We start from the raw sequence: 138,972 nt of genomic DNA, 5'->3' as shown, positions 1-138,972 counted from the left end.
AGGGGGTCCACTGGTCGCATCAAAGGTCTCCACAGAGCTGGTTGTCATGGTGACAAGGGACCCACTAGTTGCCATGGTGACAGAGGGTCCACTTGTCTCACTGAAGATCTCCAGAGAGCTTGTTGTCACAGTTCCATCGGTCCCAGTGTGGAGCCTCAGAGAGTTCACTGTCATGGGGACAGCAGGGTCACTGTTTGTATTAGAGGTTTCCAGGAACATTGATGACATCTCGGTGGAGACTTCCTGGAAGGTTGTTGACTCAGGTACTGTGCTGGCGCCAATGGGAGTCCCAAGAGGGGTTACCTTCTCACTGGGTATAAAGGAAGGTGGGGTCAAGATACTGCCCCCCGGGCTGCCAACTGTTATTTCAGGGTCGGAGGGCACTGGGCTGGGCTTCAGGGCCTCGGTGATATTCTCTCCAAGTGCAGTTGTGTCTTCTGGAGACCCTGTTTCCATCGCCTGGACCCAGGCACCTCCAAAGAGGAGTAGCAGGACCATTTCCATGGCAACAGGCATGAGCAGGGCTTGGGACCTGAGGGGGGTGGAGCTGGAGAAAGAGAACACATAAGGAGTTGGGGTGGGGGCTGGCCAGGCCTCCTCTCCTACCCACTTCCCTGCCAACTGCCAGGCCCAGCTTGCGGTTTAACGGCTTTTTCCACCCTTGCTTTCACTACTATCAGAAATAACAAGGGAACAGATGCTGGCAGCTCCCCACCAACCCCACCCCCCAGGGGCCCTCAGGCCTTGACAGTTCAGTCCCCAGAAATGGCCACGGTCTCCTGGCCTTCACTGACCCTGTCCAGCCCCCCTCACCCATCAGGGTCCTTTCAAGCCAGAGACCCATCCCCAGGTGCACTGAAGTCACCCACCAGCTCACACCCCCTTACCAGCTCCGACGATCAGGGCACAGGGCCGGGGCCAGGCTGCTCCAACTCCTCCCGGGGTTGGGGCAGAACTGGGGCCACCAGGGCCTCTAGGGGAAAGGAAGTGGCTGGGGCTCCACCCACCCCACCCCTGCATCTTGCCCTGCTCCGCCCTCTCCTGCAGCTGCGAAGTGAGGGGAGCGTCATCACCTGCTCTTTCCGGGGTCTAAGGTGGGGCCTGGGGGCTCTGGCATCTCAGTTGAGGTAGGAGGGGATGTGGAGGGCTTTGGAACAGGGATTCCTGATCTTAGCTGAGGATTAGGGTGGCAAGGGGTGGAGCTGGGGTAAGGATTGGGCCAGAGTCAGGGTAATGGGAGTGTGTGCTTGAGAGCTAAGGGGTGCAAGGGAGGAGATGGGAGGGGAGAGTGGTTTCCTTTGCTTTTGTGGTCCCTGAGCTGTTAGGCCAGGGCCCGCCATTTCCTGCGCATTCGGTCCCAGGAAGTACCAGCACAGGGGAAGCCCCAGACCCTGGCTGGGGGCAGCGAAAGCCTTTGCAGCTTCATGTGCTCCTGGCTGATTCACAAGGAGCTGGAGGTCACAGAGGCCCTCAGTCGTGGACTGCTTAACTAAAAAGAGTATTTCCAAGCACCATATATGGTATGATCTTATCTTTGTAGAATAATAGAGATGTGGTCATCTATATGGAAAGATGTTTACTGAGGTATTAGCCAAGTTGTCTTTGGATAGGTATGAGTAGGGGGTTCTTTATTTTCTTCTTTGGCTGGTTTCTGTTTCGTGACTTTCCTCTAATGAGCACACTTTGACTTTTGTTGTGCATATGTGTTTGTTTCTTGCCTTTCTATTTTAAAAAATCAATACTAATTTTTTTTCTATTGTAAAAGAAATACATGTACATGATAGAACATTGAAGCAGGTCGATATCCGAGTCTGGTGGAATAGTACTCAACCAACAAGCTTAGGCTGACACAAAGATACGAGACTCCTGGGTCAGAGACATAGGAGGTTATCGCTCACAGCATAGCAAGCAATGTGGGCATTCTGTGTGCATCAGTTTCCCTGGTCCCCAAGTCCCACAGGGGTGACACAAGTCCCCAGATGGATGCCTGACAGGCAGTGGGTTTGCATTGCACCTGAGGAACACTGAGCTTGGGGAATGGCCCTCTTTTCTAGAAGGCAGTAAGCAAGCCTGCTCTTTGTCCTGGAGGAAGACATTCCATCCCTCAGAGCTGCTTCCTGCAAACACCACACTGAGAAATGGCCCCAGGTAAAGAGCCTTCTTTCCCTCCCCAGCAAGAACAGGGAGGGACGCTCAGGGCCCATAGTGGGTCACTTCTCCCAAGTCAGGAAAATATAAAACAAAAAGGCCCTATACCCAACACTACCACATGAACAATTATAACAGCATCTATGTTTACGCAATCATCTATGTATGTCATTTATATACATATATGTTAGATTTTATTTTATATACTATTCTGCACTTTTCTAGTGAACAATAGTTTGGGGACATATTTACATATCTCTATCTAGCTATAAAGCAGCTGCATACTATTTCACGTGGTATAGAATATACCACAATTTAACTAAGTAATCCCCATTGATGAACATTTAGATCATTTCCAACATTTCACCAACAGTGCTTCCGTGGGTGCTCTGCCATTTTTCTATAATGAGCATGCCTTGCTAAGAAAGAAAGAAAGCTACCATTCCACTGTCAGACATACAGGTTGCTTCAATATATTGCCAATCCAAACAGAAAAGCAGGAATAATCAGCTGTAGAGATTTTCAAAAACTGAGTTGTAGAAAATAGAGGAAAAGTTTGTCAGAATGCACAAAGATTTCCAATCTTAGGGGGAAAAAAATCACTGAGGTGGAATTCGTATTTGCCAAGCTTGTCATTTCAACCAAATTGCTGCTGACAAAGTTGCCCCGGCTGTGCCTCAGGCATCAGTTCTGGAGAGACACATTGGCATCAGCTCCCCTCTCTCCCAAGCTCCAGCCAGGACTCAAGAAATAGGATCTGACCAGGACAGACTGTAGATGATGAAAATATGAACAAGAGGTGGCCCTTATGCGCACGCCATCACAGAGAAGCAAAACTGAGAAAATGCTGTGGCAGCCGTGAAACTGACACTCACTGTGGGCCGGGTACCGCGCGGAAGGGTCTCTGTGCGTAATTCCTGTGGCTCCTCACAGTGAGCCCATTTTACAGGCGCAGAAACGGATGTGCAGAAGTTAAGTATCCTGCACCGGCACTCACAATGGGTCAGGCTTGGTGGATGCCTTGCACTTTGCATTCACATAGCATTTCCTCCTCTCAACAGCCCTATTTATAAAAAAGAAACCACCCTCCCCTCCCATTTTACAGGTGAAGAAACCGAGAAACAAATCTGAGAAGGTTAAGAGAATTGCCCAGGCTACTACAATTAATTAAGTGCTAGAGGTGAGATTTGAAAGCCAGGTGTGGCCAAAGGCCAAGGGTCTCCCTGGTAGTACTAGAGGCTGCTACCTAATTACTGTGCTGCATTTAGGAACCCACTTGTGGATAAATAATTCATATTATAATATAATGTGATAATATAATGTTTGCTAAAATAGGCACTAGATTCAGCCTTGGGGATGTGTAGGCAGACTTCAGAAAAGCAATATTTGAACATGATCTTTTAAAAGCTCAAGGTGATATGAGTACCCTCTGTCTTAAACTCCACGTCCAGTCCACCTGCGAATCTTACTGTCTCAACCTTCAAAATGGATCCAGCACCTGGTACCCAGATTTGGCTTCTAAATACCACTCTCCTTGAAAAGGAATTGGGGGAAGCAGACTTGGTCCAGTGGTTAGGGCGTCCGTCTACCACATGGGAGGTCCGCGGTTCAAACCCTGGGTCTCTTTGACCCGCGTGGAGCTGGCCCATGTGCAATGCTGATGTGTGCAAGGAATGCTGTGCCACGTAGGGGTGTCCCCCAAGTAGGGGAGCCCCACGCACAAGGAGTGTGGCCCATAAGGAGAGCTGCCCAGTGCAAAAGAAATGCAGCCTGCCCAGGAATGGCGCCGCACACATGGAGAGCTGACACAACAAGATGACACAGCAAAAAAAGAAACAGATTCCTGTGCCACTGACAACAACATAAGTGGACAAAGAAGAACACGCAGCAAATAAACAGACACAGAGAACAGACAACTGGGGTGAGGGGAAGGGGAGAAAAATAAATAAATCTTAAAAAAAAAAAAAAAAGAAAGAAAGAAAAAGGAATCAGGGCTCCTTGGGGAAAAAAAGGGTGATTCCAGGGCTGGGCAGGGAAAGTTCCGTATGAGGCTGGAGCATCATATTGTACCTGAAAATAAGGAAGTACTCAAGGAATGATGGGAGCATGTCTAAAGAACAACAAACCAGCTCAAAGGGGTTCCCACTGACTGAAGCAAGCTCACTTTGAGCATCAAAAACAATGGTGCAGGGAGCAGATGTGGCTCAAACATTTGAGCCCCCATCTCCCACATGGGAGGTCCTGGGTTTGGTTCCCAATGCCTCCTGAAAAAACAAAAACCAACAAGCAAAACAATGAAAAAACCAACTAAGGGAAGTCAATGTGTCTCGGTGTTTGAGCACCGGCTTCCTACATACAAGGTCCTAGGTTCAATCCTCAGCCCCTGGTGCCTTTAAAAAAACAAACAAACAATGGTGCATTGGTGGGAATGTAAAATGGTGCAGCTGCTGTGGAAAAGAGTTCAGTGGTTACTCAGAAAGTTAAGTGTAAATTACCATGTGGTCTGGTCATTCCAATTCTAGGTATATCCCCCAAAGAACCGAAAGCAGAGACCCAAACAGATATTTGTACACCAATGTCCACAGTAGCATTATTCATGATAGCCAAAAGGTGGAAACAATCTAAGTATCCATTGACAGATGACTAGATAAACAAAACATGGTCTATCCATGCAATGGAATATTATTCAGCCCTAAAAAAGAAGGAGGTTCTTTTTTTAAAAAAATATATATTTATTTATTTATTTATTTATCTCCCCTTTCCCACCCACCCCGGTTGTCTGCTCTCTGTGTCTATTTGCTGTGTCTTCTTTGTCCACTTTTGTTGTCAGCGGGACGAGAATCTGTGTTTCTTTTTGTTGCATCATCTTGTTGAGTCAGCTCTCTGTGTGTGCAGCACCATTCCTGGGCAGGCTGCACTTTCTTTCGCTCTGGGCGGCTCTCCTTACGGGGCGCACTCCTTGCGCGTGGGGCTCCCCTACGCGGGGGACACCCCTGCGTGGCAGGGCACTCCTTGCGCACATCAGCACTGCGCATGGGCCAGCTCCACACGGTCAAGGAGGCCCGGGGTTTGAACCGTGGACCTCCCATGTGGTAGACGGACGCCCTAATCACTGAGCCAAGTCCGCCACCAAGAATGACGTTCTTATACATGATACAATGATGAACCTAGAAGATATCATGTTTAGTAAAATAAGCCAGACACAAAAGGACAAATATTGCATGAAGTGATACGAAATAACATAGAATATGCAAATCCCCAGGGATAGAAAGTGGATTACAGGTTACCAGGGGCAGGGGTGGGGTGGGCAACGGGGAGTTAATACATAATGGATAAAGCAGGGGTTCTTAACCAGGGGAAGATTTTGTGAGCTTGAATTGAAAATAATCAACTTATTACCTTTAGTTTCTCTGACCTCTAACTGAAACCTGGCATTTCCTTCACTTATGAATGTATGCAATAAATTACAGCAGTATATTCATTTCATATCATATCTCGAAAAATCACTTACATTCATCCATGCTTCGAAATTACAATAGTTGTTAGACCCAACGCCAGTTGAGTGTCATAAAACTATCTGCTGCTACATTCTGAGAAGGGGTCCGTGGTTTTCACCTGACTGGCAAAGGGGTCTGTGGAACCAAAAAACATTAAGAATCCCTGGGATAAAGAGTTTATGTTTGGGGTGATAGAAAAGGTTTGCAAATGGATGTTGGTGATGGTAGCACAACACTGTGAAAGCAATTAACACCAGTGAATTGTATACTTGAAAGGGATTGAAAATGGGAAATTTTATGTTGCATAAATGTCACCACAATACAAATTTTTAAAAAATGAATAATGGCAGAATTTGATTAACACATTGAATAAAGAATCCGTGAGTTCCAACTGATTCTGGAAATACCAGAGACAGACAGATGAGGGAGGAAGGGAGAAAAGTCCGGGTAGAAGGGAGGGAAAAGTGCAGCAAAATTTGAACACAAACACAAACTGTAGAGTAGTTATGGTTATGTAACAGAACGTCCTCGTTCTTAAGAAATACGTAGGAGTGAAGGGTTACTGTGGTGGCAAGTTCTTCGTAAATAGTTCTGCAATGTACGTGTGTGTGTGTGTGTAACAATTTTAAAATATGCAATAAAGAAAGCACATATGGCAAAATGTTAAAGGTTAGTATCCAGGGGAAGGGCATATGGGTGTTCATTGCACTGTTCTTGCGACTTCTCTGTTTAAGTTTGGAATTTTTCTAATAAGGCAACATACTAAAAAATGACAAGATCCAGAATCTGAACACTTTTCCCACCTCCATTGCCAGCACCTGGTCCAAGCCTGCATCTCCTCTCCCAGTACAGCCCATGCTTCCTCTGCTCTAAGCCCTGAAATACACCTCACCCCACTTGGAGTAAAAGCCGAGGGCCTCACAATGGCCTGGGGACTGTCCCAGACCTGAGCCCTCCCTCCCACTCTTGCCCCTGGTCACTGGGCTCCAGCCACACGGGCCTCCCTCTTGCTCCAGAGCAGCCCAAGCCTGGCTGCCTTGGGCACTTGCCGTGGCCTCCACCTGGCTTTCCTTCTCACCCCCTTCAAAGTTTTGGCTCATATGTCACCTTGCCAGTAGGGCTGTGTGGGGCCACCCTGCTTTCAATTGCTGCCCTCCTGGCCTGCACTCCCGTCCCCACACCCGCTTTCTCTCCACAGCATCTCTCCCTCTGGAAGACCCCGTAGAATTTGCTTTCTCATTTTGTTTCTGTCTTTCCTCCACCCTGACTGGAATGGGTGTGTGTCTGTTTGCTGCTGTGCCACCTGCACCTCCAAAGGGCTGGGTCCGCAGCTGGAGCTCCATAATGCTTCTGGACTGAAGAGAAGTCTCCGGCTGAGTCGAGGAGGGGGACCTCAGAGTGAAGAACTGTGCAGGTAAAGGCCAAAGGCTCAGAGGCCAGAGAGGGAAGCCAGGGTGGGGCAGGGTGGGGCTGTGGAGCAAGGCCCTGGCGTGTCTGGAGCAGCACGCAGCTCCCAGGGCCTTGAGGAGGTCATCTGAGGTCATCTGAGGTCATCTGAGGCTTGCATGCCTAGGAACCGTCGTCAGAGCTGCCTTCCACAAGATAGCATCTCCTGTCTCCCCAGGCCCCAGAGCCCCAGGAGGGTGTGAACTTTAGTTCCAATGTCGGCAGGTCTCTGTGGGTCAATTTCCTGCTAGACACCAGGGGCAGACAGGAGGAGGCAGAAGAGATCCCTGCCCATCCCTGACCCAAACCCAGCGCGCCGGGAAGCCACAGAAGAGGGGGCACAAGGCACCAGAATTTGAATCCCAGCTGCATCACCCACTGTCTGTGCAACCTGACAGTCCACACAGTCACTTAATCTCTCTGCCTCAGTTTCTTCATCTGTAAAATGGGAAAAATAAGAATTTTGGAGACATAAATGAGATCATGGTGGGGGGGGCGGGCGTGGCGTAGTCAGAGCCTAATAATAATAGCTGATGTTCTAAGAGAAGGCTTGTTGTTAAACTCCATCCTGACCCTCCACTGCCACAGGATTTGCATTTGCTCTGGGGCCAGGAGCCCTTTCTTCCTATCTGCAGCCTCTGGAGGAACAGGATGGACAAGCGAGGCAGCTGCAGGGGAATTTCCACCTAGTCAGAAAGATGTTTATGAACCGATGTGTTTACTGAAAATCATTGCCGCTTAATTTTTACCAAAGGAATGCACTTTACAAACCTGGAAGGAAGCACTGGGAAGAGTAAGGGCCTCCCCGTCCCCATCCCACTCTTCCTCCACAGGTCGGTGGTCTCAGAAGGAACCATTCGAATGCTATAAACTCTTTCTAATCTCAACCCTTCTAGTACACATCCCAAAGTAGTATGCAAATTCAGCTATTTCTACATTTACCCATTTTACCAGCTGTGATGGTTTGAAAAGTTTGTTCTTAAATTTGGTCCATTCCTGTGGGTGTGGACCCATTGTGAGTAGGATCTTGAGTTCAGATGTGACCCACCTCATTCAGGGTGGATCTTAGTCCTCTTACTGGAGTCCCTCATAAGAGAATGAGATTCAGATGGAGACAGACAAAGCCACAGAAGCATGAGGCTAGAAGCAACAAAACCTGGAAGAGAAAGGAGAACCCAGCGGACACCACCATGTGCCTTGTCATGTGGCAGAGGAGTCCAGGATCACCAGCAGCCCATCTTCAGGAAGCAAGCATCACCTGATAGTGCCTTCATTTGGACATTTTTCTCCACCTCAAAACTGTAAGCTTGTAAACTAATAAATTTCCACTGTTAAAAGCTAACCCATGGAAAGCGGACTTGGCTCAACAGATAGAGCATCTGCCTACCACATGGGAGGTCCGGGGTTCAAACCCAGGGCCTCCTGACCCGTGTGGAGCTGGCCCACGCGCAGTGCTGACGTGCACAAGTAGTGCCGTGCCACACAGGGCAGCCCCACTCACAAGGAGTGTGCCCCATAAGGAGAGTCACCCAGTGTGAAAAAAATGCAGCCTGCCCAGGAGTGGTGCCACACACGCAGCGAGCTGATGCAGCAAGATGACACAACAAAAAGAGACACAGATTCCCGGGCCACTGACAAGAATAGAAGCAGACACAGAAGAACACACAGCGAATGGACACAGAGAGTAGACAACTGACAGGGGGAGGGGGGAAGAGAAATAATAAATAAATAAACAAATAAATAAATCTTTCAAAACAGTTAACCCATTTTACAATATCTGCATTTTAGCAGCCTAGCAAACTAGAACATCAGCCATGATCTACAGGTTTCCTGCTCTGCTGGGTGAGTGCGGGGACCCAGGCCCCTACCTACGTCCCTGGTCAGTGCCATCACTATTTTGTCAATGTACTCAAGTTACTTTTGTGACATCGAATTAGCTCCAATCATGAGGCCCAGGAGAGCCTGGTGGGTAAATGAACAGACTCTCAGCCTAGGTTTCCTGAGTCCAGAGCCAGGCTCAGCCACTTACTGGGAGTCTGACCTTAAGTAACAACAGTAAGCTTGCTGTGCCTCGGCTTCCTCACCTGGGAAAAGGCAGTAACGTTAGAGCACCTGCTTGGCCGCATAGGTGGGAAGGCTCAGCGAGTTAGGATGTGGAAAGCACTAGAACAGTACCCAGTCACCTCTGTGTCCTGTCAGGGCTGGAAGGTGTCCATTCTTTTTCCTTTCTCCTTTTTTTAATTTTTTAAAAAGATAATTATATTACATAAATGGGGTCTTCTATCTTGATTGTTACCTTGTGACATGAAGGAAGTAGCTTCCTTCCTTTATCTCTTTTCTTCCCAGTTTCTGTTACTGGTATGTTTGCTTTCTTAAAATCCATCCATTTTCTTTTCAAGAGCAGTTGTAGGTTTACAGATAAATCATGCAGAAAGTTCCCATATACTCCCCCTATGTACACAGTTTTCCCAATTAATATTTTGCATTAGTTCAGTACCTTTGTTACAACTGATGAAACAATATTATTTTATTACTAACTGATGTCCATAGCTCACATTAGGGTTCACTCTTTATGATGTACAGTTCTATGGTGTTGGTGTTGGTGTTTTAATTTGTACTATGGTAACATATACACAACATAATATTCCCCATTTTATCCTCTTTCAAGTATACAATTCAGTGGTGTTAATTCCATTCAAAATGTTTTGGTACCAACAACAACCATCCATTACCAAATCTTTTTCGTCAACCAAAACAGAAACTCTGTACCCATTAACTTCCCATCCCCAAACCATTCCTGCCTCTGGTAACCTGTATCCTAATTTCTAACTCTATGAATTTTCAGATTCTAATTATTTCTTCCTAGTGAGATCATACAGTATTGGTCCTTGTACGTTGTTTTAGTTCGCCAAAGAGCTGCCAATGCAAGATACCAGAAATCTGTTAGCTTTTATAAGGGAAACTTAATTGGGATAAAAGCGTACAGTTCCAAGGCCATGAAAAGTCCAAACCAAGGCACCATCAGAGATACTTTCTCACCAAATTCAGCTACTGTGATCCTGGCATGTTGCCACTTGATGAAGCAAGATGGCTGCCCATCTCTGCCCAGGTTTCAGCCCCTCCAGTCTCACCCTTTCCTCTTTTTTTTTTTTTTTTTAAGATTTATTTATTTCTCTCCCCTTCCCCCCCGCCCCGATTGTCTGCTCTCTGTGTCTATTTGCTGTGTCTTCTTTGTCCACTTCTGTTGTCAGCTGCATGGGAATCTGTATCTCTTTTTGTTGCGTCCTCTTGTTGTGTCAGTTCTCCGTGTGGGCGGCACCATTCCTGGGCAGGCTGCACTTTCTTTCGCGCTGGGCGGCTCTCCTTACAGGGCACACTCCTTGCGCGTGGGGCTCCCCTACACGGGGGACACTCCTGCATGGCAGGACACTTCTTGCGCGCATCAGCACTGCGCATGGGCCAGCTCCACACGGGTCAAGGCGGCCCAGGGTTTGAACCGCAGACCTCCCATGTGGTAGACGGATGCCCTAACTACTGGGCCAAGTCCACCACCCACCCTTTCCTCTTGAGCTACACCATGGGCCCAGTCTCTTGGGGTCTTGTGATCGTGTAGTCCACTCTCTCCTGGCATAGGGCATGTTTCTTTTCAGGCTTCTGTATCAGTCTTCACTGTTCTCTTCTCTTTCCAAGTTCAGCTGTAAGCTACCAGGCAAATGACTCATTTCTCCCTGGGGCCTCAGCTATTTGAGCCTCTCCTTTCTGTCACATGCCAGGATAAAAAAAATGACACAGCTTTCCTTTTTTGTGTCTGGGTGAGTCTCTCTCTTTCTGTTTATATCAGATCAGACCCTGCGGGGGGAGGGGGAACGGAGACTCAACTTGACTCCTGTCTCACTGACATAGTCCAACCAAAGGCCCCAAAGCAGTCCCATCAAGCAATCTAATCAAAGTCCCTTCAGCTGAACTCAATGCAATCAAAGGATATCACAAAAGGAAGAGACCAGTTACAAACACTATCTTTCTCCTTTTAAGTTTCATAAAATAATTTCAAACTGCCATATCCATTTACATTCATAGTGTTAAAGGTAGATAATATTTACATTTTTGTTGTTGTTGCATTCTCAAGAGCTACACTGTCCAAGACAGCAGTCACCAGCTACATGAGGCTACTTAAATTTAAATCAATTAAAATTAAATAAAATTTAAAATCCAGTTCTTTGGTTGCAACTAACCAGCCATATTTCAAGTGCTCAAAAGCCAAATGTGGCTAGTGGCTACTGCCTTGGATAGCACAAGAGAATATTTCCTTCATCTCAGAAAGTTCTAAATCAGCACCATCTGGTCTACAATTTGGGTTAGAAAAGTGAAAACTATTAATATTTTTTTCCTTTTTAAGATTATGCATATATTATTCAGGGCACAGTCAATAATTTACTACGATTATCCTTTGTTATGTACCCTCTAAATTTTCCTAGAGTTTCTCACAGTTTTTCCTAATGTTTTGCTGTTCCAGGATGGCCTAACTACTCTCTTCCTCCTGTTGCTACATAGCCTAATCTGGGGCCACTAGGTTATTTCTCTCCCAGGTGGGCTCCCCTGTTACCTGCACCCCACATATTCCTCATTTTTGCTAAAGCACATTCTTTTTTTTTTTTAAGATTTATTTTTTATTTATTTCTCTCCCCTTTTCCCCCCTTCCCCGCCCTCCCCAGTTGTCTGCTCTCTGTGTTCATTCACTATATGTTCTTCCATGTCTGCTTGTATTCTTGTCAGTGGCACTGGGAATCTGTGCCTCTTTTTGTTGCATCATCTTGCTGTGTCAGCTCTCTGTGTGTGCAGTGCCACTCCTGGGTAGGCTGCACTTTTTTCTTTTTTCATGCAGGGTGGCTTTCCTTGCAATGGGGCTCCTCTGCGCGGGGGACACCCCTGCGTGGCATGGCACTCCTTGTGCGCATCAGCACTGCACGTGGGCCAGTTCGCCACACGGGTCAGGAGGCCCTGGGTTTGAACCCTGGACCTCCCATGTGGTAGGCAGACAGTCTATCTGTTGAGCCATATCTGCTTCCCTAAAGCACATTCTTAAGCCACTTCCTAAGATAGTTAACTTTCTGAATACTATTACACCTAGTATGTCTTTGTTTTACTCTTACCCTTGATTGACATGGAATTCTCAGTTAAAAATAATTTTTTCCTTAGAACCTGGAAGGCATTGTTTTATTTTCTTCTAGGATCTGGACACTTGATTTTGCTAATGAAATGTCTGGTGCTAATCCAAGAATTTTGTTTGTGTGTGTGTTGTTGTTGTCATTGTTGTTTTAAGTGTAAAGGGAAAAGAAAAGTCTGGCCTTTAACCACCACCCCCTCCCCAAGCAGGCTATCTGCCAGACAAAACTAAAACATAATTAAGTTGGAAAGCCCTAATTCAGTACCCAAAGCCTCAATCAGCCTTTTTATTGACTTACTCTTAAAAATGAGTAGACTTTAAAGAAATGCCAGACTTTCCAAGAAACCCTGCCTCATGACAGGAGCGCACCAAGATAAACCAACCGTTCTATCTCCCTCCTCCGTCAGGTCCTCCGTGCGTATCAGGGACATGGCCGCCTCCTCCAGCTCCGAGAGATAACCTGCATAATCTAAAGTAACCACCCCTCTCCCTATGAGTGTGTCAGGAAAAGGCATGTGATCCAATTCCAGTCATTAAGATGCAAGGAGGGGAGGCTTCTTGGAAAGTTCTTCCTAACTTTTACAAGAGAGCTGGAGCAATGATGTCTTTGCCACAAGACATGACTAAAGACACATCCTGCAACTCTGAGAGGAACCAGCTCCAGGAAGATGAAGCACTCAGAATCCTTGAAACACCACAAAATCAGATCAGCTGGCCCTGAGTCCCTCCATTCCCCTTCTGTGGACCACCTATAAATTAGATTTCCAGTATATTTGTAGCCAAAAACATCCTAAGTACATAAACAGAAAGAGAAATAGTTCTGGGGGGAACAACTGAACTTACGTAAAGAAGAAAAAAAGGAAAGAACAAGCTGATATTCTTAGAGAAATTGGAGAAGATATTGCAACCTTAAAATAAGAACAGGGTACTATGCAAAAGTGTAATAATTAGAAAACAAGACTGAATTCTTAGAAATTAAAACCATGATACTGAATTAATAGAAGTGTTGGAATATAAAATCAAGGAAATATCCTACAAAATAGAACCCAAAAAGAGCATCAGAGGGATGGGGGAGAATTTATGAGACCTATTTCTCTACACAAGACCACACTATTTCAGGTAAAGCTGCTCTAATGAAGAGAACTCATAAAATGGTGACCTAAAGAACAAAGTACATTATTTCTCTTTAAGGGACATGTCCAAGTTAAGTGGTCATTACTGGGGAGAAACTCTGTTCCTCAAACATTTAGGGACCCATTATGACTAATGACTAAGCCATTAGTTCTGTCACCCACAAGGGCATCTGTCACCTGTCTGTTTTGGTCTGCTGTCTTGAGATCCAGCTAGCAGAACAGTGAAAGAAAGCACAGAGGAAGCAGGCCAGGCCCACCGTCTTCACATCATATGCATCACTTCCATTATATTATATTGTTGCAAACTTCCGTGCCTAACTGCCAGGAAGGCTGGGAAATGTTGTTCTCCATGTTCCCAGGAGAAGAAGGGACAGTTGATTATCAACCTTCACCATAGAGACATGGCAAGAGGCCCAAAAGTCAGTCAAGAGTGCCAGGAAGAGAAGACTGAGAAAATGGAAGTGGGAGAATCATCAGAGAAGTAACTTATAAGACTATGTCATACAACTGAAAAAACATGCACCTTCTGACTGAAAAGTCTGTCTAGTACCTGTCTGATGAAAGAAGACTCAAGGTACATCAGAACCCCAAGAGTGTCACTGATAACTAATCTTTGAATTCAAAGAACATAGATGATGAGGTTAACAAAACTGAGAGAAAAAAACAAAGCCCAAGAAAGAATTAACTGAGCGACTAACTCCACATTTGCCTCTGACCTTCCTGGGGCTGGCCTCAAAGGGAAAAATCATGTAAGTTCTCATAGTTAAAAAAGAGGAAGCTCAATACTACTTCAGAAAAGTCAAATGTTTTCCTGGCACTCAATTCTAAACTTAATTTTCATGCAAGCACATACCTCATGCCTGGTGATGGAGTCAATGCAATGACCTGTGGGCAATGGTCAGGGCTTTGGGAGTCAGGCAGATGAGCTTAAGGGCAGCTCCACAACTCACTAACTATGTGCCTTTGGCACATTTCTGAGTCTCAGTTTTCCATGTCTTTAAAATGGGAATAAAAAGATCTACCTCACAACATTGATTAACGTATTTATTCCACAAATATTTATCTAACACCACCTATGCAACAGGCATAGGAAAATGGTAATGAGCCAAATAAAATCCCAGTCCCCTGTCTTCTGGAGGTGGCCTTCTAAGGTGAAACAGGCTGCAAACAAACACATAACTTTAGGGACAGGAAGACCTCTCTGAGAAGGCAACATTTGAGCAGGGAACTAAGAGAGCCAATCATGCAATATTTGAGGGAAGGGAATTTCAGACGATGACAAAACATATTCAAATGCCCTGATACTAATGTCTGCCTGTATTTCTGTGGAAGACATTGCTTCAAATAAAAATAGGGCTTCTTGGAGAACTAGAAAAAAAAAAAAGGCCCTGAAACAGGATCGTGCTTGAGTTTGTTCCAGGAACCCCAAGGAGACCAGGGTGGCGGGAGCAGAGTGAGTAAAACCAAGGGTAGGGAGGGAGGACATATAAGAAACAGGGGACTTCCGGCAAGATGGTGGCTGAGTGAGCTTGCCTTGCCGTCTCTCCTGGGAAGAGGCAGCTGGGCACCGCTGGAGGTTCTCCGGGACCAGGCTTTTTCAGGATTTTTTCAGGGCAGGAAGTGTCTGGACATCGATTTGGTGGGAAGGTAACGGAAAGGACTGGTCTATAAGATATAATTTGGGACTTTTCAGGAGGGGGAGGCAAGATGGCGGCTGAGTGAACTTCCCGGTTACTAGCTCCTGGGGGGAATCGGCTGGGAGGCATCGGAGACTCTTTGGGACCGGCTGTTTCGGGATTTTTCCTGGTCCGGAGGTGTCTGGACATCGATTTGGAGGGAAGGTAACAGAGAGGATCCATCTGTGAAATATACACGGAGATCCCAGCTACGTGTGGAGGACTCCCTCCTTGGGTAGGCGGAGCCGAGGCAGCTAGCACCGCGGCGGGTGGCGGGCGGGAGAGCTGAGCCGCGCTGTGCCGCGGCGGGCGGCGGGTGAAGGAGCCGAGCCCAGCCAAGCCTAGCCGCGCCGCGGCGGGCGGCGGGCGGGAGAGCCGAGCCGCGCTGCGCCGCGGCGGCGGGCGGCGGGCGGGAGAGCCGAGCTCAGCTGAGCCCAGCCGAGCCGCGGCGGGCGGCGGGCGGGGGACCGGAGCCCAGCTGAGCCCAACCGAGCCTGGCGGCGGGGTTTCTGTTCTTTGTTTTTTTTTTCTTTTTTCTTTTCTTTTATTTTTATTTTTTATTTTTTGTTGTTGTTGTTGTTCTTGTTGTTCTTTTTTTTTTTTTTCAATCCTCTCTTTCTTGTCCCCAATATTCTTCTTATACTATTTTACCTTAACAATACAATAGGTCCTACAGGAAATACCTCACATTTGCTGGGTTTCCTCACCCTCCACTGCCTCATTTCTCTGTGAATAGATTTAGCCTATCTACACTATCCCCTTTCCCCTACAACTTGATATCCTCCACCATCTGTTATCTCTCCTATATTCCATCTCCCTTTCTTTGATCCACAAAGTGTCTAACTCTTAATTTCTAATACCTTTGTTTAGTTTTCCATCTGGTACTCGTCCCTGAAACTATTACCTTTCTTTTCTCTTTCCCTCTCTCACGAAAACAATAGCCTCTTAGTACGTACCACATTCCTCCCATATTCAGTCGTCTACCTCATTATAGGTACTTTCCTACTACTATAACTCTACACAATTTACATGATCTAACCTCCATCCTCCCAGAACTCATATTGTTGCTTTGTAAACATATATCACCAATACTACTTCACACTTTTTCCTTCCTTACACAATTGACTTTCCCCAGCACTAATACTTTCCTTTAAAGTGAGCTTAACTAGCAATAAGAAATTGGAATAAGAAGAACAAAGTGACAAAGAGAAGATATAACACTTACGCAAAAACAACAGCTAATTAATCTCCAAGACTAGACAAAGAAGCTAAGGAACTGATTAAACCCGTCAAGAAAAAATGTTGACAAGACAGCAACAAAAATCTACAAACCAAACCAGTAATCAGGAAAACATGGCTGAATCCAATCAACAAACTGAAAATCAGGAAGGGGGGCAGGACTTCGCACAAGCAATGAAAGATCTCAGAACATTTATCACCGACAAATTTGATGAAGTAATGAAAGAGGTTAACAGCGTGAAGACAACACTTGGAGGGGAAATTGCAGACATGCGCAAAAAAATAACAGATATGATGGAAATGAACACCACAATTCAAGAAATCAAAAATACACTTGCAGCAAATATCAGCAGACTAGAAGAGGCAGAGCAGAGAATTAGTGATGTGGAAGACAGTGCATTGGAAATCAAACAGATAGTAGAAGTGGTCAATAAAAAGGTAGAAAAAATCCAGATAGGACTTAGGGACCTGAATGATAACGCAAAACGCTCAAACATACGTATTATAGGCATTCCAGAAGGAGAAGAGAAGGGAAAGGGGTCAGAAGGAGTGTTGCAGGAAATAATGAATGAAAACTTCCCAAATCTACTGAAAGAGACAGATGTACATATCCAAGAAGCACAGCGCACTCCACTGGTCATAAACCCCAACAGGCCCACCCCAAGACATATACTTGTCAAATTATCCAATGCTCAAGACAAAGAAAAAATTCTAAAAGCAGCAAGAGAAAAGAAAACCATCACATACAAGGGAAACTCCATAAGATTAAGTGCTGATTTCTCATCTGAAACGATGGAGGCAAGAAGGCAGTGGTATGATATAGTCAAGGTACTAAAGGAAAAAAATCTCCAACCAAGAATACTCTATCCAGCTAAACTAGCATTCAAAAATGATGGAGAGTTCAAAATATTCACAGATAAACAGAAACTCAAAGAGTATATCAACAAGAAACCTCCCCTTCAAGAAATTCTTAAGGGAATTCTGCAGGAAGAAAGGAAAAAACAGGACAGTCAGAGATGGAGGAGAGTGTAAAAGCAACAAGAAAGACAAAAATAGAAGGGGAAAATAAAATAATACAAACAAAATATAACAAACACAAATCCAACCAAAATATGGCTACCATAAATAACTCTCTAAACGTAATAACACTGAATGTCAACGGATTAAACTCACCTATCAAAAGATTCAGACTGGGACACTGGATAAGGAAATACGACCCATCTATATGCTGCCTACAAGAGACACATCTTAGACCCAGAGACTCATGGAGGTTGAAAGTGAATGGCTGGAAAACAATCATACAAGCAAACAACAACCAAAAAAAGGCAGGAGTAGCTATATTAATATCAGACAAAATAGACTTTAAATGTGAAACAATTGTGAGAGACAAAGAAGGATACTATATTTTAGTGAAAGGGACAATTTGTCAAGAAGATCGAACAATCATAAATATTTATGCTCCTAACAAGGACGCCTCTAAATATGTGAGGCAAACGCTGGAAAAACTAAGTGAAAGAATAGATGCATCTACAATTATAGTGGGGGATTTTAATACACCACTATCAACTCTGGACAGAACATCTCAAAAGAGAATCACTAAAGAAACAAAACATTTGGACAGTATATTAGAAGAGCTGGATCTAATAGACATATATAGATCATTACACCCAAACACAGCAGGATATACATTTTTCTCAAGCGCACATGGAACATTCTCCAAGATTGACCATATGCTAGGCCACAAAGAAAGGCTTAATGAATTCAGAAAGATCGAAATCATACAAAACAATATCTCTGACCACAGTGGAGTCAAGCTGGAAATTTGCAAGGGACAGAGACCCAGACTTCACACGACAATTTGGAAATTAAACAGCACACTCTTAGAAAAACAGTGGGTCAAAGAGGAAATCTCAAAAGAAATCAATGACTACCTTGAAACAAATGATAATAATAACACAACATACCAAAATTTATGGGATGCAGCAAAAGCGGTACTGAGAGGGAAATTTATAGCCATAGATTCATATATCAAAAAAGAAGAAAGAGCAGAAATTGAAGAATTAACTGCACATTTGAAGGAATTAGAAAAACAACAACAAAGTAACCCAACAGGAAGAATAAGGAAGGAAATAACAAAGATAAGAGCAGAACTAAATGAAATAGAAAATAAGAAAGCACTTGAAAAAATAAACAAGACCAAGAGCTGGTTTTTTGAGAAGATCAACAAAATTGACAAACCTTTAGCGAGACTAACAAAGAAAAAAAGAGAAAAGATGCAAATACACAAAATAAGAAATGAGAAAGGTGATATCACCACTGACCCCACAGAAATAAAGACTATCATAAGAGGATACTTTGAAAAACTATATTCCAACAAAAATGACAATTTAGAGGAAATGGACAAATTCCTAGAAATACATAAGCAGCCCATACTGACGAAAGAAGAAATTGATGATCTTAACAAACCAATCACAAGCAAAGAGATAGAATCAGTCATTAAAAATCTCCCAACTAAGAAGAGCCCAGGGCCAGACGGCTTCACAGGTGAATTCTACAAAACATTCCGGAAAGAACTAACACCAATCCTGTTGAAACTATTCCAAAAAATTGAAACAGAAGGAACACTGCCTAATTCCTTCTATGATGCCAACATTACCCTAGTACCAAAGCCAAACAAAGACACCACAAGAAAGGAAAATTACAGACCAATTTCTCTAATGAACCTAGACGCAAAAATACTTAACAAAATACTGGCTAATCGTATTCAACAACACATTAAACGAATTATACACCATGACCAAGTGGGATTTATCCCAGGTATGCAAGGATGGTTCAACATAAGAAAATCAATCAATGTAATACACCATATAAACAGATTGAGAGAAAAAAACCACATGATTATATCTATAGATGCAGAAAAGGCATTTGACAAAATACAGCACCCCTTCCTGATAAAAACACTCCAAAAGATCGGAATACAAGGAAACTTTTTGAACATGATAAAGAGTATATATGAAAAACCTAAAGCCAACATTGTTTACAATGGCGAAGTCCTGAAATCCTTCCCTCTAAAATCAGGAACAAGACAAGGATGCCCATTGTCTCCGCTCCTATTTAACATTGTCTTGGAAGTACTGGCTTGAGCACTGAGACAAGAACCAGATATAAAAGGCATTCAAATTGGAAGGGAAGAAGTCAAAATTTCATTATTTGCAGATGACATGATCCTATATATAGAAAACCCTGAGAGATCTTCAACAAAGCTCCTAGAACTCATAAATGAGTTTAGCAAAGTCGCAGGTTATAAGATCAATGCGCAAAAATCAGTAGCATTTCTATACACCAATAATGAGCAAGATCAGGAGGAAATCAAGAAACAAATACCATTCACAATAGTAAATAAAAAAATCAAATGCTTAGGAATAAATTTAACTAAAGAGGTAAAAAACTTATACATCGAGAACTATACAAGATTGTTCAAGGAAATCAAAGAAGACCTAAATAAATGGAAGAATATTCCCTGTTCATGGATAGGAAGACTGAATATTATTAAGATGTCTATCCTACCAAAACTGATCTACACATTCAATGCAATCCCAATAAAAATCAACACAGCCTTCTTTAAGGAACTAGAAAAACTAACTATGAAATTTATTTGGAATAAAAAGAGGCCCCGAATAGCCAAAGACATATTGAAAAAGAAAAGCGAAATAGGAGGAATCACACTTCCTGACTTCAAAACATACTACAAAGCTACAGTAGTGAAAACAGCATGGTACTGGCATAAGGAGAGACACACAGACCAATGGAATCGAATTGAAAGTTCAGATATAGAACCTCATGTATATAGCCATATAATATTCGATAAAGCCACCAAACCCTCTCAACTGGGAGAGAATGGCCTATTCAACAAATGGTGCCTGGAGAACTGGATAGCCATATGTAGAAGAATGAAAGAGGATTACCATCTCACACCTTATACAAAGATCAACTCTAGATGGATCAAAGACCTAAATATAAGAGCCAAGACCATAAAGACCTTAGAAAGCAGTGTAGGGAAACATCTACAGGACCTTGTAATAGGAAATGGCTTCATGAATATCACACCAAAAGCACGAGCAGCAAAAGAACAAATAGATAAATGGGACTACCTCAAAATTAAAGCCTTCTGCACCTCAAAGGAGTTTGTCAAGAAAGTAAAAAGGGAACCCACACAATGGGAGAAAATATTTGGCAACCATATATCTGATAAGAGACTTATAACTTGCATATATAAAGAACTCATATATCTCGAAAACAAAAAGATAAACAACCCATTTTAAAAATGGGAAAAAGATTTAAACAGACACTTCTCCAAAGAAGAAATACAAATGGCTAAAAAGCACATGAAAAAATGCTCCAAATCCCTAGCTATCAGGGAAATGCAAATCAAAACTACAATGAGATACCATCTTACTCCCATAAGATTGGCAGCCATGAAAAAAACAGTAGAATACAAATGCTGGAGAGGATGTGAAGAAAGGGGAACACTCATCCATTGCTGGTGGGAATGCAGAAGGATCCAACCATTCTGGAGGACAGTTTGGCAGTTTCTCAAAAAATTACCCATAGATTTGCCATATGACCCAGCAATACCACTGCTGGGTATATACCCATCAGATCTGAAAACAAGGACACAAACCGATATATGTACACCAATGTTCATAGCAGCATTGTTCACCATCGCCAAAAGTTGGAATCAATCCAAAAGTCCATCAACAGATGAGTGGATCAATAAAATGTGGTATATACACACAATGGAATACTACTCAGCTGTAAGAACCAATACACTACAATCACACGTGATAACATGGATGAACCTTGAGAATCTTATGTTAAGTGAAGCAACCCAGGCATTGAAGGACAAATACTATATGACCTCAATGATATGAAATAAGTTAACTGCCTCAGAGAGCTAGAGTCTGGAAAAGTGGCTTACTGGAAATCGGGGGGTGGAGGAAGGATGTGAGTTAATGTCTGTAGGGGTGGAATCTGTGATGAGCTGGGGGTAAGTATGAGCACAAAGAAGGGACAAAATGGGGGCAAGGTGTTACCTTCGGGTGGGGTTTTCTGGGTTTGAGGGGGGCTGGGGATGGGAAGAGGGGTAATATGGTCCAAGAAATAGGTGGGAGGGAGGGGCAACATACAAACATGGGAGAGTGCCAGAAGTTCGTTGAGAACTAAATGTTGAGTAAAACGTATCAAAGTATAAATAGGAGGGTCACCTGGTTAGGACGCTCAGGGGGTATGGTCTGATGCGGGACGGACTCCGGAGGGAATAGCTGAAGGCTCATTTTGCCAAGGTGGGTTCTACCATTGGGTGGGGTGGACCCATATCCTGGGGAAGACTAATGCCGTCGAATAGAGAGAACTGTATCTCTCGTGAGAAAGGACGGCTCCCAGGGCATTAGATTGGCAGGCGTTGTGGGCCCTAAGGGGAGGGGAAAATGGATGTGCAATGGATAGAACAAAGGTAAATAAGGGGGCAAAAGAGGAGTTATGTGAGAGTACACGAGGATGAATATAAAACAGCTAATATTACACCAAAAACATAGGGGACGACAGACTAATAATGAAAACCATAAGACAAAACATAGGATAACTAAAAAATTTAGAAAACTGTACAACCTAAAGTATGGACCACATAGTAAGCACAAATGTTACCTTGTTTGAAAACTATAGTTTCAGAATCTGTACATCAGTTTCAGGAAATATGATATGAATAAGTTAAAAGATTATTGCTGTGGAAGGGAAAAGGTTTTATGGTGGATCTGGGGAAATACTGTATATTGTATATATGAATTTTGGTGATCTAAGACTCTTCTGAAGCTGACATTATGTTGGGATTCACTTTACGGGAAGTTTTGGATCACAGAGTGGTTCAACAATGGCAGCGGAGGAATACTGATATGGGATGTTATTGACAGGATATATATGGTTGACAGGGAGTTATACAGGACATATGCCCAGGGTATATGGTAATGTCTATATATACTCATAGTGGAAACAATTAAAAACAACAGCTGGGGGGGTACTGGGCTCCTGGCCGGGGGGTCACTGTTGTGGGCCCTGGGAGAGCAGCGGCAACCCTCCAGGTGCAACGGCAAGAACCAGGAAGGAAGGAGGGCCCAACAGTGGGCTCTTGATACTAATGGCTACACTTTTGAGCCTATGCACCTGCAATAAGAACAAGGCCTAGAGTAGCATTGTGCCTGGGGGTTTCCTCCTGACAGCCTTCATGTTACTCAAATGTGGCCACTCTCACAGCCAAACTCAGCGTGTAGATGTGATGCATTCCCCCCAGGGTGGGACACGACACCCGGGGATGAGCCTCCCTGGCACCGAGGGATCACTACCACATACCAGCTGAAGAAGCAACTAGAAAATGACCTTGAATTAAAGATTCAATGCGGAACAGCAGAATATACCTGTCTACATATAATAACATGACTTCGGGAAGCGGTTTGACCTAATGTAAGGGGGAAATGGAAAGGAGAAATGAGATTATAAGGCTGTGAGTCTCTAAAAAAGAGTCTGGAGGTTGTCAGAAGGAATACCCCTATGTACAACTGAACAGAGTCTAAGAGACAGATAAGGTAGATACAACCCCAGGTATTGGTTCTTTTGAGGGATAAAGAGACCCACGGGTTCTATGGTCATGGCAGAAGGGGTTCACTGCCATGACAGATGGCCCTTCTTTGGAGCTGGTGTTTCTGCGTGATGGAAATGGACTCAGAGGGGATCTCTTTTCACAAGACTTGCATGCTACTTTATTGGAATTGTAGTTGGTGCTGAGTTTAAGATATATGTAGGGGATTTGAATCTCTGGACTGATAATATGACACCCAGGCCCAGAGCCTCAACAGACTTCAGCTCCTACACTTTGACTTATTGGACTTACTCCACTCAGCTAACATGGAGTTGAAGAAGGTCAACCACCACAACATGGAGCCTAGAGTGTCTACAACTAGAAGCGGGAAGAGTGCATCCAGTACCCATGTGGAATCTAAGCCCTCACTTGACATAGGTGTGCAATGGACACAACCAATCCAATGTCCACAGAGGAAATGTGAAATGGGTGTGGGAACGGTAGCCATGGGGGCTGCTGGGTGTGGGGAACGGGAGGAAGAGATGAGATGTGGAGGCGTTTTCGGGACGTGGAGTTGTCCTGGATAGTGCTTCACGGACAATTACGGGACACTGTAGATCCCCCCAGGGCCCACTGGATGGAACGTGAGAGAGTCTGGGCTATGATGTGGACCATTGACTATGGGGTGCAGTGATGCTCAGAGATGAACTTACCAGGTGCAATGGATGTATCACGATGATGGGAAAGAGTGTTGCTGTGGGGGGAGTGGGGGGCGGGGGCAGTGGGGTTGAATGGGACCTCATATTTTTTTTTTAATGTAATTAAAAAATAATAATAATAAATAAATATTAAAAAAAAAAAAAGAAAGAAACAGGGGCTGGACCATGCAAGGCTTCAGGTCTTCAAAAGGATTTTTCCTCTAAATAAAATAGGGAGCTATTGGAGATCTGTGAGCCAGAAAATGACATGACCTGGCTTTTTAAAGATTTATTTATCACCCCATGCCTGTTGTCTGCTCTGTGTCCATTCCCTGTGAGTTCTTCTGTATCTGCTTCTCTTCTCTTTAGGCAGCACCAGAAACTGATCCTGGGACCTTCCGGAGTGGGAGAGAGGCGCTCAATCTCTTGCACCACCTCGGGTTCCTGGTCTGCTGTATCTCTTATTGTCCCTCCTCTGTGTCTCTTGTTGCGTCATCCTGCTGTGCCAGCTCAGGCCAGCTCTCCGCGTGGGCCAGCTCTCCGCTCAGGCAGCTCACCATGCAGGCCAGCTTGCCTTCACCAGGAGGCCCTGGGAATCAAACTCTGGACCTCCCATATGGTAGATGGGAGCCCAGTCACTTGAGCCACATCTACTTCCCTGACCTGCCTTTTTAATGGATGCTTTGGTTGTTATGTGAACTTGCATTCAGACATTTGGTATATATGCTATGTGGACTGTGGAGGCCCAGGTGAGAGATGGGGCCTGGATCATGGTGACTGGAGATGTGGTGGGAAATGGTCAGATCTGAATATCTTTTGAAGGTAGAGCCAATAGGGTTTGTTAACACATTGGATTGGGACAGGGGAGGGGCAGGTGTGAGAGAAATGAATGAAGATGACAGCCAAGGTTTGGGCCTGATCAGTGTAAGAAGAGAATTGTCAGGAGGCGGACTTGGCCCAGTGGTTAGGGCGTCCGTCTACCACACGGGAGGTCTGTGATTCAAATCCCATTCCTCCTTGACCCATGTGGAGCTGACCCACGCGCAGTGCTGATGCGCGCAAAGAGTGCCGTGCCACGCAGGGGTGCCCCCACGTAGGGGAGCCCCATGCACAAGGAGTGCACCCTGTAAGAAGAGCCACCCAGCACAAAAAAAGTGCAGCCTGACCAGGAATGGCGCCACACACAGAGAGCTGACGCAGCAAGATGACACAACAACAAAAAAGAGACACAAGTTTCCCATGCCGCTGACAACAACAGAAGCAGGCAAAAGAACAACACGCAGCAAATGGACACAGAGAACGGACAACTGGGGTCAGGGGGGAGGAAGGGAAGAAAAATAAATAAAAATCTTTTTAAAAGAAGAAGAGAATTGTCATTTTCTGATATGGGAAGGCCGTGGGAGGAGGAGACTTGTGGAAGAAGATAGAGTTCAATTTTGGAAATGTTAGATTTGAGGGCATCCAAGTGGAGGTTTCAAGTAAACAACTCCAGAGCATATAGAAAAGGTCTACGTTGAAAATGTGAATTTGATGTCTGGAGTCTGGGTAAGTTCACCTCAACAGTGAGGTTGATTAACAGAAGGAAAGGACCAGCACTGGAATGTGAGATAGGTGCTAGTCCATTTACAGAGAGGGCAATGGCCATTCAGAAAGAGTAAGTTACTTGCCTGAGGTCACACAGCTGGTAAAAATAGAATCAGGATTCAAAATCAGGGATCTTTTCGGACTCCACTAGAATAATCTACACAGGCTTCTGTTGACCTAATTTGATCCATGGCTAGGACACATCCAGAGGATTTAGCTAGTGTTCCTTCAGGTCCTGACAAACTAGGTTGTCAGCTAGGCCTTTGAGAAGAGCTGGTGAATCAGGAGTCCAAGGTTCTCATCTCTGATGCAGTCCTGGAGGTCTGAGAGAATCCCAACACATTGGCCAAGGGCAGGCATGTGTGCTTTGTTAGCCAGAGGTGTTAGGCGCCACAATGGGTTTTCAGAGTTGGAGGATCTGGCCACCTAAGGATCAGCCAGTGAATAGATGATTTGGATCTGCCCCAGACCAAGAACAATTGATAGAACACTCAACATACCACAGCGGGCCAGCCTCCTGTGGTCTGGGACCACCTAACAGGAGCCTCCACCCAAATCTGGAAGTCAGGAGCCCCTACCCAAATCTGGAAGTTCAGCTAGGTTTTCTGGAGAGATGCTGATACCTGAAAGATGAGCAGTAAAGTTAGCCAGGCAGAGGAAAAAGTACTCAAGGAGGAGGAAAGAGCTTTAGCAAAGCCTGGAGACAACAAAAAGCCTATGGTGTGGAAAGAGCTGGAAGGGGCTCAGTGTGGTTGGAGTGTGGGGTGCTTGGAAGAGCTGGGAGAAGTGAACAAAGGCCTGGAGGCCCTAGTTACAAAAGGTGACAGCAAACCTGGCAGGCTTTCTACTCTCTCACAGGCCCAGGGCCCCACCTGCAGTCTTTTTTTTTTTAAGTTTTTTTTTTTTATTTCTCTCCCTCCTCACCCCCCCACCCCAGTTGTCTGTTCTCTGTGTCCATTTGCTGCGTGTTGTTCTTTGTCCGCTTCTGTTGTTGTCAGCAGCACGGGAATCTGTGTCTCTTTTTGTTGCATCATCTTGCTATGTCAGCTCTCCGTGTGTGCAGCACCATTCCTGAGCAGGCCACACTTTCTTTCGCGCTGGGCGGCTCTCCTTACAGGGCACACTCCTTGCACATGGGGCTCCCCTATGAGGGGGCACCCCTGCGTGGCAGGGCTCTCCTTGCGCACATCAGCACTGCACGTGGGCCAGCTCCACACGGGTCAAGGAGGCCCAGGGTTTGAACCGCGGGTAGACGGACGCCCTACCCATTGGGCCAAGTCTGCTTCCCCCACCTGCAGTCTTGAAGGTGATGGCACCCCAGGCAGAGTCATGTGTTCATGCCCTCCCATCTACTGTCCACACTAGAATCTGCAGAGACAAATGTCTTTGTGATGTTCCCACAGGGATCTAGTTCAGTTGGTACAGCTCTCCCAGTTGTCCCACCGGTCCAAGCAATCTCTTCAGCCCCGTCACTCAGACCACTCCTTCAGGAAACCCTAGAAGGCCCACATTCCAGCCACTAAAATGTTGCCTCCCCATGAATTCCAGAGCAGTTGTGTTACAGGAAGCCCATGGCCGTGACATTGGAGCCATCGACCACCCTTCTTCCCCTTGCCTGCCTGTAGCCCACACTGCATGAACGCTCATGAACACAGAGAACACTGTCCCCTGCTGACCCACACCAAGAACTTCAGGGACATTTGTGGAAACCCAAAAGCACCCCCAAACCATCTCTACTGCCAGTGACATGGCACCACGAGTCAGGGTGGGTTGGGGGCAGAGCACAGTGTAGTGAAGAAGCCCATTGATAGGGCTTTCAACTAGGATGGCAACAGGACCAGGCCTACATACCATTTAACTAAAAAGCTAGGCAAAATCTAGGGTGTACAGACATTGGCCACAGGCAGTACAGGACAGTGACCTCTGAAAGAAGAGAAACAAAAGAGATGAGCCCCAGGATTGCCCCAGTTTATTGTACGGCAAGTTTCTAGAACATGGCACAGGAAGAGGGAAAGAAGAGTCCAGCAGTCTCCCTAAGTTGAGGAGACAGAGCTCAGGATTCAGGGAAACTCTTTTCCATGTTCTCTTCCAAGATGACAAAGCAGAAACAACGGTCATGCCAAAAAGGGCTGTGGCCACGGGCAGCCTATTCGCTGCACAAACTGCACCCACTGCGTGCCCAAGGATAAGGCCATTAAGAAGTTAGTCATTTGAAATATAGTAGAGGCCGCAGCCACCAGGGACATTTCCAAAGCAAGTGTCTTCGATGCTTATGTGCTTCCTACGCTGTATGTGAAACTACATTACTGCATGAGTTGTGTCATTCACAGCAATGTGGTCAGAATCAGTCTCATGAAGCCCAGAAGGACTGCCCTCCCCATCCTGAGTGAGACCTGCAGGTGCTGCTCCATGACCTCTGCCGAAGCCTATGTAAGGAGCTGAGTCCTTAAAGACTGAAGAAATACTACTTTCCTGGGGGCGGGGGGACAACAATAAAATGGAAATTAAACTTAAAAGAAAAAAGAATTCAGGGAGGCCAAGGCAGGTAGAATTTGCAGAGAAGAGTAATGGAAAAGAGAGAACTGCAGAGAGAACTCGACATCTGCAGAGGGTTGTCACAAGTACCCATCAGCGTGTGTGTGAGGCCAGGCCAAGAACCTCCTGGAAAGAGCAAGCGAAACCATTCCCAGAACTCAGGCAGGGCAGGGAAAGCTCATAGTCCCGCCAGCCAGACGGGAAAGGCTCATGGGGCATGGGGCAGAGTGCTCAGAAGCGTATAGCCCCAGTAGTGGGGCCAAATTAATCCTAGACTAAAAGCTCTTCCCATCCCGCCTAACAAAGCTTAAAAGCAAACACTGAAGGGATCAAACTGTTTGCAAGTAACACAACTACTTCCCAAAACAAAGCTCAAAATTATTCACAGGGAAAAAAAAAAGAGAATATTCACAGGAACTTTTTAAACTGGGCTGCCGACAGACTATCCAGACTGAGAAAGACCCAGAAACTCCAGGACCACAGAAACCACAGCCATGGCCCTATCAGCAAGTACCAGAAGCATCTGAGAGGCCAGGGTAATGCTGGTGGCACATATCACCACAGGATCAACCTTCCCAAGTTACTTAGGGAAGGTTAGCATGAAACATTATCACTTGAAGAGGAACCAGCTTCTGTCTAACTGTCAACCTTGATAAATTCCACAGTTGTCCTTGGTCAGTGAGCAGACATGAGTAAATGCTGCCAAAAACAAGACTGGAACTTCTCCCATCACTGATGAGGTGCAATCAGGCTCCTACAAAGTTCTGGGGAAGGGAAAGCTTCCAAAGCAGACTGTGTTCCTGAAAGCCAAATTCTTCAGCAGAAGAGCAGAGAAGATTAAGGGGGTGGGGGAGGCCTGTGCCCTGGTGGCTTGAAGCCATATGGAGCGAGGTTCATTAAATGCTAACAAATGCTAAATAAGCAAACTAAAATTCACAGGAGACTTCCAGCTATGGCTGAGTGAGGAGGTCAGCAAATCCTCTCTCCCAAAAGCAACTATAAAGCTGGAAAAAGAGACAAAACAATGGTTACAGGGCTCTGGAAACTGGCCAAAGACAGATAGCAATTTGAGAAGCATTTATGCTTGAAAACTGCTGAATTTCAGGTAAGAACAGTGGTAGCCTATGTTATTCTTGCCTGGGGCTGCTCCCATCCTGCTTCTCCTCTCCCCAACTTGGTAGGCACAGAGTTTCTGCCCTAGTGGGGCAGGTTGTGAGGACAGGCAACTTCAAGGCCAAAGGGGGCTCATTTGATTTAGAGAAGTGGGTGTTGACAACAGAGATGTTGTCAGTGGAAGTGCCCATCTTTGTGGCAGGTGAGTGGGGAGAGCCAAAGCAATAGTCATTGAGTGAGACAGGCATAGTCCCAGCCGAAGCCATGTGCGTGTGCAGCAGAGACTAGAAAGTTCAAGCTACCCACACACTCTTGGCTGACCCTAAGACTACACGCACAGGAAAGCCATTGAAGGTCCCAGTGAAAAGTAAAAGCCAGAAGAGATTTAAAAATTGTATGAACTTTGTGCTCTCCTACCCACACATAGATCCACCAGCAGAGAACAGGATTCTCATTGGCTGAAGGTGATAGAGCACAGCCTCTATCGAATAACAGGCTGACTGTTAAGTTACACAGTCACAGGAGTGATTCCTAGGAAGCCAAGCTTAGAGGGCTAAATGAAGAAACAAATCAAGAAACAATGATGACAACAACAAACTTTGAGGGCATCAGAACTAGTCCTGTACTCAGGGGGGAAAAAGTAGGCAGTAGAAACTGTCTCTGCTTGTCCAGATATTGCACTTAGCAAAGATTTTGAGGCAGCTAGTATAAATATGTTCAAAGAATGAAAATAAACAACATTTAAAGATTCAAATGAAAGTGTGGCAACAAAGAATCAACAAAGAATCTTGATAAGGAGACAGAAATGATTATTTCTCCAGGAAATTCTGGAGTTAAAAATGAAAAAGTTACTGAAATTGGAAAAATTCAATACAGGGGCTCAGCAGCAGATTGGAGATGGCAGAAGAAAGAATCAGTGAACTTGACAGTAGGATCAAGAGAAATTATCCCATCTGAAAAAGAGAGAGGAAAGAAAGGCAAAGAAAAATGGGCAGAGACTCAGAGATTTGTAGGATAACATCAAGTGTACCAAAACAAGTATAATGGGAAAGGAAAGAGATAAAAGGTCAGAAAAATTTTTTGAAGAAATAATGGTCCAAAACTTCTCACTTGATTAAAAACATTAATGTAGACATCTAGGAAGCTCAAAGAAGAGCAAGAAGGATACATAAAAAGAGAGCCACACCCAGATATGTCAAGCAGGTAAAAGACAGAGAAAATTATAAAATCAAAAACAGATAAAAGACTCATGGACAGGGAAGCATCGATATGACATATTTAACTTCTCATCTGAAATAACAGAGGCCAGAAGGCAACAGAATGACCTATTCAAAGTGAACAAACAATTAGAAAATGAATTAAGAAAGCATTCCCCATGAATAATGTTGTGCCAGTAAATTCAACTTAGATTAAATGGACAGATTCCTTGGGGGGAAAAATTACCAAAGCTCACTCAAAAAGAAATAAAGGGAAGCAGATTTGGCTCAATGGATAGAGCATCTGCCTACCACATGGGAGGTCCAGGGTTCAAACCCAGGGCCTCCTAACCCATGCATGAGCTGGCCCACACGCAGTGCTGACGTGCACAAGGAGTGCCGTGCCACGCAGGGGTGTCCCCCATGTAGGGGAGCCCCACACACAAAGGAATGCACCCTGTAAGGAGAGCCACCCCATGCAAAAAAAGTGTGGCCTGCCCAGGAGTGGCACCATACACACAAAGAGCTGATGCAGCAAGATGACGCAACAAAAAAGAGACACAGATTCCTTGTGCAACTGACAAGAATACAAGCAGACACAGAAGAGCACACAGCAAAAGGACACAGAGAGCAGTCAACTGGGTGGGGAGGGGAGAAGGGGAGAGAAATAAAAAATCTAAAAAAGGTGGGTGGGAGAGTATATGGGGACCTCATATTTTTTTAATGTAACATTAAAAAATAAAGACAAAAAAAGGGGGAAATTTTTTTTAATCTAAAAAAAAAATGAAATAGAAAACTGAGCAATCTTACACATAATTAATGAAATTGAATTTGTAGTTAAAAACTTTCCAACAAAGAAAACTCCAGGTATAGATGGCTTCATTGGTAAATTCTACCAAACATTTAAGAAAGAGTATCAGTTTTACATATATTCAACACTATCCCAATCAAATCCCAGAAGTGTTTTTATAAAAATTGACAAGCTAACTATAAAATGTATGTGGAAATTCTAAGGACATAGAATAGCCAAAACAATTTTTTGAAAGATGAAAAAAGTTGAGGACTACTTGATGTCAAGATTCACTATATCCAGACACTATGGCAGGGCTGAGAGCTAAGGAGTTTGGCACCCTGCCAGCGGGCCCTACTTTGGAATTTATGCACCACAGTATGACAGACTTGGTCTCAGTCATAGTTTCCCTACACATTGTTCTTCTGCCCCTTCTTTATGAACCTATAGTTAGTACAATAGAATTGATAGGTTTATGTCCAAGAGACTTAAATCTTTGGGCTTTCCATATGCCAGTCGGGCCCTGAATCTCAACGGAGTTGCAACACCTACTCTCCAGTTCATTGGATTCACCAAGGACAACTAACAAGGAAACGATGATGGACAATGACCATCCCAGATGGACAATGACCATCCCAGAGTGAGTCTACTATAACTGCAAGCAAGATAGTCCCATCCGTCTGCTCCTTGGGATCTAAGCCCCCTCTCAATTAGAGGCAGAGTGGGCATCACCATCCCAGAATCCTGAGGATTGGGGAATGAATGATGGACTAGAGTAGACTTACTGTTATTCTAGTATAGATTTATGGTTGTTGTAGGAATGGAAATACTTTTATCATTGATGTGGACACAGTGGCCTCCAGAGGTTCTAAGGGGAGGGAGAAGGAAAAATAGGTGTAACATGGCAGAATATTCAGGACATTGGAATTGTCCTAAATGACATTGCAATGACAGATATAGGCCATTATATATCTTGTCATAACTTACAAAATTATGTGGGAGAGAGTTTAAACTATCATGTAAAGTATAATCCACACTTAGTGGAAATGCTCCACTATGTGTTCATCAATTTTAACAATTGGGGAAGCAGACGTGGCTCAATTGATAGAGGGTCTGCCTACCATATAGGAGGTCCAGGGTTCAGTATCCAGGGCTTCCTGGCCCATGTGGTGAGCTGGCCCACGCACAGTGTTGCTGCACACAAGGAGTGCAATGCCAACCTGTGTTGGGGTGCCCCCCTGCATAGGGGTGCCCCATGTGCAAGGAGTGTTCCCCACAAGGAGAGCCGCCCCACATGAAAAACGCAGCCTGCCCAGGAGTGGCACTGCACACACAGAGAGCTGACGCAGCTAAGATGATGCAACAAAAGAGACACAGATACCCGGTGATGCCTGACAAGAATGCAAGCGGACACAGAAGAACACACAGCCTATAGACAAAGAGAATGGATAACGGGGGTGAGGAGGGAAGGAGAGAGAAATAAATAAATCTTAAAAAAAAAATTCTAACGAATGTACCACACTAATGATGTTGTTAATGTGGGAAAGTGTGGGAGGGGTAGGGAGTGGAGCATATGGGAATCCCCTACATTTTTTTATGTAACATTTATGTACTCTAAGAATCTTTTTTTTTTAAAGTTTAAGTATTAAAAAAAAAAAAAGGCCCCAACTGCAATGGCAAAGACCAAAAAAGAATGAAAAGAATGAAGGTCCAACAATATGCCCCCACTAATAGCTATGCTTGTGAGCCTGTGACCTGAAATAAGAACAAGGCCTAGAGCAGCAGTGTGCCTAAGAGTTACCTCCTGAGAGCCTCTGTGTTGCTCAAATGTGGCCAGTCTTGAAGCCAAACTCAGCATGTAAATTAGTTGCCTTCCCCCCCCCCAGCGTGGGACATGACTCCCAGGGATGAGCATCCCTCGCACCAAGGGATCACTACCAAGTACCAGCTGATGATGTAAGTAGAAAATGACCTTGAATAAAGGGGTCAACTCAGACCAGCAGAATATCTCTGTCTACATATAATAACAGGAGTTAAAAATGCTTTTTGACCTAAATCAAGTGGGAAATGGAAAGGACAAATGAGTTTATATGGCTATGAGTCTCTAAAAAAGAGCCGGGAGGTTATCAGAGGGATTGCCCTTATGCACAGCTGAGCAGAGTCCCAGAGACAGATAAAGTAGATACAACCCTAGGTATTGGTTCTTCTGAGGGGTACAGAGACCCACAGGTTTTATGGTCATGGCAGATGGAATTCACTGCCATGTCAGTTGGCCCTTCTTTGGAGTTGGTGTTTCTGTGTAATGGAGCTGGACTCAGATGTGATCTCTTTTTGCAAGCCTTTCCTGTTACTTTACCAGAATTGTAGTTGGTGCTGGGGTTTAAGATATACCCAGGGGATCCGAATCTCTGGACTGACCATATGATAGCCAGGCCCTGAGCCTCAACAGACTTCAGCTCCTACACTCTGGTTTATTGGACTTACCCCACTCAGCTAACATGGAGCTGAAGAATGTCAACCACCACACCATGGAGCCAAGAGTGCCTACAACTGAAAGCAGGAGGATTGCATCCAGCATCCATGTGGAATCTAAGCCCCCTCTTGACATCGATGTGGAATGGACACAACCAATCCAAGGTCCACAGGATGGAGGAATGGAATATGGACTAGAGTGGACTTACTGATATTCTATTCATGAACTATTATTATTAGTAATCAAAGAAAATGTGGCATTGGTGTGGGAAAAGTGGCCATGGTGGCTGCTGGGTGTGGGGAATGGGAGGAAGAGATGAGATGTGGAGGCGTTTTCGGGACTTGGAGTTGTCCTGGGTGGTGCTGCAGGGACAATTACCAGACATTGTAGGTCCTCCCATGGCCCACTGAATGGAACGTGGGAGAGTGTGGGCTATGATGTGGACCATTGACCATGAGGTGCAGTGATGCTCAGAGATATATTCACCAAATGCAATGAATGTGTCATGATGATGGAGGAGAATGTTGCTATGGGCAGGAGTAGTGGGGTGAGGGGGAGACCTCATATTTTTTAATGTAATGTTAAAAAAATGAATTAAAAATAAATTAAAAAAAAAAAAGACTCACTATAAAACTACCGTAATGAAGACAGTGCAGTACTGGTGTAGAAATGGACATATAAATCAACAGAAGAGAATAAATAATCCAGAAATAGACAGACATACATACAGTCAACTGGATTTCAACAGTCACCAAAGCAATGAAATGGAGAAAGAAAAAAAAACCTTTTCAATAAATTGTGATAGAACAAGTGGACAGCCATATGGGGGAAGGGGGAAGTAACCCTCATACCATACACAAAAATTAACTGAAATGTATTATGGACCCAAATGTTCAAGTTAAAACTATAAAACTTCTGAAAGAAAATGTAGAAAATCTTAGTGAACTTGAGTTTGGCAAAGATTTCTTTAAAAGGACACAAAGAAGCACAAACTATAAATGAAAAAAAATCAACAAACTGAACCATCAAAATTTTAAACTTTTTACTCTTTAAAAGACAATGGTAAAAATAAAACGTTAAAAAAAAAAAGACACCGATAGACTAAAGAAAAAACAAAAAAATGAAAAGAAAAAAAAAAAGATACTGGTAAGAAAATGAGAAGACCAGCCACTAAGTGAGAGAAAACACTTGCAAAAAAACATACATCTGACAAAGGGCCTGTAACTTGTATAACACAATAAAAAAGCTAAGTATTGGCATATGCTACATGGATGAAACTTAAAAGCATTTTTCCAAGTGAAAAAAAGTCAGACACAAAAGACTACATACTACATGATTCCATTTCTATGAAATGTCCAGAACAGAGGCTAGGGGATGAGGGTAAGGAGTGATGGGAAATTACTACTATTGGGTTTCTTTTCAGGGAGGTGAAAATGTTCTAAAATTAGATTGTGGTGATTGCTACACAACCCTGTGAACATGCTAAAAGCCAATGAATTGTACACTTAAAATAGTAACGTTGTTGCTTCCTTAGTTATGACAAACGTACCACTTAACAGAGGATGTTAACAGCAGGGAAACTGGGTGGAGGAACCGTTACTTTTGCAGCTTTTCTGTAAATCTACAAAACTATTCTAAAATATAAAAAGCTTACTTAAATACAAATTATAGAGAGTGACTACTTGTTATGCTTGTGAGAGGGGAAGAGACACTCAGCTGGACAGAGTATGAGTTTCCTATTGCTGCTGTAACAAATGCCCATAAACCTAGTGGTTTAAAACATCACCAAATTTATCTTACAGACCTAGAGGTCGCACGTCTGTAAAGATTTTCACTGGCTAAATTGGGTCGGCAGGACTGCTTTCCTTTGTGGAGGCTCTTAGGGAGAATTCGTTTTCTTGCCTTTTTTGGCTTCAACTACCCGCATTCCTTGGTTCATGGTCCCTTCCTCCATCATCAAAGCCAGCAGCCTAGAATATTCAGATTGCTCTTGCTCTGACTCTTTTCCCTCCCTCTTTCCCTTATAAGGACACTTGAGTTTACTTTGAGTCCACCTGGGTAACTCCCCAGTCCTAGATGCTTAATTTAACTGCATCTACCAAGTTCTTTCCCTTACGTAAGACAACATTCAGATTCCAGGTTTTTGGATATGGACTTTGGGGTGGTGGGAATATCATCCTGCCTACAACAGGTGTCCACAGTGAGGGGAGCACAGTAGGAGGCTGGGAAAGGAGAGTGAGGTCATCTTCCCCTAGGTGGAATCTGAGGTGCCTGCAGGACACCCAAAGGAGACTGCACCCTTGGCTTCCCTCCATTCACCAAGCATTCTCTAAGCACCTCCCATGTGATGGTCACTGGGGACGTAACAGTGAACACCATGTTCACTAGTTCAAAGACTTACTTTTAGCATTGGAACATCTCTAAAATCAGGATGCAACTTTGAATCAATGGCATCTTACAACAGAACTGCCAGGAGGTTGTTCCTTTTTTTTTAATAAATTTTATTTTATTTCTCTCCCCTCCCCCCCCACCCCAGTTGTCTGCTCTCTGTGTCCATTTGCTGTGTGTTCTTCTGTGTCCGCTTGTATGCTTGTCAGTAGCACCCAGAATCTGTGTCTCTTTCTGTTGCGTCATCTTGCTTCGTCAGCTCTCCGTGTGCCGCACCATTCCTGGGCAGGCTGCACTTTCTTTCGCCCTGGGCAGCTCTCCTTACGGGGTGCACTCCTTGTGCATGGGGCTCCCCTATGCGGGGGACACCCCTGCGTGGCAGGGCACTCCTTGCACGCATCAGCACTGCGCTTGGGCCAGCCCATCACATGGGTCAGGGGGCCCTGGGTTTGAACCTTGGACCTCCCATGTGTGTGGTAGACAGACGCCCTATCCGTTGAGCCAAATCCACTTCCAGATTGTTTCTTTTTAATGACACCTAGTCACGTGCATCCTGGAGTCAATGAAATTCAGGTCTGGGCTGGCACTAGAATGGGCCTAACTAAAGTAGGAGTTGGAGGCCTCACTAGAGAATTTCATACTCCCACCCTACCCCCACCCAGCTCCTTCCACCCTGGGGCTCCAGTTCCCTGGAAGGGACTCCTAGTCTCCACCATCGCCCTGGCCAGGCATGTGCTCAGCTCTGCTACAACAGGGTCCAGGAACCAGCCCCTCTCCCCACAGGTAACCTGAGTTTTAGGCCCAGTGGTTCTTCACCTGGCTGCACACTGCAAACACCTGGGGAGTTTAAAAAAAAACAACAAAAGCCTAAGATCACTCTCCCCAGGCACGTCCAGGTGGTCAAAGGGAGCACAGGCCTCTGCCCCATGATGATCCCCTCCTACAACTTCAGAGATGAAGCAGGGCCTCGAGCCTGCACCTCAGATTTCTATAGCTTCTCAAAGTCCTGCGGGCAATAACTGAGGAGACAAACCAAGCAGGAAACAGCTCTCTCCAGGGCACCCCAACCAGGATCTAGATTCAGTTACATGTCCAAGAGAAGTGTGCTTTGTCTCGTTTAAATCTACTGGTGAATAACACACTTTCTAACTTTGTTTTACAGAATTCTCACAGAATTCCAAAATAGCTCAGATTTGAGAAGAGAAGAGGAGCAAGGCCTTGACAATGAAATACGAGGTGGGAAAGTGTATGCTACACAATCTTGAAGATGATGATGGAGGGTTTGAAAATTAGCACACATTTGTCTCCATGTTTGGCTTTTTAAAAAACCATCCTTTACAGTAAATCAAAGAATTTCAGCCTTAAAGACAGAATCATATAGGAATTGGCTAGAAATGCAAGCTTTCAAGTCACCCCAAAACCATACACCAGTTTTAATTTCTAACATACTAAATACTATAACCCATGTATTCTAAGAACAGACAAACAAAGTAGATTAAGATATTAAACTAATGTATTTATGAATTCAAATAAAGATGATTTTAACAGTGAAAAAAAAAAAAACACCCTCTGCCCAGGCCACAACCTAGACCAACTCTTCAGAACCTCTGAGTAGGAGTATTTCACAGTTCCCCAGGGGAGTCCCATGGGCAGCCAAGGCGGTAAAGAGGAGGACTTAAGTGAGGAGCAACACAAGGGGGGAGGGGCTGGGTGGGCCCAGACTAAACAATTATACCTGTCTCTTCCCACTCATGACCCCAGCTCTGAATTCCTGGAAGGGAACCAGTCCAGTCACCTCAGTTTCCTCAAGACACAAGTCTTGTGCCAGGCCCATCGTGGAAGCCCAGGAAATATAAGCCACAGAGCCTCAGAAGTAGAAAAGGCCCAGTACCAAAAAGAGGTCACAGGGGGGGAGCCCATGGGGTCTGGGTCAGCCCTCCCGTTTGCTGTGTGCCCTCCAGTGAGTCACTGCCTCTCTCTGTGCCTGTACAATGCATGGTTGGCCCAGGTGGCCTTGAAGGGCCCTTCAAGTGTCAAAACTAAGTCTGCACTTCACCGGAGGGCAATAAGGAGTCATGGAACTGCTGAAGGGGTAGAGGAGGAACTAGAATATGGAAAGAGACTGGTTCTCAAGATCTTAGCGGTCTTGGATAATCTTGGCCCACCCATCCCATTTCTGTCGGGTTTCTATGGAACTTGAGACAGTGGGGAACCCATGAGGAGGAGCCTTTCTGCTCACTCCCACCAGGGTCCCAGAGTCTCCAAGATGAACCAGCCCTTCCAGAAAGGCCTAAAATCTCCAGTCCTGGGGCTCTATCTCCTGCTGGCTGCAAGAAACTGAGAATCTGGTGTCCTGTAGACCAGAGACCTAAGAACAGCAAAACAAGAAATGCCCAGAGGAGCCTGGAGCCCGGAAGGCGAGTGAAAGGATTTTCAGGTGGCAAACAGAGGCCAGATGGGAAGGCCACGAACAACACCTGACAGGCCCCAGTTGTCACCTAAGAGTGGTAAACAAAGATGAGGTGGTTGGAAAGACCAGAGAGAAACTCCCAAAGAGGAACTTCATGGGAGGCAATACTTGAGGACTGAGACGACTCCAAAGGGACTTGTGGAGCAGGCCCCCGGCTTCTGGTCCCAGCAGCGCCAAGGCCCCAATACACAACCAAAGGCTTTTATTGGGAAAGGGAAATTGAGAAGCAGCCCTCAATGTCCTCACCATCTGAGGCAGCTGGAGCCTCCTTCAGAGTCCAGGAAAAGGGAGCTCTAGAGTCTAGGCTCAGTGGGCTCAAGTGTAGAGGTCAAAGTCAATGCGTTTGGAGTTGTAGAACTGACCACCAGGGGGGTCCAGCTTCCGGCAATAAACACCATCCGGGAAGTAGCCTTCATCCACCCAGGTCTGCAGGGAGAGAGGGCAGAGCTGAGGGGAGGACTGGAAGGGGTGGGGTGGGAAGACAAGGCAGAACAAAGCAGAAAGGGCTTACCTGCATCTGGGCACTGGTGAAGGGCCCATAGAGTTCAGCATCTCCTGTGTTCTCCCATTTATATTCCCACATCACATCTGCCAGACCATCCCCCGGTGACTCAGCTTCTAAAACAATAGGCAAAGAAGTTTGGGCCTCAGCTGCCCTGCCCCCAGCCCACAACATTCCTCCTCTGCCCTCCAAGCTCACCTCCTATCCGGGCAGGGGTTGGAGTCTCCAGCTCCCCCTCTGCCACTTCCTCAGCAAACATGTCCAGAGAGGGCGGGGGTGTGGGATCATGAGACCCCTGGGTCCGGCACCCTAGCCCCTTCAGCCGCATGGCCAACCGTTCCCGAGTCTCCTGGTAGACGCCAAGGTTGCCCCGGGCCACCATCTGGTCAGCCAATCCCGAGAGCCGGTCTAGACGCTGTGGGGAGCTGGGCCGCCCAGGACCCTTGCTGCCCCCTTTGCCTCCTCCTCGGGCTCCCAGACGCCTCAGGGCTCCAGCAACTGTCTCCCTCGGCAAGAGCAGCTCCAGGAGGCCCTCCAGGAGGGCTTGGGCACTCATGGGTGTCTGGCCCAGGCTGTCCTCCTCCTCTGAGTCTGAGGCCTGGCACTGATCAGGGGGCCGCTCTCGGATCTTCACCTATAATTGAAGATAGAGGAGTCACTTCCTAGAAACCGCCAGCAGGGCCCAGGTCCAGCACTCACTGTCCCCAAGCCACAGCCCTGCCAGGCCCAGGGGCCACACCCAGTCAATGTTGTCCAGCCAGCTGTCTCGGATCTGAGCATCCCGGTTGAGGAAGTAGTTGCCGTCTGCATCAAAGTGGCCTTCCTCCATCTCCTCCTGCAGGTTGAAGGGCGTGATTCGCACACCCCCCTCACTGGGGAGCGTAGCTGCTTCCTGACCTGAATCAAAGATGCAGATGCCCTCCGTGAGGCAATCAAAAAAATAAAAAAGAGGCACCTCCCTTGCCCCACACCACAGAAACCCAAATTTTGGGTACAGCTCACCCTCCACATCCTCTGAGGCCAGGATGTCATACTTGCTGGATCCCTCCTCATCATCATCATCCTCATCGCTGTCCAAAGAGTGTTTGCCTTTGAAGCGACTGCCAGGGCCCCCTGCCCCAGCCACAGGGTCCACCAGCTGTCAGCAAGTGAGATGCAGATTACTAGCAGCTCCCCAGGATCTAGACCCAAACTGAAAACCCTCCAAATCCAGTCGTCAAAACACATGGAAAAGCCAACCCTCACTGGCTCTGTCCCTCCAGCTTCCTTCCTCTTCAGGCCTTGTCTACCTCCTCTTCTTCCCTAGCTGCTCCCCCAGAACGCAGGAGTCTGGACCCCTCACCTTTTTCTTGGGGGCAATGATTTCATTCTCATCATCTTCATCTCCCACGCCCTGGAAGGTCACTTTCCTCTTTGGCATGACGGAACAGAAGGGACTTCCCCAAGCTGGGCCGAGGGCAAGAGGGCAGAATTAGAGCTCCGGACGAATTGAAAACTAACCGCCAGAGGGCCCCTGGCACAACAATCATTTCTCCAGGTACAAGCCTGGTCCAGTTCGGGAGGGAAGAAGCACAGAGCCAGGGGCCCAAAGAGAAGGTGGCAGTCAGGAGACCCCCGGGGCTTGGTTCGGCATACGAGAGGGTTGCTAGAGCAGGACTGGAGGGGCGGACGCGCGGAAGATTTTTCCATAGCCCCGTCAGCACATCAACCCTTGACGGAAGGAGACAGGTGCCCCACGTGACCAGCTTCATCCCCGGCCCCCGCAGTCCTGGGTGAGACAGGGCTCCGTGGGTCAACACTGTAACCCCACGCCCAGCTCCCGAGAGCCCGCGGGGCCCGGGCAGACCCAGGATCCGGAGACCGAGCCTGCCCGCTTCCCGCGCTGAATTTCCAACTCCGCGGGACGACCCCCAACTGTCCCAGCTACGTGTACAAATTAGGCAGGACCACGGGGATTCGGGAAGCCCACCCGCTCGAGCTCACCTGGGGCTCCAGGGGAGGCGGGGAGGAAAAACTGAGAGTCTTTCGCCAGAGCTACATCCGGGGCACCCACACACCACCACCCGGAAGAGAACTGCGGAAGGCGCCGGGGAAAGCCGGAAGTGACTTCACTTTGTTTAGAAGGCTAACTGCAAGAGCGGGCGGAAGTAAGCAGGGAACAAGGACAGACACCCTCCTCACATACACCCCCCTACACACACCCCGAGAAGTGACTTGAGCTGCGTGGGACGACTATGGCCAGAAGAGGGCACGTATGACTGCCTAGTCCCTGATCGATCGTGCGAGAGAGATTGCAGGAAGTGGTTTCGGTTTCCTCAGATAGTAGAGGCCCTGGGGAGAAAGTGGAGAGAACTCTACTCAAAAGGGCTCCAGGGTCGGGATGGAGGGGCAGAGTCCCAGTGGAGCCAGTGAGTTCCAGCCCGTTTTCCTTTTCAGGGTTCGGGTTACCCTTCCCCCAGGGCTGGCTAAGGAGTCTGCACCCCTCACCATCTCATGAGATATCCTCCCTTCCCACTCTCAACCGCTAGTATTTTGTTCTCTCCTTTCCTAGTCTGAGGCGTGGCCTTGTTATTTTCCCTGCGAGGAAGTCCGGTTCTCCTGATTAGCGCGCCGGGGAACCCCTGACCGCTCTTTGCTCTCAGAACCCAGTTCCCTTTAGGACCCAGGGGAAGCGCCTAGCCCCAGGGCAAGTTCCTGGTTTCGGAGGTGGGAAAGCCAACGCGGCACCTGTGCCCAGCATCCAGGCCCGAAGCCCCGTGTGGGCTGCTCTCAGGTAGGCGTGAAAAAGGGCAGTGTCTGGAACCCCTGCGGCAGGATAAAGCTGCCCCTTACCAAACAGGGCCCCAGCGTACGGTGCTTAAACTGGCCCAGTGGGCAGGAGCTGGAGTTAGAAAGTGGGGAAAGTGGGTCCTAGAGCTGTGGGGAAGAGGCCCCGAGCTCCTGTGGAAACTCAGAGCCTGAATCCCAGCAGGCTAGGCTGTGCCAGGAAGAGCCTACTGGAGCCCGAGGAAGGTAGCATGGGGCCCCCAAGGCAACCAGCTGCCCCATCCCTCCTCCTCCTGCCCCTCGGGTTTTCTCCTAGATTGGATCACCATGAAACTGCACCGGAAGTCAGTGCTGAGTTTCTTCCGTGGGTACAGAACACAGCCTCCAGACCAGGAGGGCATGTTGCTGAAAAGGGGGTTGCGAAACACTAGCTACCAGCGGCGATGGTTCGTCCTCCGGGGAAACCTCCTCTTCTACCTGGAGCACCAGGCAGACCGCACACCCTTGGGCCTAATCCTGCTGGAGAACTGCCAGGTGGAGCCGTGTCTCGGAACCACAGAACCCTATGCCTTTACCATCCTGACCCCTGGGGCAGAGGGCACAGAGGGTGGGCGGATCTACAGGCTGGCCGCAGAAAGCCAGGAGGATCTGGGGGCCTGGCTCTGGGCACTAGCGAGCTGGGGGCGGCTGGTTGCACTGCTACCCACCCTGGAGGCCCAGTACCGGGAACTGTGTCAGGCAGCTGGCCAGGAGCCCAGCTCACCCCCGAAGGACTTCCTGGCCACCCTCAGCCATCCTTCTGGCTTCCAGGAGCTGCACGAGCGCTTGGGGAAGGAGATCCGGGTGCTGCAGATGATGCGTAGAGGGCTCCAGAAAGCCAGTGACTATGGAGGCAGCAGGTCCCAGGCAAGGCTGGAGCAAGACCTCAACCATTGTTTTTTAAGGAGTGACTGTGAGACAGACCAAGGGCCAAGAGGTTCCTGCCAGGATCAGCAGACTGCTTCAATAGAGACCCAATCTGGCTCTCTCCCTCCCTCCCTCATCAAATAATGAGGCAGGAGACAGGCCCAGGTACAACAGCAGGTTCTTTTCCGGTTCCTCAAAGCGCCGCACAGGGCGGGGAAAAGGACAGAAGGGAATGTAAACACGGAGCTCGGGGAGGACCCCTTACTCAGATAGGGGCTGGAGAGTTGGAAAGAAACAAGAAGGAAGGTGGGGGGCCCTGGTGAGAAAAAGCAGGGGAGGCCTGAGCATACAAAGGAAGGTGGTTGAGGAGGGAGCGTGGGAGGGTGGGAGGTGGGGGACATTTCCTGTTTCAGTGCATGTCCCTTAAATAAACAGGTACAAGAGCATTGTTGAAGGAAAACCAAAGGACAGAAGACAGAGCAAGCGCCCCCACCCCAGGCTGGCCTGGCCCCCACTACATAATGACAGCACATAGATGTCCAGAAGTAGAGTGAGAAGGGCCTTGGCCCCCAGCCAGGAAGTGGGGCAGATGGCAGGACTAAAGGAGGGAAAAGGAACCTAGCTCCACCTTGTGGATAAGGGGGGCTACCGGAGGGCCAGAGTCTGAAAACCGCTGACTCCCACTGCCCAAAGTGACCACTGTGTTGACAAGCGGCCAACCAGGACAGCACCCGGGAGGGGGGCCCCAGTGGGAGTTGGGGCAGGAGTGAGAGACCCCGGCTGGGCCTAACCGCAGGTGAGGGGCTCCAGACTTGTTCCTTGTTGCCCCAGAGAAATGTGGCCACCCCATCCACTGCAACTCTCTTGACTGTGGGAGCAGCAGCTGGCGAGGAAATGAGGAATCAAGCCACTTTCACCTAAAAGAGATGGGACAGCCCATTATGGGGACCGGGGGCAGCACCCCAGGCCAGGCCTGCTCTTGGCTAAGGGGAAAGGGGGGGACATGCAGTCCAGCCCCAGAGAAGAAGTCAGAAGTAAGCATCCTGCCGGGCCTCAGCCGCTGAGGGCCTGTCCCCACCGTCCTGCGGGGCTGGGGGCCCATCTGCCTTTCGGCGTAGCGAAAGCTTCCGGCCTTGGGCCTTCTTCTCCTGCTTCTGCCGCTCCTTCTCCTGCTTCTGCTGTTCTTTTTCCTGCTCTTTTTCCCACTTCTGCCTCTCCTTCTCCTGCTTCTGCCGCTCCTTCTCACGCTCCTTTTCCTGTTTCTGCCTCTCCTTCTCCTGCCTCCGGGTCTCTTTGTTGGACCCCAAGGGGGTACTGTTGCCAGTAGGCGAGGGAAGGGATGGATGCAGTCCCTCTGCGGTGACCACAGGTCCTGGGGCAGGCCCAGCACTGGCCCTGCGGGCAGGACGGGGTGGGGAGGGGGCCCCACCAGCTGCCCGGGAGCCACGGCTCTTGAGGCCAGGGAGGCTGAGGAGGCTGGAAGAGGGGCCCAGGGGTGGCTGCTGCCGCCTGCGCTCCTCGTGGATTGCCCGGGAGCCGTGTAGCCGCCGCGAGGGCCGATACTGCAGCTCCCCCCGGTTTTCCCGCCACTTCTTGAGCTGGGCTGTATTCTCCCGCTCAATCAGTGCCTCTGTCACTGGGAGGTTGGTTACCTAGGTGGAGAGGAAATGTGTACGAGAATGAAGATGAGGATGTGGGGAAGGGCCAAGGCAGGTGGGAGGTGTGCTGAGGCCAAGGCCTACCTCATGCACCAGGAAGTCCTCCTGCATGCACTGCTGGGGCAGGTTGCGGAGCTGTTCCATGGTCTCATACATGCCTTGGCAGGAACGCAGCTTCTCCACTGAACCCAGCGTGTGCCGCAGCAGCACCAGGGCCACTCGGAAGATGATCTTGACGCCTGCGGGGTCAGGGAGAAGAGTAGGGGGGATGGGGACTGGGATCTCAGCCTGTCCCATTTAGAAGGGACTGACAGCTCCCCTCCCCTCCTGCCCACTGCACAAAAGATAAAATCGAGGCCCTGGGTTTCTGGTGCCTGAGAGGAACAGCAGGCCCTAGGTCAGTGGCAGGCCTCACATTCTCCAGCCCTGAGTCTGCTTCCAACAAAGCCCAGGCTCAACAAGTACTTTTAGTTAGGGGGCTGCCAGAAATGCACGGCCATCACCATGGAAACCCCGGCCTGTAGGGGCCTGGGTGGCCACAGAAGTACCTTCACAGAAGAACATGTCCCAGACACGCAGCACTGAAGCCCAGGGCAGGGTGCGGGCGAAGATGCACATGAACCATTCTGTCATGTAGAGCACGGGGTCGATGCGCTGCCGCCGCAGATGCCGGTGCGCCAGTGGGGAGGCTCGGCGCAACAGCGCAAAAAAGATCTCTCCATCCAGCTGAATGGCCTCCTGGAGATGGGACCCACCATGAGAAGAGGGCCAGGCCTGATAAGGCCCCCTTGCGGTGGAACGGGCCATGGTAGGGAACCCTCAGGGAGGAGAGGCCCAGGGAGGGACAGAAGGGGCAGGGCAAGGGCCTCCCTGCAGCCCTGGGGAAAAGTCACAGCCTTGGGTGCACCCGGGTCAGAATACTCACCAGCCCTGCACTGTAATAGCCAGGGAGGTACTTGTCGCAGATCTGCACCAGGCACCAAAAGGCTTGCTGGGAAGGGCAAGAATGAGGGAGGGATGGGGCCTGAGAAATGCAGAGCAGGGAGCCCCCCTCACCACTGTGGACCACCATCCTGCCACCCCCAAAGGGGACCCACATCTGCTGACCTCAGCGGGCATGTGCATGAGCAGAACTGCGGCCACCGGGGCCTGGGCCTGGCAGTAGCCCTCATCGGGCCGGTAGATGGTATAGGCCTTCAGGATGCGGTACAGGTCCTGCTGCCTGTGGGGATGGACGAAGACCATGGAAACGCCATCACCACGGTTGGACAGAGCACTCTGTCCCAAACTGAAGCCACCCCTCAGCAGCCCCAGCCCAGACCCCTCCTACCCAGCCCCAGATCAAGCTCAGAGTTTCACCTCACCTCCACCCCCTCCCTAGTCCTGCCTTTCAAACTTAACCCAAAGGCTGAGACCACGATTAAAGCGTCCAGGCTCCAGCCCTCCTCAGCCGCACACCCACATGCACCCCACCCATTCCCCAGCACAGGCTGTGCTCTCCCCTCCCAGCCTTTTGTCCCTTCCTCTAGCCCTCCATCGACTATCATCCCATAAACCATCAAGGTCATCTTCTCCAGCAAGCTTTCATATCCACAGATTGGGCCCTCCTTTAGCACTGTGCCTTTATCACCCTTGAGCAAGCGTCTCCCAGGGCAGGCCCTGCTGTGTCAGGCTCACTGGATTTCATGAGGTTCCCCCCACCCCCCCACAGGTCTAATGGTTCCTGGTTCAGGCTTGGAAACCAGCTGGGCCTTAGACCTTCCTCTCACCTCTCTACACCCCAAAGAATAAGACCCCTGTCCTAGCCCTGCTCCTCGTCCTTGAGGGTACCCACGGCTGTGTCTAGGACTTCACTCAGCTCCCACATTAGGAAATAGAGAGTCATCCTCACTCCCCAGAGCTTATCACCAAGTCCTAGCAGCTCTATGTCCTGAATTTCATTACTTTCTTTTCCCCCTTTTCCACCTTCACAGCCACTTCCCCCTTGCTCAAGCAAAAGTAATGACCTTTCAGATCTCCCTGCCTCCTGGCTCACACGTATTCCTAAACCACTGCCTATAACAGTGTTTCCCAGAATTCAGTCATTCAGATGGGATGCTCATTTGTGCTGCATACCACCCCTGCTGTTCTTTACCTATTATTTTTTTCTCCACTTTACAATAACATCCATGAAATGAAGGTTTAATATGCTATAGGCTGCTTTATCTAATACATATTAAAATAAATATGGAACTTCTGCAAGCTCCTGTGCTGCATCCAGCACCACCACCCCTGCCTGCATCTGTGCCCCGCCTTCTTGGCCACTAAGGGTGAACTGCCTGGGGCCCTGGCTGAGGGCAGCCTTTCCACTTGCATCCTGGCTCCTATCCTCTCTCACCCACGTAAGGCCATTGCTCCCACAAACTTCCCATCTCTACATCATCATCAGTCTCCTTCTCTACCAGGTCAGTTCTATCAGCGTTCCAACAGGCTGTTATTTCTTCTATCTTATTTTTCAAAGTCTTTTAAGCCACCCCCTGTCCCCTCTCCAAATACCACACCATTTCTTTTCTTACCTATGGAGGAAAATGGCTCCAGAGTATAGGCTCCCTGAGTTCAATAGGTTTGCCCCTGTCCTCCAGTCAGGCTTTTATTCCATACAAAACTGCTTTAACTGAAATCACCAATGACCTCCTGAGGTCAGCTTTCAGACTTTATTTTACTTGAACCCTTAGCACCATCTCACACAACTGATCCTTGGAACCCTCTTCACTTTGCTTCCAGGAATCACACTTTTCTGGCTTTCCTCCTACCGTCCCCGCTTCTCCTTCCAGTCACCTTTCCTAGTACTTTCTCAACTTCCCCTCCTCCACATACTGGAGTGCTACAGGGCTTGATCCTCGGACATCACTTTTTATCTATACTTGCTGCCTGGGTTTAGTCCCATCTATTGGCTGATAACTCCCAGTTTCTAATACATCTCCAATTACACCTCACCCCTGAAATCCAAACTCATGTACATCACATATCCAACTTATTTGACATCTCCATATGGATTTCCAATAGGCATTTCAAACAATATTCCAAAACTGAGCTCTTGATATTCCCCCCACATCTAACTTTCTCCTCATCTCTCCCATCATATCAGTAAATAGCAACTCCATTTTTCTAGAGTTTCTCAAGCAAAAAACCTCAACTCCTTTCTCTCTTACTCTCTCATTACACATCTAATACTTTCACAAATCCTTTTGAATAACTTCAAAATACATCCAGAATCCAAGCACCTCTCCCCAGATTTCTGCCGCTACCATCCTTGTCCAATCTAGAATCATTTGTCTCCCGATTATAGAAATAAGCAGTCTCTTAACTGTTCTCTCTGTTTCTGCCTTTGTCTCCTTACAGTCAATTCTCAACACAGCACCCAAAATGATCCTTGTAAAATATAAGGGAGTGAATGTGGCTCAAGCAGGTGAGCACCCACATCCCACACAAGAGGTCCCAGTTTTGTTTCCGGGTACCTCCTAAAGACAAACAGACACACAATGAACAAAAACAATGAGCAAATAGATGAAGGAGTAGGGGGAAGGGGTAGGGGGAAAATTTCACTTAAAAAAAATATATATATATATATATATATCAAATCAGGTTACTTCTCTGCCTAAAAGCCCTGCAAAGGCTTCCAATCTTAGAGCAAAAGCCAAAATGTTTCCAACAGCCTGCAAGGCTCTCCTCATTACCTCTCTCTGACCTTGTCTGCTCCTCTGCCTCCCATCACTCCCTCACAGCCACACTGGCCTCTTCCTGGTCCCCCGACTACACCAGGCACCTTCTCATCTCAGGGTCCTTGTACTTGTGGTTCTGCCTGCCTGGAATGCTCTTCTGCTACAGCTATACGGCCCCCTCCCACACCAACTCCAGGTCTCTGCACAGATGTCACCTTCAAAGTGAAGCCTGCCTGGGCACTGCAATCTAAAATTGCAACACCATCCCACTTACGTTCCCTATCCCCTTTTTTGCGTTAAACTCTTCTCTAATACCACCATTTCACATCCCGCTTGCTTTAATTCTTTCTCTTATTTATTGTCTACCCCCACTAAAATATAATAAGCTCTGAGCAGGAATTTCTAACCTTTTTTGTTCCATGAACCCCTTTGCCAGTCAGGTGAAATGAATACTACTGTAATTTGTTGCATATATTCATAAGTAAAGGAAATGTTAGTTTTCAGTTAGAGGTCAGAGAAAATAATGATAATAAGTTGATTTTTTTCTATTCAAGCTCATGGACTCCCTGAAGTCTTTCCACAGACCCAGGGTCTGTGGGCCCCTGGTTAAGAACCCCTGCTCTAGAGGGCAGGAGTTTTTGCTGTCATCTGTGACTAGAACAGTGTTTGGCAGATGCAGGCAGTCAATATTTGTTGAAAGGATGAACTTATTGATAAAAAAATGTTCATCTGGGAACCCCCAGCGATCATCTTGCATACTACTAGGGAGCCAGGCCTGGAGAACAAAATCCAAATGCCTTGGCACAAAATTTAAGGGACCTCAGTGATCTGGTTCCAAACTTATTTTCCAGCCTCAGCCCTACCCAACCCCACTGCCCAGACACAGGTGACAGAACTCCCCAGTCAGGAAAAAGCTGCCCCCTGCTCTAGTGCCCACTTAGCCTTCAAAACCCAGTGCCAGGGAAACGGACTTTGGCCCAGTGGTTAGGGCGTCCGTCTACCACATGGGAGGTCCGCGGTTCAAGCCCCGGGCCTCCTTGACCCGTGTGGAGCTGGCCCATGCGCAGCACTGCGCGCAAGGAGAGCCCTGCCACACAGGGGTGTCCCCCGCGTAGGGGAGCCCCACGCGCAAGGAGTGCACCCATAAGGAGAGCCGCCCAGCGCGAAGGAGGGAGCAGCCTGCCGAGGAATGGCGCCGCCCACACTTCCCCTGCCGCTGACGACAACAGAAGCGGACAAAGAAACAAGACGCAGCAAAAAGACACAGAAAACAGACAACTGGGGGAGGGGAGGGGAATTAAATAAATAAAAATAAATCTTTAAAAAAAAAATAAAAAAAAAAAAAAAAAAAACCCAGTGCCAATACAAGCTTCTCCACAAGCCCTTGACGTGCTCCCACCATACCCACACACCCAGAGTTGGCATCTCTCTCCTGAGCATAGTCCCTCAATCCCAGGACACTTCCTTCAATAGGACTTGACACTCAGTCCATTAAGGATCACTCTTCTAGAAGCCCCGGAGGCCAAGAACTGCTCTCATCCCACCCCCGTATCCCACCTGGAGGCTTTAACAAATGTTTGCTGACTGACCACATGGCAAGGCCTCCTTACCCATGCCCCCCTCGAGCGGCAAACATCTCGTGGAAAGGGAACTGGCGGTGCAGATCCTTCTCAATCACATCCAGCCACTTGGGGTCCCCAGGAGCCCGTTCCAGCTCCTGCAGTGGGACAGCATGGATTATCTCAGGATCTGGAGGAACTGACCCCACTCACAGACAGACTAACCCAAGGGCTGCACGCACCTCAAACTTGCCCGGGTTTTGCTCCAGGAGTTCCTTGCTATTAGACAGGTACTGCCAAGCCTTGGCCCTGAGGGAGGAGGGGATTCCCTTCCGGCAGCGCAGCTTCACCTAAAGCAGAGTGGCAGGCAAGGGGATGGCTTCGGGGTCTGGCACAGCTTCCAAACTTCCCAGGAGACCTCAGGTTCCCAGGGACACTCTTCCCATATCCCAGTAGGCTTGACTTCACTGAACTGTCCTGGCCTGCTCTTTAGAGCGGCTCCTCTCCCCCTAGGCCTAGGTACTACCTGCCTCGACATGGTCTAGAGGACAGATATTGTCAGGTTACTGGGCATCCCCAGAGCATACAGGTACTGATGCCCCACCCCCCAACTTGTCCACCACACTGCCCTCCATTCAGCCCTCTCAAACCTTCTGGAAACGCCGTGACAGCCACTTATCCCAATTACTGAACATCTCCAGCCACTTGAGCTCCCGCTGCCGAGCCACGTCCACAGGAATGGAGCTTTCTCTGCAGGATGGAGGTGCATGGAAGGGATCAATAGCAGTAGGACAGAACCTGGATTGCTGGGGGAACTGAGGCAAGTCACCTCCCCAGGCTCAAATGAGAGACTGGACATAAAAGCATTTTTGTGGGTTAGCCAACACCAGAATGTCTGGCCACTTGGCCATCATCCCAAGGCCTTACTTAGTGTACCACACTAAAAAGGCTTCCTTCTCTGTTGATTTGTGTTCAAATCCCACTTCTGATCCAGGTTTAAGGGATATTTAAAAGTCAGGCTTTGCATGAGATCTGAATCCAAATCCTAGCATTACCACTAATTCCTTGTGTGACCTTGGGCAAGTCACTTACTTTCTCTGAGCCTCAGTTTCCACATCTATGAGATTAAGAGAATAACAATACCTACCTGAAAGGGTCTGTTGAGAGGTTATTATGGGATAACACACAGCAGGGGCTCAGTAAGCAATAAAATTATTATCCATAAAATAAAATGCAGAACAAATAAACTTCTCCATCCTTAGAAGCAACTATCTGAGTTTCATCTTATCAGACACTTAAGAACCCCTGGGCCACCTGCAATTCCCTCTATCTCCTCCTCTCTGAAATCACCCCAGATCCCCAGGCAATATGAAGCTCTCCTTGCCTGTCTGCCCCTGTTCTGTCAAAGTTTCACACTCAAGGTGCCCGATCAGTCTTGAAACAGTTACTTGTAGGAGACAGAATGGAAGCGCGAGCTTGGATTTTAGAAATCAGATAGATAAGAGTTCAAATCCCAATTCTGTCCCTTAGAAATTGGGGAAACCTGGCACATGACAACCTAAGTCTTTTCATCTGTAAAGTGGGGATGTCACCACCTACACCACCAAGTTAAAGGAGGACTATGGAGAAATAAAGGGCTGTTAATGGAGCCTAGAGTGCCTACAACTGAAAGCAGGAGGATTGCAGCCAGTATCCATGTGGAATCTAAGCCCCCTCTTGACACAGAGGTGGAATGGATACAACCAAGCCAAGGTCCACAGGAAGGATGAATACAGTAAGGATTAGAGTGGACTTAATGATATTCTATTCATGAACTATTGTGGTTAATAATCGAGAAAATGTGGCATTGGTGTGGAAAAAGTGGCCGTGGTGGCTGCTGGGTGCGGGGAATGGGAGGAAGAGATGAGATGTGGAGGCATTTTCGGGACTTGGAGTTGTCCTGAGTGGTGCTGCAGGGACAATTACCGGACATTGTATGTCCTCCCATGGCCCACTGGATGGAACGTGGGAGAGTGTGGGCTATGGTGTGGACCACAGGCCATGGGGTGCAGCGATGCCCAGAGATGTACTCACCAGATGCAATGGATGTGTCATGATGATGGGAGAGAGTGTTACTGTGGGAGAAGTGGGGGGTGGGGGCAGTGGGGGTGAATGGGACCTCATATTTTTTTAATGTAAATTTTTTTTAAAAATGAATAAATTTTTTTTTTTAAAGGGCTGTTAAATAGAAGGGGTTTGTTAGGTGTTGGTTTTGTTTGTCCTAGAAGCACCTTAAACTAAGAGACCATCTCTCATTCATTGCTATCATAAGTCAGTTCCAAACTTTAAGGGCAGAGACCTTTACTGCATTTAAGAAAGCCACAGCCTAGCAAGGGAGATAACCACAATGTGGTATGGGAAATGCAATGACAAAGACACACAGAAGAGGCACCTAACTGGAGCGGGAGCAGTGGCTATCAGGGAAAGCTTCCTGTAGGAGAGGACATCTGAGCTAAACCATGAAGGATGAGTAGCAGTTAGTGGGCAAAGGTAGAAAGAGGCATTTAAGTCAGGCAGGACAGCCCGAGCGTGAAGGGGGGTAGACTAAAACCAGTTCAACAGGACGACGGCCCAGACTGCCTGGTAAGGAGTAGTGGGAGAGAAGGCAAGAGAGCCCAGCAGAGCCAGATAACCAGCAGCCTGCGTGCAGGCTCAAGAGCTCGGACTTTATCCTGCGGCAGTGGGGAGCCACTAAAAGCTTTTAAGGTGACGTGTGCCACAGTCAGGCTTGCCTCAGAGGTGGTGTCCTCCGGTACAGAGGAATGATTTTAGAGGACAAAATTATAAAGCAGAGAAATAGTACCCAGCCCAGTGCCTGGCACACAAGAGAGGCTCACTAAAATTGGATTCAATCCAAGTTCTTTAGGACAGTGTGGTATAGAGGAGAGAGCCTTTAGGATCACAGAGCTCTAGGCTCTAATGCAGACTAAGAGGGACAATTCATTTAACTGCTCTCATCCTGTTTCTTCACCTATAAATTAGGGACAATGATGCATCCTCCGGCATGGGAAAGCCCCAGGGTCAAACTTCAGTTGCTTTTCCCATATAGTATCACGGATGTTGATGCTCAATCAAACGTTTCCTGATTTTTTTTTTGGATTCTAAACCTTGCCTGGAATACCCTCCCACAGGTCATTCCGCACACACCCTCCCCCAACACACACAGCCATAACCAAATCCTGCTCCTTCTCCATTCTGATCAGCTTCAGCTGAATCCCAAGGTGGGCAAAAGATTCCTTCCCTAAGGCATTCTCGACACCCTGTGCCAATTTTCAGCTGAAACCTAACACATTGTGTTGAAACCAACGGTCTGAGCATTGCCTCTCCCTCTAGAAGCTGCTTGAAAGTACTATTCCATCTGCACGAAGTCCTCAGCACGAAGCCTGGCTCCTGGGGACTCGGGATGCTGCAGGCGAAACTGACCTGCAGGCTAAAGGGCCACAAGCCCCAGGAGCAGGATCCAGAGAGAGGGAAGGAAGAAGCCCGAGGTCATCACACCCCTACCTCAGGAGTGACTCAGGCCCCCGGAGGGAACTAGGAGAGAGTAAGGCCTGCAGGGGAGATGAGGAAATGGGGAAGAGGCCTCCCCCGCCCTCTTTCCTTCATCGGTGAACACACAAGATACTGCCCTTCTGTTTGGCAGAGAAGCGCTGCCTTCAGGGTCTCTCCTTCACCAACAGGACTTTCCCTACTTCACCGATCCAGCAAACCCAGGGCTATGGTGGGGGACTGCCAGGTATCCCATTCCCACCCATCACCCCGTGGTGTCTCAGAGGATGCAGGGGTTGCCAGAGTCTGGGCAAGGTGTATTGCCTCCCCCTCTCCCAACCTCTGCTACCCTGAGGCGGTTCCCCTGGGTGACGAGTGGGTACTCACAGGCTGCCTGAGTACTGGCTGCCCCCCAGGAAGCCATACTTGTCCGTCTTGCGCAGGGCCAGCCCGTTGATCTCCGAGTCTGAACCCATGGAACTCACATCATCCGCCAGAGACTCCAAGGTCCCAGACATGAGGCTCACAGAGTCCAAGTAGCTCAGGGTGTCCAGGGCCTGCCCTCGAGGCCCGGGGATGCCAGGTCCCAGGCTGGACAGGGAACCCAGGTCCTGAGAGCTGTCAGCAGACTCCGGAGCAGGGGTCACCGTTACCATGGCTACCATAGCCTCACGTGGCCCTGGAGGGCCTGTTCCAGGTCCGGAAGGGTCCTCAGGAGCCTGCCCGGCTGATGCTGATGTTCCTGATGCAGCTCCGTGTCCATTTGCCGCCGGTCCTGATGTGGATGCTGCAGCCCGTACGGTCACTCCTGAGGCCACTGTGGTTCCCGGCTTGGGGGCAAGCGGGGGTTTGGCGGTCAGAGCCCCAGGAGCTGTTCTCGAAGGTGTCCTGGTGGGGGTCGCGGTGGGGGTACCTGGTCCAGGGGCCGGCGAGATTTGCGCCTCCTCCGTCTTCGGAGAGTCCGCCCCTGGGGCCAGGGCCACCGAAGTTCCATCTCCTGCCACTGCCGCGGGCACGAGAGACTCCGGGCCGGAGGGGACATGCGCCGTCGGGGCTGCAGGCGAAGCCTCCAGAGTCAGCCCCACCGCTGTGCTGCCTGGGACCGCCGGGTCCGGAGCCGGAGCCGGGTCTAGGAGCTGGGTTGACCCGGGTACCCAGGTGGGCCGCGCCTCCCCGGGGGCCACTAAGGTGACCGGGGACGATATGGCTGTGGTCACTGGCGGCCCCGGCGCTACCACCACGACGGGCCCGGCCCGGGAGCCCCGGGGCGGCGGCGAGGGGGCCGCGGGGACGCCATGACGGCGCGGCGGGGCCACCAGAGGCGCCGGGCCCGTCTCCATGGCCGCGGGCCGCCCCTCACATCCCCCCGCCGGGGCGGCCGCAGAAGGCACCGCCCCTCAGGCGGCCCCGCGGCGCCCGCCGGGGAAGGGGAGAGGGCGAAGGGCGCGGCCCGGCGCGCGCCGGCGGTGGCGCGCGGGCAGCCGCGGGGCCAGCGGCGGCTGGGCAGGGGTCCGGAGGCGCTGGCGCGGAGGACTAGCTGGAGTCCTTTAGGCCCCTCGCCCTCTCTCACCGCCAACCCCCTCCCTCCCGCTTCGGGCGAGTGGCCGACCTGGCGCCTGCGCACACGTTCCAACGCCGGGCTCCACGGCCAGCGTTTCGACGTTTCACGCCTGCGCGTGGGCCGTCCCATCGCGCCCCTTTTTCCTCCCGCTTCGTCAGAGGGTCTGGGCGAATAACAGGAGAGAGGGAACTGGGTTTCTGCCAATCCTGGAGGGGTGAGTGGGGTTGGAGGTGGGAAAGGGGTGGGTAATCGAGGAAGAGGAAATAAAGAAGGCGGAGAGCAAAATGACCAATCAAAGGGCTGAGTGAAGATGCGAGAAGGCGGAACGAAAGAAGTGACCAATAGAAAAGCGGAAGCCTGGACCTCCTGGCCAATAAAGACGGTTGAAGAGTGAATGACCGCGGAAGGGCGGGAAGGAGGTGGGAACTACGCGAATAAGAGGAGGGGCCTGGGAAACTCCCCCCCCCGCCCCAAGCTAAAAGGAACTGTTAAAAGGGAGCCAATGAAAAAGAGCATAGGCGGAGATAAAATTGACAGACAGCCGTATCTATTTGGGCGGTGACAGAAAGCATCCGCAGTCAATAAGAACTGAGAAATTCTTCGGTCTCCCAAGATGGTCAGGAAAGAATGACAACTGGGAGGGGCCTTGGAGGGGCGGGCCAAGCTAGCGATTGAACTGCCTCTTCAGCCAATGATCGCGTGCTCTCTCTTCAGCAACAGGGGAGGAGCGGGGGAGGAAGACGGACAGTTGTCTCAGCCTGTGGCAGCACCGAAATGACAGGGGTGCAGCCAGCAGGAGGTGACAGCCTGGGATAGTCGGTGACAACCGGCGACAAGCGCTGGAGGGGGGTGACAGTTGGGGACAGCGCGGAGAGGAGCCGGGGGGATGAACACACACTTAGCCAGTAAGAGAGGCGCACTGCCCTTCCTGAGTCCTCTCTGGGCCCCCGTTCTCCATCCAGCTCCTTAGGCTCCCCCACTCTGGTGGTTTCTGGAACTCTGAGTCCCACCACACACCCAGTGCTCTGAAGCCTGATCCAGTACTTTCACCCTTCACTCTGTCTCTAATTCTCCAATCCCGACCCCCAACCAGTACCAACATTCCAAGCCTAGGCAACTATAACCAGAGCCCCTACATCTCCTAAGCAACCCATCTCTCTGGGGATCTTTTTCCTGCAGGAATCCCAAGCCCTAAGTCCCTCTTTTCAGCCTCCATTTATGAGCCCTTCCCCAGAACCCAGGCTCCATTTCCTCAGACGTCATCCCTTTGAGAGCCCACCCCCTCATTTTCTATTCAAATCCATGAATCCCCAGTACCCTGAACTCCCCATATCTAGGTTCCAATTCTGAGGAGGCAGGATCCCAGTCCCATCGACCCCTTTCCCCCCAGTGCCACATCTCGCTGTGCCCCTCATTTCCTGCTAAGAGCACACGACCCCAATCTCACATGTCCCACTGGCCACCCTTGGCCAAAAACAGAGCCTTGACATGGGTCCCAAACTTCCTAAACTCCTAAACTCCTCCTCCTCTCTTTGACCCCCACTTCCCAGGTCCCCAATTTTTGAATCAAATCGACCATCCTGAAATTCCAGTCAACCTCTAACCTTCCACCTGCCCCATTCTTCCTTTGGTTTTTGAGTTCTGGGACACTCCTCAACCCCTGGTCAGCCCCAAATCCTGTGAACTCCCACTGTGCCTAAGATTGACCACTCCTCATCTCCATGCCCTTAATTTTCCCACTTCCCATTTGGCCGAACGTTCCTGGGCACCCCCCTCGTCGGAGTCCACCTCTCCTCCCACGACCCCCATGGTAACCGTATAAGGTGAAGCAGCTGCCATCTGAGGCAGGGAGGGGCCAGTGCTGGGAGGCCAAGGGCAGCTGCTAAGTTTAGGCGGCTCCTTCCCTCTTCTTAGAGACAACAGGTGGCGGGCCCCAGTGCCCAGAAAAGAAAATGTCTTAGAGGCATTGGCATGGGGCTGGGTGGGGGAGGGGGAGGAGAAGAGGCATCTTTCTCAGGACATCAGGTCCCAAGGGAGCAGATCGAGAAGGAGATGGATGTCCTTGCCAAACTCAGGCCTCCCAGACTACTGGGCTCTATCTCCCAGACCTCAATGGTATGGAGGGGACTGGGGACTGAGGTCCAGGGGGGCAGAGAGGTGGCCTCAAAGTCACACAGCCAGTCAGGCTGGTGTTCCTGCCCAGAATGGAAAGAGAGAAACCACTGGCCATCTCAGCCACCCAGTAGGTGGTATCCAGCTAGCTTTTCTGTGTCTTTGCCTCTCCTCCTCTGAGTTCCAGCCTCCATACCAGTATCCAGAGAAAGGACTCTAGACTCACTTCTGATTATGTCCATCTTCTGCTTCAAGCCCTTGCAATGCTCCCCAAGGTCCCAGCCCTCAGGCTGGCAAGGAATGCCGTCCAGCATCTGGTCTCCAACCCCTCACATCTTCTGCTCCCACTCCATCACAGTTCTGGCAACCCAAACCCTCTGATCTTTCACCTCTCCAGGTCTTTGCCTACCATGTCTCCCCCTGCACCTCCACCTGCCTGGCTTCTACTGGCCTTCATGAAGCCATTGCCATACTCCTAGACAGAGCTGCTGTGCCCTCTACTTCTGGGCTTCTGAAGCTGGTGTGTCACTCTCTGCATTTTCCTGTCTCCATGGCTAGACAGAAAGTTCCACCAGGGCAGGGCCTAATCATTCATTATAATGATGATACTTCACTAAACTTCCCACTAAACATACCCACATCACTGCCCCATTTTATAGAAGGGAAAAACAAGGCTCAGGGGGTCAAGCACAAAGCATGAGATCCCAGAGCAGGGCCTCTGTTCTAGCAGTCTAGGCTCTTGGCACCACATTTCATGCTCTGTGTCTTTTCTCACAACACCTCCCCCCACGCCCCTCCTGGTAGGGGCAGGGGCCATGGGAGGCCTTCCTAATCCCCCAGCTTCCACAGGCCTCTCTATCCCACCTCTAAGTTATGTCACCCCTCCACACTCCCACCAGAAGTGCACCAACAAGGCCCAGCTCAGCACCAGGCACACTGGGGGTACCCAATGAATTGTTTAGTGGGTTTCAATCTGGCCCACCTTGGGTCAAGGGTAGGGGCCTGATTTATCTACCTCCTGGAACTGGGGCCCCCTCTGCACTCTGGCACATTCCAGGCCCCTTTTGGGAGAAAGAACACTCCCTCCTGCCCAGGTCCTAGTGCAGCATGCATCCCAAGACACACTCCCTCTGCCCTCCCCCCCTTCCCTGGTCTCCAGCTGCTGTGGATCCTCCAAGAAAGGAGAGTCCTGAGCCGGGCTATTTTGGTATCTGGGGTGGGCACCCGAAGGGCTAAGGTTACTGTGGTATGTTAAGAGCTCCCTGGGGCAGGACTATATAACCCCAGAGGGACCACACCAGGCTGACTCTCCGCTCCTTTCCAACCAGAGCCACTGCCTTGCCCCCAGGAGACCGAACCATGGTGAGTGAGAGTTCCCCAGCTCCTAGCCAAGATCCTGCGGCCCTCGGGGTCATCTCATCGTTTGAGAGGAAGTTGCTGGTTCCCAGTCCAGCAGGAGGAAAAAAGATGACTCTTCCATTTCTTGGGATCACTAATGGGGAGCAGACAGGCCAAGTGATGGCCCAAAGGACCCAGCTAAGGATAATCCACCCAGACACCCCACTTACAGGGGTTCAGCCCCGCTCAAAGCCTGCCCCCACCCCTTTCTGCATTCCATCTTTATGAAGCCTTCTGGGACCAGCCAGGCAAGGATTCCCACTCCCATTTTATAAATGAGGAATTAGAGGTTCAGAAAAGGAGAATGAGTGGAAAAGGGTCACACAGCTAGCCTGGAGCTCAGAGGAGGCAACCTCAAGGCACTGAAAAGGGAAGAAAGTTTCTACCTGTTGGGCAGGATGGTGGAAGTTTGGGGCAAGCAACTGAAGCAAGACCTCCCAGCAAAGAGGTCCCCAGGACGGGGAGGCCCAGAGCCAGGCCCAGAGCCAGAAGAGTTGCTTGAGAAGGAAGAGGCTCAAAGAGCCCTGAATCTAATTCACTGTCCCCAGAGAGGGATAGGGACAGGCTCACCAATGCTTTGTCCAACCACCCTCCTCTTCCCCTAGGCACCCAAGAAGGCCAAGAGAAGGGCAGCGGCAGAGGGCGGAAGCTCCAATGTCTTCTCCATGTTTGACCAGACTCAGATCCAGGAGTTCAAGGAGGTGAGTGAGGAGAGGGGAGAAACTGAAGGCACCCTCCCCTGCTGCACCTTCCCTGCCCCCAAGCCTCTCCCTGGAATGTGCACCTGTTTGGGGGGAGGGGATGGGTTTAGAATTCCTTCCTGCCCTCGAAGCTTGGGGTGGAAGAGGACATCTGGCTGCGGGCCAGAATCGGATCTGCCTGGGGTAGGGGCTGATGCCTGGCCATAGGGGACCTGAGCCCCCCACTCAGCTCCCTGCCCTCCCCAGGCCTTCACTGTCATCGACCAGAACCGCGATGGCATCATTGACAAGGAGGACCTGCGGGACACTTTCGCAGCCATGGGTGAGCCCCCGGCCCCACCCCCACCCCAGGAAGACTCAGGCATGGAGGCTTCAGAATCCTGGAAGCTCAACAGCCTGCGGTTCCAGCCCAGTCTACTCCACCTGGGCTGCAATCTGCCCAGCTGAAAAATGGGTCAGGTGATCTGAACTTAAGGGAAGCAGAGCCCTGGCCCCAGGACCCCGCTCCAGCCCCTGCCGCCCCCACCCCCACCCCTCCAGGCCGCCTCAACGTGAAGAACGAGGAGTTGGACGCCATGATGAAGGAAGCCAGTGGGCCCATCAATTTCACTGTTTTCCTGACCATGTTCGGGGAGAAGCTCAAAGGTGAGTGAAGGGACCTGGGTCTCGGCCCCCAGCACCCCTCCTGGAAACCCTTCGGGGACCCTTCAACCTTGCGTGCCCTCTGACCACGTCCCCCCAGGTGCTGACCCTGAGGACGTCATCACTGGAGCCTTCAAGGTGCTGGATCCCGAGGGGAAGGGTACCATCAAGAAGCAGTTGTAAGTGGCCCCCTCCAGGCAGCCTCCTTCAATCCCTACCAAGACTTAGTTTAGGGACTAAGTGGGATGACACTTAGCAGTAATTACGGGGCGGGGTGGGGGGGGGAGGCAGAGTCAAAGCGGAGGTGGGAGGGGAGGGAGCCCAATGAGTGATGATGAGTGATTATGACTTTCAAGGCGAGACCAGGCGTGGCAAAGAGTATCCTTTGGTGGGGGAGTGGAACAGACCCAGTAACCCGAGGCTCAACTGCTCCTTTGTCCCTTCTCTCCAGCCTGGAGGAGCTGCTCACAACGCAGTGTGACCGTTTCTCCCCTGAGGAGGTGAGTAGGGGAGGAGCCCGGGAGAAGCCCCAGGACTGGGGAGAAAGGCGTGAAGAAGGGGTATGAGCAGTCCCTGCATCTTCCCCCAGATCAAGAACATGTGGGCGGCCTTCCCCCCCGACGTGGGCGGCAACGTAGACTACAAGAACATCTGCTACGTCATCACACATGGTGATGCCAAGGACCAGGAGTAGGGGACCCTCTCAGGCCTCGGCTGGCCAATGTACTCCGGCCAGTGCGAACCCCCACCACCACCACCCCGACCCCCAATAAAACTGAACTGGTCTTTGTTTCTTATCGGCGCTGCCTTCAGTGTGTTTGGGTGAGGGAGCGCTGATGGGGATTCCGGAGGCGGGGCCTGATGGGGATTGTTGGCCACCAAGGAGGTGCCCACGAAATTAATAGAGGCCCGCAGGCCTGGGTGGGGCGGCTCTCCGCCGGCGGCCGCCACTTAATCCAGCTGGCAGAAAGACCCGCGTGGGCATAAGGGAAGCTCGGTTTTTATTGAACACCCAGGTTGGCGGGAGAGCAGCAGCGCCCGAAGATGGAGAGGGGGGCTAGGAGAGAGGGCTGGGCGCTCCTGCCCGGGAGGTGGGCGGAGACCAGGGGCGGGGCCCCAACGCCCGGAGCTGGGAGAAAGCCACGCGGAGTAGCAAACAACCGCGCGAGCCAGGGCGGCCTAGAGGCGGCGGCTCCGGGATTGGGCGCTGGGCAAGGCTGGGACTCGGGGATTGGGTCAGACGCGGACAGGGGCGGAGCCGAGGTGAGGCGGGGCGGGGCCGAGTTGAGGCGGGGGCGGGGGCGGGGCCGGGGCGAGGCGGGGCGGGGCCTCAGAGCGCCTCCGACTGCTCGCCGGGGGCCTGGCTCTGCTGCATCTGGGCTTGCATCTTCTCCAGCATCTCCTGCATGCGACGTAACTGTGCGGGGCAAGAGTGCGGGCGGTGGAACCCGGCAAGGCCAGAGGGGGACCTCGCAGGGGGCCTGGAACCTTGGGGGCGGGTGAGGGAGCGAGGCGCTGGTTCACCTCTTCGTCCTTCTCGCGAATCAACTTCTCCGTCTCGGCCAGCGGCAGCATGGGCAGCGGGATCTCTGTGGCGCTCTGGCGGGAAAGCTTACTGGGGGCGAGGAGGGGAAGGAGGGGGACAGGAGTCAGGGGCAGGGCCTGGGGTTGTACGTCCCGCTGGAAGATAGGGCCTTGGCGAGCGTGGGATCCAGGGGAAGGTGCCATGTCCTGGAGGTAAGGGACCGAGGCCCAGTGGGAAGACTGGTCTTGGGGGCTGAGAGCGGGGCCTGGCCTGGGGGGCGGGGGCGGGGCCCTGGGCGCACCTCGGCAGTCTGCTCCCGCACTCACCTGCGGCTGGCGCGATCGCGTGCCCCAGGCCGGGCCAGGCTCTGCAGGCAACGGGCCCTGTAGCCCTCATAGAGCAGATCGTGCGTCACCTCCTTCAGGTCCTGCAGGTGGGTCTGCACCAGCATCCGTCTCAAGTTCAGGAAATCGCAGTGATGTGGATTTTCCACTGGAGGGCAGACCAGCAAGCGTCAGGGAGCTTCGGGGCCAGCTCCACCAGCCAAGGCCAGTCTGCCGGGCGTCCTGCCGCAGCCCTGCGGAGGGTCCGCGGTCTGCGGCCCGGGTGTCCCCTCTTTCGACTCCCAGGATCCCCGTGGCCGGAGCCTGCCCTGACCTTGCACGTTGGGTGCTGCCCACTCGGTGGCAGCCTGGGCTCCCTACCCTACTGGCAGAGAACACGGAGGAGCCTTACCCTCCACGGTGCCCCAGGAGTAACAGCGTCCCCTCACAGGCCGGGTCCCGCCGTCCCTTACCACTTCGCAGGAACCGACCACTGCGAAAGGGATGCTCTCCTAAAGGCCAGGGGTTAGAGGTCACCGTCGGCTCCCAGGGTGGGGGAGGGGCCAGAGACCTCTCTCAGCTTCCACCTCCACATCCGCCTCCTCTGCCTCTGGCACCTTCATCTCCGCGTCCTGCCTCTTGAAGTCTTCATCCTCATCAGAGTCACAGTCGGGAAACTGGTAGATGTTGATCTCTTCCTCCTTCAGCTGGTCCCGGATCTTGGAGGACCAAGAGCCAGTGGGAAACATGGAGAGGCAGAGCATGAGAGACAGTGTGGCCTGTGATGGGAAGCACAGGGACCCTGGGTGGCAGAGATGGCTAAACAGTCAATGAGGGGCAGAGACACAGATGGTGAGAAACCGAAGACAAAGACACCCTAACAGTGAAGACTGAGGCCTGGAAAGAGGCTAAGATGGGACAGACACCAAGAGAGAAAGACAAACGGAAACAGTGGGCCAGGGCTGTGAGGACACTGGCAGATGGGATGGTGGTCAGCATCCTGGGGCCAGAGGGATGTCAGGGGTCGTGGTGGTCAATGGCCCTGCCCCTCAGACAGGCCATGGCCCAGGGACTGCATATCCATCCTTTTCTGAAAGTTTCTCCCACAATCTAGCCTGACACATGAAGTTCCAAAAAGCCCAAGACGAAAGAATTCAGAGCTGAGTTCAGGTTTGGATGTGACCTGGGCCTTCACCCAGGCTCAAAGGTCAGAGGTCACCACCACACCTTCTGCTTGAGGGCCTGGGCTTCCTTAGGCGTCAGGGCATCAGCTTTGCCAATGACTGGGATGATGTTGACCTTCTCGTGCACTGCCCGGAGGAAAGCCACATCTAGGGGCCGGAGCCTGCATCCAGAGATCGGTTAGGAACCAGACCAAGGGTTTGGAGACACCCCGCTCCAACTCTCCCCAAATGTCTGCCCCCAAGTTGTCTTCCAGACCCCCGGCCGAAGGGTGAGATGAAGTAGAGGCAGCAGTGGACCCGGGAATCCTGGATGTTTTTCCGATTCAAGCCACTCTCGTCCCTAAGGTACTGCTCGAATTGTTCCTCGATGAAGCGTACCACGGGCAGCCAGCTGGAGTGTGGGGAGAGGGTGTGCAGGCAAAGGTCAGAGGCCACGGGGCAGGGAAGGGGGCAAGGCTAGCCAGGACTATGGGAGTGGCAGGTAGTTTCTTTGGCTTTACCCAAAGGCATCAGGGGAAACTGGCAAGGGTGTAGGTGAGACATTGGGAAGCACATATTGAGTACAGGACACTTTGAACCAGGTGGCCACTGGAAACAGGCACTGCCTCTTGGGTGAGGCTGGGTGGGAGCCAAGGCAGATCAGCCCTATGACTAAGTGGCCACTCTGAGGGGCTCAGCCCCTGCCCATCCCCTCCTCCTCACCAGTCTGAGCAGTCGACTGAGTCCCCAAAGCCAGGTGTGTCCACCAGGGTCAGCTTCACCTTAACACCCCCCTCCTCGATCTCCACGCCCCGGCGCTCGATGGTCAGCGTCTGTGTCAAGCGAGCTACAGGGACAGGAAGAGGTCTGGGAGCCCTGGTAGGGGTCTGCGGCAGGACTCATTTCCTTTCTCAGTATCACAGTCGGCCCCCTCCCATTTTTCAGGGGGAAGAAACTGAGTCTCAGAGGAAAGCAATGAACTGCTCAAGTCATCCAAAAAGCCCTGGGAGACCCGGATGGCAAGAGAAAGAGGGCAGCCCGGGGACACGGAGAGGGGGGTAAAGGGTAGCACAGGGACATGGGAGGGGAGTGAAGGGTAGTGCCTGGAGAAAAGGGGGATCTTACCGCCGACGGCTGGCAGCTGCCGATCCTCATAGAGGTTGGTGAGAAACAGGCTGTTGATGAGGGTAGATTTCCCCAGGCCTGACTCCCCTGTGGACAGTCCAGGCCCAGCCGCTCAGATGAGGGGACAGCCAGGGTCTCTAGAACCCCCCACCCACCCTCCAAGTCCCTCTCCAGACCTGCCACCATGAGTGTGAAGTCAAACCCCTTCTTGACAGACTTGCGGTGTAGCTGGTTGTGGAGGGCAGCGAAACCCACGTACTCCTTGTCCTGCTGGGGGGTGGACAATGTGAAACCATGGCGAGTAGCAGGCAGGGCTCTTGGTATCACCTCACCTGCTCCAGGGCTAGGTGAGGTCAGCCTACTGCAGGACGACCTGGGCCTGGGGACTATGGGGGCAGGGGGCCAGGGGCAGAGATGCCTGGGTCCCCGGACTTCAGGACTCACCATGGCCCCGCTAGCTATAGCTGCACCTGCCGTCGCTCCCCACTTCCTCTGGTGGGGCAGGAAGTTGAGTGCAGCAAACAAGGGGGCGGGCAGTGTAGAAAGCTGAGATACGGAAACTGGCCCAGGCCCAGAGAGATGCGGAAAGCCCCGACCAAGGATACCTGGGGTCCCTGCCTCCTCGATCCCTTTGCCCATAACCCTTAGAAGCAGCTTTGCTGTATAATTTTTTTTCTTTGCACACCTTTATTCCAAGTCCCACTGTGGCTCCATCACTCTGGTGGGAGGTAGGAGGTAGGCAAAAGGAAGGAAGCAGACTGCTCTCCCTTACAAGGGAGATGAAGGCTTTGACAGGGAAGGTTAAAAAAAAAATGCTCCCAGGATCTGAGTGGACCAGAAGTCATAGGTAACAGATTTAGGATGGAAGGAGCCATCAGTGGAAGTTTTCCTTGCCAATTCATGCAATGGATTTTAAAAAAAAATTTCTCTCCCCACCCCCATTGTGTTTTTTCATTTTTTTTTATTTTCCTGCCCCCTCCCCAGTTGTTGTTTGTGCTTATTGTCTGCTCCCTGTGTCCATTCACTGTGTATTCTTCAATGTCTGCCTCCAGGAATGGATGCCAGGACCTCCGGTGAGGGAGAGAGGCACTCAATTGCTTGAGTCACTTCATCTTCCCTGTCTGCTGTGTCTCTCTTTGTTGCATCATCTTATTGCGCCAGCTCTCCGCAGCACAGGCCAGCTTCCCTTCACCAGGAGGCTCCAGGAATCAAACCCAGGGCCTCCCATGTGGTAGACAGGAGCCCAATTGCTTAAGCCACATCTGTCGTCCCCCCCCCCCCCCATTGTTTGCACTTGCTGTCTGCTCTCTGTGTCTGTTCTTTGTGTGTACATCTTTTTTTCTAGGAGGCACCAGGAAAACCAAATCTGGGACTTCCCATGTGGGAGGGAGGCATCCAATGGTTTGAACCACCACTGCTCCCAAAATGGATTCTTAAAAGGACTCCAGGTCTTTAGACACCACCATGAGAGAGACTTTCCTTCAGAATCCTGGCCTAGGCACTCCCCTGCTCCACCTCCTATGGGGGCTCCCCAAAACCTCAGCATCTAGTCTTGAGTTCTGGCCTGGCAGCATATGCCTCCCCCATCTGACCTCATGGCCCCATTTCTCACCCAAAAATCTTTGCTTTGCCCACATTGAGCTTTTGATTCTGCACCAGGTGAACTGCTGTTCCTCCTTCAAAGTTTGATTCAAAGGGCTCTCCCTCCTCTATGAAACCTCCCACAACCACCACAGGCTGGCCACCTCCTCCTCTGGACTCCCCAGCACCTTTCACAGATTCCTCCAATGCCCACATTTGCTTACCTGGCTGTCTCCTCCACTGCTCCCAGCTGAGCTCTCTCTGGGCAGGAGCCATGTCTTCCTAATTCCTGTATGTGGGAAAATAATTACTTGTGCCTTATTGTAAATGTTACACCTGCTCTGTTGTAGATGTTGCAGTTGTTCCTTATTGTAGATGATGGTTCAGTTCTGAGAGCAAACAGCTGCTTGGTAGTTTCCCAATAAATACGAGGTAGAAACTAGGGTCAAGGCTCGCAGTTCCAAAAGCTATGAGTGTCCTGGTCTCATCTTTATCTCCTCTCTTGTGTGTCTCTCTGTCCTTTATTTCTTTAAGTTCTGTGTTGCCTTCCTTTCAAGCCAACCTATCCTGAACTGATAGCAACACTATATCCCCAGTGTCTCACACAGAAGATATCAATAATTAAAATCCTAGATGAATGAGTGAATTAATTCAGTTGGGGCCAAAGGCTGGGGGGCTGCAGAACAGGTAATAGCATTGCTTTGGAGTCAGAACAAACTTCTCATATCCTACCTCTACCCATTGCTAGCTGTGTAAACTTGGGCAAGTCATTTGATCTCTCTGAACCCCAGTTTCCTCCTGGTAAAATGGAAAACACACTTTAGCTCTGTTATCAGAACACAGAGAGGGCCAAGTACATGGGCTTTGTATTCGATCAGTTATAGATACAAACCCTGGCTTTAGCATGGGCATGTAAATTAACCTCTCTGAACCTTTAAAGTTAGTCTCTTCACCATGGACTACAAGGCCCTGCTCTCTCTCCAATCCCATTTTTTTTCTCCACTCCTGTTTATTTTTCTCTTTTAGGCCCGTAGCATACTCCCCACCCACCACCAGACAACAACTCTCATGCCCTTAATGCATTTTTGTTTTTTAGTTTGTATGTGGCTTGGGAAATGTAGTGTAGTGTGTTTTGAGGGTAAATTTTAATGTACATACACAGTATATGTTTACACAAATGAGTATATAAATGTCATTGTGAACTAAGCCCATCCACATTGCCATGTATATAGCTTATCTGCATGAACCTCATTTCTATGGTTCTCCTCAGGCAACCTTGAGAGTCACCTCCCTGGGTCTTCCTTTCCTTGTCTGCCACATGGGATTGGAAACTCCTGCTACACCCAAGCCACAGGTTGGGTAAAGATCCTGTGATGTTAGAGACCTATGGAAGTTAGGAACTACATGACCACAGCTCCTGAGGTTAACCTCTCCGTTGACTCATTTTCTTTGTTAAATGGCACCATCAATAAGCCCACTTTATAGGGTCATGATGGGGATTATGTGGGTTAATACACATGAAGCTCTGTACAGAAAGTACAGGGCTTGGCATCCACGATGAGCTCATGCAAAAATGTTAATTACTGTCTTACATGAGCTGAGGCGTGGGATGGAAGCCACCAGCTCAAATCTCCTGACTACTCTTCTGGATTAGTTGCTGCTGACCCAGATGGGGTGAATATGTCAGGACCATGGCCCTCTGGGGAGACAGAGACAGCCACAAATGAGTGTCACACACAGCCTGCCTGCTAAAAGTGTAGTAAGAATAAACGGAGTTCTTAGAATTGAGCAAAAGGGAGGCATTAATTATACCCCTTCCCACTGCAGGGCAGCCCTTCCTCCTGCATGTCCCATCAGGCTGAGCAGACCCATGGTCTTAATCAAAACCCTGAACCCATCCCTTCCCCTCTCTCCACAAGCATATCCGAGTGATTTCCAAGTCCTGCCTGTCAACCAGAAAAAAATTGGTCCCCTTCTCTCCATCCCCTCCACCCCCTTGGTTCTGTCCTAGGTTCACTCTGATCAGCTCTTTTCAATAGCTTTTAAGAAAGTAACTCATTTGTTCATTTATTGATTATACAACCAACATACAGTCAACACAGAAAAATTAGAAATGCAGTTGAATCAGAAAAAAAAATCTAATATTGTTACCCTGATATAACCCCATTTTGGTGTTTATCCTTCCAGATTTTTCCTATGCATATATATATGTGTGTATGTATATAAATATATTTTGACAAAAATAGGATCACATGGAAACTTCATTTGTTACTTAATGTGTTCTGTATTCCGTACCTCTCTGTGATAATGCACATTCTATATTATTATCTTCATAGATGCTTAGTATTTAGGTTGGGTTCCCATTTTTTTCCTATGCTAGTCAATGCTGAGTTAGGAGGAACATGTGCTACTCTTGTGCACTTGTCCAACCACTTCTTTGGGTTTAATTTCTGCAATGGGCATTACTGAGTCCAAAGAGGTCACATATTTATGGCGTGTGTGTACATTAACAAATTGCCCGGCCAAAAAGGTTCTTGGCTCATCTGGTCATTGTGTTAAGTGTGAAGTGGATATGAATTAATAGTGATACAATACAATATTCTATTCACATGTTTATTAAATCCAAAAAATTATGCCTAGTCATTCATGTGTTGAGATATGGGGTCTGTTCACATGGAGAAAAGAAAGTCCTACTTTCAGCTTCATATGGGGCGATATGGGGTGGAAAGCTCCCTTCCCATGTAACATTTACCAGGATTAGTTCTTTTTCATCTCAACCATGATGATGTGGGCTATGGGTGGGAGGCTCTTTGTCTCTTCAGATAACCTAAGCTGTCTGACTTGTGGGTGTGAAAAGGTAAGAGGCTGCAGTCCTGCCCTTGGTGACAATGGCAACAGACTCCAGTCCCAGGAAATAGTTTAACAATGCAAGGTCTATAAACTTTAAGTATTTAGGGGAAATGCAAACAAAATATGCTAAAAGCTTATCTAGAATGTATGAAATCCATGCTAAAAGTTTACCTAAGATGTGGAAGATATATATGCTAATTCAAGCCTATTGAGAACTGAAACAAAGGGACCATTTAATCTTTCCTCTCTGTATAAAAGAAATTTGAAAGTCTTGTTCGGGGCTTGGGATTGAAACAGAAAGCTCCCGAGTTTGCCGGCTGTCAATAAACCATTTTTCCTTCTCAAAATCATTCCTGAGTCCTGGCCTCTCTATACGCAAATAATTGAACCTCTCTCAAATTCTACAACAATGATGCACCATCAATGTCTTCATAGTTACCTATGCCCCTACCAGGCATATCTGGGGCAGCTTCTGTGTCTTTAGACCAGAGGCCAGTTTTCAGGCCAAATAACTCCGGGTTTTATCTTTTCAAAGTCAGAGCTGGCTCAGCAAGTGAGTTAATTATGGTGCATAAACTGGCCAGCCTTCTGGGAAGCTTCCTCCACAAGGGGTTGGCTCTTTGCTGACTGATACCCTCCTACCTTTGTTACCCAGCACAAGTGTTTGGTCTTTAGCTTCCACAGTTTTCCTATTATGTTCACTCATGGCACATTAAAACAGGACTATTCTCTATTTTCTTCTCTGATCATAGGTCATGATCACCTCTGGAACTCAAGTTTCTAGCACATAGCAAGTTTTCAGTTAGCCTGTGGACCACTGTTTATTTCATTCCCTCTGCCTGGAGTTCTTCATTCAACCTCCACTCCAGCCAGGCTCTAGACTGTGCTGAAATCTTGTACATCCTGAAAGTGATGTGGGCTATGGGTGGGAGGCTCTTTGTCTCTTCAGAGATAACCTAAGCTGTTTGACTTGTGGGTGTGGAACGGTAAGAGGCTGCAGTCCTGCCCTTAGTGACAATGGCAAGGACTCCAGTCCCAGGAAACAGTTTAACAATGCAAGGTCTATAAACTTTAAGTATTTAGGGGAAATGCAAACCTAATATGCTAAAAGCTTATCTAGAATGTCTGGAGTCCATGCTAAAAGCTTACCTAAGATGTGGAAGATATATATGCTAATTCAAGCCTCTTGAGAACTGAAACAAAGGGACCATTTGGCCTTTCCTTTCTGTATAAAAGAAATTTGAAAATCGTTTGGGGCTCGGGATTGAAACAGAAAGCTCCCAAGTCCAGCCGGCCGTCAATAAACCATTTTTCCTTCTCAAAATCATTCCTGAGTCCTGGCCTCCCTATACACAAATAATTGAACCTCTCTCAAATTCTACAACAAAAGGATCAGCTCAAGTTCCACCTTCTCCTTCCTTGGTTACTCCAGCCCAAACTGTTGTAGCTGATATTTTTTACTAAGAATTTTATACACAGTAATCCACTACCATGGTCAAACACGGTGAGTGATAAGGCCAGGAATTACACTATGTAAAGAGTCCTCAAAGAGAGTCCACAGCCACTAAACTCTGTAAAAGTTCTCTTTCTGTGCTACATTCCCAAAATATCCGTTCATAAGATCAATAAATAAGCTGTCACATCTGCACATCTCCATATCCTACAGGGCTGAAAGAACCCTGAGGAGTTCCTTTGTATTTCCAGGATCTAGCAGTGTCTAGGTATTAGCTCGTGATCGAGAACTAGGCACAGCGTCTAACATCCACGTACACTCATTCCCAGGGAGACTAGAAGTCTTCCGGCTCTCCCACACTCTCTCAAATGGGTCCATATAACTGTCTTAAGTCCTTACATTTATCTATTTTAATTGTTTGTGTCCTTGCACCTTTAAACAGGCCTAGGATAAACTGGTGTTTGTTTCATCTTTAACTACTGGTTTAGTACTAAAGTGTTAATAAATAGGAATTAATATCCGAACCATGGGCAGACCCCTTGAGGCTCTCCCTCTCCCCAAAGACAAACCAGCCCAGAGGACAGATATTGGGGGTTCATGACCTTAGAGCCTGGGGTCCCCTGGAACACAGCCCCAGCCAGGCCACACTAGGATGGGAAACGGTTTGCTTTTTCAGGCCTTCCCTCAAACTTGGTCTTTGTAGGGCTGTGGACCTGTCCTTCCTCCTCCCATAGCCGTTCTTTGTGTCCCCGTCTCACAGACTGCGGTCCTTTGTTCTCCACCCCGGGGCCTGTTTCACTCCAGGCTCGGTCACTGCGTCCCTCATTGCTCCCCTACCTCTGCTTCAATGACTTTCTCTTTTGTCTATTTCCACATCTCCTTGTCTCTGTCCGCCAGTCGTTTGCTCCGGTATTTTTGGTCTGCGGTTGTCTCTATCATTGGGTCCTCTCTGACTCAGAGGTTATGACTTTGTCTAGGTCTCTGACTCAGGGTCTCTGTTCTGGCAACCAGGTCAGATTCCTCCGTCTCTCTCTCCCCATCGTCTACCTGGCAGCTGCCTCTTGCCTCCGCTCCAGCCTCGGTCTCCCCCTGCCCAGCCCCCACCCCCGGCCTGCAGTTCCCAGCCCGCGGCCTCTCCGACCCGCCTCGCTTTGTTTCTCCAGTCTCGGCGCCCCGCCCCCGCCCCGTCTGGGGTCTCCGCCGCCCTCTGCCGCCCTTTGTCTGCCTGGGTCTCTTCCCCCACCCCTTTCCCTGGCTCCGTCTTTGCATCCGTCTCTCTTTGTCTCTTCCGGGCCCGAGTGGCCGGCGCTCTCGGTCGGCCCCGGAGGTCGGCGCGGGTGGCCCGAGACACGGTGACAATTTGGAAGCGTCTTGGCCTCGTCATCCAGCTCCAGCCCAGGAGGCACACGGTTAATACCACTGAGTTCGGGCCGCCGTCCTCGGCTTAGAGTAGCCCTCTCGGCGGCACGCGGCCGCCCGCCGGCCACCGAGCTTCAGCCGACGCGGGCGGCCCCACAGGCGCGCGGTTCCGCCAAGGTCCTAGAGAGGCTCCGTGCGGCCCGGCGCTTCCGCTTCCCGTCCCCGCCCCCGGCGGCCGTCCCCGGGGCGCCTGGATTCCAGCCCCCTCCCGGTTTGGCACGGAGCCCGCATCCCGGGGCCGCCGGCGGCTCGGGCACCCCGCCCCGCCGAGGAGCTCCGGAGGGCGCCGGGGTGGCGGAGCCGAGGTGGCGGAGCCGGGGTGGCGGCCGGCGAGGTGAGAGGGGCAGCTGTGTGCCGGGGTGGAGCAGCAGGTGCAGGGGCGGCGGGCGGCGCGGGCGGGGGCTACCGGGAGCCGCACCCGGCCCTCGGCGCTGGACGCTGCCCGGTGCCCGCGCCGGCCGGCAGAGGGCGGCGGCCGGGCGCCGCGGGCCGCACGTGGCGGGGTGACCGTGGGATTGTGCTCTCGCTCAGGGCGACGTGCGGGCAATGGAGCGCGCCGTGGAGCCCTGGAGCCCGGATCTCCACGGCCCAGAGGAGAGGGAGCAGCCGAGAGGCGCCCGCACAGGTGAGGGCCGCAGCGGTGGGCCGCCAAGGACAGGTAGTGCTCGGGTGGGGGCTCTGGTGCTGGGCTCTGCCCGGCCAAGACCCACAGAAAATCGGACCTCCAGGGAGAGGCAGAGGGGAGCAAAAAACCCAGGGAGGGAGGCAATGTTTATGAGCACCAGCGGTGTGCCAGGCCGCGTCCCAAGGACTCAGCCCTCCACCCCATCTCCATTCTCAGAGTCTCTGCCCTACTTCTGGTCTCACTCTCTCATCTCGGCAATTCCAGTAGCCTTTCCTCTTCCCCTTTCTCTCCAATGGTGCACTCTGCAGCCAGATTGATATTTCTAAATCCAGATCTAATCCTGTCTCTCTTCTCAAAAACCGTCCCCCTGCCTGCTTACTAATTAAATGTCTTAATCTAGTATTCAATCCAAACCTCTGCTCAGCCTAGGGCCAACATACTGCCTGAGTTTTATCTTCCATTCCTCTTCACGGATTACTCTTTCCTCTGCTCTGAATGCCTGTCACTGTCACCTTATCTGCCATTCTCTTTCAACAACACCTTATCAATCTGAGCCCATAATTATTTACACTTTATCTTATCTGTCCTACCAAACACAAGCATCTTGAGGGAAGAATGTGTGTCTGAGTCCAGTAGGTGCTCTCTGAAGGATAACTGAAGTAATAAATAAAAGAATGGGCTAACAAAAAGAGATAATGGAAGTAGCATATACTAAGTTTTCAAGTAAGACAATGTAGTTAAAAACACAGGCCTGGAAGTCAGACTGAGTGGCTTTGCTACTTTGTAACTTTTATAACCTTGGGCAATTTAAACAAACTCTGGCTCTCAATGCCTTCAACTTTCTAATGGAGATAGTAATAGTCTTATCTCATAGGGTTGTTGTAAGGATTCAATAACACTAAGTGGAGTATTGGCAGATATTAAGGGCAATAGTTTTTTAAAAAGGAACTTATTATTATTGAGAAGCACAGACAATAATAAGAGCTCTGGAAGTTCAGAGGAAAAAGAGGTCCTTGTGACCATGGTTTGTCAAGGAAGTTTTCTTGGGGAAGTTGCTATCCAAGATAGGACAGCATCTACAACTCCCTTTTTCTCCCCCCCCAGGTCTGGGGAGTGAGAATGTGGAGATTTCTCAGCCGGATGAGTTTGAACATACCCCACAGGAGGATGACTTGGAATTCAAGGAAGAGGAAGATTTGGTCCCAGGTCACGAAGTAGGAAATGCCCCTCTCAAATCTGAAGGCATCCAGACCTGGGATGACTTGTGGGTCCAGAGAGAGGGTCCAGGAAAGCCTCAGCCTCGGGACAGAGGTCCCCGGCTCCTGGGAGAACCACGGTGGGGCCAGACTAGTGATCGGGCCGCTGTGTGTGGCGAATGTGGGAAGAGCTTCCGGCAGATGTCAGATCTAGTGAAACACCAGCGGACCCACACAGGGGAGAAACCTTACAAGTGTGGGGTCTGTGGCAAGGGCTTTGGGGATAGCTCTGCCCGTATCAAACACCAGCGAACTCATAGCGGTGAGAAGCCCTACAGAGCCCGGCCACTGGCCCAGGGCCCCCCAAAGATTCCTCGGCCCCGGATCCCTGCTGGTGAGCGCCCTACTATCTGTGGTGAGTGTGGCAAGAGCTTCCGGCAGAGTTCGGATCTGGTGAAGCACCAGCGGACACACACAGGTGAGAAGCCCTACAAGTGTGGCATCTGTGGCAAGGGCTTTGGTGACAGTTCTGCCCGCATAAAGCACCAGCGGACACACCGGGGGGAGCAGCCTCCCCGGCCGGTGGTGCCCCGGCGGCGGCCATCTCGGGCAGCCACAGCAGCGGCACAGGGACCCAAGACCCAGGACAAGCCATATATCTGCACTGATTGTGGCAAAAGGTTTGTGCTCAGCTGCAGCCTCCTGAGCCACCAACGCAGTCACCTGGGGCCCAAGCCCTTTGGCTGTGATGTGTGTGGGAAGGAGTTTGCCCGGGGCTCAGACCTGGTGAAGCACCTGCGGGTGCACACGGGCGAGAAACCCTACCTATGCCCCGAGTGTGGTAAGGGCTTTGCTGACAGCTCGGCTAGGGTCAAGCACCTCCGTACCCACAGTGGTGAGAGGCCTCATGCCTGCCCAGAGTGCGACCGTACCTTCAGCCTCAGCTCCACCCTCCTCCGCCACCGCCTCACCCATATGGAGCCCCAGGACTTTGGCTTCCCAGGCTACCCCATGGCTCCCCTGATCCCCAGCCCACCCCCCAGCACAAGCCCACCCCCGCCTCCGCTTGGCACCAGCCCCCTGCTGATACCCCGCAGTCCTCCACACTCAGGTGATGGGCCCTTTGGCCTGCCCGGCTTAGAGCCGGAGCCTGGGGGCCCACAGGCTGGGGAGCCCCCACCACCACTGGCAGGCGACAAACCCCACAAGTGCCCCGAATGTGGCAAGGGCTTCCGCCGGAGCTCGGACCTGGTGAAACACCACCGTGTGCACACAGGGGAGAAACCCTACCTCTGCCCTGAATGCGGCAAGGGTTTTGCCGACAGCTCAGCCCGAGTCAAGCACCTCCGCACCCATCGTGGTGAACGGGCCCGGCCACCACCACCGTCCACTCTCCTTCGGCCCCATAACCCTCCCGGCCCAGCACCCACAGCCGCTCGGCCCCGAGTCCGAGCCCAGCCCTCTGGACCCAGCCAGCCCCATGTGTGTGGCTTCTGTGGGAAGGAGTTCCCCCGGAGCTCAGATCTGGTCAAGCATAGGCGCACACACACTGGGGAGAAGCCATACAAGTGTGCGGAGTGTGGCAAGGGTTTTGGTGATAGCTCTGCCCGTATCAAGCACCAGCGTGGGCACCTGGTCCTGAGGCCATTTGGGACAGGGGATGGTCGAGCAAGGCCCCTCAAGGAGGAGCCGCCGACAGGACTGGAATGATGGGGTCCAGGGAGGGTGGAAGCAAAATGGGAGGGTATCTGCTGCTTAAGCAGAAATGAAAGGGCCTGGGAGGTGGTGGGAGGGAGAAGGAGGGGAAGAAATGGGGCAAAGGAGTGAATAGATGGAGACTGGAGACAATGACCTTGAAGCTCAGGGAACTGTCCTGGCTGGACTCAGTCAGGACCTTGCCAGTATGGGCTATACTCCCAGCTTCTTGAACAGTGCCTGGTACACAGTGGGCACTCAATAAATATATATATTTTTAATGAATAAACTTCACCTGAGGGAGCTAAAAGAAACCTAAATTCCTGCTGCCTCTTAACTGTTGAGGACTGACCTTTCTCAACACTGCCCTCGGGAGATCAGCACCCTGAACCAGGGTTTGACTGCATGAGCTGCAGCAATGAGATTTCTGAAGTGGAAGGTGACAGAACAGGGGGCAGGGACATCCTGACCATCCTTCTGATGGGAAGAGTATTGCCGTGAATTGGGTAGTACTCACCCCAGCCTCAGGCCACTGGGCATGGTCTCAGCCAGGAAGGGCACTCTTGGGCACACCCTAGGCCCATCTGTCCTTGACGACCCCACCCCACCCCACCCCACCACCTGGACATTGAACACTGGCAGGTGAGAGATATCAGAAGGAGCACTCATGGCATCTGGTCTGGATGCCGAGCCCAGGCCCTTCTGATGGACATCAGCACAGCTGGCTGAGAGACTGGGGTTAGGGGAGGCCAGGGAAGCCCGAAGTTTCAACAGCCACATCTCCATCTGTCACTTTGCCAATAAACTGCTTCTTGTACAAGGCCTAGACTGTGTGTGTGTGCGGGGCGGGGGGGGGGGGGGGGGGAGGACACATGTTTGGGGGCTGGAGAATGTGTAGGGGGGCCGCCACAGGCGAAACATGCGTCAACTTGTGTGGTCCCCTTACCGTCTTTGAGCCTGTTAAAAGTGGTTGTCTTGGCATAGTTGGCTGCTTTCTGTGTCCAACATCTGGGCCAGAAACGGCCGCCAGGCCGTCAACTGATGCCCCAGGCCTGATGTCTGGCTGCCCGCAGGCGCCACCTATGCCACAACATCGAGCGCGACCCTTAAAAGGAGAAATACGCAACGCCGGGGAGGGAGGGCACACGACACTGGGTTGGCGGTTGGTTCGTGGAGCGCTGTTGCTATGGTGACAGGAACCCGGAGAAAGGCGGCCTACCAGTAGGGCGCGGGCGCAGAGGGTGCCTCCATAGATAAACACAATCTTGGGAGACACCGGGAAACGCCCGGCTCCACCTCCCTGAGAGGAACAGGTCATTTGACTGCACAGCCCAAAGTGAGGAAAAAGCGGATGCCTCTCCTTTGGAAAAGGCAACACCATATTTCCGAACGACCCAGGAATCATTTGGAGACAGAGTTCCAATTCCTAGGCTTTTCCGAGAACGGCGCCAATAGGAAAGAAAGGCTGTCCTGATTGGCTAGGCTCAAGAAAGACTGGGGCGGTTGATCCACCCAACCAATGAAGTACACCATTGCTTTGCAACTCCCGCCCCTTCCGGGGTCTCAGCCGAGAATCGCGCGAGAATGGGCCCTGGGTGGAAGCTCTCGCGAGGTCTTAACTTAGTGCACAGTCTTCTCGGAAACCTTGCGATTTTCTCACCTCTTTGGGGTCATAGGCATACTTGGAACCCTGGAATTTTGCTTTCGGGCCTGGGTTCTTGGCGGAGGTCCAGACGCGCACACACGTAGCCTGAGTGGGATCGTTTTTGGAGCTTTTGGTAGATCCTCCTGGTTTCTAGTTTGTGCTACCAGTTCGGGCTCCAAGCCGGCGTGCCGTGAACGTCCCAAAATTACATCTGACTGCCATGTTTCCCCAGTGCCCTCGCTGTAGAGCGGAACCCCCAGCTGGACCTTCGACGTGTATGGTTTCAACCCTGCATTTACACGTGCTGTTTCCTTGAAGTGCCTCTTTTGCTATTAACCTCTCGTTGCAAAACACCTTAAGCATTACTTCGTTTCAAAGTCTGCTTGACCCTCCAGCCTGAGTTAGAGTTACCTGCTTTGAGCAACTCCGATCTGAGTACTTAACACATTGAGAGTTTCTTGAGGATGAAGTCACACAGCTTTCAAGCATAAGATGGTGAATTCCAAGTGTAGCAAGGGCTATGATGACGGACAGAAGGCATACAGCAGAAGAGAATCCTGCCTCTTGAAAGCAGTGACATTTATGTTTGGATATGAAATTGGAAGTGGACTAAGAAGGGGATGAGGTGGGGAATGGGAGGGGAGACGATCTACTTAGAGTGAACTAGTATGTGCCACGTCTTTGGGGATTCAGGAACTAAAGTCAAGTTATAGTGGGGTTGAAGGCAGTTCAGAAAGGCAGAGTAGGAGTAAGGCAAAAACTTTTCCAAATTCAACTTTGTACCTTCCACTCCTGACGCGCCTGGCACACGATAGGCCTCACTAAATTTTTCTCTGAAGTTTTCCTGGAACATGATATACCTTTCACAACAGTTTACAACCTCACCAGTTATTACCTCCTTGTCAATCTGGCAAACTGCTACTCATCTTTGAAGGCCCTGCACATTCAGCTAGGCCTGCATCCAATTCCCACGCTCCTCAAGGGAGATATTCCCTTACTTTACTCTTCTCTTGTTGGAATACCTATTATTGTCGTTTTCATATAATATATGGATATTCCCAACTAGACAATAAGATTCTTAAGAACAGGGACTAGATCGGATTCTAGGTAGATAGCTGTACATGTTTATAAAGTAAATGGATGGAGCCTTTTTCTTCCTTTTACAAGCTCCTGTTCGAAAGTTCTCCCACAGTGGGAGGTCCCTTCCTTGTAAGGACTTTTGGTGCGCCCAGAGGAGAGGCAGGCCCCCAGCTGAGCCACTTTGAGGTGGTGTAAGGTGTCTCCTCACTGAATATCTCTGAACCAGAGCAGGCAGGCCTTGGCTTTCCCTGGAGGTAGGGCTTAAGCTATAACCAGACCCTTGTCTACCTCTCCTCCATCTCCCATGCTATGTTCCCTCTTGCCAGCTCACTTGGCTACAGCCACTTGGGCTTTCGTTCTGTTCTACAAACAAGCTTATTCTCACCTTAAGGCCTTTGCAGTTCTCTCTGTTTCCAACACTCTTCCTCCAGATTTTCAAAGAGCTAACCCTTTCTCATTCAAGACTCATATCAAATACTACTTCCTCCGAGATGTCTTCCCTGACCACATGAAAAAGTGTCCCAACCATATCTATTCCTAATCACATCGCCTTGCTCTATTTCCTTCATTGCACCTATCACTGTCTGAAATCATCTTGCTTATCTATGCATTTACTTGCTTACATTTTTTATACCCATGGCGGGGGGGGGGGGGGGGGGGGGACGGGACAGACACAGATGAGATTTTTGTCTGTTTTGTTCGCTACTGCATCTCCAGTACCTAGAAAGTTACCAGGTCTTCAGGGTAAGCATTTGTCTCCTTCTCAACTCTGGGGAAGGGCAAAAGTTTGACTGGATGTTATCCCAACTTCCAAATTATGCCCTGGACATTGCAGACTGAGGCTCAGGTTTGAGCCCTGGCTCTACCATCCATTTCCTTTGCAAACTCCTCTCTCAGAGGTAATTTGGCTTAATAGAAAGAGCTTTGGAATCTGCGACTTACCATTTAAGTGACTTTGAGCAAATTACTTAACTTCTCTAAGCTTTAATTTCTTCATTTCTCAACTGTAAACAATAGTATTGACCCCAACAGGGCTGTGTAAAGATGGAAAGGGACAATATGCCTATTAAAAGCACTTACTGTTATTTCTCTTTTCCGTCATCATTTCTGAATCTTAGTTGCCCCATCCATAATATGGAAGAATTAGACATCTCCTTTTAACAGAGAAATGTGAAACACAGGTTTTTGTTGATTTAAAATATAAAATGTACCAATTTTTCAATGTTGGAAATTACATTTTTAAAAGTAAAATCTCTTTTCCTTTTTCCTTCCTTCCTGCCTCCCTACCTTATTTTAAAAAATAAAAACACTCGAAAAGCCAAACAAAATACTTCTGTGGACTAGATTTGGCTCGCGGGCCACTAATTTTCCTCCTAGGCTACTGGCTGTTAAGAGAGGTCATTAACAACCCTTACTGTGAAAACTCTCGGGCAGACCGCTTTACCTCCTGAACGTCAGGGAGCTCACGTATAAAATGGGGCCTCGACCCTTGGTTGTGCGGATCAAATGACATCTTTTTAACGTTCAGCTTAAAGCTGGCGCACAAAAGGCATTTCACGCGATAAACGGGCGCGATGGTTGTTGATTTTGGAAGGAGGTATTCAAGACGCAAGATATGCCACAAGCCAGAAGACCGGGAAGGCGACGCGGGGAAGGAAAAAGGGAGGTGAGGGGCTGGAAAAAAAGAGGGACGGGAAGGGGAGCGGGGGCAACAGGGTCCGCCCTCCAGGCGGGGCGCCAGCGAGAGGCCCAGGCCCGGGCCAGAGAGCACGTGGCCTATTTCGGGCGGAGCAGACGCGCCCGGCAGCAGCCGAGCCCTCCGAGCCGGTCGAACGGGACGAGCTGCGGGGGAAGGTTAGAATCGGGCTGCGAGGGCCTTGGAGGCCGGGCTGGCGCGGCCCGGGGTCCCCGGGAGTTGGGGTACCTCGGGAGGCGCGGGGTCTGGGCTCACCCTCCTCCCCTCGCGGTTGGGCCGGACGCCTGGGTCCTCTGTGCCCCTCCCACTCGGGGGCGGGTTCGGCGTCCCGGCCAATGACGAGCCGCCGCCAGGGCCCCGCCCCCGCCCCGCCCCCGGAGCCGCGGTCTCGCCGAGCGCTCAACTGCCCTGCGCCCGGGCCTGGGGTAGCGCGAGCGCCGAGCCTTGGGCTGGTGAGTGCGCCCCTCCCCCAGCAGGGTCTCCGCCCCGATCCCGCCTCCCGCTCGGGCCCGGGAGCTCCGGGCTAACGACCCGGGCCGCCGGCAGTGACTCAGCGCCGGGAGGGTGGCGCCTTGAGGGGTTTGGGGTTTCGAAGTGTTCAGGGCCTTGAATGCCGGGATGAGTGGGGATCAAAGGGTGTCTCCGGAGTTGGCCCCGGTACTGTGCCAGGGCGTCGGGCCAGGTCCGGGTGGAGTGGAGAGGGCCAGGCACGGAGGCCAGGGCAGGGCGGGAGAAGCCACGGCTGCGTCGCTTTGCCTGGGCCAGAGCGGGTGGGGAGGTTCCCGAGCTTCTGACCCAGCTCCCTGCCCCAGGACACCAAGATGCCTGGCGAACAGCAGGCAGAGGAGGAGGAGGAGGAGGAGATGCAAGAGGAGATGGTGCTGCTGGTGAAGGGTGAGGAGGAGGAGGGCGAAGAGAAGTACGAGGTGGTGAAACTCAAGATCCCCCTGGACAACAAGGAGGTACGTGTCTCACACACCTGGTGGTCCTTTGCCCAAACCTGGCCCCTCAAACAGAAGCCAGGTCTCCTGCCCTTACTTTCCCCTGACTCATAGACCCAGAATTTCAGGGTTGGGTTGACCCATCTTTCTGCCCCACTGCTCATGCTGCCATCGTGTAGGTGTCACAGGCACCGTGACGGGCACCATGCTGGTCCCTGGAGAGCAAACTATAGCCCTGGTTCCTTGGATCCCCATGGAGCTAGATGTCTAATGGCGTTCGATGAACAGGTGACCAGGTAGTTAAAACCTGGTGAGACAGGTGCAGGCACAGGGCGTGTGGAAGCCCACAGGTGGGAACTTAATTAGACTCCGGTGGGAGAGGGGAGGGGAGGCTTCCTGAAGGAGGTGGTCACAGGAACAGGTACGAGGACAGCTAACTTGCATGGCATTGACTGTGTGAGGGACACTGCTCTGAGCATCACAATTCCATGACGTCGGTCGAATTTGTCCCATTTTATGGTTAAAGAAACAAGCCAGAAAAGGGTTAGTGGCTGCCTGAGGTCTCACAGCTATAGAGGGATGGCTTATCTGAGTCTGAGGGGTGAAGTGGGGTGCCTGCTCCAGGCAGAGGGAAGGGCACAGGCTCAGAGGGGTGAGTGTGCCCTGGGGGAATGAGAGCCGACTGGCTCGAGTCCTGCTGTAGTGTGGATGAGAGTGGGGGGGTTGGCAAGCCAGGAGAGGGTCTGGGTTTTACCTGCTGCTGTCTGAAGGTTTTAAGGAGAGGCATTTAAGGAGATGGGAATATGAGTTAGATTTTCTCCTCCTAGACCCTGTCACCAGGAGTATTTCCACTTCCCAGAAGCCTGCTGGACTCTGGCCACCCCCAGCCAGAGCAGCCCTGGGTCCAGTTGGAGGGTTCCTGCTGGGCCAGGTTTTTGGGCCCAGCCTCCCTCGGATTTCTGTCAGGGGCCAGTTCCCAGGGAAAGAAGTTCTGCTGCCCCCTAGTGGGCCTGAGGGGCCTGAAGGGAAGGGGCTGGCCTGGCTCCTTTAGGCCTCTTCTTGGCAGTCTAAATACCGAGTCCTGTTTGTGCCAGGCCTTCTTGGCCCATCAACCTAGCCTGCCTGCCAGGATCCCCTGGTCTCTACCTTTGGCCTATAAGTTAAGAACCCAGATCCAGAGCTGAGGTTGGACTTCCAACTCCATCACTTACTAGCAGTGCAACCTTGGGCAAGTTTCTTGTCACCTTTAGTAAAAGGGAAATCTTTCATAACAGCTCCTATTTCTCGGGGTTGTGAGGATTAAAGGAGTTAGTACATGTGAAGAATTTAGGAGCATGTTTCACCATCATAAACATCACAGAAGTATTTGCTGCTTGTATTATTCATCCTCTCTGAAGTTCAGGAATTCGGGCTAGGCCATCCTTTTGGAGATTTTTCAATTCATTTTTATCAAGGTCATTCTGGGATGAACCCTGATGCTTGGAGATGAACAAAGAAACCAACATGGAGACCAAGGCAGGGACTCAGGGCAAACCACGCAGGGCGGTAGGGGAGGCTTCACGGAGATGAGTTTTGACCTGGGCCTCGGTGGCTTAGTGGGCATTTGGCAAATGGAGGAGAGGAGGAGGAAACAGCAAAAGCCAAGGCTCAGAGGAGAGGAGGCTAAGAAGGTAGGTGGGGCCAGAAAGTCAAGGTCTCAAATGCCAGTGGAGGAATTCAGAATACTGTTAGGTTATGTGTACCATCAGACTTCTTAAAACAGGGGAGAGATGTGACTGGAGTTACCATTTGGAAGAATCCATTTAGAAGGAGGCCAGGAGAGGCTGGTAGCCTGTTCTATGGTAGTGGCAGCAGGAATAGAGAGAAGGGGATACTTGGGAGGCAGATGTTGGGGGCCTTGAGAAAACTGTCTGGAGCTGAGGATGGGGGGTAGTGGAGCGGAGGTGGTTACGGCTGGTCATGAAAGGTATGTATGGCCAGGCTGTAAATGGTATCATGTAGCAGTTAAAAGCATTGGTTCAAATTGTAACTTCACCATTTATCAGTTTTGCCTCAGCTTTCTCATTCATGAAATGGGATAATAAAAATAACATCTTTGAATGCCGTTCTGAGAAGGGTCTTCTGGGTGACTGGATTTGGAAGAAGAGGGTAGAACTGAGGATTATACACACAAAACCCAGGAACATTTAGCTTTGTGTCCACAAGATAGCTCATTATTTTGCTCTGCAGCCTCTGTAGCCTCAGCTTCCCCATCTGTGAATTGGTGACATTGAAAGGTCCCTCCACTGCTGACGTTCTGTGCATCTTAGCTATCACTCAGTCCTGTGGCCACTCACTATCCAGCCGTGGGTGTTGTTATGCTGCACTCAGGGCCTGGAATGTTCTTTGTCTGCCTGTCAAAATCTAGTCTATCTTTAAAGAAGAGAAAAGATTTCTGCAGAGGGCTCCATGCTCGTCCAGTCCTGTCTCTCTCCTGCTTAAACCCTTGGGTGGTTTTCTGTTTCCACTCATTGTAAAGTCTCAGTTTCCTAAGCGTGGTATTCAAAGCTCTTCACCATCTGACCCCGTGTCAGTCCAGCCTCATCTCCCACCACTCAATACCCATCCGTGCTCCAGCGTCAAATGGACCTGACTCGTTCTCACCTCCAAGACTTTGCCTGTGTGTTTGTCCTGCCTTTCCCATCTCCTTTCTCTGGGAGTAGCTCTTCTGTCTTTCGGAACAGTGTTTCTTAATTTTTAACATGCCTAAGCCACCTGGGGATCCTGTTAAAATGAAGGTGTCATTCAGCAGGTCTGGGTGGGACCTGAGAGTCTGCATTTGGAACAATTCCTAGTGATGCTGATGTTGCAAGCAACTAGAGGATAAGGGTTGCGTTTTATACTTTGTACCAAAGAGCAGGGAGATTCTGACCACTAAAAGAGCCCAGGGAAGGGAGACAAGCTAGCTGCTCAGGTAACTTCAAAGCTAGTCAATGAGATAGAATTGTGTCATAGGATTTTTTAGACAATGACAGACTTCAAGTTTAAAACCTCGCTCTGCCATTTCTTAGCTGTGTGGCTTTGGGTCATTACGTTGCCCTTACGTAAAATGGGGCTCATGATCCCTAAACCATAGGGTTGTGAGTATTTAAAATGACAACATGCATGAAAAGCATTTAGTACAGTTCCTGGCACATAGTAAGTGCTCAATAAATGGCAGTTATTATTAATTAGAAAAGTAATGGCTGAGGAGGGAACTGGGATGTGCAACCTGGTGAAAAATTACTTAAGCAGAGAGACAAGATTACCGACCTCAAGTGCCTGGACCATTATATTATTGTTACACGACATTGTATCTCCACAGTACCTTTATGCTACAGTGCAAATACTATTTATTCTCATTTTTAAATAAAATAGGTGTTGAATATGAGAAACGTAAGGGCCTTTAAGAATCGCCTACTGTGGTATTTTGTCAAGTTTCAGCCTCGTGAGTCACTCATGTAGCACTTAATATTATTCATTTATTTTTAATGCTTTTCTTCAACTAGATTTACTTTGTCTTGTTAAATAAATTTATCTTCATCTAAACAATAATTTTGGTGAAATTGTGGGTGTAATATGATCGAATGTTTTTTCTACTATCCATGAAAAATAAATTTACGAAAAATAAATTTACAATTATTATAAGATAAAAGTTTGCCCCCTTGCCACCTAGAATCCGCCTGGCATCTTGTGGTGTGTGTACCTGAAGTTGGGCAATGTGGGTCTCATCTAGCCTCCCATCCTTCCTGGAGACACTGAGGCAGGGGAGGGGAATAACTTGCCCAAGGACTTAATGAGCTGGTCCCAGTCCCTCCTACAAAGATTCTTCCCCTGCTGCCTAAGGCCCCTCCTGGAGCTGGAGACACCACGGGTACTTGTGTTGAAGAATTTCTTTTTCATAAGTCAGGGAACCCAGACATGAGGAAATCCTCAGGCTGGCCAAAGGTGTTTTTTTTTTTAGGAGTTACTGGGGATTGAACCCAGGACCTCACATGTGGGAAGCAAGTGCTCAACCACTAAACTACATCTGCTCCCTGCCAAAGTTATCTTAAAGAAGGGTGTCAAAGGAAAATGGGCCATGGAAATGTCAACATAATGAGAACAGTTCTCTCTGCAGTGGCTGACATCTTGAAATAAACCCAACAGATGTCAAAACCAGGGCAAGACTGTAAAGTGTGACCTTGAATCCAGACTGTGCCCAACCAGCTGGGGAGAGTTTCTTGATTTCAATATCAAGTGGTATTTTAACCTTGAATCCCTGTGGGGAAAGAGGTGGGGACTTGGAGTCTACCTCTGCCACACCTGGGCTATGCTAGTACAGGGAAGCAGTGTTGCCCACTGGTTAAGGGCGAGCCTTTGAGAATCAGTTCTGACTCCCCTGGCTGTGTGAACTTGATCTCCGTGAGTCCATTTTCTCAAGTGTTAAAACACCTGACTCAAAGGAGGTGAGATTTAATAAAGTAATGTACACAAAACAGTATTGTCAAAGTTTAACACTGTAATGCTGATTATCACTATTAGCATTATATGTACTATTTAAACCAGACTTCCCTTGAATGGTCTCTGATTTCTGAAATTACCTTGTTTTCCAGTTTCTGAGGTCCTTACCTCAAAATCACTGCCTTTTAACGAAGGTCCTTGAATGCAAGGTCAGCCCTTCCCTCCCGCAGCCTTGGCAGTAGAAGGCAGTGACTGTTCCTTCCAGCTCCCAGGCATGAAGCAAGGATTCCCAGAGCTTCCCCTACCCGCCTCCCCACCTAGCCCCTTGGTGTAGTTTGCATTCTGGCCCTGCTTCTTCCTGGCCATCTCTTACCTTCCACAAACCTGTTTCCTAATCTGTGAAATGGACAGATACAGAGAGAAGCTACTCCTGTCTAGTCCTCAGTACGTGTGGGGCAGTTCATTTAGCCATGAATTAATGATTTAATTGCTTGGCCTTTAGTACTCCACATCACTTTTGCTGGGGTGAGCATTTCCCTTTCCTCAGAAGGGAGCAGTGTAGACCCTCCATAATCCTCTTCACTCTACTGTTAGTATAAAATATTTTACCCTCACCTTTGGCCTTTTACAAAGCATTTCTTTTCCTTTTTCAGTTTTTCTCTCTAGAAGCCCAGACCTCCTGAAACCGGCTCATTTTCATAAATTTATATTTCAGGCCTTGGAATAGCATTTGGGTTTTACCCTTGCCTTTTTTCTTCACAGCTTAAAAAAATTGCCACTTTAATTAAAATTGCTTGCTCAGAACAATTTACTTAAGAGCAGGGACTTGGGCCAAGACTGGCTTCCAAGATCCCAGGCTCTCCTGGCTGGCCTGCCTCACCAGCTGCTCTTGCTCAGTCTTCTTTGCCGGTGGCTGCTCATCTTGAGGACCTCCTAATGTTGGGGAGCCCCAAGTCTTGGTTCTTTATGTGCATCCAAGTCTGTAGGCTGCTGGCTCCCTGGTTTACAGCTCCAGCTTTGGTGTCTCCCCTGTGCTCCAGTGTCAAGGAAGCCAAATGGACCTCACTCCTCAACTTGCTCTTCATTCTCTATAAACAGCAACTCCACCTAGGCCGTTGCTAAATCATATTACATAAAACATAACAAAAATGATAAAAATTGAAAATACTCCTTGATTTCTTTACATCCCACATCTAATCTCTTATCAAATCTCTTGTCTCCAACTGCAAAATAAATCAGATACCCACCACCTCCACTTCCACCTGTGACAGCAGTAGCCTCCTCACTGGTCTTCTTTTGCCCTCTCTCTGCCTTCATTCTGTTCTCAATCCAGCAGCCTGAAGGAGTGAGGGAGGTTTTTTTCTTCTTCTTTTTTTCTTTATTAGAGAAGTTGTGGGTTTACAGAACAATCATGAATAAAATACAGGATTCCCATACACCAACCCACCACCAATACCTTGATTGGTATGGAACATTTGTCAAAATTGATGATAGTTTTTTTTTTTTTTTTAAGATTTATTTATTTATTTATTTCTCTCCCCTCTGTCCCCCACCCCGGTTTTCTGTTTTCTTTGTCTATTTGCTGCATTGTCTTTGTCTGCTTCGGTTGTTGTCAGTGGCACGGGAATCTGTGTTTCTTTTTGTTGCGTCAACTCTCCATGTGTGCAGCACCATTCCTGGGCAGGCTGCACTTTGTTTCACGCTGGGCGGCTCTCCTTATGGGGCACACTCCTTGCACGTGGGGCTCCCCTACGCGGGGACACCCCTGCGTGGCATGGCATTCCTTGCGTACGTCAGCACTGCGCACGGGCCAGCTTCACACGGGTCAAGGAGGCCCGGGGTTTGAACTGCGGACCTCCCACGTGGTAGGCGGATGCCCTAACCACTGGGCCAAGTCCACCGCCCCATGTTTTTTTTTTTTTTAAGAGGCACCGGGGATTGAACCTGGGACTTTGTACATGGGAAGCAGGCCCTCAATCAACTGAGCTACACCTACTCCCACAGATTATGGCACATTTTTATAATTTTACTATTAACTAAAGTCCATGGTTTAATTTAGGGTTCACTGTTTGTGTAGAGTAGCTCCATGGTTTCTTGCTGTTTTTTTCTGTTACCATAGATGCAATCTAACATTTTCCCTTTTAATTACATTCAGAAATATATTTCAGGGCTTTTAATTACTTTCACAAGCAATTAAGATTTACATTTCACAGTGTTGTGTTAATATCACCACCATCCATTACCCAAACATTTTCATCATTCCAAATAGGAACCCCGTACATTTTAAGCTTTTTAAAAATATATAATGTATACTTAAAGATAATTAGATTACATAAATGTTACATAAAAATATAGGGAATTCCCATGTGCCCTGCTCCCTACACCTCCCACATTTTCCCATGTTAACAACATCCTTCATTAGCGTGATACTTTCATTACAATTGATGAAAACATTTTGGAGCATTTCCACTAATGCATGGATAGTTTATATTATATTTTACACTCCTTCCTGCACAGTTCTGTAGGTTATGACAAGATATGTAATGGCCTGTATCTGTCGTCGTAATGTCATTCAGGATAATTCCCAAGTCCCGAAAATGTCCCCATATTTCACCTGTTTTTCCCTCTCCCTGCCCTCAGAACTTCCAGTGGCCGCTGTCTCCATATCATTCAGTTCTTCCATTGCTAGAATCACAATAAGTCTATAGTAGAATACCAGTAAGTCTACTCTAGTCCATAGTTCATTCCCCAATCCTGAAGTTCTTGGAATGGTGATGTCCACTCCACCTCTAATTGAGAGGGGGCTGTGATCCCAAAGGGCCAATGGATGTGACTCTCTTGCTTGCAGTTGTAGACACTCTTGGCTCCTTGGGGTGGTCATTGTCCATCATCATCTCCTTGTTAGTTGTCATTTTAATCTTTAACTTCCCATTTCCTATCCCCACCCCATCCCCTGGTAACCTATATTCTAGATTCTGATCTATGAGTTTGCTTATTCTAATTGTTTCAGATCAGTGAGATCGTACAATATTTGCCCATTTGTACTTGACTCATTCATGCAACATGGTGTCTTCAAGGTTCATCTTTGTTGTAGCATGTATCAGGGCTTCATTCCTTTTTATGACTGGATAATATTCCATTATATGCATATACCACATTTTATTTATCTGTTCATTGGTTGCGTCCATCTTTTGGCAATTGTGAATAATGTTGCTGTGAACATTGGTGTGCAAGTATCTGTTCAAATCCCTGCTTTCATTTCTTTTGGGTTTATATATAGTAATAGGTTGGCCGGGTGATATGGCAAATCTATACTTAGCTTTCTGAGAAACCACCAAACTCTTCCACAGTGGCTGCACCATTTTACATTGCCACCAGCAGAGGAGTGTTCTTATTTCTTTGCCTCATCTCTAACTCTTGTCATTTTTACCTCATGTGGGAAGCTGGTGCATAGCCACTGAGCAACATCGGCTCCCCTGAGTTGGTTTTTTAAATTTGTTTTGCTTTGTTGTTTACTTTTGTTTTTTCAGGAGACACTGGGAACAGAACCCAGTACAGTATCTCCCATGCTTGAACCACATCCACTTCCCTTCTGTTTTTTTAATAGCAGCCGTTCTCATGGGTGTGACATGGTATCTCATTGTGGTTTTTGATTTGCATTTCCCTGATGGCTCATGATGCTGAGCATCTTTTCATGTGCTTTCAGGCCATTTGTATATCTCCTTTGGAGAGATGTCTGTTCAAGTCTTTTGCCCATTTTTTAATTGGGTTGTTTGTCTTTTTGTTGCTAAATTGAATGATTTCTTTATATGTTCTTTTTTTCTTTAAGATTTATTTTTTATTTATTTCTTTTCCCTTCACCCCCATTGTCTGCTCTCTTGTATCCATTTGCTGTGTTTTCTTCTGTGTCTGCTTGCACTCTCAGCGGCACCAGGAATCTGTCTTTTTTTTCTTGCATCATCTTGCCATGTCAGGTCTCCGTGTGTGCAGTGCCACCCCTGGGTGGGCTGCACTTTTTTCATTAGGGGTGGCACTCCTTGAGTGTGGGGCACCCCTACGCAGGGGACACCCCTGCGTGGCATGGCACTCCTTGCGCACGGCAGCACTGCACGTGGGCCAGCTCACTACATGGGCCAGGAGGCCCTGGGTTTGAACCCTGACCTCCTGTACGGTAGGCAGATGCTCTGTCAGTTGAGCCACATTTGCTTCCCTATATATTCTGTATATTAAACCTTTATTGGATATTTGGTGTCCAAATATTTTCTCCCATTGTGTATGTTGTCCTTTTACTTTCACGATAAAGTCCTTTGAAGCACAAGAGTTTTTAATTTTTTTTTTTTTTTTTGAGGGCCTGGGGGCCAGAGATTGAACCTAGGACCTTGTGTGCGCGAAGCCAGCACTCAACCATTGAGCCACTTCAGCTTCCCTGACTTGGTTTTTTCCTTTGTTTTGCTTGTTGTTTGCTTTTGTTTTTTCAAGAGGCACCAGAAACCGAACCTGGAACCTCCCATGTGAGAGGCGGGAGCTCAACTTCTTGACTTGCATCCACTCCCAAGAGCTTTTGATTTTGATGAGGTCCCATTCATTTATTTTTTCTTTTGTTGCTTGTACTTTGGGTGTAAAGTCCTGAAGATGCTTCCTTTCATTTTCTTCTAGGAGTTTGATCATTCTATTGCTTATATTTAGGTATTTTATCCATTTTGAGTTGATTTTTGTATATGATATGAGGTAGGGGAGCCTCCTTTTTTTTCTTGCAAATGAAGGTCCAGTTTTCCCAGCACCATTTATTGGAGAGACTATTCTTTCTCAATTGAGTGGTATTTGCTCCCTTGTCAAAAATCAGTTGGCCATAAATATGAGGATTGATTTCTGAGCTCTCAGTTCTGTTTCATTGGTCTGTATGTCTGTCCTTGTGCCAGTACCATGCTGGATTTTAAAAAAACAAATCAGTTTTATTGGTAAATTTATAAATTTACCAATATAAATTTTACCAATTAATAAATTTACCAATATAAATTTTACCAATTAATAAAGCACACAATTCATCTAAAGTGTACAATCAGTGGTAATTTGGTATAATCACATAGTTGTGCATTCATCACTTTATTATTAGAGCATTTTCATTATTTCAATAATAATAAAAAACAGACAAACAAGAAAATTCTTCACCTTTTAATCTCTGTTTTCCCTGCTATACAGAGCTGCTATTTCTGGCTATTCTCACATGTATTTATTAAGCAGTTTTATTGAGATATATTCGCATACCATAGGATCTATCCAATTATTGGCTTTTAGTATACTCACAATATTGTTCATTCATCATCACAGAATTTTTAGAACTATTTCATTACTTCAAAAAGAAAATCTTCACACCCCTCAGCATGCCTTCCATAGCCATAAATAACCACTAATCAAATTTCATCTTTCTAAAATGATTTATATTTACATTTTATATAAATGGAATCATACAATAAGTTACAAAACATATGTAGTTTGTAGTAGTGCAGTCATATGGGTTTTGTTCTTTTGTGTCTGGCTTGATTCACTCAACATAATGTCCTCCAGGTTCCTCCATGTCGTCACATGCTTATAACTTCATTTCTTCTTACAGCTGCATAATCCATTGTGTGAATAGACCTCAGTTTGTTTATCCATTCATTGGTGATGGACAGTTGGGTTGTTTCCAACTTTTGGCAATCATGAATAACACCGCTAATAACATAGGTGTACAGATATCTATTCATGTCACTGCTCTCAGTTCTTCTGGGTATATACCCAGTAGTGGTATTGCAGAGTCATGTGGCAAATCTATATTCAAGTTCTTTAGGAACTGCCACACAGTCCTCCACCATGACTGTACCATTCTATATTCCCACCAACAGTGAATAAGCGTTCCTATCTCTCCACATCCTCTCCAACATTGTAGTTCCATCTTTTTTTTTTTGAAGATTTATTTTATTTATTTATTCCTCCTACTCTCATTGTTTGAACTTGCCATCTGCTCTCTGTGTCCATTTACTATGTGCTCTCTCTGTCTGCTCGTCTCTCTTTAGGAGGCACCAGGAACTGAAGTGGAACCTCTTATGTGGCAGTGAGGCACTCAGTTGCTTGAGCCACCTCTGCTCCTGCTTTGTTGTGTTTCCTCTTTGTGTCTCCTTGCTGTGTCATCTTGTTGCATCAGCCTGCCATCTTATTTTTTCTAGGAGGCAGAGGGAACTGAACCCAGGACCTCCCATGTGGTAGGTGGGAGCATAGTCACTTGAGCCACAGCCACTTACCCTCTGTCTTTTCTTTTTTTTTTTTTAAGATTTATTTTTATTTATTTCTCTCCCCTTCCCCCCCCCCCCCCCCCCCCCGTTTTCTGCTCTCTTGCGTCTATTTGCTGTGTATTCTTCTGTATCTGCTTGCATTGTCGGCGGCACTGGGAATCTGTGTCTCTCTTTGTTGCGTCATCTTGCTGTGTCAGCTCCCCGTGTGTGCAGTGCCACTCTTGGGCGGGCTGCACTTTTTTTCGTGCAGGGCAGCTTAACGTGGGACACACTCATTGTGCGTGGGGCTCCCCTATGCAGGGGACACTCCTGCATGGCACGGCACACCTGCACGTGGGCCAGCTTACCACACGGGCCAGGAGGCCCTAGGTTCGAATGCCGGACCTCCCATATCGTAGGAACGCTCTGTCAGTTGAGCCATGTCCACTTCCGCCTCTGTCTTTTTAATAGCATTATGATAGGTGTGAAATTATATCATTGTAGTTTTGATTTCTATTTCCCTAGTCACTAGTGATGATGAACATCTTTTCATGTGTTTTTTTGCCACTTGTATTTCTTCTTTGGACAAATGTCTATTCAAGTCTTTTGCCCATTTTTTAATTGGGTCATGTGTCTTCTTTTTAATGTTAATTTTTAACTTCTATTTATATATTATGGATATGAAACCTTTATCAGACATGTGATTTCCAAATATTTTCTCCCATTGAGTCAGCTGCCTTTTCACCCTTTTGACAAAGTCCTGTAAGGTGTAAAAGTGTTTAAGTATGAGGTGTTAAAATGATTTAATTATTTCTCCATGCCCCACCCCTGCCATAGTTTATGCTCGCTGTCTGCTACCTGTATGCTCTCTGTGTCTGCTCATCTTTTTTTTTTTTTTTAAGGAGGCATTGGGAACTGAACCCGGGACCTCCCCTGTGGGACGGAGGCACCCTATCACTTGAACCATCTCTGCTTCCTGCTTGTTGTGTCTTTAATTGTGTTTCCTCATGTGTCTCCTTGTTGCGTCATCTTGTGTCAGTTTAACCTCATCAGCCTGTCATGCCAGTTTACTGTCTTGCTTGTCTTCTTTAGGAGGCACCAGAAACTGAATCCGGGTCCTTCCATGTGGTAGGTGAGCACCCAACTGCTTGAGCCACATCTGCTTCCCCAGGCTTGTGTATTTAGGTCTTTGATCCATTTTGAGTTGATTCTTATATAGGGAATGAGATAGGGTTCTCTTTCATTCTTTTGGTTATAGATATCCAGTTCTCCCAGCACCATTTGTTGAAGAGACTGTTTTGTCCCATTAACATGGACTTAGTAAGTTTGTCAAAAACCAATTGGCTGTAGAGGTGAGGGTTTATTTCTGGACTCACTCTTCAATTCTGTTCCACTGAGCAGTGTGTCTGTGTTTATGCCAATACCATGTTTTGTTCTTTTTTTTTTTTAGATTTATTTATTTCTCTCCCATTCCCCCCACCCCGCTCTCCCGAGTTGTCTGCTCTCTGTGTCCATTTGCTGTGTGTTCTTCTGTATCTGCCTGTATTCTCGTCAGTGGCACCAGGAATCTGTGTATCTTTTTGTTGTGTCATCTTGCTATATCAGCTCTCTGTGTGTGCAGTGCCACTCCTGGGCAGGCTGTGGTTTCTTCATGCAGGGCGGCTGTCCTTGCGGGGCACACTCCTTGTGCATGGGGCTCTCCTACAGGGGGGACACCACTGTGAGGCACGGCACTCCTTGTGCGCATCAGCACTGCACGTGGGCCAGCTCACCGCATGGGTCAGGAGGCCCTGGGTTTGAACCCTAGGCCTCCTATGTTGTAGGCGGACGCTCTATCAGTTGAGCCAAATCCACTTCCCTACCATGTGTTTTGACCACTGTAGATTTGTAATATGTTTCTAGGTCAGTCAGTGAAATTCCTCCAATGTTGCTCTTCTTTTTTTTAGAATGCTTTTGGCTACTTGGGTACACTTTCCCTTCCTAATGCATTTGGTAATTGCCATTTCTACTTCTGTTAGAATTTTGATTGGTATTGCATTGAATCTATAAATTACTTGGGGTAGGATTGAAATCTTCACAATATTTCGTTTTCTAATCCATGCACATGGAATATCTTTCCATTTGTTTACGTCTTCATTGATATTGATTTCTTTTTTTTTTTTTTTAAGGTACCGGGGGCTGGGGACTGAACCCAGGACCTCATATGTGGGAAGCTGGCACTACATCAGCTTCCCTGAGTTGGTTTTTTTTTGTTTTGTTTTGCTCATTGTTTGTTTTTGTTTTTTCAGGGAACCGAACCTGGACCTTCCATGTGGGAGGTGGGCACCCAACTACTTGAGCCACATTTGCTCCTTCATTGATTTCTTTGGGCATTTTTTATTGTTTTCTGAGTATAGGTCCTGTATTTCTTTGGTTAAATTGATTCCTAAGTATTTGAGTCTCTTTGTTGCTATTGTAAATGGAATTTTTCCTCTGATTTCCTCGTCAGATTGTTCAGTATTAGTGTCCATAAATATTACTGATTTTTGCATGTTGATCTTGCTTCCAAGCCTCTTTGCTGAACTCATTTATTAGCTCAAGTAGCTTTGTCATACATTTCAGAATTTTCTAAATATATGATCATGTCATCCACATACAGTGAGTTTTACTTCCTCTTTTCCTGTTTGGATGCCTTGAATTTTTTTTTCTTGTCTAATTGCTCTAGGTAGAACTTCTAGTACAATGTTGAGTAACAGTGGTGACAGTGGGCATCCTTATCTTGTTCCCAATCTTAGAGGGACAACTTTCGGCCCTTCTCCATTCAGTACACGGTTGGCTGTGGATTTTTCAAATATGCCTTTTACCATATTGAGGAATTTTCTTTCTTTTCCTATCTTTTGAAGTGTTTTTATCAAGAAAGGATGCTGGATTTTGTCAAATGCCTTTTCTGCAGTGATTGAGATGATCATGTGTTTTTGTTGTTTTCCTTCAATTTGTTAATATGGTGTGTTGATTTTCTTATGTTGAACTGACCTTGCATATACCAAAAATAAATCCCACTTGATCGTGATATATAAGTCTTTCAGTATACTGTTGGAGTCATTTGTAAATATTTTGAGAATTTTTGCATCTATGTTCATTAGAGAAATTGGTCTGTAATTTTCTTTTTTTGTAGTACCTTTATCTGGCTTTGCTATGAGGGTGATGCTGGCTTTAAAAATATGTTGGGTAAATTTCCCTCTTCAGTTTTTTTGGAGAGTTTAAACAGGATGGGTGTTAATTCTTTTCGAAATGCTTGGTAGAACTCGCCTGTGAGGCCATCTGGTCCTGAACTTTTCTTTGTTGGGAGATTTTTGATGACAGATTCAATCTCTTTAAATGTGATTGGTTTGTTAAGTTCTTGTATTTCTTCTAGCATCAGAGTAGGTTGTTGGTGCATTTCTAGGAATTTGTCCATTTCATCTAGGTTGTCTAGTTTGCTGGCATACAGTTTCTCATAATATCCCATGATCCTTTTTATTTCTGTGGGTCAGTCACAACTTCCCCCTTTTCATTTCCAATTCTATTATTTGCATCTTCTCTCTTTTTCTTTGTTAGTCTAGCTAGGGGTTTGTCAATTTTATTGACCTTTTCAAAGAACCAGCTTTTGGGCTTTTTTACTTTCTCTTTGTTGTTCTCTGTTTAATTTATTTCTGCTCTGATCTTTACTATTTCTTTCCTTCTGCTTGCTTTGGGATTGGTTTACTGTTTTGTCATTGTTTTTTTTTTTTTCCTAGTTTCTCCAGTTGTTCAGTTAGATCTTTGATTTGAATTTTTTTTCTTTTTTAAAATTTATTTATTTATTCCCCCCACTTGGAGCTTGCTTGCTGTCTGCTCTCTGTGTCCATTCGCTGCACATTCTTCTGTCTGCTTGTCTCCTTTTGTTGCATCATCTTGCTGAGCCAGCTCTCTGGGCATGGGCCATCAGCTCTCCGTGGGCAAAGGCCAGTTTGCCTTCACAAGGAGGCCCTGGGAAGCAAACCCAGGGCCTCCCAAATAGTAGACAGGAGTCCACTTGGTTGAGGCACATTCACTTCCCCTGATCTTTGATTTTAGCTCTTTCTTCTTTCTTCTTCTTTTTTTTAAGATTTATTTATTTTGTATTTATTTCTCTACCTTTCCCCCATGCCCCAGTTGTCTGCTCTCTGTGTCCATTTGCTGTATGTTCTTCTGTGACCTCTTCTATCCTTATCAGGGGCACCAGGAATCTGTATTTCTTTTTGTTGCGTCATCTTGCAGTGTCAGCTCTCTGTGTGTGTGGTGCCATTCTTGGGCAGGCTGCACTTTCTTTCACGCTGGGTGGCTCTCCTTACGGGGCGCACTCCTTGCGCGTGGGGCTCCCCTATGCGGGGGACACCCCTGTGTGGCAGGGCACTCCTTGCGTGCATCAGCACTGCGCATGGGGCAGCTCCACACGGGTCAAGGAGGTCCTGGGTTTGAACCACGGACCTCCCATGTGGTAGGCGGATGCTCTATCCATTGAGCCAAGTCCACTTCCCTCTTCTTTTTTAATAAAGGTGTTTAGGGCTATAAATTTCTCTCAAGACTGCCTTTGCTGTATCCCATAAGTTTTTGATAAGTTGTGTTCTCATTTTCATTTGTCTCAATACATTTACTAATTTCACTTGCAATTTCTTTCACCCACTGATTAGTTAGGAGTATGTTGTTCAGCCTTTGAATTTTCTCTTTCCTGTCTATTATTGATTTCTAGTTTCATTCCATTATGATCTGAGAAGGTGCTTTATATAATTTCAGTCTTTTTGTATTTATTGAGAGCTGCATTGTGACATAACATGTAGTCTATCCTGGAGAAAGATCCATGGGCACTTGAGAAGAATGCATAACCCACTGAGTTTGGGTGCAACATTGTTCATATGTCTATTAGGTCTAACTCATTATCATATTGTTCAAGGTCTCTGTTTCCTTGTTGATCTTCTGTCTAGTTCTAATGCTGTGAGTGGTGTGTTGAAGTATCCAGCGACTATTGTAGTGATGGCTATTTCTCCCTTCAGTTTTGCCAGAGTTTGCCTCATGTATCTTGGGACATCCTGATGAGGTGCACAGATATTTATGACTGTTATATCTTTCTAGTGGATTGTCCCTTTTATTAGTATATAATGGTGGGATGCCAATGTGGTTCAGTGGTTGAGCACCGGCTTCCCATATACAAGGTCCCAGGTTTAATCGCTGGCCCTGTTACCTAAAAAAAATATATAGATATAGATATTTGACCTTCTGTATCTCATAGCTTGTCTGCATTTAAAGTCTGTTTTTGTCTGATATTAGTATAACTCCTCCTGCCCTTTTTTTGGTTACTATTTGCATGGGGGTATCTTTTTCCAGCTTTTCACTTTCAGATGGTTTGTATCCCTGGGTCCAATGTAAGTCTCTTGTAAGCAGTATATGGATGGCTCATGGTTTTTTATCCATTCTGTAAGCCTGTATATTTTCCATTCACATTCAATGATATTACTACAAATGCATTATTTACTTTCATCATTTTATTCTTTGGTTTTCATATGTCATATCTTAATTGTCTTTTTACTCTTTTTCTTATTCTTTCTGCTATTTTTTCTTCTATCATCTCCTCCAAGTCTCTCTCTCCTTTTTTTTTTCTTCAGGCTCTAAGGAAATATGCTGTTTTGATAACTGTGGCTTTGTAGTAAGATTGGGAAGTGTGAGTCCTCCAAATTCATTCTTCTTTTTCAAGATAGATTTAGCTATCTGTGGCATCTTACCCTTCCATATTAACAATATTAAATTTCCAATCCATGAACACGGAATGTTCTTCCATTTATTAGGTTTTCTTTGATTTCTTTTGGCAATGTTTGGTAGTTTTCTGTGTATGTCTTTTACATCCTTGGTTAGATTTATTCCTAGATATTTGATTCTTTTAGTTGCTATTGTGAATGGAATTTTTTTTCTTGATTTCTTTTTCTGATTGTTCATTGCTTGTATATAGAAACATCACTGATTTATGTACCCCACCACTTTGCTGATTAGCTCTATGAGCTTTGTTACCGATTTTTTTTAGGATTTTCTGTATACAGGATCATATCATCTGAAAATAGGAAAGGTTTTACTCTTCCTTTCCAATTTGGATGCCTTTTATTTCTTTTTCTTCCCTAATTGCTCTGGTAAGAACTTCCAGTACAGTGTTGAATAACAGTGGTGACAGTGGGCATCCTTGTCTTGTTCCTGATCTTAGAGGGAAAGCTTTCAGTCTTTCACCATTAAGTACTGTTGTGCTGAAAATTAAACAAACTAAAAGGGGGGGGGGAGGGGGAAGGTGGTACAGAATAAGTTTATTGAGCTAAAGTTGCCTTAATGCAGAAGCAGCACCAAAAGAGGTTTCTGCTCAAAAGGTTGAGTTGAGGGATCAGCTTATATGGTTGCTTGAGACAAAGGGAAGGTATGGGAAATGGGGGGTGGGATAAGAGAGACACGATTTATGCTTGGTATGCACTTTCCATGCTTCTGTGTATTATGAGGCCAAGGGCCTGTTTGCGCAGGCTGTCCTTGAGGCCCAGTTTGTTAATTAGCAAGCAGGAGGTTTCTGTAAGGTTGTGGCTATCTGGTGAAGATCAGGAGGCCTAGCTAGTGTCAACTTGAACTCTTTGTTACAGCTCTTCCACACTGGGACAGGGGTTTTATCAGCACTGCAAAGGATTATTGGTATGTCACCTTTCTTCAGTTAACCTCTGTTTCTTTTTTATAACTCTCTGGAGAAAATGGAAGCTCAAGCAAATCAGGATGGCTAGTAAAATCATTTATCATTCCAGTTTCATACTAGAATGTTAGATGTGGGCTTTATTTATTTATTTATTTTTTATTTTATTTTATTTTTAAAGATTTTATTTTTATTTATTTAATTCCCCTCCCCTCCCCCGGTTGTCTGTCTTCTCTGTCTTTTTGCTGCATCTTGTTTCTTTGTCCGCTTTCCGCTTCTGTTGTCGTCAGCGGCACGGGAAGTGTGGGCGGCGCCATTCCTCGGCAGGCTGCTCCCTCCTTCGCGCTGGGCGGCTCTCCTCACGGGCGCACTCCTTGCGCGTGGGGCTCCCCTACGCGGAGGACACCCCTGTGTGGCATGGCACTCCTTGCGCGCATCAGCACTACGCATGGGCCAGCTCCACACGGGTCAAGGAGGCCCGGGGCTTGAACCGCGGACCTCCCATGTGGTAGACGGATGCCCTAACCACTGGGCCAAAGTCCGTTTCCCAGATGTGGGCTTTTGATACATGTCCTTTATCATGTTGAGAAAATTTCCTTCTAAAATGTTTTAAGTGTTTTTAATCAAGAAAGGTGCTGGATTTTGTGAAATGTCTTTTCTGCATCAGTTTAGGTGATCATGCTTTTTTTCCCCCTTTGTTCAGTAAATGTAGTGTATTACATTAATTGATATTCTTATGTTGAACCACCCTGGCATACCTGGGATAAATCCCACTTGATCATGATGTATAATTCTTTCACTATGCTGTTGGATTCAGTTTGCTGATATTTTGTTGAGGATTTTTGCATCTACAATTATAAGGGATATTGGTCTGTAGTTTTCTTGTGGTATCTTTATCTGGCTTTGGTATGAGGATGATGTTGGCCTGGTAGAATGAATTAGGGAGTGTTCCCTCCTCTTTAAGCTTTTGCAAGAGTTTGCAAGAATTTGAGCAGAATTGGAGTTAAGTCTTCTTAAAATGCTTGGTAGAATTCCCCTGAGAAGCCATCTGGTCCTAAGCTTTTCTTTCTTGGGAGATTTCTGATGACTGATTCAGTCTCTCTACTAGTAATTGATTTGTTGAGATCTTCTATTACTTTTTGCTTTTTAATATTTATTTTATTTCTCGCCCCTCCTCCCCCACCACATTGTTTGCACTCACTGTCTGCTTTCTGTGTCTGTCCATTCATTGTGTACTCGTCTTCTTTTTAAGAGGCAGGAACTGAACCCAGGACCTCCCATGTGGGAGTGACATGCTCATTGGCTTGAGCCACCCCCGCTCCCCACTTGTTGTACCTCTCATTGTTTCCTCGTTGCATCATCTTGTGTCATCTTGCCACACCAGCTTGCTGTCTTGCTTGTCTTCTTTAGGAGGCACCAAGAACTGAACCCAGGATCTCCCATGTGGTAGGTGGGCACCCAGCTGCTTGAGCCATATCTGCTTCCCTTCTATTTCTTCTTGAGTCAATGTACGTAGTTCGTGTGTTTCTAAGAATTTGTCCATTTCCCCTAGATTTTCTAATTTTTTGGTGTACAGTTGTTCATAGTCTCTTACAGTCCTTTTTATTTCACTGGTGTAGGAAGTAATGTCTCCTTACTTAGTCAGCCAAAGGGGTGCTAATGCAAAATAACAAAAGTCTGTTGGCTTTTATAAAGGGAATTTATTTGGGGTAGGAGCTTACAGTTACTAGGCCATAAAGCATAGGTTACTTCCCACACCAAAGCCTATGTGCACATAAGATGGCTGCCAACATCTGCCAGGGTTCAGGCTTCCTGGGTTCTGCTCTTTCCAGGGCTTGCTTCTGTCTGGGCTCAGGGTGCCTTTCTTCCTGGGGCTTGCTTCTCTTTCCTCACAACCAAGCTCCTCTGTGTGCGTACTTCCCAGGGCTCCAATTCAAGACTCCAACATCAAACTCCACTATCAAAACTCCAGCTCTGTTCTTTGCCATGTCTTTTGGCACACCCTATTGACATGACCCAATCTTAAACTCTAATCGTAATTTAATCATGCCCAGGTACAGACCAGTTTACAAACATAATCTAATATCAATTTTTGGAGTCCATGAACCATATCAAACTGCTGCACCCCCTTTTTCATTTATTTTCATTATTTGTATCCTCTCATATTTTGTCTGGCTAGCTAAAGGTTTGTCTATTTTATTGATCTTTTCAAAGAGCAACTTTTTTGGTTTTGTTGTTTCTATTGTTTTTTTAGTTTTTTTTTTTTTTTGTTTTCTTTTTCATTTATCTCTGTTCTAATTTTTTTTTAAAGAGGTACCAGGGATTGAACCTGGGACCTCATACATGGGAGGCAGGCACTGAACCATTGAGCACACCTGCTTCCCCACTAATTTTTGTTATTTCCTTCATTCTGCTTGCTTTGAGTTTAGTTTGCATTTTCTTTTCTAGTTCTAGTCTCAAAACTGAACCTCAAAAGTCTTTCTTCTTTGTTTTTTTTTAATGTAAACATTTAGAGCTATAAATTTCCCTCTCAGCACTGCCTTTGCTGCATCCCTTAAGTTTTGGTATGTTATTTTCTTTTTCATTTCCTTTGGGATATTTCCCGGTTTCCCTTGTAATTTCTTCTTTGACCCATTGGTTGTTTAAGAATGTATTGTTTAATCTCCACGTACTTGAAATTTCCAATTCTCCCTCTATTATTGATTTCTAGCTTTATTCCATTGTGGTAAGAGAAGAAGATTTTAATATTTCTGAATTTACTGAGGTTTGTTTTGTGACCTAATATATGATCTATCCTGGAGGATGATCTGTGTGCATTAGAGAAGAATCTATGTTCTACTGCTTGTTGGGTGAAATGTTAGTTGTTTTAGAGTATCATTCAAGTCTTGTACTTCCTCACTGATCTTCTGGCTAGATAGCCTATCCATTATTGAGAGTGGTGTATTAAAGTCTCCTGCTATTAACGCAGAACCGTTAATTTCTCCCTTCAAGTCTATCAGTATTTGCTTCATACATTTGGGGGCTCTGCTGTTAGGTGCATGTATATTTATAATTGTTACATCTTCCTTTTGAATTTCTTAAGATTTATTTATTTCCCCCACCACCCTGTTGTTTGTGCTTGCTTGCTCTTTGTGTCTGTTCATTGTGTGCTCTGTCTCATCTTTTTAAAAAATATTTCTCCCCTCCTCCCTCGTTTTGCACTCGCTCTCTGCTCTCTGTGTCCATTTGCTGCGTGCTCTTTTCTGTCTGCTTGTCTTCTCTCTAGGCGGCACTGGTAACCAAACCTGGGACCTTCCAGAGTGGGAGAGAGGTGCTCAATCTCTTCCGCCACCTCAGCTTCCTGGTCTGCTGTATCTCCTATTGTCTCTCTTCTATGTCTCTTTTTGTTGTGTCATCTTGCTGTGCCAGCCCTCCATGCAGGTTCACCAGGAGGCCCCAGGAATTGAATCCTGGACCTCCCATATGGTAGACGGGGGCCCAGTTGCTTGAGCCACATCTGCTTCCCTCATCTTCTTTTTAGGAGGCACTGGGAACCGGACCCATGACCTCCATGTGGGAGTTGCCCAATAGCTTGAACAACACCCACTCCCTGCTTGTCGTCTCTCTCATTATGATGTCTCTCCTTATTGCATCACCTCATTGCATCATTTTATTGTGACAGCTAGACATGCCAGCCTTTTGCATCAGTTTGCTGTCTTGCCCATCTTCCTTAGGAGGCACCGGGAACTGAACCTGGGACCTCCTGTGTGGTAGGTGGATGCCCAACTGCTTGAGCTACATCCACTTCCCTGAATTGTTCTTTATCAGTATATAATGACCATCTTTGTCCCTTATAACTGCTTGACTTAAATTCTATTTTAATCTAATATTAGAATAGCCATCCCAGCTCTCTTTTGGTTACTACTTGCATGGTATACATTTTTTCCTGTTTTTAGCCTCAATCAACTTGTGTCTCTGAATTTAAGACAATTTGTAAACAGCATTTAGTTAGGTCATGCTTTTTTCTTTTTTAAAAAATCCATTTTACCAGTCTCTGCCTTTTGACTGGAGAGTTTAATCCATTTACATTTCAATTACTACTGATAATACAAGACTTTCTACTGCCATTTTGCTATCTAGCCTTTGTAAGTCTTATACCTTACATACAACAATATTTGGTTTGATGCCAAGTTAATTTCAATAGCATGCACGTACATTTTTCCTGTACCCGTCCTCCCATTTTTGTACTTAACTGTTTATATCTTTCTACAACATATGTCCAAAAAACATAGATGTATCTTTTTTTTTTTTTTTTAAGTTACCAGGGGTGGGGGATGAACCCAGGACCTTGTATGTGGGAAGCAGGTGCCCAGCCACTGAGCCATATCAGCTTCCCTGAGTTAGTTTATTTGTTTTGCTTGTTGTTTTGTTTTTTTGTTTTGTATTTTCAGAAGGTACCAGGAATGGAACCTGGGACTTCCCATGTGGGAGTGCTCAACCACACTAGCCACATCCGTTCCCCCTCATTACATTTTTTCCTTTTAAGATTTATTTTTTATTTCTCTCCCCACCCCACCCCCCCAGTTGTTGGCTCTGTGTGTCCATTTGCTGTGTGTTCTTCTGTGACCGCTTCTATCCTTATCAGCGGGACCAGGAATCTGTGTTTCTTTTTGTTGTGTCATTTGTGTCAGGTCTCCATGTATGCGGTGCCATTCTCGGGCAGGGTGCACTTTCTTTCATGGTGGGCAGCTCTCCTTACGGGGCGCACTCCTTGCACATGGTGCTCCCCTAGACGGGGGACACCCCTTTGTGGCATGGCACTCCTTGCGCACATCAGCACTGTGCATGGGCCAGCTCCACACAGGTCGAGGAGGCCCTGGGTTTGAACCTTGGACCTCCCATGTGGTAGGCAGACACCCTATTCATTGGGCCAAGTCCGCTTCCCTTCATTACTTTTTTTAATGCACGTTATTTTATTAGCATTTTCTTATTAAACTATGACATAGCATTAATTATTACTCCTACTTGCTCTTAAATGGAATACAAACCCAGAGAAATGAAATGACATTGTACCAAGCCTGATGAGCCCCCACTGATAACATGGGGAGGACAAGTGGATGGAGGTAACTCACATAGGTACCTCAGGGTATCGGTATAAGACTTTGCATCTCAGTTCCCCAGCAGTCAAGCCCCCATTGTCTCTTGCTCTGTGGGAGCCCCTCATTACTTTTTATGCATTTGTATTTTAGCACCTCTAGGAAGAAGTGTAGCTATATCCTAAGCAATATAATACAGTAGTACTTATTCAAATGGTTACTTTATCACAGGTCTTTATTTCTTTATGCTGCTTTGAACCACTGTCTAGTGTCCTTTCCTTTATTCTGAAGAACTCCCTTTAGCATTGCTTGTAGGGCAAGTCTATTTGGGGATGAACTCCCTCCGCTTTTGTTTATCTGAGAATGTCATCTTTCCTGAAGAACCCTTTTAAAGTAGAAATCTAGTCCAGTCACTTCCCCGCTGAAAATCCTCTTAATATCCTCTTCTAATAGCTCCCCATCACATTCATATTAAAACCGAAAGTCCTTATAGGGGTCCGGAAGGCCCTAAATTAGTGACCCACCCCTTCCCCAATCTCATCATTTCCCCCTTTGCTCACTAGGTTCTTGCCACTTGGATTTTTCTTGTCGTTCCTGGAACTCTGCAAGCAAACTGGGTGCCTCAGGGCATTGCTGCTCCCTCTGTACTCTGTAATAGGCCTATAGCCTTCTCAGCTCGTTTGGGTCTCTGCCCATTGCCATCAGGAAGGTTTCTTCACAATCCTATTTAAATTTGCAGCATCTTCCCACTCCCTATCCATCTTTTCTGCCAGTAGGAAAGGTGCCTAGGACACTGCAAGAACTCAACAAATTCTTCACTAGTGAGAGTAGCGAACCTTAAAGTGCCCAGTGTCCACTAGGCACTGTGTGTTTACGGTACACACATGATCCCATTTCATGCACACTGCTATCCTAGGAGGCGGGCACCGTTGTATTTCCTATATTACGGATGGGGAACTGAGGCTCAGCGAGGCTGAGTTCCAGTCTCAGGCGCGGGCCTATCGGTCAGGCCTGACCTGCCCTCCACCCCTCTCCCCGCAGGTCCCGAGCGAGGCGCCGGCCTCGTCTGCCGACCCGGCGCGTCCCCACGCGTGCCCGGACTGCGGCCGTGCCTTTGCGCGCCGCTCCACGCTGGCCAAGCACGCACGCACGCACACGGGCGAGCGGCCATTCGCGTGCACCGAATGTGGCCGGCGCTTCTCGCAGAAATCGGCGCTGACCAAACACGGCCGCACGCACACGGGCGAGCGGCCTTACGAGTGCCCCGAGTGCGACAAGCGTTTCTCGGCCGCCTCGAACCTGCGGCAGCACCGGCGGCGCCACACAGGCGAGAAGCCGTACGCATGCGCTCACTGCGGACGCCGCTTCGCGCAGAGCTCCAACTACGCTCAGCACCTGCGCGTGCACACGGGCGAGAAGCCGTACGCGTGCCCGGACTGCGGACGCGCCTTCGGCGGCAGCTCCTGCCTGGCGCGCCACCGGCGCACGCACACGGGTGAGCGGCCGTACGTCTGCGCCGACTGCGGCACGCGGTTCGCGCAGAGCTCCGCCCTGGCCAAGCACCGGCGCGTGCACACGGGCGAGAAGCCGCACCGCTGCGCAGTGTGCGGCCGCCGCTTCGGCCACCGCTCCAACCTGGCGGAGCATGCGCGCACGCACACGGGCGAGCGGCCTTACCCGTGCGCCGAGTGTGGCCGCCGCTTCCGCCTCAGCTCGCACTTCATTCGCCACCGCCGCGCGCACATGCGGCGCCGCCTCTACATCTGCGCGGGCTGCGGCCGGGACTTCAAGCTACCCCCCGGCGCCACGGCCGCCACCACCACCGAGCGCTGCCCGGAGTGTGAGGGCAGCTGAGCGCAGCTCCTGTGGCCGCGGTGCTGCAAGCATCTGGCTGGGGACGGGCACGCTGGGGCCCGCATCACAGGCCGGCTGCGTTGACCTGGAGTCCTCCCTGTCCCCTACCCGTGCAGGCGGGCCAGGCTGCCCTGGAACTGAGGGGGTTCCCCAGAGATGGTGCCCACCTCCCTCACCACAGCCACTAGGCCCGTGTTAGTGAATAAAGTATTATATCTTCACCCACCTGTGCCTGTGCTGAGGCTGGGGTTGGGGGGGGAGAGAAAGGTGAGGATTCTCAAGATTAGATGACTGAAGTGAATCGTCATGGAGCCCTAAGCCTAAAGGGGTAACGCTGGGGTGGGGGGCTTAGCCCACATTTGACCCATGGTTGTGTGATAGCACGTTCACAAACATGTGTGGCATTCCCTAACTCCTTGAGAGCAAGTCACAGGTGTTTTGTTGTTTTTGAGGTATCTGGTCCAGGGATTGAACCCAGGACCCCTTACATGGGAAACCAGCACTCAACCACCCAGCCACACGGGCTCCTGAGTTGGTCCCTTTGTTTGCTTGCTTGTTTCTGGACTGGGAACCCAACACTGGACATCCCATGTGGGAAGCAGGCGCTCAACCCCTTGGGCCACATCCACTCCCCAAGACACAGGTCTTGAACTTCATGGAGCTTGATCTAGTGAGGAAGACAAATAATAGTTAAAACTTATAGCACTGCAAAGGCTTTAAGTGCTTCATTGAGTAAACATATTAGCTCATTTTTATCCTCAAAACATCCTAAAATTAAGCAACTCTTTTATCTCCAGTTTAATTTTGCAGGTAAGCACACATGCACAGCCAGCGAACAGTAGAGTAGGGCCAAGTGAACAGCCAGTTGCAGTTCAATGTCTTGGGAGCTATGGCAAGGAAAATTACTAGATAGGAGGGTCTCCAGCTCAATGTGGGAGTTTAGGCTCTTCTCAGAGATGATGTTTAAGGTTGGGTCTTGAAGGTAGAAAAGTGAGGAAGTATGGAGGGTCCCTAAAACTGTCAGTCTTGTTAGAGCTTGCAGACATCCTCTAGAATGGCATGTGGGGTCCTAAGGAGGGAGGTTGGCAGAGGTAGACCACCAGAGACCTTGGAAGCCAGGTTAAAGGATCCAACACAGCAAAGCAGCCTTGAGGGACCAGTGTGTGTGTGGGGGTGCATTTGACATTAAGGAGCTGGAGTAGACCTAAGGATGAGGGAAAGGAGAGAGGGGGCTGACTCCATTTCCTAGCTTGGACAGTTGCAGGGCAATGTCACTAAGGTGGCAACATGGGTGGGGTGGGACTGGAGCTGAGGGTGGGGGCAATGGTCAGACCCCTACCTGGACCCACTAATTGTGAGGTGCATGTGGAGGGGTCTGGGAGCTGCCCAGAAGTAACAGATAAGATCAGGCCAGGAGTGCATGGCATCATGCTCAGAAGGGGTTACTGTGAAGAGTCAGAAAGAGGAGCTGGCAGGAGGAAAACCAGAAGCATCCAGGAAATCCTGGGAGGAAAATGTTTCACATGGGAGTGGTCAGCTCAGATGCCACTCTGGTGTCCACTGCATTTGTCACAGTCCAGGGAAGGTGACTTCAGTGGCTTCAGTGGAGGGGTGGGGGTGAAAGCCAGCCTGGAGTGAGGAATCAGAGAGGGTGAGTGGAGACCAGCGTGAGGGAAGTAACTGGAGAGGGTTTGTTTTCAGTGGGGAAAGAGATTCCAAATATGCTTTATAGGCCAGTTAAAGAGCTAGTGGAAAGGGAGAGAAGGTGGTTGAGGAAATGGATGAGGTTAGCAAGGATAAGGCTCCTGTTATCACTGGACAAGGAGAGGAGAGGTTGGTTTGAGGACAAAGCTGAAGCCGTTTCCATCTAGCAGATTGTCACCCTCAGGAGGAATAAAGGGGAAACAGGCTCAGAGGGACAGCAAGCTGGTGGTCACCGTGAATCATGAAAGTATCTTAAAGGTCTTCTCTGTATCACCACAGCCTGCAGGGGAGGCAGGCCATGGGGCCCCAGTGGGTCAACCATACACACTTAAGGCAGGAGGTGGAACAAGAAATTGGCCTTGGCCTAGGGGGTAGGGTCTGCACTTTCAAAGAGGCCCAAACCCAAAAGAGGACACCGTGTTCTGCTCACATCAGAGACCAGGCCCCAATTTGTGCTGGGGGCCCAGGCAGAGGGATCTCCTAGGCCTGGGGGGACTGTTGGCCTGCACCACCCTCACTTGTGGCACTTCTGGTCCAGACACTTGAAAGTTTGCAGTTGAAAAGGCAAAGAAAGAACAACTGCAGACTCAGCATGCTTAATGTGTGCCAGGCACTCTTCTAAGCAATCTGCATGTAATAACTTAAGCCTTACAACTCTAGCAGGTAGGTACTATTATTTTCATTTTACAGGGGAGGAAACCGAGGTGCAGAAAGATGAACATCATCTAGCTCATAAATGTCAAAGATGGCATTTGAGCCTGGACAGCCTGGCACCAGAATCTGGACTCAACCAACACTGCATACAGCTTCCTATCTACTTTATATGCCCAGAGTGGGGTCAGAGACTTGGCTGGAGATCCCACTGGGAATGTGCTAGAAACCAGGTGTTTCCTGCTGTGAGGTGGGAAGTACACTAGAGAAACAAGGGAACTGAGGGGCTGAGTGGCATCCCTGGTGCCCTCTCCAGTGCCTGTGAGAGCCTCCCCTGCCACCCGAGGAAGAATCCAGAGGATGTTGCCCCAGTTTTATTGGGAAATAAAACACCAGGAAGCTGTCTTCAGGAGGCTCATGTACCTCCAGCCCAGGCAGGTGAGGCCCCCAGCCCATGATCTGTTAGGAAAAGACTAGAACAAGGCTCTGTGGTTGGGCCACCTCCTGCTTCTTGGATACTGCACTGACTTGCAGGTCCTGTGCCCTGGTCTCTAGGTGGAGGCCTGGCCCGTGGACTCAGGGACAAGGGCTGCAGGCCCCATAGCCTGGTGGTTGGAGGCAGCCCCATGGGGCAAGTCTGTGTACTTGCGGGCCGAGCCACGGGACAGGTGGGCTGGGTAGCGTTTCCGGTTAGTTTCCATCTTGGAGAGCACAGCTTGAGGCAGATCCACATGGCAGCGGGCTGCCAGTGCCACCAGGTAGATGAGGACATCACTCAGCTCCTCCTGGAGGGCTGCCCGCTCCCTGGGGGGCCAGGCTTGGGGTCCAGGCTCTTCATCGGGTTTCCACTGACTGGGGGCGGAATAGAGACAACACACAACAGATAACAGCTAGGCCAAGGGGCTCCGACTCCCTCAGGAGCACCAAGTCCTTGCAGTGACAAGCTTGCCACCTCCCTCCAAGGACAGCCCAACTGAGCCCTGGGCAGTCAAGGTGGGGAAGAGACCCTCAACAGATGATTCATCCAGACCTCTGTCCTCATATGAGCTTTGAGATTCAATTTCATTCTCTCACTGTAGCTACACCCAGACGAAACCGCAAGCCCAGACTGCTGCAGAACCTCTTGATTCATCTCCCTACTTCTACTCTTGCCCTGAACTGTCTTTTAAAAGCAGATTTTGTACTTCTCCCCATCCACCCCATCCCACTAAACAACCCCCAACTGTGCTGGGAATGAAATCTAAACTTCTGACCATGCCTGTTGGAAGAAGCCCACCACCCTCCCTCCCACTCCCCACCAACAGCCACTCTACCCTTTTCTGTCTCAGAAACAGGCCAAAGCTGCCACAGGACCTTTGCACCTCCTGTTCCCTCTGCCAGGAATGCTTTTCCTCCTCCTTACCCAAGAGTCTTTCCCATAACTGGCTCCATCATTCTGGTCTCAGCTCATATATCACGTTGGAAGAGATTTTTCCTTCTTAGTTACCTTGTCATCATCTTGTGTTATTTTCTTCATAGAAAACTGGTCATGATTCCAGATCTTTTAACATAAACTTATTTATGTTTTGTCATTCTCCTCCTATTTAAAATGTCAGCTGTGTGAAGCTGTTCAAGGGCTATCCAGCACACAGCTGGCTCTCATCTGTAATGAATAGCTTGGCCATCACACATTATCTCTGCAACTTCATTTCTCCATCTCCACAGCAACTGCCCTGGTCTAGGCCTCACCATCTCTTGCCTGGTCTACCCCTGCCGCCACCATCCACCCCTGCCACTTAAATAGGTATCAACCGGGTGCCCCTCATGTGCTGGGCACTTGGGACATAACTGAGAACAAAACAGAAACAAAATCCCTGCTCTTTTCTCAAGATGCTTCCATTGATTCTCTCTGAATTTACTTTGCTCTTTCCTGCCTCCTTACTTTTGAAAATGTAGTTCCCCCATAGGCGGGACTATAAGAACACCTTCCTTCCCTACCCAGACGTCCAGGTAACGGCTATTGCCACCACCCCTTGTTGGGCCTAGATCTGCCTGTCTCTCCTAGGAGACAGGGTGCCCCTAAAAGGAAGGGAGCAAGTGAGTCCTCTGTATCCCCAGCCCCAGGCATAGAGCCTGGCGAGGAAGGGAAATTGAACCCATCAATGTTTGAAAATCAAAGCCCCTGCCCTCCCCAGCACCATACAGATCCTTCCCGGAAGCTTTCCAACTACTCACAAGAGCTCTGCCAGCTCCCCCACTTCCCCCACCAAGGCCAGGAGCAGGTTCCGAGGCTGGTGGAACTGGCCCCAATCTCGCTCAGCGGCAAACTCAGCGTGGAGGCGGCGTCTGGAAAAGGAAAAAGGGGTGGAAAACCAGGGTTCCAGGGTTAGGGATGGGGGAGGAGACACTGGGCCCAGGGCCCCAGCGATAGGTAATGGGGGGCATGGGCCTTAGGAGGTTCTGCAGCTAACTCCCTGGATGGCTTTGGGTAAGTCGTTCCTTCTCTATGGGGTTTGGCTTCCTCGCTATTCCCTACACACACCCTAAACTCTGGACAAATCAAGCAGTACCCTCTTCCCCACTATACCACCTCCTGCTGCTGCTGCAGTTTGCTCCACCTGGAATCTCCTTCCCCTATCGCTGCCCATCTGCTTTCCTACTTATCTTACAGGGCGCAGCTCTAGGACCACTTCCCTTAAGAAGCCTGCCGTGATTTCTTCCAGCAAGAAACGTCTCCCACCCTCTTGGCTCTTTGTATGCCCCCGTCCTACCACCCACTCCTGGAGGGCAGAGGCAGTATCGGACTCCGGTTTGTCCCCAGAGCTGGGCAACAGGGTGGTCCTAATTTTACTCACAGGGAGTCAACGATTCCACTGCCTGAGGTGTGCACTGCTGCGCCCATTTTGCAGATGAGGTCAGCAGGCTCGCCTGAGGTCCGCCAGTAGAGCCAGGTGGGGCCCGAGCGCCGCTGCCAGCCTTCTTCCTGACCACGTGGCGGGACCCCCACCCACCCCAAAAAAAAAAAAAAAAAGGGAGAAAGGGCGCGTGGCCCCCAGCCCAGGCTAGGCAAGCACGGCTTACATGTCCTCGAGCGTAGGCTCCGAGCTGAAGGTAAACGGGCCGGCCGCGGCCGTGCCTTCTCCCGCCACGTCCCCACGCGCTTCACCACCGGCCCTGGACATACTGCCCATCCGGCTGGTAGCCCTGATAGCACCCGAGAAGCCAGCGCCGCCTCGGAGCCCGCCTTCAGAAACCCTGACCAATCACGGGCGGTCTTGGTTGCTTGAGGGGGCGGAGTCGGAGGAAAGACCAATTACTTCTGTAGTGTTTGCTACAGCCCGCCCCTCACCGAACTGGACCAATCGGAGGAAGCCTTCGACTCCGGCCCTGGAATGCTTCCGACTTGGCCAAGTATCTTGAAGATCTAAGTACCGGATTCGACCAGGGGGAGAGACAAAGAGAAAGGGCAGAGGGCCGGAGAGGTCCGAGCGCTTCATTTCCCTTGTGGGCGCCAGATGGCGCCAGAACGAAATGGGTGAAGGGGTCCCTCCGTGGAGAAACTCAGAAATGAAGGGCCCTAAGCATAGATATTAAGTCTCTCAGGATTTAGGGACGTTGGGGACCGTCAAGACCAGTTCTCACACTATTTGGATGAGAGCGGCTCAAAGTCGGACAGGACTAGGACCACGGTCTTGTGTTCCACCTCAGCTCCCTACCCCACCTGATTCTTGTGTTTGGAAGGAGTTGGCCCTCATTACTGTCCTAAAAAGAAGGGATTAGTCGTCGTGGTCTGGCCTCTGCCCACCTCTCCAGCCTCAAAGGTCACCCCACATACGACACACGCAGGCCTCTTAAGGTTCTCCCAAAACGCCAAGATTTGTGGGATGGCAATCATGGTATTGCCTTTCAAATCCGAAAAAGCCCTGGGTTACTAAGGGGCAATGGGAAGAGCAGAGATGTTTAAGAAACCCAAGGACAGATTCAATCATGTAAAGAAATACTTATTGTAAGCCTATCAAGGGCCACTGCCTTTGCTGCCTGGAGTTTAGCAGAAGGGAAAGAATAAGAAAGTGGAGGAAAGAGTGCAGTGTCGGGTTTCAGAAATTAAGATCCCAAAGATGTAGCAATTCCACGTCTAGGTGGAAATAGCTCAGAGAAACGAATAGGTGTATACAAGGAGACATATACAAGAAGTTTGTTGCAGTTTGGGTTGTAATAGTGAAAAACTGAAAAGAAATGGCAATCAACAGAAGAACGAATACATTGAAGTATATGCAATGGGTACTATTCAGCTGTTAAAATTGAATATGAGCCACAAAGTTTGAACCATTTAAGCAAGAAAAGGGTGATTTATTTTAAAGATAGAAGAGTTATCTAGGATATGGCTGGGCCTCAGGAATGAACTGGAACTAGCTGTTTGAAACATTGTACATATATGACCTCATTTAATTCTAACAGCAGCACCATGAGGTGGGTAATATTCTCATCATCCCTATTTTACAGGTAAGGAAACTGAAAGTTAAATAATTTACTTAAAGCTAACAGCCAGTATGGTGGTAGAACCAGGTTTCAAATCCAGGAAGTTTAACTTGAGTTTGTGTTATTTGGGAAACACCAGCATTAAGCAATTGAGCAGAGTGAGATGGGAAGAAAATTAGCAGAGCATGGTATGATGAAGGCTAAGAAAGGAAAGTGTTCCAGAATGAGTGGACATCTGATTTGGACACTGCTAAGCTTCTGGGTTAGATGAGGGCACAGAATTAGACACAGGATTAGGCACTGTAGCAGTTTGATATTATTGATGAATTCTGAAAAGAAGTATTGGATTATGCTTGTAATCTGATCTGTACCTGGCCATGACTGAGTTATGATTAGGGCATGGCAAAGAACAGATTTGAGGGGTTCTTAATGTTGGAATTTTGATGTTGGAGTTTGATGCTGAACTCTTAAGCTGGAGCCCCGGGGAAAGAGACAGAGACGTTTTCCTGGTAGTCTACAGCTGACCATATGGAGAGAGGCAAAGCCTAGAGAACCTCATAATCTACAGCTGTCCTTGTGGAGAAAACAGGAGCTGAGCCCAGAGGAGCCTACCCCAGATAAATGCCCTTTATAAAAAGCAACCAACCAGCACCACTTTGGCTGACTATTACAGGCACCATGGAGTTTGGATATGTGGGATGCGAGAAAAGGGGGAGTCCTGGGTAACTCCTTTTTAAAAATTTATCTCCCCCCTCCCCTTGTCACTTGTGCTCGCTGTCTGCTCTCTGTATCCATTCGCTGCACATTCTCCCTGCTTTTCTTCTCATCTTCTCTTTAGGAGGCTCTGTGAACCAATCTTGGGACCTCTGACATGTGAGAGAGGCATGCAATCGCTTGAACCACCTCAGCTCCCTGGTTTGTTGTGTCTCTCATTGTCTTTCCTCTGTGTCTCTTTTTGGTTGTGTCATCTTGTTGCATCAGCTGGCGGTGCAGGCCAGCTTACTACAGTGTGGGCCATCTCTCTATGGTGGCAGGCGAGCTCGCCTTCACCAGCAGGCCTCATTCTGGGTAACTCTTGGCTTTCTGGCTTGAGAAACTTTCTTGTTTAAACCAGAACTGGATAATTTGGCCATTTGTTGAAATAAGGACACAGAAGACATGGGACTTGGAGAGATGCGGCTGACACTCCTGCAGCTGAAAGTCCTGGAGGACAGCTACAAAGGCCCCGTGTGACCTACCCAACTGCTAAGTTCACCATCAAACCTTTCGGATTCCTCCTGCTGCAGATCTCCAGGGACCTGGAAGACTTGGAGCCAGCCCTGAATAAGACTAAGACCAAGCACACCCTTGACTCAGGCACCTGCTCTGCTCTTATCAGGTTGCTACCTGGCCAGCATGTCCTTGTGGTTGCCCACAACACCTCAACTCCTACCAGTACATGCTGCACATCATCAAGAAGTACTCGTTCAGGTTTCAGGAAGTCCCCAAAGGCTAGCCTAGTCTTCTTCATGTAGCACCTCAGCAGGGAAGTGGAAGACCTCTTAGACCTGGTTGAAACTGGCACCCATTCTGTTGCCCAAAGTGAGACAAATAACTGGCTCAGAATCAAAAGGTGGGAAAATAGACTCCAGCACTTGAGAGGATCTGCAGAGTCACCTTGCAAGTGATGGGGATTCAGGGAAGATAAGAATTCCAGCCATTTTCACAAACAATCAGCTACAACAAGGAATGCATGCATACTGTCTACCTGGCAAATGGGAACGCTTTGTGGCTAAGGCCTGAATCTCCTTTAGTACCCCCACCCCTACCCCAGACCCCAGTGTCAACCTCAGAGCTTCTTCTTGGCCAAGGAGGTGGTGAGAGAATGGGAGAATGTGTGCCTGCATTCACTGCTATGGGGAGTACAAGCTGGTATGGTCACTTGGAAGAGGAATCCAGCTGGCAGCCTATAAAATGTCACTCAGGAGTGACATGTTCTTCAGCTCAAATCTGTCCTAGAGAGACATTGCAGGTAGGAAATGGGGAGTTAAAACTTAATTGGTACAGATTTCTGTTTGGGGTGATGAAAAAGTTTTGGTAATGGATGGTGGTGATGGTAGCACAACATTATGAATGTGGTTAACACCACGGAATTATATATCTGAATGTGTCGGTGTGGGAGATATTTTAGGTTATATATGTTACTAAAATAAAAGTGAAAATAAAAGATTAAGAGCATGTGTTCATTGGGGGTACATAATTCAACCTATCACAGCCACTTTGGGCCCACGATGGCTCTAGGACATCCAGGTGGAGATGCCCAGCAGGCAGATGGACATACAGGTCTGAGTTCTGAGCATTGGACTGCCTTATGGATCTAGGAACTGGAAGTTTAAGGAACCAAGTACCTCCCCAGCCCTTTGGCGTTTGCCAGAGCTGCCCCTGACAAGGACCAAAACTCTTTTACTGGAATATAAAACACTGCTTGGAGAAGAGCTTTCTCCGGAGTCCTCTGTGTCTCATATTTTGGAAGATCAGGACTTCTAAAGCCCATAGGTCAGATGGTCCTTGGAGACTGACAGGAAGGAGGAGGCACTCCCTCTGGTGTTGCCTCTGCTCTCTTCCCAGCAGATCCCTGGCTGAACCCTGAGGCTCTTTTAAATCATCCTGCAGGGACATCCAAGTTTCTTCCTCTCAACCACATCATCCTCTGAAGACCAAGTCAAGCCCAGCTCCAGCACAGCACAGAGTTGGGGAGATAGGGGAGCCTGCCAGGGGGTGGGGAGAGCAATCAGATCTGACATGTGATTTTCCCCATCATCTGGACTCATCATTCCAGACTCTTCCTTCTCTCTCACCCCCCAAACCCAGTCAAAAGACACCTAATCTTGTCTTCTGAATCAGGCCTACCACAGCGAAGAGTCTGGGTTCCCTGGTCTTTTCAGATTCCAAGGTGCAGGCTAATAAATGTTTAATGACAGGACAGATGGGCAATGTAAACGTATCTGCGCACACACTGCCATTCAGAAGAATCTGGCCATTTTCCAGAGCCAGGGTGGTGCCACTGGTTCCAGAGTGAGTTTGGGGAAACTTAGGAGTGAAGGCAGTGATGATGCCAGAGGAAAACAAAGTAGCAGAGGCCAGAAGCTCCAGGGTCAGTAGGTTGGGGGGATGGGTGAATCTGGACTAACCAGAGGTCCCAGAAACATGAGGGTGTGATGGGAAATGGGAGGCAGGTGATTGAGAAGTTGCCCACCAATGTGCCATTGGGAGAGTCATTTCTTTTCCCTGAGCCTTAATTTCTCTGTCTCTAGAATGGAGGTTTGGCCTAGGTAGCCTCCAGGGACCTTTTCATGTGAGTACTGGGGCAATGCATATATGCATATGTATATATATATTTTTTAAGGATTTATTTATTTTTACTTCATTTTCTTTATTCCCCTCCCCTTGTTGTCTGCATTTACTGTCTGCTCTCAGATCTCCGTGGCACGGGCCATCAGCTCTCTGCAGTGGCACAGGCCAGGTTGCCTTCACCAGGAGGCCCTGGGAATTGAACCTGGGCCTCCCATATGGTAGATGGGAGCCCAATCACCTGAGCCACCTCTACCTCCCTGTATATATATTTTTAAAATTTATTTTTTATATCAATGTTACATGTTGCTCAGTTAACACAAGAGACAATGTGTATTTTGTCTATAGTTGTATCCTTATGACCTATAACAGAGTCTGACCCATATTTTCGGGCATCCTCATAACTGAGGCCTTTTGGGGTCTCTAGCCCTGCCCATTCAGGCTAGGGAGTCCCCAACACCTTAGAAGTCTTTCCTCAATCTACTTTTCTAGATTGATCCCCCTACTCATGCTTAAATCCCACAAGTTCCCCACTTTCCTCTTCCTGCCTTTGCTCACACAGTTCCCTCCATCTGGACTGCTCGTTCCCCTTCTCTGCACATCCAAATCCAAATTCTACCCACCCTGCAGAGCCCAACTTCAAGGTCACCTCCTCTAGGAAGGCTTCTTAAACTTCTTCCATAAAGGAAATAATCTGACCTTCCAGAGCATTTCACCCACCCTAGCTCTCAGGGCACTTACCACTTTTTACCTTATTGGGGCAGTCAGTACCCTTGTCTTGCCTCTCCCCCTAGACTGGGGTCTCTGGGAGAACAGAAGCAGTGTCAGGTTTGTTTCCCCAGGTTCAGGGCCTGGTACTTGAGTAGATCTAATAAATATTTATTTATAGGAGCACATCTGGGAGGCCCCCATAATTTCCCTGCCATAATGAGTATGGCTGCACCCGTTTTACAGACAGGGAAACTGAGGCCCCAAGTGGTCAGGAGACTTGTACAAGATCACCCAACAAGGTGGAGGCTGGAGCTCCCAAGCATTCCCCAGTGCTTCTCTGCCACAGAGAACTCTTTCCCCACCGCGGGGGAGAAAAGGAAGTAGCTCACATGTGCTTGGGGATGTGCTAAAGTCCCCTTGCCACTCCCTTTCCTTTTGGCCTCTGTCCTTCCTCAACCACCACTTTCCCTGTAGTCTGAAACTGTGGTTCTGATTTCTACCAAGGCCTGTTCCCTCCAAGACCTGCTACCTCCATTTTGTTGCCCAGCCCCTCCCCTCAACCTTTCAGTGGTATCAGAGTCTAGCCCTTACCCTTAACCCTTTCTAGGTCAGTTGAGAGGACCCAGGCCAGGGCAGCAGTCAGTCATTCTCCTCCCCTTTCCTACTGCCCACCCAAGCTAGAAAACAGATCAGTTAGAGAGCTGTGTAAGTGGGTAACCCAGACCAAGGCCCAAATTTCTTCAGGGCCTAGTCTTAAGAGATTGGTGGTGGACTAGTTGCTGCTGCTAGGAGACACCAAGAGTAAGGAAATGTGGAAAGAGAGGGGGTCCAGGCTCCCCAAAATGTGTACCTTATTCATTCACTCACTTATTCATTATATATTCTGAGACTATGAGCTAGGTGCTGTTCTAGGTGTTGGAGCTTACATACCAGCAAAAAGGGATGATTTTAAAGTAAACTAATACATTCTCAAGATAATTACAGATTAGAATAAGAGCTATAAAGCAAATAAATAGGGAGATGAGTCAGAGTAGCTGGGTGTTGGCTGGGAGATCAGAAAAGGTCTTTATGAGGAGGTTTTATTGAGCAAGATGCCAGCTAGGCAAGGAGCCTGAGGTGAGGTTCCAGCAGAGGGAACCACAGGCTCAAAGGATCTTGATTTGTTTGAAGCCCCACACAAAGGTTAATGGGCTTGGAATTTAGTGGGTGCAGTAGGGCATGTGCCCAGAGATGAAATGGGAGTTATGTAGCAGGGGTGAGAAGATGCAGGGCCTTAGAGGCCATGGAAGGAGTTGGGATTTACAGAATCTAGAAGGAAAGCTATTTAAGAGTTTTGAACAAGAGAAAAACTGATTGTTGTTAAAATAGTATTTACATTATTGACTGTAGTCATTGCCAAATACTATAGTATGGTTACATTTCATTTCTCATATAAGGTTCCATTTCTGCCTAGATTTAATAACTGCCTCATTTTTGTTGTTTTTATTTTGCTAGTTTTCTACAGGTTTATCATATATATATATAAAGAGGTACTGGCGATTGAACCTGCGACAGGGGAAGCAGGCACTTAAACCACCGAGCTACACCTGCTGCCCTATCACTAATTCTTTTTACACTTTCCGTTAACCTTTCAATACAATTTTCCACACAGTTAAATGGACCAGTACTCCATGAGGACACCCCCATCCCCCATCCCTGCCATGGTTGCTCTCAGGACCTGAAGAACAGCTGTTATCTTTAGATATCTGTTCACTTCTCCCCTGCTCAGGGCTGCCTGTTAACTGGATCTGAAGTTTTTATTTTTCTTGGTTTATGCCCTTGTTTTGCTGGAGAACATGTCCCATGAGTTTCTTGACTGCATGGAATGAAAGTTTTGATACCTTGCATGTCTAAATCTGTATTTGTTTGAAAACTGTGGCTAGGGACAGAATTCTACGTTAGACCATGATTTACCCTCAGAATTTTGAAGGTATAGTTTTATTGTCTTTTAGCTTCTAGTGTTGCTGTTGAGGAGTCTGACACTGTTTTTGTCCCCAAACCACTGTATGTCATCTCCCCCCGACCCCCACCCCAGATTTAGGATAACATAGTGGTAAGAAGCATGGATTCCAGAGCCATACTGCCTAGAACACTGACTTGCACAAATTGTTTAATTCCCACACCTCAACCTCATCATGTGCAAAATAGGGTTGTCAAAAGATTGAGTTAATAAATATAAAGCAATTTTCCAGAGTAGTGCCCAGAGGAGTAAGCACTACATAAATATTATTTGGATTTTTTAATCCCTGTTTTTAAATTTTATAATAAAAACATTACATTGAGAATTCAAGTTTAATACAATAAACTTTCATTATTTGATAATTTCCTCCCATCTGCTTTATTCTCTATTTCTGATACTACTCTTAAGATGTTGAAACTTCCAATTTCCATACTTTTTTCTTCTATTGTGCTTTTTCCTTTATTCCTTTCTGATGCATTTCCTCATCTTTATTGTTTCCTATGGAATGTTTTATTTTAGCTATATTTGTATGGTTTTTTTTTTTAAGATTTATTTTTTATTCCCCCCCCCCCGCCCCAATTGTCTGCTGTGTCCATTCGCTGCATGTTCTTCTGTGTCCACCTGTATTCTTGTCAGCAGCATCCAGAATCCATCTCTTTTTGTTGCGTCATCTTGCTGCATCAGCTCTCCATTTGTGCGGCGCCATTCCTGGGCAGGCTGCACTTTTTATGCTCTGGGCGGCTCTTCTTATGGGGCACACTCCTTGCGCGTGGGGCTCCCCTATGCAGGGGACACCCCTGCATGGCATGGCACTCCTTGCATCCATCAGCACTGCGTGTGGACCAGCTCATCACACGAGTCAGGAGGCCCTGGGTTTGAACCTTGAACCTCCCATGTGGTAGGTGGACACCCTATCCGCTGGGCCAAACCCGCTTCCCTATATGTATGTTCTAAGTGCTCTTTGTTCTTTTATGAATTCTATTTTTATGGATACTTTATCTCTGGGGACATTGATAGCTTTCTAAGTTTTCTTCTGCTCCCTGTATTGTCTCTTTCCTGAGTTTGTTTACTGTGGTTTCTTTCAAAAAGTCTTGCCTCAAATGACTGGGCAATCCTTGACTGCTCAGGTTTAAGAATGAGGTATTACAAAGCTTAATGTATGTAAGGCTTTTCAACTGAGGAGTTGCACAGTAAAGGGATTAGTGAGTAGGCTTTTTCACTGGGAGCCCCTTTGTATGTATATGTATATACATATATATGCCTTTTTTCTGAAGTTTCTCCAGAGGAGCATCATCCAACCTTTTGCCTACATGAAGCAGGAAAGGATATAAATCTCTTGGTCAATTTTTCAAATAGCTGAGTGGAGCTAGGTGCCTGGCGCAGTCTCACTCTTTAGTTTTTATTCGTTTTCAGTCAGGCTTCCTGTTCTCTGCTGTGCCTGAAGTTCCTGAGTTTGAAATATTTTCGGTTCACATTTTCCATAAAGTAAATCTCTTTACCTGAAGAGGAGTTATTTGGCTATGTGAAATGGGGGCATGAGGACTTCATCTAATTACCTCTGTATAAACTTCCAACCAGTATCTGATTTTATAACCACCCCTCACTTTCACCTATCTTAATACCTCCAGATCGAATCTTACTTTTTGTTGGTATTCCCTCACTCTGAAGGTGTTACATTTTGGTTTCCTCTATTTTGCTAAGACCTCACTTCCAACTACTTTCCATCTTCTAAGATGTCAATTGACAGCTTCCTTTTGCTGTTTCCTCCCCCACCCTCTAGCCCTGGGGTTTATATCCATTCTGAATCCCTTTGCTGTCACCTCAGGAGGAAAGTGCAAGCCTAAATCTGTGTTAAATGCACTGGCCCATGATCAAGGAAAAATCTCAAACTCCAGAGTTTAAATGTATTGTTTTTTATAAGACTCAGATAAGATTCAAAACTCCAAAAAACCAAACACTACCCAGAAGTTTTTCAATAAAGTCCTCTTTATTTTTTTCTTTCTAGAAATTACTTTATTGATTAAATCACCAGGAATTTTCAGCACAAACATCTTAATGACCACCAAGGCCTGGGCTCTGGGGCTCACTCCGCCTCTCCCAGTCCTTAACGGGGTTTAGAGGGAGAAACATCATTAACAGAGACCAGGCCAGGTGGTTACGGGTCCTTCTTTCCCAGTCATTGGACAAGCTGCTCAATTCTTGTCCAAAGCAGGAAAGAACCAATACTTTGGAAAAATCTAATAAAGAATTTGACATTGTGTAACAAGATCTCTTAACAATCTGTTTATCAAAAGCATTGGTCCAAACTTATTTGCTTCTGATCTAAATGCTTTTCATTTTGCAATTTATTTTTTTACATGTGTACGTTATTTACTTTTAATAACCTCATTCCCTGTGCAGAAATTAATTAACCCAGTGTAAAGAAACCCCCCTCAAACTGTAATAGTTTCATTTTGCTTTTGGAAAGAGGAGACAGAGGTCATTCTGCTCCCCTTTTACCCAAGAGATAAACAAACCTCCCCCAAAGTAAAAATGTTACTTCTGGTCTTGGAATGTGCACCAAGGCAGCTTTCTGTAGGCTCCTTCAAATCACCTAGAAAGAAGAGCTGGAACCACTATGCAGGCGGCCTTCTTTGGAAATTTCTTCTTAAAATCAACTCTTGTGAATCGTCCATGATTGTGTACGAAAGCTCTAAAGGCCAAACAATTTCGGGCATTCTATCTCATGAACTAGGCTCAGAGGAGGCATTGGAATTGTCAGGAGCAAGAGCAGCAGCAGTAGCCCCACGAGGTAAGACTTCAATAACTCGAGGCTTGTCAATGATCCGGGCCGTCCGGTTTCCCTTTTCCACAATGCCAACGATCCACGCTTGGTGACCTTCTCCATACTTGGATGATTTGATTTCAGAACAAAATCGAGCCGCTTGTTCTCTTGGCAGACAAATCAGTAATCCCCCAGAGGTTTCTGCCGAAGTTCCCTGAAGGAGCCCAAACCGGCCGCTGGCCTTGCTGATGGCCGCCATCTTGGCAATAATTGGCAGATTATGAATGACGAAGGACACCTCATTTCTTTGTTGTTTTGCGAGATTCTGTGAGTGTCCTAGAATGCCAAAGCCTGTGATATCTGTGGCAGCATGGGCATTAAATGTGTGCATTAGCCCAGCAGCAGTTCTGTTTAGGGTAGCCATATTGAACATGGCTTCCTGGTAGGCCTGCTCCACCTCTTCTCTAGAGACCACCATCTTGATTTTATTCCATCGTTCAGGATTATCCAGCCATTGGTGGGCATTGACTGCAACTTGGGTTCCTAAGGGTTTGGTTAACACCAGCACATCCCCAACCACCGCACTATCGGGCATGATGAACTCATTTGGCTGACAGACCACGGTGGCAACTCCACCAACAATAATCCAAGGGTTCACCACCGTTTGTCCACCGGTCACTGCAGTACCCCCTTCCTCGGCGGCATCGCGAAAGCCTTTGATCATGAGGGGTGTTATCTTTTCTCGTTCCTCCTCACTCATACTCTGGCTGACACTGAGTAACATCAACATGTTATCACACTCAGTGATGCCCATGGCGTAGAGGTCACTCAGCACGTTGGCACAAGCTATGCGCCCCATCATGTAGGGATCTTCCACCAAGGGGTAAAAGAAATCTGTGGTCTGCACCAGCGACAGGCCCCCGTGCCTCAGGGGGATGACGCAGGAGTCCAGTCCAATGCCCAGGGTGGGAAAGGTCGGGCTGGGTCCCGCGCCGGCTGGCAGGCCAGCCTCCTGGGCCCCCTCCTCGTGGCCTCCAACCAGGACCCCACCCAGCGGGGGCCGCACGTCGGGCCGCGTCAGTCCCGCCAGGAGTTTGAGCAGCGTCTCCTGGGGGACCTTGCAGCCTCAGCCCTTCATACCGGAGAAGCCCGTCAGCCGCCAGCTCGGGCTCAGGCCCAACGCCTGGGGCTCGAAGGGCCGGTAGCTCGAGAAGCCCCAGCCCAGGGAAAAGACGGCCGGGCCCGAGGGGCCGCCTTCCGCCACCGCCGCCGCCGCCATGGCCTCTCCGCCGCCGCCCGTCGCCGCGGCTTCCGCCATCACGCCTGCCCGACAGGGAGGGGAAGAGAGAAGAGAAGAAAGGTCCGTTTTATTTTCTACGCAAGGTACTATGAAGTAACAGTCGGCTGTTACCCGCAGAAGCGCTCACCAGCTCCACGCGGCCCACGAGGAGTTCCGGGCCTTTCTGGAGGCGGGACGGACGGCCTTCCTTATTTATAGCCCAGCTGATTGACAGCCACACCATCCAATGAGGACTTTGCACAGAGAGGCGGGCTTCCTTCCGTCTAAATTACAAATTAACCACCAGCTTGCAAGATTGGGCGCAGCGGGATGGCAGAGCATCGCGGGCTTTGGGTCTCTCCCCCCTTGTAATTTAAATGGCTTTGGAACTCTGTTTTACTAGAGTCGTCATATTATCAGCGTTCGGAACGTCGGTGACCTGGCAGAGCTCCTGTTGGTCAGAATTGTTCAAAGGTCGCTTGGCAGCGCACGTGATCAATTCAGGGTAGGAAAAGAGCCCAAGGGGAAAAAAATGGAAAGAATAATGAGAAACTTCTATGACCGTGTTACCACTAAGGAAGAAAACTGCAGCATCAAAATAATGAAATTCTAAAATGGACTTTAATGACACTTAGGACTTTAAGTTCAGACACCTGCTGGGGTGCTGTTTATGCCAGTAACTGCCTATGGGAGTCACTTTCCTTCTTCTGGCGTCAGTTGGCTCCTTAAAACCCAGTAGCTTAATTAGGACTCTTCTGTTTTCAAGTTTCTCTCCAAGTTAATAATTATGAGACTCTGTGGTGTATCCATGGAGAGTGGTTTGCCAGTATCTGTTAAAATTACAACTGCACAGAATACCTTTGACCCGACAGTTCCAATTCTAGAACTTTATGCTACAGATGTATTCACCAGTGTGGGAAATAATATACAAGGTTATTTATTGGGTTGTCATTTGTAATATCAAAATACTGGAAACAACTTTAAGGCTTATTGATTACGATTAAGATAAATTGTGATACATTTATATAATAAAGACTCATGCAACTGTAAAATAATGAAAAAATTTATGTATACTGATTATAGATTCTAATGAGCACAGTTCTAAGTGCTTTTCATGTATTAACTAATTTAATTCTCATAAAACTATGATGACATAGGATCCCTCCTCCCCTTTCATACAGATAAGGAATATGAGACACAGTTAAATAAACTGTTCAAGGTCACAGCCACTTTAGAGTGGAACTGGAAGATGAATTCAGACACTCTGCTCCAGAGGCTCTATCTGTTAAGTGAAATAAAACAAGTTACAGGACAGTATGTACAGAATGCTACTAGATGTTGCAAAAATACATGCAGGACGTGCTTCTGGAAGGGTTGTCACCAGAAACTGGTCATATTGATAAGCCTCTGGGGAGGAGAATGCAGTGGGAGGGAGACAGACTTTTTATTGTAGTATCCTTTAATTCCTTTAACCTGTGGAACTTTTTTTTCCCACTTTTTATTTTGTAATACTTTTAAACTTACAAGACAGTTACAAAAATACATATATAAACCCCATACAGAGAACTCTGACACCTCCAGATACCCTGATCCACCAATTTTTGACATTTTGTAAAATGGGAAACTTTTAAAAAACATTTAAAATCTGCATGTTAAAAAAGAAAGTAACTCCTTATGAGAGTATAACTTATAGGAATTTAACTGGTACAACCATTTTGGAAAAGAGTTTGGCCTTAACTTGATAAAGTTAAATATGTGCAAACTCAACAACCCAGCAATTCCACCAGTGGGAAATGCTCTAGAAAAACTCTTATATGTGTGTCCCCGGAGCCATTACAAGACATTACAAGAAAGACTGTAAAACACGAAAATTTTGGAAACAACCCAAGTGTCTGTTAAGAGGGGAATGCGTAAGCAAATTGTGCTATAACCACGTAGTGGACTATTATTTATCTGTGACAGTGAATGTACTATAGCTAGAGGCATCATCAATATGAATAATCTCACAAACTGTTGGGGGTAAGAAGGAAATTACAAAAGACTTCATAAACAAAGATACATTTGCATAAAGTTTAAGACAAGGCAAAACTGAATAATAAATATATAAACACAACTTAATATATTGCTAGAAGATAGTAAATGATAAAAACTAAAGAAAAGAAAAGAAAAGAAAAGAAAAGAAAAGAAAAGAAAAGAAAAGGCATGTGTAAGGCAGATGAAGACAGAAGCCCTTTCTGTGAACCTGGGGCCCTGGAATGAGGGTGGGTTGGGCTGGCGGGCCACCTGACCCTCCTACACAGGGGGTTGGATGTAAGCATTGAGGGAACCCTGTGATAATCAGGAGGTCTGGTGACTGTTTTTTTTTTTTTAACCAGCCTTTGATTTTTATTCCTCAAACAAGCTTCATATTTTTTTATTTAGCTTTCTGACTCTGTGCTTGTGCTTTCAACACTTTAATGACAATTTTCTGCTCCTCAATCAGGAAAGTACGCTTGATCCTGCCACAGACACATTTAGCACACATGGAACTACCACAGGCTCTGCTGATATGTTTTTTGGTCTTAGGTAACCTCATAAGAACTTTTGGTCTCACAGTATGAACCTCTCAAAGTCAGCCTGGGTACATAACCATAAGCAGATTTTGGTGCTTTCCCAACCTTCTTGGTATAAAGGTAAACAATTCTATTACCAGGGGTCTATAACCTAGTTTCGTTAGAAGCAGTATTGTAGACTAGCCTACGATGGTACGTGAAATGCGGAGCCATTTTGAATGCCTCTAGAAGGCATCCCTGACAGAGGAAAAGGAACTGGTAATTGCTAAGAGTAACCCTTGTATCCCACTGTTTGTAGCCATACGAAAGCGGACCACGTCTGTCAGGTCGTGGTGGAGCGTGGCACAGTCCCCCCCGCCTGCTGCCTGGTCCTGTTAGTAGGATGAGCACCCCCCAGCCTGCCGCACCAGGCTGTGTGTGTGAGTAATAGAGGCATGACGGTCACTGGGCTCCCATGTCATCTCTCTGGAATATCAAATTAGCCGGTCAGGCTTGACTGCCTGACTTACAATTAGAGTCGTCGGCAGGATATTTCAGCATCAGCCGGCTGGGGCCTCTACCTTTGTTACAGCAGGAGAATGAACCATCACAAATAAACGCAACATCTGCCAGAGTGATTCCTTCTGGAGAGGGGCTCCTAAGAGGCGCCCAAGCTGTGTTAAATTTTGTTCCTTAGGCTGGGTGGTGGGCATGTGGGTGTTGTTTTTTAAACTGTACATACTGAGTGGCATGGAGAGGTTGAAGCCACCTTCAGGTGTTGGAGCGGTGACTTAAGAGGTCCCTGGCTTGGAGGGACAGAGCGGAGAATAGTCCTAATCACCCTCATCCAAACTGGCTGAGCGCTGACCACGTGGCGGTTCTGGGGCTAAGTCTTCGCTGTCGATTTTCTCTTTTCACAACCCCTGAGGAGCTTTCGGCCTTCATGCTTTGAATGTTTCCAGCAGCTTCTGACAGGAAGTTCAGGCTGTGCAGAAGTCTGGGAGCCTGGCTTCTGCCTAAACGCCCACAGGCATCAGCCTCCATGGCAGAAAAAATGTGAGTGAGACAACACTTTCCAAAGTGATGTCCTCAGTTTACCTGGAGATCCCGGATCCCAAAGTATGAGATTTCAGGAACCAGTACCATTTCCCCAAAACTGGCGTTGGGTAAGTCATAGGGTTACTAATTCTTCTGGCCAAGATGAACTCTACACCTATTGTCTTACCATCACCCTCTCTCAGAAGAAAGGACCTCTGATCACCCCCAAGAGAAAAAAAAATTCTCAGGATACAGAAGAGTTCTTCCCAGGAAATGAGAGCTGCCAACGTGAAACTGACGTAATTGCCATGGCTACACTGGGCTTTTTTTTTTCTTTTGTTTCTGTTTGGATGACCACCCCATTCCCACCCACCCCCACCATCTGCAGATCAGCTTTGGGGGACCAGTGGCCTACGAGTCATCATTTCAACCTCCAGCCACCAAGTCAGAGACCAGCAGAGGAGGCGGCCTTCTAGCCCTGCACCAGAAAGAGGCGCAGGGAGGAGAGCTGGGTGCCTCTGTGTTCCTTGAACAATAGCGAAAACTTTGGGAAACTCCTCGACAGCAGAGAGCCCATTTTTGCAGAGCCATTTCAGACTCACATCTGTGCAGCCAGGCAGCGCGGCAGCACCCTGGATGTCCAAGGGTAGCAAATCGGGATTCCAAGCCACCTAGAAGGGCTAGGGAAGCCATGGCGCCACCGCTGCCTGCCGACGTGTGACAGGGCCAGACGCATGCTGTGTCGGCCGGCCACTATGTCCCCTCTAGGAGCACTTCCCTCCATGCCATCGTGAGGCCCATGACAGCTGAAGCTGAGAAAACACTGGGACAAACAGGTCCCATCAGGACACGAGTGCCTTTGTAGCCGAGCGACAATTTGCAGGCGACTGGGGAGAATTTAAAACCAGGCCGGCTGCCACCAGGAGAGTGACTAATCTCAACCCTTCAGGAGATGAGCTCCTCAGCACCTGAGAGAGATGTCAAGCAAGCTCCAGACCTGCAGGCAGCCACAGGGGTCGGTCCGGTGGGTGCAGACAGCCCCCGAGGTCCTCCCCTGGGCGCCTCTGGTGGAGAGGGTCCTTTCCCCATCCTCTGGGGGGATTCAACTGGCTGCTGGCTGCCTTGTCCATGCATCTTTCCATCTGTCTCACCAACTCACATTGAGACAGCTGAGTGCCAGGAGGCCCCTCAGCTTTTCTAGGGCCCATGCAGCTGCCACAGGTCTCGGCTGCTCCATCCCTGGTTTGACCAGCATTTTAAAACAACCATGCCACTTAAAAGTGCTTAAAAAGGCACAATTTGTGTGATGACACATACCTACTTGACCCCACATTTCTTACTCTCTCAATTTTTCAAACTCACGGCTTCCAGCATCCTTTCTGGTGAACGGCCCTTTCAGTGAAAGCCCCTGGCCCCAAGTTCCTGTTCTGCTCTCAACACCTGCGTGGAATCCCATAGGTGGTGATGAAGGTGGACAGCAGGGACACTTCCTCTCCAGGCGGGAGGGAGAGTGGCTGTGGCAGGGCTAGAGAGGGCCATCTGGAACCTCAAGAACTGGGCAGAGGCTTGGAGCCCCGGGCTCTGCATCTTTGGTTTTTGTCTGGACTGGCAGTGGGCTCACACCCTGCCGGATCCTTCCTGTTTTGCAAACTAGAAAGGGGCTTTCGTTGCCCTTGGCCTGCCTCCCAACATTCTGAAATGTTGAACGACATCACAGCCAGATGTGACGTTACCTGGGCTGCTCACTTCATGTTGGATATTTGGGAAGAGCAGCGGGCTTCTCTGATCAAGCAGAGAGTGTTTAATTGTTCGTAGGATAGTATATACCTTTGGGGCAGAGAGGTGAATGCCTCTTTTGCCATGTCCTAGGCCTAGAACTTTGCTCATTCAATAAATATTTTACAGTCTTAAAAAAACCCAAAAAACTGTACATATATGTTTTCCTATACTTTTTTGTATGTACGCTATATTTCAATGTATCTGTATATATTTTGTACCCCCAAAGGATGCACCATTCTGTAAGTACCACAATAACAAGGTGATGTGTGGAGTGGACAGAGCAAGCTCCTAGTCCATCTCCCTGTTCCAAAAATCCATTTAATATATTGTCCTTGGATAGAGGGCATGTCAGATATTAAACTGATGAAAGGCCAAGATGCAATCAACATTTTTTTTTAAAGGACAAGATTGCTACATTTCAGAATAAAAAAAAAAAAGAGACAGTGAAAAAGCTACAGATGTGGAAGCAAGAGTCCCCGGTAACCTCTGGGTCTGACCTTGAGCAAGTTGTTTAAGTTCTCTGCACCTGAGTTCATTTCTGCAAAATAAGGGTGTAGCAGTTTGATATAATTGATGAATTCCAAAAAGAAATATTGGATTATGCTTGTAATCTGATCCGTACCTGGGCATGATTGAGTTAGGATTAGGGCATTGAGTCCCTACCCCTTGGTGGGTGGGGACTCACAGATAAAAGGCATGGCAAAGAATAGAGTTGAGGGCTTTTAATGTTGGAGTTTTGATGTTGGAGTTTGATGCTGAAGACCCGGGAAGTAAGCTCACAGAGGAAAGAGAAGCCAACACCAGGCAGAAAGGAACCTTGAACCCAGAGAAAGGCAAGCCCCAGAAACGTAGGAACCCAGGAAGCCTGAACCCTCACAGACATCAGCAGCCATCTTGCTCCATATAGACTTTGGTGAGGGAAGTAACTTGTGCTTTATGGCCTGGTATCTGTAAGCTCCTACCCCAAATAAATACCCTTTATAAAAACCAACCAGTTTCTGGTATTTTGCATCAGCACCCCTTTGGCTGACTAATACAGAGGGTCATAAACTCTGCTGGGCATCATATGAAAACCTCAGTGTGAAAAGTTCTTTGCCAAGTAGTCAGCATATTGTACCTGAGTAGGTCCCTCGTCTCACTGAGGGAGAAAAATGAAAGCCCTCTCCTATGGCTGTCATCACCTGAATTATGAAGTGACCCTGGTCAATTGCATTCTTCATTTTCTAGACTTTCCCTCTCAGCCCTGAGCACAATTTGTAACTATTTCTGTGATAACACCATTACTAACTGTCCGCCCCACTGGTGTGGAAGCTACACAGGACAGGAGGTGCTTTGCTTTGTCCACCCTTGTTTCCTCAGCACTTTGCATAGTAATAATATTTGTGAAATGAAAAATAATTGTGTACAATTTTCTGTATAATTCGTTGAGCTCATAGGATCAGTGAGGGGTTAGTAAATCCTACTCAGTTATTAATCCTCACAGTCACCCCAGACCAACTGGCTTTATGATCTCCATTTTACAAATGAGGAAACTGAGGCCTTGAGAACTGTGGCCCAGGGTTTCCAGCTGGGAAGCAACACAGTGAGAATGCAAACGGCTGCCAGTGCTCTTATCTCATCCTGAGGCTCCACATGATCCTCAAGAAAACAGGACTCTTGGGGGAAGGTTTTTTGTTTTTGTTTTTATAATTTTTATTGTAACATATATACAACATAGTATTTCCCATTTTAACCACTTTCAAGTGTACAATTCAGGGGGGTTAATTCCCTTCACAGTGTTGTGCCTCCATCACTGCCTGGAGAAAGTTTTCATCCAGACAGTTTCCCGTCGTTTCTACTTGGGAGCAATGTTCACAGAGGCCAGGGCAAAGAAAGTCAGGAATTTGCCTTGACTGGTGACCACCCCCCCCCCCCCCCCCCCGCTGGGCTCAGAATGACAAGGTCAGTGTCCTCGTGCGGGAGAACCACCCTTGTCTCTGTGTCTCACCAGCTTTCAACAGCATCCCTTTGATCTTTTTCTTGTTTTTCACGGAGACATCTTTGAACCACCTTTGTTTGCCTTTGGGGGTAAGGCTTGTGGGTAAAACATTTTCAAAGGTAAAAGCCTGGAGGTGGAGAGGGAAGGGGGGAGCAAGCAAAGAAGAAAGGGAGGCTTGAAACTGTAAGAGGACCTGCATAACAACCCCTCATTTATTTCACAAACACAACAAAAGCATTGGAGGTAGTTAGGGTTTTTTTCCTCCCATTATGGCCATTTAGAGTTATGACACTACACTTTAAGGTTCTGTACACTTTTATTTATTTATTTTAAAAGATTTATTTATTTATTTAATTCCTCCCCCCCCCCCCCCCCCCCCCCCCCCCGGTTGTCTGTTCTCTGTGTCTGTTTGCTGTGTCTTGTTTCTTTGTCCGCTTCTGTTGTCGTCAGCAGCACGGGAAGTGTGGGCGGCGCCATTCCTGGGCAGGCTGCTCCCTCCTTCGCGCTGGGCGGCTCTCCTTACGGGTGCACTCCTTGCGCATGGGGCTCCCCTACGCGGGGACACCCCTGCGTGGCAGGGCACTCCTTGAGCGCATCAGCACTGCGCATGGCCAGCTCCACACGGGTCATGGAGGCCCAGGGTTTGAACCGCGGACCTCCCATGTGGTAGACGGACGCCTAACCACTGGGCCAAGTCCGTTTCCCTGTACACTTTTAATTAATTATTTTATATTAGCAGTCTGTTGTCATTGTGGAAAAGTCACAAAATAGAGTTCACTAAACAGGAGGAAACCTAAAATCGCCCTACACAAAGGATGATTTTAGACATTTTCCTTTGTATAGGGCCATCGCCTTGCACTCAACTCCAGGGGGCGCCCTCTGTGAGGTTCTGTGTATGCCTGCACACAATTGAAAAAAAAAACAACAAAAAGAAATTGTGTCATTATCTTTTTTTTTTTTAAGGAGGAACTCAAGATTGAACCCAGGACCTCATACCTGGGAAGCAGGTACTCAACCACTGAGCTACACCTGCTCCTCACAGTTTATTTCTAGTAAATAATAAAATGATGGCTAAAAAAAATACATGGCACATAATAGATGCTCAACACCGCCCCCGTTCTCCCCACCCTGGCTCATTCAACAGGTATTTACTGAGGCCTTCCTCTTGGCCAGGCACTGTGCTAGGCACTGGGGGGACAGCAGCAAACACAACAAACTCCCCATCCTCCTGGAGCTGACCTACAAGGTGGGGGAGACAGCAATAAATAAGATCAGTCATTTGTTAAGGAAGATGCTGAAGAAAAAGTGAAGTCTGGGGGGAGGGGGCTAGGGAGTGTGATGAGTGTGTATGTATGTGGGTGATTGAAACTATGGGCATTGTGACCAGCGAAGGCCCCACCGAGAAGGTGACTGAAGTAAAGACCTGAATGAAGCAAGGGATGAGCATGCAGGTATCTGGGAAAGAGTGTTTCAGGCAGAAGGAATGGCAAGTGCAAAGGCCCTGAGGCAGGAATATGCCTGAGGCATTCCAGGAATAGCAAGGAGACTGGAGTGACTGGCAAGGAGTGAGCGGAGAGAGTGGTAGGACATGAGATCAGAGAGGTATGTGGCAGGATGGAGGCAGGTGGCACATGATGTAGGGTCTCATAGGCCATTGCAGGACAGGTGCGATTTGACTGAGGCCTTAACTTTTAATTTACAGTCAAATCCCAAAGACCCAAACCTCTGAAGCCCCTTCCCCACCATCAGCCTGAGCCCCCACTACCCTGGCCCGGGGTCAAGGTCAGTGTCCCCACTGCTGGCCCCTGACCTTGGCCTGACTCAGCCCAGCCGCAGCCCCAGTTTCCAGCCTCTGCCTCCTCTCAGCTTGCCCCAGGGAGCTTTCTGCCACAGACTCTGCCTCAGGAAGCCTGAGAGATGACACCCATGGCCTCAGCCCTCACACCCTCACCACCTTCCACTATTCCAAGTGGCTAGGAAACTTCAGCTTTGTATCTGGGGCAAATGTGAGACAACCCAGTGAGTCATCCGTTGCCTAAGAACAAGACAGAGGCAAGGAGAGAAAGGGACTTGGCGATGGCAGATGGAGAACTCAGGAATGGAGGACACTGAGAGACAGGGGACAAGAAGTGGCTCTGAAAGAGTGAGGGAGGGGCCATGGGAAAATCTGGGGAAGAACATTCTAGGCAAGCCTTATATGTGGCTACAGAGGGGAGAGCAGAGGAGGTGACACCAGAAAGGCAGTGAGGGGCCAGATCCTCTCTGCAGGGCATCATGGGCCAGGGGAAGGCCTTTGGCTCTGACTCCAGGTGAAATGGAGCAAGGCAAGGGCTTGGAGCAGAGCAGTGAAATGACCCCTTTGGCTGCTGGGTAGAGAGAAAGTGAGGAGGCTCCTGCAAGAGTCCAGGGGAGAGGCGATGCTGGCTTGTACCAGGTGGTTGGTTACCCTGGAGCTAGGGAGAAGTGGTCAGATTCTGGTCTTTTTTGAAAGTAGAGCCAGCAAGATTTCCTGATGGATCGGATGCACGATCTAAGGGGCCGTGCTTGGACTCTCTTTCTCCTAAGAGAAAGAGGAGGCTTGCAGGAGGGTTTTACACAGGAAAGTGACACAGTTGGATCTGAGCTTTTGAAAGACGACTCTGGCTGCTGGGTGGAGAATAGACTTGAGTGACGGAATGCAGCAGAGGACCGGTGAGGGGTGGTGGTGGCTTGGCCTGTGGAGGGAGGACAGAAGAAAGCACAGCTCTCTCCTGACCCTGAGCCTTTACGCAGGCTGCTCTCAATCACCTGAAAGCTCCTTATGCCCAGCAGACACCACTACTCTACAAGACTCCAGGAAGTAACTCCTCTGGGATTCCCACAGCCCTGGGCTTACTTTTGTTGTAGCATTTACCATTCTAGGCTTTCTCTGACACCTGTGAGCTCCCCACATCTGGGACCACACCTCACTAGGCTCCATTAGCCTGAGGCCCAGTGTTGGGTCTGGGGCAGAGAAGGCCTTAGAGTGGGGGTTCTTAACCTTTTTTGTTCCATGAACCCCTTTGCCAGTCAGGTAAAAATCACGGACCTCTTACTAAGTCCACACTATACTGTGTATTATTTAATAAATATATCACACCTGCACCAATACATCCCCACAAGAATAACGTGGTTTTTTTGAATTTTCAATTCAGGCTCACGGGCACCCTGAAATCTTTCCACGGACCCCTGGTTAAGAACCCCTGCCTTAGATGGCCCCTCTTTGGAATGGTGTTTATGTGTGATGAATCTGGACTCAGATGGGATCTCCCTTCATAAGACTTTCATGCTAATGTGCTGGAGGTGCAGTTAATGTTGGGGTTTAAGATATATTTAGGGGATTTGAATCTCTGGACTGACAATGTGATAGCCAGATCCTGAGCCTCAACAGACTCCAGCACCTACAATCTGATTTATTGGACTTACCACACTCAGCTAAGATGGAGTTGAAGAAGGACAACCACCACACCATGGAGCCTAGAGTGATTACAACTGAAAATGGGAGGATTGCATCCAGCATCCAGGTGGAATCTGACCCTCCTCTTGACATAGAGGTGCAATGGACACAATCAATCCAATGTCCACATAGAAGAGGTGGCATTGGATTGGGAAAAGTGGACATAATGGACAAAGGGTATGGGGAAAGGCAGGAAGAGATGAGAGGTGGAGGCGTCTTCGGGACATGGAGCTGCCCTGGATGGTGCTTCAGAGGTAATCACCGGACATTGTAAATCCTCACAGGGCCCACTTGATGGAATAGAGGAGAGTATGGGCCATGATGTGAACCAATGTATATGAGGTGCAGAGGTGCCCAAAGATGTACTTACCAAATCCAATGGATGTGTCATGATGATGGGAACGAGTGTTGTTGGGGGGGGGGGAGAGGGGGGGGTGGGGGGGTGGGGTTGAATGGGACCTCACATATATATTTTTAATGTAATATTATTACAAAGTCAATAAAAAATAAAAAAATTAAAATTAAAAAAAAAAAAAAAAAAGAACCCCTGCCTTAGAGAGTGCTTGTTGAATGAATAAATGAAGAAAATGAGCTCCAAAAGTACTGCAGTTCCTTCATTATTTTTATTTTCTGATTATAAGAGCAGTATGTGCTCATTATTAAAAATTCCAGACATTACAGGTATCACAGCATTTGAAAGTTCCACTAAACCTCATCCGCTGTACTATAGAAATAGTGCAAGATAGATATCTCTAGAATCTAGAAATAACTAAACAGAGTTCAGGGAATATTGCCCCCTCAAATTTTTAAACAATTTGTATTGCGGTAATATATACACAACATAAAATTCCCCCATTTAACCACCTTTAAATATATGTTAAATTTTTTTTCACAAGGCAGAGATGTGGGAGAGAGATTGAGAAAGACTTCCTGCCTAGCGCATAAATAAGATGTGACACACACTGTTTTGTAATTTGCTTTCTTTTCTGCTTATATTACCATGACCATCTTTCTACGATGGTACATGTAAATCTACCATATTTTTTAAAGGTTGACTAGTATTATATGAATGGATGTATTTGATTGATTCAGTTAAAACCCTATTATCATTGGTTATTTAATTTTTCTTTAATTCCTATTAAAAGATTTCCACTAACATCCTTGTTGGTATTTATTTATTTATTCCTCTTTATTTATTTTTAATGTTACATTAAAAAAATATGAGGTCCCCATATACCTCCCACATCAACAACCTCTTTCATCATCATGGCACATTCATTGCATTTGGTGAATGCATTTTGGAGCACTTCTGCACCACATGGATAATGGTTTACATTGTAGTTTACACTCTCCCCAGTCCACCCAGTGGGCCATGGCACGACATACAATGTCCAGCATCTGTCCCTGCAGTACCACCCAGGACAACTCCAAGTCCTGAAAATGCCCCCACATTATATCTCTTCTTCCCTCTCCCTACCCTCAGCAGCTACTATGGCCACTTTCTCCATATCAGTGCTACAATTTCTTCCATTACTAATCACAGTAGTTTCATAGTAGAATACCAATAAGTCTACTCTATTCCTCCATCCTGTGGACCCTGGGATGGTTATGTCCACTCCACCTCTGTATCGAGAGGGGGCTTAGAATCCACATGGATGATGGATACAATTCTCCTGCCTGTAGTTGTCGGCACTCTTGGCTCCCTGGGGTGGTGGCTGACCTTCTTCACCTCCCGATTAGCTGGCCGGGGTAAGTCTAATAAACCAGGGTAGGAGTTGCAAGTCTGCTGAGGCTCACGGCCTGGCTGTCACATGGACAGTCCAGAGATTCAGATGTCCTGATTATACACCAACCCCAGCGCCAGCCACAGGGTCAGTAAAAGTGACAGAAGAGGTATGTGTAGAAAGGTCACATCTGAGTCCAATTCCATCACACTCAGGAACACAAACTTCAAAGTAGGGCCAACTGACATGGCACTGAACTCCAGGGCCATCTGCCATGACCATAAAACCTGTGTGTCTCTGTAGCCCTCAGGAGTGTTGGTATTTATTTTGAGGAGCCACATTTTTTTTTTTTTTAAAGATTTATTTATTTAATTTCCCCCCCTCCCCTGGTTGTCTGTTCTTGGTGTCTATTTGCTGCGTCTTGTTTCTTTGTCCGCTTCTGTTGTCGTCAGCGGCACGGGAAGTGTGGGCGGCGCCATTCCTGGGCAGGCTGCTCTTTCCTTTCAGGCTGGGTGGCTTTCCTCATGGGTGCACTCCTTGCGCGTGGGGCTCCCCCACGCAGGGGACACCCTTGCGTGGCACGGCACTCCTTGCGCGCATCAGCACTGCGCATGGCCAGCTCCACACGGGTCAAGGAGGCCCGGGGTTTGAACCGCGGTCCTCCCATATGGTAGACGGACGCCCTAACCACTGGGCCAAAGTCCGTTTCCCGTGAGGGGCCACATTTAAAGGAGAGTAAATGAAATAGGTGCTCCGGAGGTGATCGGAGAACTCAAGATTTTTCTCCTGGGGAATATCAGATATGACTGAGGAGGTTCATCTTGGTAGAGGGAAGACTAAGGGGTGACATGAGTTCTGTCCACATTTCTGAAGGGGCTGGTAGATGGGGAAAGGAACAAGCTTGTCCTAGGCATTCCCACAGCCGAAACCAGGTCTAAAGGACAGAAGTCACGAGGAGGCATATTTGCATGCAATACATGCATTTCCCCACCGGCAGAGCCACAGGAGACACAACGGATGTCCTTGGGAAGTCATGGGCATCCCATCGCTGCAGATGACAGAGGCTGGTTGACCACTTAGCAGGAGATATTCTGGTTGTATTTACAGAAGGTACTGTGTGTGTGTGTGTGAGAGAGAGAGCGAGAGCGAGAGAGAGAGAGAGAGAGAGATGAATTGGGTGATATTTGGGAATCCTTTCAAATCTGAAATTTTATTCCTCCATTTCTAATCAAAGATGTCATGGAAGATAACACAGAGAAGTTGACATGTGGCCTTAAAGGAATGGGAAGATTTTTATTAGAAAGTGGAGTTGAGAGATCTCCTGGTAACGGGAATAAGTTGATCAGAGAGAATAGGGAGATGAGGCTAAAAAGAGAGGTTAGGGCCAAGTTAGGGAGCAAATAAATGTTTTTGCCTAGCCTAAAACCTCCACTGAGAACTATCCCACACCCAGGGAGTGAGGGTGATGGAGCTGGACACTGGGTTTGTATTTAGGATGTGACCCTGTTCCTTTGCCATAGCTGATGAGTGTGGGGAGGCCATTTGATCCCAGCTGGGTCAATTATATCTTCCCTCCCTAACAGTATGACTATTCAGAGATCTTAGTTGACCTCCATGGTCTTTTCAATTAAGTGGATGTAAAGTTGGGAGTTGAGGCTGCCATGAAGGGCAACCATCTTCAACCCCATGTGGAAGAGGTAGGGAAAGGTGTCTTGCAGATAGTTGTGAGAGAACAGAGGGATGAGGTGTCCTCTTCCAGACACCCAAGAGACCTAACTGGACTTGAGTCCATTGAAGGGTTTTGTGCTGTTCTTTAAACAAATTTATCTTTTTGGTTTTAGCCTGCTCCAATGGGATCTGATTACTTGCCATGAGATTTCACCAAGACCCTCTAAAGTGGCAGGGAGCCCTCCAAAGCGGCAGGGAGCCCTCCAAAGCTTTGGAGAAAGTTACCCAAAACTCCTGAAGGAGCTTCGGGAGTGTTAAGCTGCAGGAGGAGTGGCAGAAGGGGTTGAAGCAACTCTAAGAGGGGCCAGGACCAGGTAGACCTTCCTAATCACTTATGTATTAGATAGCTGCTGCTAATGTGAAAACACATCAGACAGAAACAAGTCCTCCAGGTTCTATCGGATTCGTTTGTTTCCTAGATGGACTCACGACCTGGTCAGCAGACAGGAGCTGTTTTGTTTTGTTTTTTCACAATGAGGTAGATTGATAGCAGGGAGATTGCTTTGCATGGCATAACAAGACAGCCACAGTTAAAAATGTCCCCATTGTACCTGTATTTGACCCAGTTTAGGAAGTTCAAGAATTATTGGACATGATCGGAGGAATAATGAGGTGCCTCTTCAGAAGAGTTAATGAGAGGGAGCAAGGAATTTCTGGGAATAGGGGAAGAGGGTCTCATACTAAAATGAACAGTCTGAATGGTTGGAGGAGAGTAAGGATCCTTCCTGCAGCTTAGTGGCTATTACTCAACTATGTGCCTGGCTCAGCTCCTCCCTCCCCCGACCCCCTGAACACAAATCTGGGTTCAAGAGACAGAGAGAGAGGACTAAGTGAAAACTGAAAGAGCAGCTTCACTAGCCTGTACCAGTAGGGCCTAAGCAACAGAGCTTCAGGAAACCTCTACCATGATGTATCTCCCCAATTCTGCCACAAACCACCCCTCGCTTTGGCACTTTGAGGGTTTGGGGCCTACAGCCAAAGAGAATCATTGTGCCTGAGGTCTTGGCTGTAGAACAGCAGCCCGGGTATCAAGCCTGGAGCAGGTTACAGGCCAGGGGAGTGCAGCACATGTGGAATATCTCTGGAGACTTTCTGAAATAATATGGGGAGTTTGTAGGAAGCTGGGGGTCATGGACTAGCACGGCAGCAACATGGGCATATCAAGGTTAATATGAGCCTATCAACTCAGAGAGTGGTAAATGCTGTAGAAATCTGAGCTATGTACAGAGGAAGGATCTGAGGCACAGGATGGTGAGGAGATTCACCGACATAACATAGCAAGTGAGTGGCAGCCTGTAAGTGGCTCCCAGGTCTATGGCCCTGAACCGTATTTTCTTTTGGCCACAAAAATCAACCACACACCTGGAGGCTGGAAATGAAGCCCTTGGGTGAGGTCACCTAGGGACAATGGGGCCCTGTGGACAGCCCTGTGGATATCCAAGGGTGCTGCCCTTAAAAAGTCCCTACCTGTGGTGCATTCAGCTCAGCACTTCCTCAGAAAATCCACATAGAGCTTCTAGAACTTTAGAATGCCCTGGCTCACCTAGCCATGAGATCACAAGAGTCTTATCCAATTGTGTCTTTGGCCTCCAAGCCCCCTCTCTGCGGGCCCTTCTGGACCACGGTGACCTTCGCTCCCCTGAGAGCCAGCCTTCCACTTTGGCGAGTTTCTCTTGGCAGGTGGAGAAAGGGAGAAGAGCACTGTGGTGACCCACATATCTCTGTCAGTACCATCCTGACCAAAACAGCCTCTGTTGCTCTACCCAGGAGGAAGTGGTGTAGGTGGGGAGCCTGGGCTGCAAGGTAGCAGCTGTACCAGCAGATCTTCTGTGTGAATCTGCAGACAGACCTTTCATCTTGGTTTGTCCTGGGTTCGTAGGTGGTCAGGTCGGCCAGATTGGTGTGTGGGCAGGGAGGCGCCCCATTTGCTTTTCCACCCAAGCCCTACTGCCTTCCACATTTATCAGAGGCCCACTGGTTCTCACGTCCACCCAGAAGCTCCCTGCTGCCACACCCTTGCTGACTCAACATTTTATTCATTTAAAAGCCAAATAGGAAAGTACTTGAATACTTGAAGAGCGGGATTAGAGAGGCCATCAGGAATGGAGGCAACCCTAAAAATCCCTCTGTTCCTTGTTCATAGAACTCATGATTTCCCCTCTCCTGATATCGATTTCTGTACAGGTCTGCACCTGTCTCCCCTCACTTAGATCTAGCCAATCCTCTCTGTGTTCTCCAGTTCACTTCTGGAGGGAGCCAACTGATTGGCTTGCCTGACACCATTACCCCTAAGGGGCAGAGCCCTTCAGGCCAGGCCTACTCATTGGCTGTGGATTGGCATGTGGATGGGCCCTTTGCAGGTCATATGCTCAGATCTGGACCTATGCATCCCTCTCTCTCACCAACCCCCACCCCACGGCAACCACTGATCCTTTTATTGTCACTACAGTGTTTGCCTTTCCAGAATATACATATAGTTGGAATCATACAGTATGTAGCCTTTTTTTAGACTGTTTTCTTTCACTTAGAAATATGCATGTAAGATTCCTCCAGATACCTTCATGGCTTGATAGCTCTTTTTCTTTTTTCTTTTTTTTTTTTAATGTACTGGGGCCAGGGATTGAACCCCAGACCCCCTATGTGGGAAGCTGGCGCTCAACCACTGAACCACATCAGCTGCCCTCATTTCTTAATACCTTTTTTTTTTTTTAAGATTTTTTTTTCTCTCCCCTTCCCTCCCCCCCCCCCCAGTTGTCTGCTCTCTGTGTCCATTCACTGTGTGTTCTTCGGTGTCCACTTGTGTTCTTGTCAGTGGCACCCAGAATCTGCGTCTCGTTTGGTTATGTCATCTTGCTGCATCAGCTCTCCTTGTGTGCGGCACCATTCCTGGACAGGCTGCACTTTTTTCGTGCTGGGCGGCTCTCCTTATGGGATCCACTCCTTGTGTGTCACCCCTGGGAGGCACGGCATTCCTTGCACGCATCAACACTGCATGTGGGCCAGCTCAGCATTCGAGTCAGGAGGCCCTGGATTTGAACCTTGGACCTCTCATGTGGCAGGCAAATGCCCAATCCATTGTGCCAGATCTGCTTCCCCCTCATTTCTTTTTATCACTGAATTATGTTCCATTGTATAGATGTATCACAATTTGTTTATCCATTCACCTATTGAAGGACATCTTGGTTGCTAGAATTTTGGGCAACTATGAATGAATCTGCTATAACTATTTGTGTGCAGGTTTTTGTGGGAACATAAGTTTTCAATTCATTTGGATAAATACCTAGGAGCACAACCGTTGAATTGTAGGGATGGTTATGTTTAGCTTTGTAAGAAACTACCAAACTCTTTCGAAGTGGTTCTACCATTTTGCATTCCCGGCAGCAGTGAATGACAGTTCCTGTTACTCCAAATCTTTGCCAGCATTTGGTGTTGTCAGTGTTTTGGATTTTAACTTTTATGATAGGTGTATGGTGGCACCTCATTATTTTAATTTCCAATTTTCTAATGACTTATGATATTGCGCGTCATTTCACATGCTTATTTGTCATCTGTATGTCTTCTTTAGGGAGGTGTCTGCTTATATCTTTCTCCCATTTTTAACTGGGTTGTTCTTATTGTTGACTTCTAAGAATTCTTTATATATTTTGGATACAAATTCTTTGTGAGATGTGCATTTTAAAAATTTTATTTGGTAAATACACATATCATAAAATCTGCCATTTTAACAATTTTTAAGTGTGAAATTCCGTGGCATTAATTACATTCACTATGTTGTGCAACCATCACCACCATCTGTTACCAAAACCTTTTCATGACCCCTATCAGAAACTCTGAACCATTAAGCAATAACTTCCATTTCCCCCTCTTCCTAGTCCCTTCCTTGGTAACCTCTAATCTGCTTTCTGTTTCTATGAATTTGTATATTCCAGATATTTCATACAAGTGGAACCAGATAGTATTTGTCCTTT

The 138,972-nt window shown here is 48.2% G+C and overlaps 9 protein-coding genes, 2 long non-coding RNA genes and 2 pseudogenes across 14 annotated transcripts in view; 6 read left to right on the top strand and 7 right to left on the bottom strand.

The window, feature by feature from the left end:
- The window catches only part of LOC101424478 (leukosialin), a 4,601-nt gene extending 3,608 nt beyond the window's left edge, over positions 1-993 (bottom strand). Inside the window, exons 1-2 of the mRNA XM_058286071.1 lie at positions 888-993; positions 1-547 (exon numbers count right to left, since the gene is read on the bottom strand). The exon at positions 1-547 is cut by the window's left edge and continues 3,608 nt beyond it. Coding sequence (XP_058142054.1) covers positions 1-516 — 516 coding nt within the window. The 5' untranslated portion in view covers positions 517-547; positions 888-993. The remainder of the gene's footprint in view (positions 548-887) is intronic.
- Positions 994-36,568: 35,575 nt separating this feature from the next.
- Positions 36,569-36,757, top strand: LOC111760811 (small nucleolar RNA SNORA73 family; annotated as a pseudogene).
- Positions 36,758-37,203: 446 nt separating this feature from the next.
- On the bottom strand, positions 37,204-40,754 carry CD2BP2 (CD2 cytoplasmic tail binding protein 2). The gene is made up of 7 exons (XM_004479360.5): positions 40,664-40,754; positions 40,023-40,126; positions 39,683-39,818; positions 39,420-39,577; positions 38,879-39,314; positions 38,690-38,796; positions 37,204-38,604 (listed from the first exon to the last, which is right to left on the bottom strand). The coding sequence occupies exons 2-7, from the start codon at positions 40,098-40,100 to the stop codon at positions 38,494-38,496; spliced, it is 1,026 nt and encodes a 341-aa protein (XP_004479417.1). The 5' UTR covers positions 40,101-40,126; positions 40,664-40,754; the 3' UTR covers positions 37,204-38,493.
- A 58-nt stretch (positions 40,755-40,812) lies between these two features.
- LOC139437409 (uncharacterized) lies at positions 40,813-41,298 on the top strand. Its single transcript, XR_011647191.1, has 2 exons — positions 40,813-40,928; positions 41,232-41,298. It is a non-coding gene; the product is annotated as an uncharacterized lncRNA (long non-coding RNA).
- Positions 41,299-41,316: 18 nt separating this feature from the next.
- LOC101424180 (uncharacterized) lies at positions 41,317-41,945 on the top strand. Its single transcript, XR_011647190.1, has 2 exons — positions 41,317-41,453; positions 41,763-41,945. It is a non-coding gene; the product is annotated as an uncharacterized lncRNA (long non-coding RNA).
- Positions 41,946-42,513: 568 nt separating this feature from the next.
- TBC1D10B (TBC1 domain family member 10B) lies at positions 42,514-54,183 on the bottom strand. Its single transcript, XM_004485273.3, has 9 exons — positions 53,186-54,183; positions 49,921-50,020; positions 49,513-49,620; positions 49,322-49,428; positions 45,118-45,232; positions 44,936-45,001; positions 44,559-44,748; positions 44,095-44,249; positions 42,514-44,004 (listed from the first exon to the last, which is right to left on the bottom strand). Exons 1-9 carry the CDS (start codon positions 54,136-54,138, stop codon positions 43,381-43,383), a joined length of 2,418 nt encoding a protein of 805 aa, XP_004485330.1. The 5' UTR covers positions 54,139-54,183; the 3' UTR covers positions 42,514-43,380.
- A 3,541-nt stretch (positions 54,184-57,724) lies between these two features.
- MYL11 (myosin light chain 11) lies at positions 57,725-60,009 on the top strand. The gene is made up of 7 exons (XM_004479361.4): positions 57,725-57,833; positions 58,475-58,570; positions 58,817-58,892; positions 59,111-59,215; positions 59,313-59,391; positions 59,664-59,712; positions 59,802-60,009. The coding sequence occupies exons 1-7, from the start codon at positions 57,831-57,833 to the stop codon at positions 59,904-59,906; spliced, it is 513 nt and encodes a 170-aa protein (XP_004479418.1). The 5' UTR covers positions 57,725-57,830; the 3' UTR covers positions 59,907-60,009.
- Positions 60,010-60,196: 187 nt separating this feature from the next.
- On the bottom strand, positions 60,197-63,840 carry SEPTIN1 (septin 1). 2 transcript variants are annotated; one of them, XM_071211198.1, is made up of 11 exons: positions 63,793-63,840; positions 63,525-63,615; positions 63,349-63,435; positions 62,947-63,070; positions 62,501-62,635; positions 62,288-62,405; positions 61,678-61,779; positions 61,473-61,572; positions 61,064-61,229; positions 60,737-60,827; positions 60,197-60,629 (listed from the first exon to the last, which is right to left on the bottom strand). In XM_071211198.1, exons 1-11 carry the CDS (start codon positions 63,793-63,795, stop codon positions 60,543-60,545), a joined length of 1,104 nt encoding a protein of 367 aa, XP_071067299.1. In that variant the 5' UTR covers positions 63,796-63,840; the 3' UTR covers positions 60,197-60,542. The 2 variants fall into 2 exon arrangements, with proteins under 2 accessions (XP_071067299.1, XP_012375447.2); XM_012519993.3 differs by having other exon boundaries at positions 63,525-63,618; positions 63,793-63,838.
- Positions 63,841-70,841: 7,001 nt separating this feature from the next.
- On the top strand, positions 70,842-74,987 carry ZNF48 (zinc finger protein 48). Its single transcript, XM_058286065.2, has 3 exons — positions 70,842-70,985; positions 71,183-71,276; positions 72,381-74,987. Exons 2-3 carry the CDS (start codon positions 71,198-71,200, stop codon positions 74,180-74,182), a joined length of 1,881 nt encoding a protein of 626 aa, XP_058142048.1. The 5' UTR covers positions 70,842-70,985; positions 71,183-71,197; the 3' UTR covers positions 74,183-74,987.
- Positions 74,988-78,343: 3,356 nt separating this feature from the next.
- Positions 78,344-104,076, top strand: ZNF771 (zinc finger protein 771). 3 transcript variants are annotated; one of them, XM_071211199.1, is made up of 3 exons: positions 78,344-78,558; positions 79,401-79,550; positions 103,043-104,076. In XM_071211199.1, the coding sequence occupies exons 1-3, from the start codon at positions 78,508-78,510 to the stop codon at positions 103,853-103,855; spliced, it is 1,014 nt and encodes a 337-aa protein (XP_071067300.1). In that variant the 5' UTR covers positions 78,344-78,507; the 3' UTR covers positions 103,856-104,076. The 3 variants fall into 3 exon arrangements, with proteins under 3 accessions (XP_071067300.1, XP_004479426.1, XP_004479425.2); XM_004479369.4 differs by lacking the exon at positions 78,344-78,558 and adding an exon at positions 78,633-78,746; XM_004479368.3 differs by lacking the exon at positions 78,344-78,558 and adding an exon at positions 78,909-79,040.
- A 2,493-nt stretch (positions 104,077-106,569) lies between these two features.
- Positions 106,570-109,428, bottom strand: DCTPP1 (dCTP pyrophosphatase 1). Its single transcript, XM_004479366.5, has 3 exons — positions 109,271-109,428; positions 108,425-108,535; positions 106,570-107,062 (listed from the first exon to the last, which is right to left on the bottom strand). Exons 1-3 carry the CDS (start codon positions 109,378-109,380, stop codon positions 106,762-106,764), a joined length of 522 nt encoding a protein of 173 aa, XP_004479423.1. The 5' UTR covers positions 109,381-109,428; the 3' UTR covers positions 106,570-106,761.
- A 9,248-nt stretch (positions 109,429-118,676) lies between these two features.
- SEPHS2 (selenophosphate synthetase 2) lies at positions 118,677-120,990 on the bottom strand. Its single transcript, XM_058286066.2, has 2 exons — positions 120,900-120,990; positions 118,677-120,795 (listed from the first exon to the last, which is right to left on the bottom strand). Exon 2 carries the CDS (start codon positions 120,788-120,790, stop codon positions 119,432-119,434), a length of 1,359 nt encoding a protein of 452 aa, XP_058142049.1. The 5' UTR covers positions 120,791-120,795; positions 120,900-120,990; the 3' UTR covers positions 118,677-119,431.
- Positions 120,991-126,321: 5,331 nt separating this feature from the next.
- Positions 126,322-126,490, bottom strand: LOC111760810 (U2 spliceosomal RNA; annotated as a pseudogene).
- Between the last annotated feature and the right edge of the window lie 12,482 nt (positions 126,491-138,972).

The sequence above is a fragment of the Dasypus novemcinctus genome, chromosome 23 (genome assembly GCF_030445035.2).
Source record: "Dasypus novemcinctus isolate mDasNov1 chromosome 23, mDasNov1.1.hap2, whole genome shotgun sequence".
NCBI classification, from domain to species: domain Eukaryota; kingdom Metazoa; phylum Chordata; class Mammalia; order Cingulata; family Dasypodidae; genus Dasypus; species Dasypus novemcinctus.
The sequence above is the reverse complement of the archived record's forward strand: the minus strand, read 5'-3'. Positions and strand labels throughout refer to the sequence as shown.

Excerpts from the sequence above, each read along its gene's own strand:
- MYL11 (XM_004479361.4), top strand. Across the intron at positions 58,571-58,816 it reads AGATCCAGGAGTTCAAGGAG|GCCTTCACTGTCATCGACCA; the intron begins GTGAGTGAGGAG and ends TGCCCTCCCCAG. Across the intron at positions 59,392-59,663 it reads GGTACCATCAAGAAGCAGTT|CCTGGAGGAGCTGCTCACAA; the intron begins GTAAGTGGCCCC and ends CCTTCTCTCCAG.
- DCTPP1 (XM_004479366.5), bottom strand. The coding sequence starts at position 109,380 with ATGGGCAGTATGTCCAGGGCCGGTGGTGAAGCGCGTGGGGACGTGGCG. Across the intron at positions 108,536-109,270 it reads GAGCCTACGCTCGAGGACAT|ACGCCGCCTCCACGCTGAGT; the intron begins GTAAGCCGTGCT and ends TTCCTTTTCCAG. Across the intron at positions 107,063-108,424 it reads GGGGAGCTGGCAGAGCTCTT|TCAGTGGAAACCCGATGAAG; the intron begins GTGAGTAGTTGG and ends TTCCGCCCCCAG.
- CD2BP2 (XM_004479360.5), bottom strand. The coding sequence starts at position 40,100 with ATGCCAAAGAGGAAAGTGACCTTCCAGGGCGTGGGAGATGAAGATGAT. Across the intron at positions 39,819-40,022 it reads TCATTGCCCCCAAGAAAAAG|CTGGTGGACCCTGTGGCTGG; the intron begins GTGAGGGGTCCA and ends ACTTGCTGACAG. Across the intron at positions 39,315-39,419 it reads GGCTGGACAACATTGACTGG|GTGAAGATCCGAGAGCGGCC; the intron begins GTGTGGCCCCTG and ends CTTCAATTATAG.
- ZNF771 (XM_004479368.3), top strand. The coding sequence starts at position 78,924 with ATGACGAGCCGCCGCCAGGGCCCCGCCCCCGCCCCGCCCCCGGAGCCG. Across the intron at positions 79,041-79,400 it reads GAGCGCCGAGCCTTGGGCTG|GACACCAAGATGCCTGGCGA; the intron begins GTGAGTGCGCCC and ends TCCCTGCCCCAG. Across the intron at positions 79,551-103,042 it reads TCCCCCTGGACAACAAGGAG|GTCCCGAGCGAGGCGCCGGC; the intron begins GTACGTGTCTCA and ends CTCTCCCCGCAG.
- TBC1D10B (XM_004485273.3), bottom strand. The coding sequence starts at position 54,138 with ATGGAGACGGGCCCGGCGCCTCTGGTGGCCCCGCCGCGCCGTCATGGC. Across the intron at positions 44,749-44,935 it reads GCTATTACAGTGCAGGGCTG|GAGGCCATTCAGCTGGATGG; the intron begins GTGAGTATTCTG and ends TCCCATCTCCAG. Across the intron at positions 44,250-44,558 it reads GGACATGTTCTTCTGTGAAG|GCGTCAAGATCATCTTCCGA; the intron begins GTACTTCTGTGG and ends CTGACCCCGCAG.
- ZNF48 (XM_058286065.2), top strand. The coding sequence starts at position 71,198 with ATGGAGCGCGCCGTGGAGCCCTGGAGCCCGGATCTCCACGGCCCAGAG. Across the intron at positions 71,277-72,380 it reads GCCGAGAGGCGCCCGCACAG|GTCTGGGGAGTGAGAATGTG; the intron begins GTGAGGGCCGCA and ends CTCCCCCCCCAG.
- SEPTIN1 (XM_012519993.3), bottom strand. Across the intron at positions 63,436-63,524 it reads CTTCACACTCATGGTGGCAG|GGGAGTCAGGCCTGGGGAAA; the intron begins GTCTGGAGAGGG and ends GACTGTCCACAG. Across the intron at positions 60,630-60,736 it reads TTCGCGAGAAGGACGAAGAG|TTACGTCGCATGCAGGAGAT; the intron begins GTGAACCAGCGC and ends TGCCCCGCACAG.